This window comes from Tachysurus fulvidraco, chromosome 5 (assembly GCF_022655615.1).
Source record: "Tachysurus fulvidraco isolate hzauxx_2018 chromosome 5, HZAU_PFXX_2.0, whole genome shotgun sequence".
Lineage (NCBI taxonomy): Eukaryota > Metazoa > Chordata > Actinopteri > Siluriformes > Bagridae > Tachysurus > Tachysurus fulvidraco.
Window position 1 is genome coordinate 18,885,511 of NC_062522.1, and position 144,179 is coordinate 19,029,689.

Below are 144,179 nucleotides of genomic sequence, written 5' to 3' on the forward strand. Positions count from 1 at the left end.
ATTATATCGATTGCACATTAAACATTAATGTGACAGGGTGAATGTCAAGGTTAGGTGATGTGCAAACGTAATCATGTGCAAATTCGGCTTAACCATGACAGACTTAGTGCATGCAAAGAGCCGTGCAATGGACCGGAATCCAAATATAAGAAACAAGGGGTGAGTCAGGCACGCATTGAGGATTCTGACATCGTAAAATCTGAGGAGCCCTGGTGCTACTAGTAGAAACTCATAATCTCAGAACTCATGCACATCCTGGACTTATTCATAAATCACTCACACTCTTTTCGATTTAAATGCTACATCTGTGGATATCAAGGACAAGAACTATCTTTTGTTTATAACTGGCTGACTCATTAGATGAATGCACCTTACTAGGAAAGAGTTTGACCATTTGCATTTGGTTATAAATGAACTGCTGTGAAAGTACTGATTTTACAGCTTCAGTCAGTACACGAACATTTTAGATAGTCTCTATTTATCTTTACAGGTTATAAGGATCGATGAGTAAGGTGAGAATGTACATAATGAAGATAACTCCCTATAGTCATATCGGGTTAGCTTTGAGGTTAAATCAACGCTGGTAGCTTTGCTGTGTGCTTGACCTTCACACTATTCCAAAAAAAAGTTTATTAGCCTAGACAAGAAAAATCTCCTATGCAGGAGTGCATGTACTTCATTGAGTGCTATCTGACTGACCGGTTTATGTGGTATGTGACCTATCTATTGCCAGACCAGGCAGGGCCATTTGACAGCTTCCCAAGTGCTTGTATGGTATTCTGCTACCACAGGAATTCAAGGATTTAATGGTTGTTTTAAATTACCACCTTACTAAGTAGTAAAACTGATCCAAAGATCATTGCATCATCTAAGACACACATGCGGTTCTCACTGTGTCCTTTTACATGAGAAAGCTATTTCCAGCTGATTCTAAATCATTTGACAAGCTTTTAAACCAGAGACTTACACAACAGTAATTTATTTATTTAGACGTCACGCTATGATCAGTACAATATGAAACGGGTCCCTGAACGAAAGCTAAATGCTCTTGAAAGAACAGCATCTTATCAGCCAGTGAGGTGGTGTACTAGAATCTTAAGGCCTTATCACATCATCTTTCACTCTTCTCACTGAATCACACCATCTAATAGAGACCTGAGCATGTGAAAAGTTTACTCAAAATATGTCAGTAACACTTTCCTGCTGTGGACATGCTATGAGGTTGCAGTGAAGTGTAAATGACACCTCTCCCAACTTGATCTCCTGTGCTGTGAATTATATCCCAGCCAGATGGAGTTTCCCACAGAATTTTGACAGGAGCCGTATTTGCCACACTTGAAACTCACTGCTTCAGGGGACAAACAAAACACTGTAAACGTTAACTAAATTTTGTTCCCCACTAGACATAGTTCCGAAGAGACAAACTTAGTCAAAGTATGTTTTACAAACTGTAGTTAAAACATATACTGTAGGGCTCTATTTTTATGTCATTAACACTTTATGTGGGTTGAACAGTGCAAAAAGATACATAGCAAAGATTAAAACATTTTCTCTAAACCCTGTTTGTTGATGATCAATATTTATGTTACCCCATTATTATTATTATTATTATTATTATTATTAGTAGTAGTAGTAGTAGTAGTAGTAGTAGTAGTAGTAGTAGTAGTAGTAGTGTTATTATTTATTTATTTATTTATTTATTTATTTATTTATTTATTTATTTATATACTTTTTTTTATTGTAACAACAAACAAAAACGATTCTGGTATGGATACTGAAGGAAAATAATGCCATTGGATTTTATTCTCCTGCACAATAGAGTGTTTTTTTTATTGTTTATTTGTTCTTTTTTTTAAAGATTGTGTTTCTAAAAACTATTTTCTAATAGTTCGAGTCATCTGAGCCCTGCATGATAAGATGAAGTTCCCAAAGTCAAAGGACGAGGAGCCAACAGCTCCTGAGCAAAGTAGGACTAAATATATATAAATATCTATCATTAAATCTATAGGTAATGTTGCAGAGTTTAGACAATTTACACTTACATAATGTTATTTTTCCTTTGTAGTAGTCATCAGGAAGAGATCCAAAGTTCCTGGTGTGATGATCACTCAGACTGTCAAGGAAGTTCCTCAAGGTAAAAGCCACCCAGACTTCACACGCAAACCCATCGCCCTGACTATTCAAGAAGGTAAAAGTAGATTAACGTAACTTCTTGATTTAAATGATAAAAGATCGGTAATCTTGAGACTGCAGCTTTGCAAAACATTACTCACATTGTTAATCCTTTTTCAAATAAGGAAAGATTGCTGTTTTTAAAGCAATCGTCACAGGGACTCCAACTCCATCAGTAAGATGGTCTCGAAATAATGATGACATTTCTGACACAGAAAAATACATCGTTGTGTATGAGCCAGTCACAGGAGAACACCAGCTACAGGTACCGTATTTGTCTATTTAACAGTATTGTGATATGTTTATGGTTGAAAACATAAATCATTGTTTATGTTTATGAATACTGTACTTAGATGCCTAATGTAGCTGTAGACCAGGCAGGCACCTACAAATGTTTGGCTGAAAATGAGTTTGGTCGTGCTATTGTTACTGCAACATTGAATATAATTGAAGGTATGTACATTTCAAGAACTGGACTCACCTGTGTAAAATCTAAGCTGAAAACCATGATGTATCTAATGAAACAATTGGTTACATTTTTTCTCTTACAGTTGGATTCAAAAAGAGCAAGGAATTGCAAGAATCACGAACGGGTCTGTCTTCTTAATGTCATGCATTTTATCTTTTTTTAAATTAAAAGTAAAAAGGTATCAAATAAATCATGCCTCCTGTTATTTTCTAGCTCAACGTGAACAAACAACTGATTTCAAAAAGAGCTTAAGAACTCGGTATGATATTTCAAATATTATGTGAACAAATTTCATTGTTCCTCTTTCAAGATTTTGGATCCTGTCTGACATTTTTCTGTTGATAATACACTAGTCACATTTGTTGTGCCCTTTGTTCATACAGCGCTAATCGCCCAAAAGAGGAGCGACAAGATGGAGAGGTTGATGAAAGGTTCTGGGAGCTACTGTTGAGTGCTGATAAGAAAGACTACGAGCGTATTTGTGCTGAATATGGAGTGACTGATTTCCGGTGGATGTTGAAGAAATTAAATGAAAAGAAAAGAGAAATAGAAGAACAGCAGGCACAGGTAAAAATGTCAGGCATCTCATTTAAAAGTGCTCCATTTATATTTGCCTTGAGAATAAAGAACAAAATTAATGAAAATTAATGATCTCTGCTAAATTTTATGAAACATTATGTATTCTTAGAAACATGAAATTGTCTTTCTTCCCACAGTACATTGAATACCTGAGCAACTTGAGACATATTGACATCAAAACCCCTGGGTGTGCACAGTTTGAATTTGAAATGGATCTCAGGGATCCCAATGCCAAAATCTTACTCTATAAAGTAAGACGCTACTAAGTTTTTTTTATATTTTAATCACACACTTAGATATATATAGACACAAATCAAGCACAGGCATTTGTTAAATATTCTGCATTGTTGGTGTTACAGGATGGAGAACTGGTTGAATTCAGTGCTGACACAAGTGAGAAGCACAGTCTGCGTCGAATTGGCAGACGGTTCATTTTCAGTGTCAGTGGTCTGTCTCCAGATGATGCCGGACTCTACCAAGTAGATGTTGAAGGAGTTAATATCTTTTCTACAGATTTTAAACGTAAGAATAATTTTTAAAAAATCCCAATCAAAATATTTTTTTTATACACTAATGCACATGTTTAATTGGAACTATTCATTGTTCTAACCTGCTCTATGTGCTTACAGTTCCAAATGTGGACTTCTTGGTAAAGATTAAAGAGGTTACAGCAATTGAAAGAGAGGATGCAGTCTTTGAGTGTGTTCTGTCTGCACCAGTCCCAAAGATCACATGGATGGGAAAGAGTGTTGCATTGACTCAAGGCCAGAAATATGACATTACTGTGTCTGAAGATATGCTGATCCATAGATTGTTGGTGAAAGATTGTATGCTGGTGGATAAGGGCATATATGCCGCTGTGGTTGGAATCAAATCGTGCAATGCCTGGCTGATAGTGGAAGGTAGGTGCATATTTGACCAACAGTTATTAGCAGCTTAAACTATTTTGTGCATAAATGAGTTCAGTTCTTACCATGTTATGTTTCATAAACTGGACATCATGAACTGGCATGAAATAATGCAAAATATTGAAGAGAAGGAGGGAAATGAAATTATGTACACATTTGTGTAAATTGTGTGATTACATAAGCCACCAGAGGTCAGATAATTACTTGATTGGAGTCAACCTATGTGCAAGTAAAGTGTCACATGATCTCAATATACATACATCTGATCCTGAATGAGTTTGTTAGAGATCATATCTAAACAAACAACAGTATGAAACTATGGACCTATCAAATCAACCAAATTCCAATTCAGATTATTTCAGTTTCAAGATATAATACGAATGCTTCGATATACTTCATAATAAGGCGAATACTTCATAATAAGGATGAAATTAAGTTAAGCTGAAAGGTACACATCTTTATCAGTATACTATTTGGGATATTAGTACAATTTAATCTATAATATGATTATATTTTCACTGTGGTTATAGTTTTTAACCTGAATGATTATGGTAGTTTAAAATTAATCTGTTTAACAATCAATAACCAATAGTATTCATTCATTCATTCATTCATTCATTTTTCATTTAGAATTTAGTCAATTTATGTTTTCTGTTTGTTTGGATTTTTTAAATCCCTTTATAACATATTTACATGTCTGCATATGTCTGTCATTTGGAACAGCTGACAATGACTCAGACAAGCGTGAAAAAAAAGTAGCACGCAAAACAACCCAGGCCGGAGGTAGTGGAACTGACTTGGAAAAGACTGCAACTGAGCAGCAAGCCAAGTTACAGAAGGAGAGAGAGGAGAGAAAAGCAATGCTCAAACAGTGTCAGGTCGACCAGGCTGCACAGGCCCAAGAAAATGACGCTGAGCCTCCTGTTGTGCTTCCAGTCGAGCCTCTTCTTAACCCTGTAGCACAACCTGCAGCTGAGCAAATCCCACAAACTTCCCAGAATTACAAAGTCGAAGCTAAAACCAAGCCTAAAGCTCAGCTCAACTCTGTCTCTAAAGGCAAGGTAGAAGAGCCAAAGGAGGAAGCAACAGAAGAGCCAAAGGAAAAAGTAAGAGAAGAGCCAATGGAGGAAGTGACAGAAGAGCCAAAGGAAAAAGTAAAAGAAGAGCCAATGGAGGAAGTGACAGAAGAGCCAAAGGAGGCAGTGAGAGAAGAGCCAATGGAGAAAGCGACAGAAGAGCCAAAGGAGGCAGTGAGAGAAGAGCCAAAGGTGCAAAAAGGGGAGTTAATAGAAGAGCAAAAGGAGTTAGAAGTAAAGAAAGAACCTCAAAAAGCAGTGAGTAAGCATAAAGAATGTGGACAAGTCATGGAATGTGAACAGCATGAAGAGCGAGTCAGTGAAGAGCAAGAGGAGGAGAAGAATAAGAGAGTCAGGTCAGGGCCATTGATCCCTGATACTGTAATTGGTATGTCATCTGCATAGCATCAGCATGTATATGTAGTAAATAATGTAAATAAGCTACCAGATGTGTAAATAATAAAGATGCACAAATCCAAAATAGTTAAAATGTATTTTCTTATTGTTATTCACAAGGAAAATGTAATATAACAAGTTACAGACAATTAATCTCTTATCCAGACCCAGGGGTTTACTTCACTAGTGGGCTGCAAGATGTCAAAGCTATTGTAGGCCATTCAGCTGAGATGGTGTGCAAGTTAAGCAACACAGACTATGATGGAGTGTGGTATAAGGATGGAAAGGAGGTAGGTATCCCCTCATACTTAGCTTATGAAGGTCATGAGCAAGTGATGAAGTAAGTTGTTGGAAAGAATCATTTTGGTCCAAAAGTCACTATAGTATCTGTGCAGATAAAATCTACAGATGACCTGATGACTATCAGAGATGGAGCATTGCACAAACTGGTGATTAAAAATTGTACAGAGAATGACAGTGGAAAGTATCGCTTTGAGGCAGATGGACGTAAAACAGAGGCTCTGCTCATTGTAGAAGGTAATTTAATGTATTAATTGATTCAGCTTAAAGTATTTTAAGCTGTTAATGTTTGTATGTTTTAGACAACAATTCATAATAGAAATGTTTACTTGTTCAAAACAATTTACACTCACCTTCCATAGGAATAGGAACAGCAGTATAGTTGCTTACCTATGCATATTACCATTAATTGATAATAACATCAAAATAGTTTATCATGTGGAAACAGCATAATGTATGAAATCATGAAGTTACAGGTCATGAATATAAGGATGGGGAAAAGTGTGATCTTTGTGACTTTAACCTTGGCAAGTTTGGGCTGGTTTGAACATTTTAGAAACTGCTGATCTCTTTGTATTTTCACACAAACAGTATCAGGATTATTGGATAATTTAAAAATGAGCAAGTGTACAGGGGATCCTATTAAAGTGGACAATGAATGTATATCCTATGTGTAATCCAGACCCACCTAGGATGAATCAAGATGATCTGACTAAGTTCTCACAACCTGTGATCATCAAGGTCGACCAAAATGCCACATTCAAACTGAGCTTTGTGGGCCAAGAGCCAATAAAAGTGCAGTGGTACCATGATGGTGAGGAGCTACTGGAAGATTTTAATATAAAGATTGAAAAATCCTTCAGCCATAGTCGCCTACTTCTTACTAAGTGCCAGCGCAAAGACACAGGAGAGATCAAGCTCAAGCTGAAGAATGAATTTGGGACTACTGAAGCTTTCTCCAAGCTCATTGTCTTAGGTCAGTGGTGTTTAGAGTTCGTGTGTGTTTATTGTTTGTTGTGTAAGTACTTTTCACAAATTCATAATATCATTCATTTTTTTCAAATATAGATAAACCTAGCAATCCACTGGGTCCTGTAGAGTTAATTGAAGCCTCATCATCATGTGTGGAGTTCAAGTGGAGACCTCCCAAAGATGATGGAGGTTCGCCTGTGATTTACTACAATCTTGAAAGGCAACAGATTGGGCGGAACACTTGGAAGAAAATTGGAAATACTGCTCCGGTGCCCCACTATAAAGACACCGATGTAGACCATGGCAGGAAGTACTGCTACCGTATAAGGGCATTAACTGCAGAAGGCACCAGTGATGTGTATGAGACGGATGACATACAGGCTGGCACTAAAGGTGAAACTGCTGGATGACTGCATTTGGTGTAACCCATTTGGTGAACTTTCGAAGTCTTGATAAGTTAAAACAGTTGTAAGAGAACCGGAAAATCACAGCACAGTAAGACAGTTTTAGAAAGGATTATAGGCATTATAACAAGTTACAACAATTACTATATATTGTTGTTCATCTAAATTAAGATCTCAAAACAAAATGATCGGTGAAACTAAAACATGCACAAAATGGTGAATTTTAGACAAAACAAAATGCAAAAAAAAAGTTTGTGCAGGTGTTTATGTGTAAAGGAGACAATATTTCTACAATAATATATATAATAATTCAATAATCTATAATATTCTATAAATAAAGACAGAACTTTTCTGTTAGTAGATAAATTGCTAATGTTTTTCACAGGAAACATTCTGCAACGACGCTTAGATTTGTGGTCATAAGGCAGAATTTTCATCAGGGGCCTCTACTAAAACACCACACCAAAGAAAAAAACCTATTTGCAATATACATGGGCATTTTTAAAGTAAATGTCCTAAGCACAACCTTTTTCAATAAAGCAAAGCAGCAGTTTTTGTAGGATATTACATTATTGTGTGAAGCATTTTATTTCAGTCATTTTGATGGAGATGAGCTTCAGGCAGCAAGATTCGAAAACACAACACCCCCCACCCCAACTTCCCCCCACCCACACATACTGTATGCACACACACATTTTCATTGTATTGCCTGCAATATTCATTACATTTATGGAAACTTTGTTACAAGATCTCTTTAAATCTTCCTATTGCCAGTCATTCTAACTCCAGCTCCTTATCCTTCTGAACATTACTCACATTGATATTGCTTTAATGTATCTCGTTATTTTGTGTATGGTAGTGTTTATTTTGTACTGTCATGAATCAGACGCCAGTCAGTTTTCAGGTAGTGCTGCATTAATTGCTAAGGAAACTGTCCCAGTTTGCCAGCTGTTGTAATGTGAGTCTGTCCCATCACAAAGGTTTGAAAAGTTTTTTTTTCTTTTTCAGTGCTCACTATGCATTATGCATATGGTGAAAATGGCCATTTCCTGAGCATTATCTTGTTGTTCTTGGTGGATGATAGTATATGAGTGGTGCCTGTAACTCAGGAGTTGAGCATTAAAACTCAGCTTGTAGAAGAGTTTATTACCCAATTACTCTTCAGTTTGATTTATTAACAAGATAGGTGATTGGAAGTAGCTGACTGCCAAGGGTCTGTCTAAGAATTCTTTCCCTCTTTTACACTGGTGTTAGAACATTGATCCCAGGCTGTGTAAGACAGTGGCGTGGCAAGGGGACTTGAATCTTTATACTCTTGTCCTGGTCAATCTAGTGGCTACTGTCCCAGCCACTTATTTGGATTACATTTACTCTATACTCAAAGCCCACAGTCCAGTATGTTTCTGCTTCATTGCCCTCACTCACTACCTCTACCTCTGTTCCCTAAAGTACTACTTGTTCAGTCACTGCTCATAACTCAACTCCAACTGCTGGTCCTGATCTTGTCTCTGTGTTAATCTCAAGCAGTGTTTTTGCCTTCCTGTTCCAGACCCTACTCCTGGCTTATGCAGTGATTGTATGTGTTTTTAAACCTGACCAAATTGCAGCACTGATTCAAGTCCTTGGTCCTATCTCTATTCTGATCCTGATCTGATCCTAGTTCCATAATCTGTTTTTGTTCTGGTCTCAGGCACTCATTCGTTAATCCAATCGTAGTAAAATTTCTCCTGTTTACATCTATTCAATCATTTAAACCCTCAATTTAATAGAGATACTCAGTGTCCTGAGGGTTCAATATCCCTGCCTGTGGTTGTTCTTTGTGTTATGGAATCTATACGTTTCATCTCGGTTTGGATTTCACTTGCCCAAGTTTTAAACTTATCACTATTTATTTAACTTATACAGTAATACCTTGAGATACGAGTTTAATTCGTTCCGTGACCTTGCTGGCATCTCAAATTGCTCATATCTCAAAACAATTTTCCCAGTTTAAATGAATTGAAATCCCATTAATCCGTTCCAGCTCGCAAAATTCCACTCTAGTTGTTTTGTTTGTGTTTTGAATATGAAAAAAATGTACAGTACGTGTATTTAAAAATGACAAATATTGTATAAAAACATACAGTAATAAAAGAGAATGTTAAAAAAAAAGAAACTGGTTTTACTTTACGGAAGATGAACACGGAGGTTGAGGGAGGAGTAAACAGGCGTCGTCAAGCGTGCATCAGCTGTTAACCAGCTGTCCATCACGTGCACCAATCCGGTTACGACATCCATATTACCCGCCAATTTAAATTCCCGTTCATAGAGCCGCTCTAGCGCTTCGCTGCTGCCGCGATCTAAACTCCCTCCTCCAACCCCGACCCCACCATGCCGGAACTCGCGTTCCTTGTACCAGTTTACGTCATAAATCTCCACATATTTTTCTCTCTCTCTCTCCCTCTCTCTCTAAGTATTTAATTATTTATTTATCCATTCATTCATTTATTACTTTCCAAAAACGCGGAAGTGAGCATGTCTAATACTATGCATGATCAGTGGTTCTGTTATACGGGGGTCTATTCTATTTTCAGAGCACACTTTTTTTGTTGAGTACGGATGCTCGTATCTCAAAAATTTGCTCATATATCAAGACAAAAATTTGGTAGAATCACAGCTCGTATCTCAAAAAATTCGTATGTCAATACACTCGTATCTCGAGGCATCACTGTACCTTTTTTCTTTTACAGTATTAGTCCGATTTTGAGTAATTCTGTGTCTGTGTTTCTGTCTTCTTCACCAGTGCCAAATCAATCGAAACTGTCATGAATGGACTTTTCTGTTAATTATGTAAAACAATATGTAAAACAACTTTAATTCATATTCTGGTATTTTGATGTCTGCTAATCTGACCATACGGTGGATTATGGTCATGATCTTTCTATATAAAAACTATTACATCCAGTACATTAAACAGCCTCTAGTTTATAAACATTTGATATTTTTTGATATTTGAAATGCATTCTTTAAAAATCTGCCTTACAGCATATCCTGGTCCACCCTCCACACCAAAAGTTGTCAGTGCCTTTAAAGACTGCATAAACCTGTCATGGACCCCACCAACCAAAACAGGAGGAACTAACATTGTGGGCTACAACCTTGAGAAACGCAAAAAAGGCAGCAACCTGTGGAACCAAGTAAACCCTCTAGAGGAGCCAATCAAAGGTTAAAATGTATATGCAGTAAATATTCTTCATTTAATTTCCTTCAACATATCCTAGTGATGTATACTGAGAATGGGCCACTTTTGGGTTATTATTCATCCAAAATTAATTTTATAGCTAGATATATTTTGGAAATTCTACTTTACTTTTGGCCTTACTGTCTTTATGATCATTCATTAATCATTAATGTGCCTTTAACAGTTTTAGATGCTGGTCTAGTAGACAATCATGACATAATATTTTAATCATGGTAATAATAGAAAATTAAATTAAATTAAAATGTTTAACTACCCGATGAAAATTCACTTTTTGCTTTTGCCTCCAGCCAAACAGTATGGAGTAAAAGACGTTGTTGAAGGAACTGAGTATGAATTCCGCGTCATAGCCATCAACTTCTCTGGTGCAGGAGAACCAAGCTCTCCCTCTGACTTTGTGAAAGCCAGAGATCCTAAAAGTGAGTCATAAATAATTTCTTTCTTTCGGCTAAATGTTTATTCAGCTTAAATAATGATCAATGGTGTTTTCAGAGCCTCCTGGTAAAGTTATTGATCTGAAGGTGGCAGATTCCACATATTCTACCTTGTCTTTGACTTGGACTAAACCAAAAGAGCAAAAAAGTGTGCAAGATGAAGCTAAAGGATATTTCGTAGAATTAAGACCAGCTGAGAACACAGAATGGACTCGCTGTAACTCCCATGAACTTATCACAACTTCATACACAATTCATGGTCTTAAGTCCATGGCTATGTACTGGGTAAGAGTAGTGGCAACAAATGAAGGTGGAGATAGTGAGCCACAAAACCTGGACAACTACATCATTGCCATGCCCCCACCAGGTAAAACTGATTCATTAACTAATCCACCCATTAACTATATATATATATATATATATATATATATATATATATATATATATATATATATATATATATATATATATAAATATATATATATATATATATATATATATATATATATATATATCAAACTAGCTATAAATATAAATGACTTATTTGTGCATTATGTTAATGTTTTTGTTTAATCTTTTATAAATTCATTTCCAGTCAAACCAAAATTCACTGATCGAAAAATTAAGAGCTTTATGGTGGTGAGAACTGGACATTCTGTTCGGGTCAACATTCAGTTTGAGGTATAAGATATATATGAAAAGATAATAATGAAATGAATATGCTATATGATATATATGATGTTACAGTATATTGTTTGGGAAAATGTTGAATTGGCAGGGTTCTCCAATGCCCACAATAAACTGGCTCAAAGACGGAATGCCTCCATTTAAACATGTGACCATAAGCAACACAGAAGGTACATCTCAGCTTTTAATTCCATCTGCGGAGCGCTCTGATACTGGAGTTTACACCATTATAGTCAAGAACATGGTGGGCCAAGAGACCTTTAGTACTGAGATTAGGGTCACAGGTAAGTTACCATAATGAATATGCAATACATTGAGTTAACCAGTAAGGGTGGATAAAATGTCCATGATAAGAGCAGACTGAAAAATTTCAAAGCTTCTTGTATTTAATATATCCAGTAGAAGTAAAAGGTAAATGTCTGTAGAGTCCAACTCCAGGAGAGTAATTTGACTTGCTCTTTGGGTAATAGAAAAGTTGTTACTCTCTCCTCTATCAATTAGGCCAATCTTGGGCATCTGCGAGTAAATGTCGGCATCTTTCCTCCCACTCACTAGATACTGTATTCAATAGCACATTACAGCTACCAACTGGGCAGGGCGAACACTGGCATGTGACTTGGAAACAGCAGGTGCTAGCCTTCACTTCGTAGCAGCTTTGTGTAATAAAGGAGAGCTAGCTAATGAGTGGGAACTGGCAAATTACTGATTTAAGAAAAAATTGGGGGAAAAGAGAAAGTATAAAAAAGGTTTTTGCTGTGGTCAAAATTGGAGATGTAAAAATTATTTAAATAGCTCATTCAGGCAAGAGTCACACTGCGTGATGTTTGGTGGAAGAGCAGCTGCCAGAACAGTTAATAACATGCTTGACTAGTCTGCAGATTTTACTATAAATGAGGGTGGTTTAAAAATACTGGGATTTTTCAAGTCTTCCCCATGAAAATGCTAAGAAATGTCAATAAATATTAAATTGCAAACTGTGTGTTCATGTTAAACAGAACCAATTCTATTGTAAGTTATATTGCACATATTGGCTAATGGAAAGGAGGATTAGAGTGGATAATATCCATACATTAGAAATGTGTCTGCGCTACGGGAACCTTATGTACCATGCAAACACATTGCCAGTGCCCAGATTATTTGGGCTAGTTTCAAGTTTATGTGTGTGCTTTTGAGATATTGTTGGAAAGGGAATTTTGCTAAAACCTCTGGTTAATGATATAAGTCTTCTGTGTGCAACCTGATAGGAAACACCTGCTGTATCAAGCACAAGCTTTAACCCTCTCAAAACAAACTGCTAGACTGATGGCTGGATGACTGTACTGTATATTGTTGACACTCAGTATCAAAAACAACATAATTCAAGTGTGATCAAGTCTCAATTTAATTTTATTTGAGATTACGTTATTATTAATAATATACCTTAGCAAATAATTTTCTAAGAATCAAATCTAATCTGTTGATTAGGATTGCATTTCATTCAGAAATTTTCTATCAGAAAATGGAAACTTAATGATTCCATGGATGGAATCTGAATGGTTTTAGTCAGATTGAGGCTGTACAAAGAATGGTAGAAAAACCTGTGTCCATCACACAGATGACCCAAAGTCTCCTGGGCCAGTGGAGCTGGAGGAAAATGTTCCTGGCACATTAACAGTCTGTTGGAGCCCCTCTCCTGATGAGAAACGAGATGACCGTCTGCACTACATGGTGACCAAACGTGACTCAGTCAAGCAGACCTGGCACACAGTGGCTGACCGAGTGTTCAACAACAGCTTCACAGCTGTCAACATCATGCCAGGAAGAGAATATAACTTCCGAGTGTATGCCAAAAATGACATTGGGCTCTCTGAACCTTCTGAGTCCCCAACATGGGGGCGTGAGAGTAAGAAAGGTAATGCATTCTCTGTAACTAATAATCTCCATTTTTTTCTACATTAATCACTGCTAAAACAAGAAATTACATATTTAGAATAAAGATGTCATGTTAACATACATGTACTTGTTCACTGCAGAAAAGTTCACCCTCAGTATGCCTGAACTCAAGGCCTTTAACCTTGAGTCACCACCTACTTTTACAGTCCCAATGAAAACACATACTAGTCCAGAGAAGTATGAATGTCATATGAGTTGTGCTGTGAGAGGCAATCCCACCCCCTATGTGACCTGGTACCGCAACAACATCAGTATCAACACAAACACCAACTACTACATCACCAACACATGTGGTGTCTGTTCTTTAAAAATACTAAGAGTGGAGACTAAAGACGATGGAGAGTACAAAGCGATTGCAGAAAATTCTTTAGGTCGTGCTGAGTGCACCACTCAACTCAAAATCAGAGGTAAGTTATTTAAATACATAATGGAAAAAATCCACACTATACATTTTACCTGAATATATAATATATTTAGTTTTTTTTTCTCATACCCTAGAATGAAGAGATGCTACTTTGGAGATGTTCAGAGCTTTCTTAAATGTTTTATTAACTATAAACTTTCACTTAATTAACATCTTGCCAGTTTTATCTAATAGATGGCAAAATAAAAGAAAATACATAAATGTTCATGGTGATTTTTTGGTTTGTTTGTTTTTGTATACACAAAAATACACAAAAACCACAAAAAAACGAAATCCGAAAGAGTTAACATTAGCATATCATACTACAGTATATACATTACAGTGTCAGAAGTGTGTTTAGGCCATTTTAGATAAACATTGTTAAATAATTTTACATTGTTAACATATTTTCTGAATTTAGTGTTTAACATTTGCAGATCGGTTTTTAAAAGAAAAATTGTATAATTTAAAAGAAAAATTCTAATCAAAACATAGATAAAGTGAAATAAACAAAGGACTCAAATAAATGAACAAAGAATAAATATGCAGAGTGTAATTTAAACCGGTGGCATGGCTAGACCCTTATTGTTGCTGTAAATATGTAATTTTCCTGATAAATCATTGTAAAGATTAATTGATGGGGTAGATTATAGTAAATACATTTAAAAACAGGCTTTCCAAGTCATTGAATATGATCATTTACAAAATTTTAATTATTTAAAACATGAAGGCTGATTGTAAAGCCAGCTGAAGCGAAAATATCCTGTGCGTCCTCTTCAATCATACGCCTCGCCCCTCACTGTGCTCCTCCTCCCTTCACTTTTCACCATGGAAACCTCGACTGCAGACAGACAATAATTCATAATATGACATTGTAACTGAGGACTGAGGAGAAAGAACTACCAGGCTAACGCTTATCGCTGTGTAAATGAGCTGTATGTGAATTTGTATTAAGTTGAATGCGGATTTCCCTTTCTCTAGATAAAATTTTCTTGCCACATTTCTTTGATTGATAATGGTAGTTTATTAACTGCTAAAAAGTGCATATCTCACTGTGTTTTAGCTTTTTAAATTAATTTATTCATTTAGGGGGCTTATTAGCTAGTTTACATACATACATACATACATACATACATACATACATACATACATACATACATACATACATACATACGTGTTTTTGCAACACATCTCTTGACATTGGCTTAGCCTCTGGACCCCCTATAAATTCTGATGGACTTTTGTAAAATTCTTGGGGGCCTGTGCCCCAGTACAGAAGTGATCAAAATAGAAATGCTCCTGTTTATGACTATATGGTCTGTCTCTTAAAGGGTTGAAAACATTTATGACATAGGACATTGTGTTCAATACGTCAACCATGACCTGGGTTTATAGTCTTCTTTTAATAACTACTGATATTCTGCACAGAAACATGAGCTCGTGCTGATAATAAAACAGAAATGCAATGTTAATACAAGAAAATATTCAATGTGATGTTGCACAAATGTTTCAGCAGTCGTGAAAAATATGTCTAATAAGTATATAATAAAAAGTTAATTATTGTACTATATAGCTGACAAATGTGTATTTAGGCTTTTCAAACGTAGCTTATTATGGCTACAATTCACAGAATATTTACTTTGAAAGTTTCTTTGTGAATTATGTATTAGGTTTACATAGTTAAATTATTTTCTGAATTCGGTGCCTTTCATTTGCATTTTGGTTTGAGATGAATAAATCTCAGTTTAAACACAGATTAAAGTCAAATAAACATGGGACATTCTTCTTACATAATATCAACATACAGTGTGTAATGATGTAGTCTGACTATGACCCATACGGCATGTCTCTTAAAAGGTTGAGAACACATTTGGACATGTACTCATTATATCAGCCATGCTCACAGTTTACAGTCTTCCATTAATAACAACTAAAATTCTGCAAGGGAACATAACCGTATGTTGATAATAAAACAGAAATGCAAGGTTGGGGTGGCTGTCAAGGAGAGAGAGACGAACTCTGAGGATAAAGGGAGACTACAGGCTTTTCTGTAAATAGTACTCCTGGGATTTTACAATAAATTTACAGGGGTCTACAGAAGGACTAGGCTTATAATTATAAGAGTTCAAAGAGGGTCTATTTGAAAATACCAACTGTGTCTTAGATGTTTATTTGATCTTTTAGATTTGATTAGATTTGTAATTCTGTAGAGACATTTTTGATTTACGAACATCAATCTGCAATGGCTTAGTGGTTAGCACATTTGCGTCATACCTCCAGAGTTAGAGATTTTCCTGTTCTTTAGGGGTTTCTCAGGGTACTCCATTCTAAAGTACACCATGGATTGTACTTCAAGACAATGTATAGAAAATATCACTTTCAGACAAAAAAAACATGAAGAAGGCTTTCAGCATTACCTGAAATAAAATTGTGCCAGTCAACAGTAAATGGATGTCATGACAAATTTTTTGTTTGTTTGTTTGTTTCAGCCTATTGTTGGTTGCTGTTTCTATCTTCTTTTTTTTTGTTGTTATTTTTGTAAAAGATCTAATCTCATTGTATCTAAAGGCATCTTGCATTACGATATTTCTGTACACTTGTGTATATATATATATATATGTATATATATATATATATGTATATATATATATATATATATATATATATATATATATATATATATATACACATATATATATATATGTATGTGTGTGTGTGTGTGTGTGTGTGTGTGTGTGTGTGTGTGTGTGTGTATAAGTGTGTGTGTGTTGTCACCATTGCCACTGTAACAAAAAATGTTTTTCAGAGAGCTGCATGACTCTGAAATTATTTCACAGTCCTGAGCATTGTTTCCTGCTGGACCATGGCCACCCATTGACCCTGCCTCACCACAGTAATAAATACCTTCTAGGACATCAACACTATCAGATCACATACATCTCTGCTCACAAAAGGTCTGCTTTATGTTGCCCTGGAGTGTCAAGCACTGAAACTTATATAATATCTATCTCTCACAAATGTGCTTGCATTACAATGATCTATTTCTGTATTCATGTTTAAAAAAAAGGAAGGTTTAAGGCAGAGCTGAGTTTTGAGCTGCTTGATATAACACAAACAGAATGCTGTACAGTTTGTGTTGAACAGGATTCTTTTTAAAACACACAGCTGAAATAACATAGCCAAAGAATCATTTAAATAGACAAAAACACTGATCATATACGTGATTGTGTTTATCTCATGAGTAGATATGTCTCATCATGAATCACAATTGAAAATAAATCTAAAAACCAGTCACTGAATAAACACTCGGCTGAACATATTACTGGCATGTCAATGTGATCTACATGTTTCAGTATATTTTCAGTATTTGTTTTTGCACAAGATTACCATATTATTTGTGTGTTTCCTGGTTCCTGATGAGGTGCTTCACAAAGCCTACTGTACACTAAAGCTTACAGCAGATTGTTCAAAGTTGTTATAGCAAATCAGTATTATAAGTTGTGCCCTATAAGATTGATTTGCTAAGCTATGTCATTATTTATACTGATGTGGAACTATTCTGACAGAACATTATTTTTACTTTAACATTTACATTATTTTCACATTACATGCTTTGTTTATTCATTTTTATAGTTAGTTCATCTTATAGTACACGCTCACCTCCAGTGTGTATAGCAAGATTTTCATGTACACTATCGTACATGGTGAGAACACTGAAATTTTATACTGGGAATTTCTGTTGAAAAAGATAATGGAAATATTCCTCTTTTAAGATGCTTCTAGTGCCTTTTCGCCGAGTACTTGCACAACTAGCATCAGTTCTGGTAGATCCCTACTATAATTTAAGATCCTCATTCTGACACTCACTGGGCAGTAAAGTGTTGTGGTGGAGAACGTTGCTGATGCGCTGGCATTTGCAAAAGGATTTATTAGAATTGTTGAGTCAGAGGATACACTGGACTATTAGGTGGAGCAGCAGAGCAAAGAGTGGAGAAGATCATCTTGCTGTAGACATGTTACAATTAAAGTTTTTTTTTTGTTGTTGTTGTTTGCAATTTACATTGTGTTGGCAGTTTGATTCTCACATTTTAGATTCATATATTGCCCAGTTTTAAGATCTAAATATGATTTAATGTTTTAATTTATTCTTTCAGCAAAATAATCACAAAAAGAAAAGGAATAAATCTTTTAACATTTGAAGTTTAATTTCAGTTTGTGATGACGCAATTGCATGTGCGTCATTTGCACCTTCAAATGTTTTATTTGAATTGCTTTTGAAGGTATAATGCTACAGTACACTGTTTGATTTTTATATCGAATCATATGTGTCTGTATTTGTGGCTTAGTTCATCCCGCAAAAATACAGCCCCCAATCTCACACAGACAAACACACACACACACACACACACACACACACACACACACACACACACACACACACACACACACACACACACACACACACAAACACAAACACACACAAACAAACAATACTATATTTTATGGCTATAGAATCGCATTTATATTAGTTGGTTGATTGCACATTATAGATATGTACATTAACATAATGCACATTATAGGTCTTATATTTCTGACTTTTGTTTGGCATGGAAACCACTACACACTTAATTAAAGCTCATCTGATTAAAAACATGTTTTTGAAGAACAAACATTATTATTATTATTATTATTATTATTATTATTATTATTATTATTATTATTATTATTATTATTATTATTATTAACAGCAACAACAACAACAACAACAACAATAATAATTATAATAATAATAATAATAATAATAATAATAATAATAATAATAATAATAATAATAATAATAATAATAATAATAATAATTACTTTGTGTGGTGTAATGTGGCCCCGATGCAAAGCACTTACACCATAGCAATGTTAACAATTTCTTGTCATAGTTTTATTATTTTACAAGGTAGTTCCTGTGATCTGTAACACCTTTATTGTTTTTTTTTTGTTTTTTTTTGATAATTATGTGGCACCAAATAAATTCATGGATGTTGAGAAATTCTAATATAGCAGACTAAATAAAATAAACCTTTGGTTTGAATTGCAACCAGCACTACTGCCAGAGTTGTTTTCATAAAATTGCTGTTATAATAATGTTGTTAAGCTGTATTAGAAAACAAGCTGTTACAGTATTAAGAAATCTGCAGTGCTGTTTCAGATTATGCCAGCAAATGCCTGTGCCCACTCAGCTAAACATATTCCACAAACCCAAGTCACTGTTAACAGCTGTCAGAGAACTGCTGTCAGAAATTCATTATTTATATAATTACTGGTAGATACAAAAGTGGTGTGTTGACAGGATGACAAGGAAATGATAATAAACCTATGTAAAAATAGATTCAGCTAGGGTTTTTTTATTTCTTTATATATTTCAAATAGTAAATATGACCATTCAAGCTCACACATATTCACCCATCATATGCAGTAAAATAATTATTGGCAGGAAAAAGCTTGTGAGTTAAGCAAATACTTTATGTGCACAGAAAGTAAACACAAAGCTAAAGCTAAATGTTGAGTTTAATCTTTTAATCTTTTATCTTTAAACCCCGTACTAAATGTTTGACTCAGGTTGCATACTAAATGCCCTTGAAGAGTACATTATGTCATTTTACACAGTGAGAGAGCAATGCTTCTTCTGCCATGCCTCTGCTCAGGCAAGAATACTGGCATCAGATGACTGCATTTAATGCTAGCATATGTAACCAGCCACATGGCATCATAAAAAATGACCCCTACTGAGTCAGGTGCCCCGGTTTGAAATGTTCTGTCAGTGGACCATTTTCAGCCATGAAATTCATACCAGAAAAGGAGAGCCCCTGTGCTGATGGGGCACAGGCCAAATTTACACCTGCATGGTTTTGATGAACCTGATATTAACACATTATAAGTTACATTATTTTTATACTACAGTTTCAAAGGTGCTCTTGATTAAAGCCTGAATTGGAATCTCAACCAATAGTTTATGATTAAATATTTTATCACAATATGATGGCGTTTTTTGTTGGATGAATAGTCTGGATTTTTAAGTTTATATTGCATTAAACGATATATATCACTTTAATTACTATGTTTTAAACTTAATGTGTTTTTAGCTTATCCAAATATTGACAACTTTATTTGTATTACATTAGTAGATTGTTGCATCATATTTTTATTAATTATTAATACAATTCTACAGAATGTTTATATCTTGTAAAATAATAATAATAATAATAATAATAATAATAATAATAATAATAATAATAATAATAATAATAATAATAATAATAATAATAAGGGGTATAAAGGAATTTTATTTTTAAGAAGGATTAAGAACAGAAAATAAGATAAAACTGAATATGAGAAGCCATTCAGTAAATAGAATAAAATAGAATATAAAATAACAACATTTACATATACATGAATATAAATGAATGAATATAAATGAGAATATTCTTGAAATCTTGAGAACATAAGACAAAAAAAACAAAAAAACAATCCTATAGACAGTATACTGAATGAGAACAGAGATCTATAATGGTGCCACCTTGCGTTTCAGCAGTGTGCAGATACAATAGAGTCTAGTAGAATCCTAACAGCATTAAGTGTTGCATAAACATCTTCAACACTAGCAGCAGAAACAAAAATGTGGAACAGACCAAAGAAAATTAAGCTTTTCAAGCTTTTCATTTGCATTGGCCATTGATTTATTTCACAACACCATTTACTCAGTAGAGCAGAAGATCCATTTCCATTACTACCTCTAATGTTTACTCAGCTACAGTAAACATTTATTATTATTTATATACTCTAAAGTAAATTAATGAAAATACACTTTTTTTCCTTACAAAAAAATACACTTTTTTTCTTTCTTAAGCAGTTCCAGACAGGGAGAAAAATTCAAGCCAGGAGTATAATACACTCACTGACCAATTTATTAGGATGCCTTAGCAGATCTGCTCATTTATGCAAATATCTAAAGCTCAGTGCATAAAATCATGTAGGCACAGGTCATAAGGTTCAGTTAATATTAACATCAAATGTGAAATCAGAATGTGGGAAACAATTTGATCTAAGTGACTTTGACTGAGGTATGGCTGTTGGTGCCAGTCGGGTTGGAGCATTTCAGAAACAGTTAAAGAAAAAAGGGCAAGAGAAAAATGGCCAGGCTAGTTCAAGCTGACAGGAATGCTCCAGTGACTCAGATGACCACATTTTGCATCTACGAATGCACAGTGTTACCTGATTTTAAAATTATTTCCTAAAATGAGTTCCTAATAATTTCTAAGCATGAGTTACTTTACATTTAACAATAATTAAACAGATGCTGTGAAAATGATCTCCTCAATCTCCCAATGGCCAATCCAGGCCCGATGCTGTGATTCATATATTAATCTGAAAGCATATTATTCATGGTCTACTGTGTAATATCCATGGTCTAGTTACATTGTAAGTTTGGAGAAATTCATGAGAGTTTTAAATTTCACCATATCAGCTGTAAGCTAGGAACGAGAGTCTTTAATATAGTCAATATAAACTAATATACATGTTTTGAGTATCTCTCAATAATACACATCAATAGGACTAATTATGTTGTAGTTCATGTGGTTAACAAGTTGTAACGCTGTGCTTTGAATTAATGCCTCAGCAGTTTAAAGTGCTACTGATTAGAAGGTTGTAATTTCGAATCCCAGGACCTTTATTCCTTTATTATTATGCTACACTTGTACGTTGTTAGCTATCTATGTTATAACTGGAAGAATGGTGAAGTAAATCACTTGCTAGAGGGACAGCTAAGCAAGCTATGTTTATATATCTACATATTGATATTTTCATTGAAAAGGATAGTAATTTTTTTTTTCCCTTTAGACTGAAAACCAAGCATTTTGGTTGTATTGAGCCTGATCTGAAACAGGTTCTTAAATCTGAAATAGTCAGAAAATCAAAAGTAAGACATGAGTGCCCCCTAAAGGTGAAGTACAGCAACTCATTTATATACTGTATTACTCAAAAACCATATAACAAGATTCCTGTCTTTAATCTGGATTGTAGCCAAAGCATCATCAACGTAAACCATGCCTTCGTTGCCATGCTTTCAGATATCTTTTGTGATTTATCTGTTCATCTGACTACTATAATGTGGAAGACTTCAAAGATGACAGATCAGACAGCTGAAGGCCAAGGAAAATGCATTTTATTTGCAAATCTACAAAGATCTTATACAAGTATCTGTTGTGTTTTGCCACAAACCACAATCCTGACAACAAAATCTATATCAACTTTAAATATTTTAAGTGACAGGGTGGCACTAGTAAACCAGTCATTCTTGTTTATGTTTTTTTTTTTATAAGTGGGCATCAGGAAAAGGTCCAGAGTGCCTGGAGTGATGATTACTCAGTTTGTAGAAGAAATTCCAGAAGGAAAAGCTCATCCAGACTTTACCCACAAACCCATCGCGTTGACCATTCAAGAAGGTATATTTCTTTAAATCTTTATTTATCATTGCTTACTGAGTAATTACCCTGTATTCATTAGTAGCTAATAGTAGTGATGTATGTAGTACTACTATATATTAATAATTATCATTTGTTCCTGCTTTGCCCCAGTATAGTTACCTATGAATTACTAAACTATATTGTAAACTGCTAACATTTTAGGAAAGCCACACTCTATTAAAACAGTATGTCCATGTTTCTAGTCAAACTATTTTCAAGGCCATTGTTATAGGGGATCCAGAACCTACTGTCTCATGGGCCAGGAATAATGGAGACATATCTGACCAACAGATATATCAGACTAAGTTTGATCTCATTACTCGAGAACACACAATTGAGGTAAGTACATTGAACTATTAATAGCTTGCTTTTCCTGCAAATGACAATGCTGAAAATAATCTTTGCTGTTTTTTTTTGTGTGTGTGTGTGTGTGTGTGTGTGTGTGTGTGTGTGTGTGTGTGTGTGTGTGTGTGTGTGTGTGTGTGTGTGTGTGTGTGTGTGTGTGTGTGTGTGTGTGTGTGTGTGTGTGTGTGTGTGTTCTAGATGCCCGGTGTTTCTCCAGAACAGGCTGACACCTACATGTGTTTTGCAATGAATGAGTTTGGCAGAGCTTCTGTCACTGTTGTTTTATATGTCATAGAAGGTGTGAAATCTGATGATATCCTGTGTTTGCATTCAAAAATAAATAAAATATTGAAATTAAATAATGAAATGAAATGATTCCAAATATTTATGCATTTCAGTGGGATACAAGAAAGACAAAGCAAAGAAAGATGCAAGTGAGTGATGATAATAATAATAATAATAATAATAATAATAATAATAATAATAATAATAATAATAATAATAATTTCTAAACAGAATTGGAACCGAATGAACTCAAAACTGCACTGAAAAGAAAAAGGTCTCTTTTGCATTTTACACTGTAATTCTAGTCATATATCTACTTATTTTTTGTTCCAGTTTCTAAAGTTGTTTTTTGCAATGTCTACAGTAATGTGCATGCAAAAACTGTACCAAAAAAAGAAGCCGAACTTGACCCCAAGTTCTGGGAGATTTTGCTTAGCGCTGATAAGAAAGATTATGAGCGCATTTGTTCTGAATATGGATGCTGAAGAAACTAACCTAAATAAAAAGAGAAAGAGAAGAGCAACAAGCGGGGGTATTTTAGAGACTTTCCATGTATTGAGTTCAGTTCGGCTTGAAAATTGTACTGTATTCTAATAATGGATCATTTCTTTACTATCTCCAGTTTGTCAAAAGCATTTCCAACCTGAAGCACATTGAAATAAAACCCAGTAGCACAGCATTGTTTGAAGTTGATTTGGACCTTGTAGAACCAAGTAGTAGGATATTCATCTACAAGGTAAGGTGACTGAGAAGTACTACTCGTCTTGATTAATACAATCAGCATAAATTCAAAGTGGCATAAACTCTGGCACTTTTTTATTTCTTGAAATGGTAGGATGGAGAAATGATTGAGTACTCCAAAGACATGAAGATGAAACACAGCCTAAAACAAGTGGGCAATAAGTTTGTGTTTACTATAAGGGACCTTATTCATGATGATGCTGGCCTTTATCAGTTAGATGTTGAAAACGTGACCATGTTCTCTACTGAATTTAAGAGTAAGTGAGCAGTATATGTAAGCTCTATGTGATGTTCATAGATAATTATCCTTCTAATATATTTCTCCTTAGTTCCAACGGTGGAATTCCTGGTAAAGATTCAGGAGGTTAAAGCTATGGACAGAGAAGATGCAGTGTTTGAGTGTGTTCTATCTAATCCCTTCTCAAAAATCCTGTGGGTGGGGAAGAATGTCCTTCTGGAACAGGGAGAAAAATATGACATAACAGTTTCTGAAGACAAGCTGATTCACCGACTGGTGGTAAAAGACTGTATGCTGGTGGGTAAGGGTATATATGCTGCTGTGGCAGGTATCAGGTCCTGTAATGCCTGGCTGATAGTGGAAGGTAAGCTCATTTTCCCTTGGGTAGATGACAGATGAAGAACATAATCTGTATAATATGAATAATAATATATTTTCCATGTTACTTGCCATTTGTGTTTCATGATAAAGCTGATAGTGATCCAAACCTACATGGCAAAAAGAAAGTGCGAAAAACAACACAGGCCAGAGGATCAGGCCTTGATCTGGCAAAAATTGCATCACAGCAGCAAAACAAACTGCAGAAAGAGATAGAGGAGATGATATCAGACATCAAAACAACTATGCCAGAGAAAGATTCAGCAGCTTCTGGAGACAGCAACACTCTTATATCTGCATCAGGGTCTGGCACTGGATCTGTGTCTGAGGGGGGTTCTGCTTTTGAATGTAGTTCTGGCTTAGGATCTAGTGCTAGCCAGGTTATAGGAAGGACAGGTAAGGATGAACATTTTTAGTCACAGAACTAAGAAACTGACCACAATTTCTGGGAGATTTTTCTTAGTGCGTAAAGGAATGTTATGAGCCATTTGTACTGTATAGATAGATAGATTTGTCAAGTACATGTTCTTTAGCCACATGGTGGCACTCTAGACTAGGGATGTAAGAGAATTCATAAATATTATTTGGAATTTTTTTTTAGAAAGAAAATGCTATTGATCTACTTTACATTTATCTTGTTGAAAATAGAGTTGTCCATTGAGAGATATTGAGACTTGAAAGCAACAAACAGTGCAAACAGAACTTTTTAATATCATGGATATGTAAGCGAGCAAGTGATCACATAGCCTTTACAGTGTGGATAACAAAACATGCTCAGGACAGATAGTTCTTAGTTTATGATCATTTCTTTAGCTTTTTTTTTTGCATTAGCTCACAGCAAATTATTTTTACAAAAGAAAGTGTTAATCAAATTACTATCAGTTCAAGTTATTTATTTGGTTTGGTTTCTGAGAAATTCCAAACTCTGTTAGTATGACAGTATATCTCAATAGAAATTATATGGTTTGTGGCTGATTGTGGGTCAGGAGCGCGGCGGAGGAAACAAGATCAGACTTAGTGAAATTTGGAGACAATGCAAACCTTACTTCTGCAACCAGGAATGCAAAATCTCTAGCCTCCAGTAAAGAAAGCTGTCAAAATGGTCAGTATTCTACAAGCAACATAATTAACCACCATTAATTATTCAAATGTAATACGACTGACAAAATATAGTATTATTAAGATCATTTTTGACTGACTTAAAACTAATATTCAGCTGCCTATTGTTTTCATTGACCAATTTTTGCACATAATCTTTGAAAAAGGTAAGAGCTTCCAATTGTATGAAAATAACAAAACCTTATTAATTATAGTCACAATCTAATCTTTACTGTGTTATGCTGTGTTGTAGTGCAGAATCAAAGTGCAAAATCCAACACATGAAAAATGTAAAAAAAAATAATTGCTTGTATCTTGGCAAAAACCTATAAGAAAATGTATTTGTAAAAACAGTTGTGCAGGAAATAATGCAGTTATTTGAGTGCATAACAGATTCAAATTGATGACCTAAAACAGAATTATGCTTGTGGCCAGTTGCTAAATAGCCAACACCTCCACCTGTGCTTCTGTTTTATTATCAAGATTGCCTGACAAGCCAGCTGCCAGAAAATGCAGCCCATGGCAAGCCACCAACATCTGTCACTAGACACAGTGATACTAGAATGAATGGAAGTGGTTCCAATGATGCAGAAAAGGTAAGACACACACACACACACACACACACACACACACACACACACACACACACACACACACACACACACACACACACACACACACACACACACACACACACAACATTTTCATTTTCATATATATAATGAAAATGTTGTGTGTGCAGATAACTCCAGAGTTATCTGCATCTATTATATATTCCTTGAAGGGTGCCAATAATTCTGGAGCTTTCTTTAAACATTTTATTTTGCACTGCATTTTCAATTTTTTTTTCTCAGTCTTCTAAAATATACTTGTTTTTCAGATTAGCATCTTGAAGCGGCTAGTTGTAAAAATGCAAGTACTTCTACTCTGACTAACCAAAGTGACAAGGACACCAACTCAGATGAAAAGAGGTTTGCAGCAAATATCTCTAACAGCCAAGCTACAGTACAATTACAGCTGGAGGTATCAAGACTATTTATTATGTTATTTTTCTAACTGAAGAAAATCTTTATTAATAATCTCTAATAATCTTTATAAATGCTGTCCAAGCCTTGTGCCCTGCTAGGCTCCTGTTTCCCTGTGATGATAAGTGGTACAGGAAAATAACAAAGATTCTATAAATGTTTCAGATGTTCCTCAATTTGACAGTGATGAATTGCACAAGTTCTCCAAACCTGTTGTGGTTAAAGCAGGCCAAAATGCAACCTTTAAGATGAAGTTCCCACCACAAGATTCTTTGGAAATCAAATGGTTTAAGGACGGTTCTAAGCTGATGGATGGTGGTGGACTGAAAGTGGTAAAGGAACCAAACAACAGCCGACTTCAAATTAAAGACTGTCTGCAGTCAGATGCTGGAGAAATTAAGATCCAGCTTAAAAACCTTTCTGGAACTGCTGAGGCCATATCCAGACTGATCGTACAAATATAATATAATAGTATTTTCATTTTGATTGTCTTTCTCGTTATTTTGAATACTTAAGAATTGTGGTAATATTTATTCATTCACCAGACAGGCCCAGTGCACCAAAAGGCCCAGCTGAGCTATTGGAATGCACATCATCTGTAATTGAACTCAAGTGGAACCCACCAAGTAATGATGGTGGCTCACCAGTGAAGAATTACATAATTGAGAGGCAGCATACAGGCCAAATTGTATGGAAGAAATTAGGGGATGTCTCTGCAGATTGGCTTAAATTTAGAGACAGAAATGTGTGCCATGGAAAAAGATATGTCTACCGCATTTATGCAGAGAACAGTGAGGGCATTGGGGACCCACCGGAGACAGACACCATCATGGCTGGTGCATTAGGGAAGAGATTGAAGGATCAACATACATGTTTATGAGAGAGTTTATGGTCATATAGCACTGTGGACAAACCAGGTATGGATTGTAGAAAACAAGCTAATCGAATACATTAAACAAAAAATACCTGCTATTGTGTTGCAGTATTCCCTGACTGCCCAGCCCCTCCAAAAATTGTCAGTGATTTCAAGAATTGCATTAATCTAGAGTGGGCTCCTCCAGAGAAGGATAGAGGAACCAAAATTCTGGGCTACCAGCTAGAAAAATGGAAGAAAGACACAAGCCAGTGGGTCACATTGAATTCCATTAATGAACCCATTAAAAGTGTTGAATTGTTGAAGCACATCTGATCTCTTCTGGAAGCTGATTCCAGCTATAGGTGGCATAATAACTAAATGCTGACGCACGTTGTTTTGAGTGAACCCTTGGTATCTCAGACTGACCTGATCCTAATGATCTGAGTAGTCTGCTTGGTTTATATTCAATTAGCATATCTGTAATGTATTTTGGTCCTAAGCCATGAAGTGATTTATAAACGAATAACAATACTTTAAAATCTATTCTAAATGTAACTGGAAGCCAGTGTAAGAACCTGAGGACTGGAGTGATGTGCTCAGATTTTTTGGTTCTGGTCAGAATTCTGGCAGCAGCGTTCTGTATGAGCTGCAGCTGTCTAATGGTCTTTTTGGGGATCCCAGTAAGGAGTCCATTGCAATAATCCACCCTGCTGGTGATGAAAGCATGAACAAGTTTCTCTAAGTCCTGTCTTGAGACAAAACATCTAATTCTGGCTATATTTCTGAGACGGTAGTAAGCTGATTTGTTTATCGCTTTCACATGACTACTGAAATTAAGGTCAGACTCTAAAATTACACCAAGATTTCTGACTTTATTTTGTGTCTTTAGACCCCTAGAGTCAAGGTGTGTGTTAACCTTGAGAGTTTCATATGTATTTCTGAATACAATTTTGTCTTTGTTTAACTGGAGGAAGTTTCGACGCATCCAACTGTTAATTTCATCAATGCACTTACATAGAGAGTCAATGGGGCTGTAGTCATTAAGGGACAGGGCTAAGTATATCTGGGTGTAATCTGCATAGCTGTGGTAAGCAATTTGGTTCTTTTTCATTATTTGACCAATTGGGAGCATATACAAATTAAAGAGAACTCCACATGTCATGGATGTCCACTCAGATTTATGGTTACCTATGTTCACATAGTAACCTCTCCATTTTAGGTATGATTTAAACCATTTGAGTACAATCCTAGAAAGCCCTACCCGGTTTTCCAGTCTATGTAAGAGTATGGTTTGATCTACCGTGTCAAAGGCAGCACTAAGATCTAGTAGTACCAACACTGATATTTAACTGAATCAGAGTTTAAGCGAATATCATTTATTATCTTTATGAGCACTGTCTCTGTGCTATGATGCTGGCGGAAACCAGATTGAAAATTGTCCAGATAGCCATTTGAGTTTAAGAATTTGTTCAGCTGATTGAAAACAACCTTTTCAATGATCTTGCCTATAAAAGGAAATTTTGAGATTGGTCTATAGTTGCTAAGTATGGTTTTGACTAGGTTACTCTTTTTTAGGAGAGGCTTAACAACTCCCGTTTTTAGGGACTCTGGAAAAGTGCCTGTGAGCAGAGAGGTATTTACTATTTTTAATAGGACAGTTTGTAGGGAGGTCTGACTGACCACATTACAATATGAGGCCATATTGATTGCCATTCTGATATGACTGATTCCTCAGAGAAAAAGCTTGCAAACTCATTGCATTTGATGTCAGAGTGCATTTCACTATAGGAACTTGATTTGAGGGGGTTGTTAGTGACTCTACAGTAGCAAAAAGAGTGCGAGTGTTGTTTATGTTGGTGTTTATAATGTTTGAGAAGAAGATCTGTCTAGCTGTGACTAGTTCTACATTGAAAGCACGAAGACTGTCCTTCTAGATGCTATAATGTACTTCAAGTTTTGTTTTCCGCCACATATGTTCAGCTTTTCTGCATGTTCTTTTCATAAAACAAGAAGAGTTGTAATGATGTAATGATGCCAGTCTTGAATCAAATCAGTTCATGTATGTGTGCATTCTCTACGAACAGTGTGTCCCATGAATGCAGTCATTAATAAACAAATATTCACAAGCAAAGACCAAATCAATAAATGTTATTTTTATTTAGTATTGATATTGCATTAATATTGTGTTTGTCTGGTAGCTCTGGTAATAAGAATAGTGACATTTCACTGCTTTTGGTTGCTTTTGGTTGCCGCCATTATAGATAAACACCTCCAGCTCTGACTGCCAGTGTACGCTGCGCGTGCCTGTGCTTCTCCGTAGAGCGTGCGTATTTGCATAATACAAACTAGGAGCAGTGATTCAACAAACCTCCCTTATTGCAGTCACACACATTTCTTCTCTGATTTAATTTTGTAGTAACAAGTACAGAAGATGCTTATTGGAAAAATAACAGAGTAAAAGTATACATTTTATCTGGGAAATGGTACCAATACACCGATAAAGATACACCGATACCGATACCAATACACCGATACCGATACACCGATACCGATACCAATACACCGATACCGATACACCGATACCGATACCAATACACCGATACCGATACACCGATACCGATACACCGATACCGACACCGATACCGGTACACCAACACCGATACACAGATACACCGATACTGACACCAATACGATACACCAATACCGATACACTGATACAGACACTGACACTGACACCGATACACTGATACTGACACTGACACTGACACTGATACCGACACCGATACACCTATACCGATACACCGATACTGACACTGACACCGATACACTGATACCGATACCGATATACCGATACCGATACACCGATACTGACACCGATACACTGATACTGACACTGACACCGACACAGATATACCGATACCGATACACCGATACTGACACTGACACCGATACCGATACACCGATACTGACACTGACACTGATACACTGATACTGACACTGACACCGACACCGATACCGACAACGATATCGATACACCGATACTGATACACCGATACTGACACTGACACAGATACCGATACACTGACACTGACACTTACTGATACTGACAATAATACAGATATTGATATTGACAATGATACTGACACTGATACTGACACTGATACTGACTGATACTGACAATGATACTGATATTGATATTGACAATGATACTGACACTGATACTGACACTGATACTGACACTGATACTGACAATGATACTGATATTGATATTGACAATGATACTGACACTGATACTGACACTGATACTGACACTGATACTGACACTGATACTGATATTGATATTGCCAATGATACTGACACTGATACTGACACTGATACTGACACTGATACTGACTGATACTGACAATGATACTGATATTGATAATGACACTGATACTGACACTGATACTGACACTGATACTGACACTGATACTGACACTGATACTGACAATGATACTGACAATGATACTGATATTGATATTGACAATGATACCAACACTGATACTGACACTGATACTGACTGATACTGACAATGATACTAATAGTGATATTGACAATGATACTGACACTGATACTAAAACTGACACTGATAGTGTGATGTGGTAGCTTAGTGGTTAAGTTATTGACCTACCTATTGGAAGGTTGTGAGTTTGATCCTAGGACCACCAAGCTACCACCGCTGGGACCTGGAGCAAGGCCATTAACCCTCAATTGCTCAGTTGTATAAAATAAGATAAAAACGTAAGTTGCTCTGGATGCGTAAAAAAAAGCCTTTTGCACTTCACCACGAATATAACCAAGTTGTTAGTAATATCAGTGTAGCTAAGCTTGAGCCATAGCTTCATGTTGTCAACATAGTTGTCTACAGAAACAGGTTATTGCTATGAGCCAGGCAAGACTTCATTAAGTTAAAAACTGCGATTTTTCTGACAGCTACAGTAAGTGTATCTCAGCCATCTATCATGAAGCTTATTACACCAATCTGTATCATTAAAGGTATATACAGTAGCAACTTTATCTTTGATGTTTTAATTTTGACAAATCACTTCTTATCACTTCAGACCACTAAGTCATTTCGTGCAATCACTGATCAATGAATCAATGAATCAATGAATTAAATATCAATTAAAAATTGAAATATTCTGTGAAGAAAGTATCTGAAGGATCAGAGTATGAGTTTAGAGTGTCAGCAATTAATGAATCAGGAGCTGTAGAACCCAGTCACCCCTCTCAGATGGTCTGGGCTAAAAATCCTAACAGTAAGTGGTGGGCACATTAGGCAATCTTTTTTTGGAATATATTATACAGACTTTTATACTGATTACTGATTTTCAGTGAAACCTCATTTCAAGGACCCTGTAGATTTCATGCTTGTCAGGGCAGGAAACACTGTCAGAATTGTAGTAAATTATGATGTACGTAATTTATAGATTACCTCTGATAATTTATCATTTTTAGATATTTCTGCGTATGATTGATTTTTTACAAAATACTTTTTTCGAAAGGCATCCCCACAGCCAGAAATAAGCTGGTCAAAAAATAATGAACCTGTGTCTGCATCTTTCAAAATTGTCAACACTGAAGGCATGTCAGCACTTATCATACCCAACTCAAAGCGCTCAGACACGGGCATGTACACCATCATGGCTAAAAACTCTAATGGGAAGACTCACTTTGACATAGATGTCAGAGTAACAGGTAACATTAACCTTACCGTCTCTCATTAGCCTTATGCTTATAGTTCTCACACAAATCATATTATGCCTGCACTTTATCCAACTGCAATGGTCCGATTTTTCTAATAGTCCATACAGCTGTCATGTCATTATTATTGATTTTGCATGGTGAATAGAATATTAAGATCACATAAATTTGATCTGGAATTTCATAATCCAGTGAATATCATGCAGCTAATGTAATCTAATGCTATACATTATTCTAATCATTATACTTGAAGGTCAAATGGTTCCCTGCTGATCTTTCTGATATCAAAGCACTCTTTTTGTTGCCAGATGAACCCAAGAAATCAGGCCCAGTGACACTGGAGCAATGGGTCCATGGTAAAGTGATCATCACATGGGCTCCATCACCAGACCAGGAACTGGATAATGGGCTGCACTACATTAAAGCAGAACATGACACCAACAGTTGTACATGGCACACAATAGCTAAGCGCCTCTTCTGCACAACCTACACTACCGATACCCAGTCTGGACATGAGTATCATTTCAGAATCTATGCTAAAAATGATATGAGACTGTCAGAGCCTTCAGAATTACCCATATGGGGAGTTTACAGCATGAAAAGTAAGAAGATCCTATTTGAAGAATGTGTGTGCACATGAGAACTATTTATTCTTATTAGAAGTATTATTAACTGAATATTACTACTCAATTTTTATTGCTCAAGCTGTCAGAGATTCAGCAATATGTAAATGTGTCATAACAAAAAACATTTAATAACCAGTCTTCCTATCTGGAATATATTATAACTAATTTATCGATCAGAGTTGGGTAAAACATTTTTGTAAACCAAACCAAACTAAAAATTTGCTTCAGGTTTATAAACATTATAGAAACAAAGATTTTCTATGCTGATACATTGATCACCTGTAGATGCAAAGAAAGTTCTAAGCACAGCTTATTTGCATAATGTGACACCCACAACACTGCATAAAAAGTAGTTGAACAGAGAGCTTGAAACATAAAATGACTTCTAATGTGACAGAATTTGAATCTATGTTGATTCACTTCTTGGTCAAGAAAAACTAATCAGCAGCACACTAAAAGCAACTTAAAAAGTTTCTTTCAAAAGACAATATAGTGACATGGTTAATTGGGTTTTTAATTAGTTGAGGTGACAAGAAAATAATGCATGATAAAAATAGAGGTGAACAAAGATTTGCACTTTACTCAAGTGATCACAGAAATTATTAATTCCAAAGATGAAAAAAAAAATTCTTATTCACTGGCACACTTAGTGGTAGTCCCTGACCTGGTGAACTCTTCCAAAACACTTATAAAACTCATTATCGATAAAGGCATCTTCTAAATCATGTAAATGTAAATAAATAAGTAATTTACACTTATCAGTATAGACAGAATATCTGGTGCAGTAATGAACATGAACAACATGAGTTACAATTCAAACATGAGTTGGATACAAATGTTTATTGAATACAAAATATGGGATTTTCAAGAAAACCATATTTTGGTGTAAATGCTCCTACAAATGATTTACAAATAAATAAATAGATAATGAAAGATTTGGTAAATGCAGGACCTTTGGGGTCTGTGTCAATACTGGTATTAAAAACACTTGCATGTACTTTCACAGTTATTCACAATTATTTCACAGCTATTTAATACTTGATTGTTTAGCTTCACTATCAAGAACTCTACCCCTCCATTTTGGTTCCTCTGAAAGTCCACACTCTACCAAAAGGCTACGAGTGCTACATGACTTGTGCTGTCCGAGGCTGCCCCACACCCCCTGTTTCTTGGTACCTGAATGGCATCTGCATCAATTCTAATAAACACCACTACATCACCAATGCTCATGGTGTGTGCTCCATGTACATCCTCAGAGTGGAGCTCAAAGATGCTGGTGAATATATAGTGGTCGCCGTCAACTCGTTTGGAAAAGCAGAGGGCTCTGCCACCATTAAGGTTAAAGGTATTATTATTATTATTATTATTATTATTATTATTATTATTATTATTATTATTATTATTATTATTATTATTATTGTACAGTGATTCAGTAGAAGCACTGTTATGTTTTTTTTCTGTTTTCTGTCTTAAGTATAATTCAATCAAATAATATATTTCAAGATTTTTTTTATTTATTTCAAGACTTCTTTATAGAAATAAATGCTAAAATAGAACAGAATCTTAAAATAAAATATCTAGAAATATGGATAACAATCTTTTTTTTGTATTGTATTAGAAAAAATTAATTCAAGATATTTTTTCAGTGTAATGCAAGTAGCTACACAGGAGCTAGGTTTTCTGAATCTTCATCATAATTAAAGAATGCTGAAATATTGTGCTTATTGTAGTCAAAATTGTTTCAATATTATGGTGGTAGTTGCATAAAGTTGTTTAATCGTCCTAAATGTAAGGCAAGCAATGGCTCCATTAACATCATTAAAAGCTTTCAAGTCACATGAAGCAAAAACCTTCTACTCTTATGAGTTCATATCAGTAATATCTGACATTCAAAACTTTTTTAATACTAATTATTTAGTCATATTTCCCTAAATGCACAGCCACAACTGCAAGATTGACAGACTTGAATTTCAGTGCCACATTTGACAGATGCGGTTTACTACTAGGATATGAGGAGGCTGGTATTTCATGACACACCCAGACGTGTCCATGGGGTGCTAGGTGAAATATGGCTGTCAGATGAAGTTTCACATTACATGTTTACACACACAGTGTTGCTTGGAGTTCAGCACTTGTATGTAGCTTTGTAGTGATTTATTATGAAATAAATGGGCTATGAGGGCCCTTATATATATATATATATATATATATATATATATATATATATATATATATATATATATATATATATATATATATATATATACATTAGCTGTATAAAGAACAAATAAAGATTATCTTAAACAATACACACTGAGTTCTAGATTCTAATATATACCACTAAAACCTTTGCTCAATTTTAAGTTACCATGGATAACTTACATACTTAACAGAAGTTAATATCGGATATGATATACTTGATATATATATATGATATAAATCTAAAACTATGGTCAACGATGACCATGATGCTTATATTGAAGATCTCTCCTTCTTGAATTCAAATTCAAATTTATGTCTCAAAGCAGCTTTACAGAACATGAACACAAAACAAAATGTTAATATAAAGATTAATATAATACAGAAATTCAAGATTAATATTATATATATATATAAATAATGTGTTTGTATTTATCTCCAATGAGCAAGTCTGAGGTGACTGAGGTGACTGGGAAAGGGAAAACTCTTAAAAGTAAAGGTAAAGTAAGAAACCTTGAGAGAGGAGCCACTCTCAGAGGAACCCATCCTCATTTGGGTGACACTGGAGGTTGTGGTTAGAAATATACAGTACAGTCTGACAATTGTGTATTGATGAGGACGTTGTTGTTCTTAAGGACCACATGGAGTTGGCATCTCCTCATATTATGTCCAAATATTTTATGAAGCAATATAGCAGTACAGCCTGACAATATGTATACAAATGTTGAAAAATAATGATTTATATTTTCAATATTTGGTGAGTCCAGACGAGGATATGTTACCTTTTGACATTTGGTGTCTTCCCTTGGGACTTTGTCTTTGCCACTGTATGTAAACAAACATAAAATGTAGAATATACTCATAATTGTTTTAAATTTTTTAGTCCACCCCAAAGCATGAAAAAGACCCAGACAGTTATTCCTCATCCATCACATTTTACAGTTACCATCACAAACTGAAGCAGGTAGCATTTCTCAGGCATCCAATAAACCCAGACATCATTTGGGTGGGCATCTGTTAAATTTAAGAAAATGTACTCGGATAAGTCACTCCTACTCGGGTCATTAAGTTAAGTGGAGGTTAAATTTACACCACTCATTTAGCTAACAATTGGTTATGTATATGGTATCTTTAGGTCCTTTCCTGATATATAAATGTGTTATACATTTTGGATTTCAAAAGTCCTTAATTAGCTTTACACAGTGTTTGTCTTTGTCATTTAAAAGAGATTTTTCAAGCCTCTAAACAACAATCAAGTAGAAAACACAAGGTTTGGAGGTGCGTTCTTCTATTCAAGAACAAAATAGCTTAATGAAGAATTAAGGATTAATGAAGGGTCATGTCAACCATGCTTTTTCACTGTGTTCTTCATTTCTGACTGCATGCAAATATCCATCTAAGAGTAAACATGTCACATTATAGTACTTTGGGTGCTATCGTATAACTGTTGCAATGCAGTTCTAACATTACACTGAAAATCCAAAGAGAGAAAGCCTAGAATGGCATAAGGAGTTTTTAACCAGAAAAAAGGACAAGCATAATGCAATATAGCAGGAGGCAAAGTATAAATAGCCTTTAATGGCAGTATTTTTATAGTGAATGACCATAGCATACCCCAGGCCACCCACATTACAGCTTCTCTTCAAATTATTTACAAGGAGCCAGAAAGCAGACATTCAACAATAACATCTGGGTAGGGTTACCCAGACGATGTGCCCAGACTCTGCAGGCCTGTATCAAGTGGTGGATAGTAAAGATGCAAACATGATTTAAAATGTGCAATCATGGGCCACTTTTAAAGGAACTTACATGTGCACCTGTTAAGTCATGCAACAAAGCCAATCATGTGGTATCAGCAGTGTATGAAAATCCAAAGAGCACAGCAGTTCTGATATATTAAATCCAGCCTGTACCAACAATGACACCGCTGTCAAAGTCAGTGAGATCACATTTTCCACATACTAATGTTTCATGTGAATAATAAATGAAGCTCTTCAACGGTACCTCCATGAATTTATGCACTGCATCACTGCCACTGAATGAATCAGCTGGCACCTCTATAACAAGTGCATGGGCAGGTTTTTTTGGGGGGGGAGAGGCTAGAATTTTAAACAGCTCACATGTGACATGCCCTGTGTTATTATATTGCTGTTGTTGTTGTTATTTCAATTGCAGGTAAAGGATTCATGAAAGTTTGAGCATTGGATGGGTTCCCTTTTGAGTCCGGTTCCTTTCAAGATTTCTTCCTTTTCCATCTAAGGCAATTTTTCCTTGCCATAGTCACCTTAGTCACCTCAGGCTTGCTCATTCGGGAAAAATACAAAGAGATTTAAATATATTTAATATTAATCTTGAACTTTTGTATAATATTTAATCTTTATTATAATAAACTTTGCATACTATATTTCTTATGTTCTGTAAAGCTGTCTAAGTGAAAGCTGTGGGTGCTTCAAAGACACACTCACTTCCAAAGTCCTTGAACAGGTGTATGTATGCAGAGACACCTGGTGCTCACATCTTATTAGTTTCTTGTATATATTCTAAAAAGTATATTATATTCTAGCAGCTCCCACTCTTTGGCAAAGACTTTCCATCAGATTCTTGAGCATGGCTGTTGGGATTTGTGCCTGAACAGCTAAAAGAGTGTTAGTGAGGTCAGGTGCTGATGTCAGGGGAGAAAAAGCCTGGCATGTAGTCAGTGTTCCAGTTCATCCCAAAGTTGTTCAGTGGGGTTAAGGACAGTGCTCTTGGCAATCCATGAAATTGGCTATACATGTTTTTATGGAATCCACTTTGTACACATGAGTAATGTCATACTGAAACATGACATTCTTAAATACGGTTAAGAATTAAAGTTAAAAGATACAAGTGTAGGCAGAGACACATCGATGTGCACATACCTTTCTCCATGTTTATGTGTGGCATCCTTACCTAATTATAGTGATATGAAAATGCTCCTGTTCTACAATGAGGAGACAAGTTCAAAATGATCTCAATTGTTTGACTTCGGGGCCTTTTATTTGTTTGACTTCTGGGGTCTGGATAACACCAATCTGATATTTAAATCATGTTTATGCTATAAATTACATACTCATACCATACCATACTATTCTATACTATAGTTATACTGTATATATATAAAAAAAAAAAACATACAACAATTTACAAATGTTGCATTTTACTAGAATAGTTTTATATATGTTTATATTTAGGGGGGCACGGTGGCTTAGTGGTTAGCATGTTCGCCTCACACCTCCAGGGTTGGGGGTTCGATTCCCGCCTCCGCCTTGTGTGTGTGGAGTTTGCATGTTCTCCCTGTGCCTCGGGGGTTTCCTCCGGGTACTCCGGTTTCTTTCCCCAGTCCAAAGACATGCATGGTAGGTTGATTGGCATCTTTGGAAAAATTGTCCGTAGTGTGTGATTGCCTGAATGAATGAGAGTGTGCGTGTCCCCTGCGATGGGTTGGCACTCCATCCAGGGTGTATCCTGTGTTGATGCCTGATGACACCTGAGATAGGCACAGGCTCCCCGTGACCCGAGAAGTTCGGACAAGTGGTAGAAAATGAATGAATGTTTATATTCTTTATACTGAAGGTGTCTGCTTGATATTTTATTCTACTGCCCATTATTTCTCATTATACTTATATACAAAGGATGCAGAGGTTTTAAGGGAAAGCTGTCAGGGAAAAACAGCTCATACCTATTGTTGTACAAAGATTTGCTATAATATCAATATTAGACATTTCTGTCCATACAGTCATTCTTTTTAAGTGTTTTATATCCCGGATGTCCCTGGCTGTGAGTAGAAAAGGTGTTGTTTTAGATGTCCTTTAGTTGTATAATAAACAGGAACTATAATCGATCATATTACATGACGTTACTATGCTGTAAATGGTACATCTTATCCAGTGCAGTTGGAATCACAACAGTCAGAAACTGGATACAGCATGTGAATACATGACACAGAGATGAGGTTATAGACCCCCTAATACTGCATTGAAGACCTGTGAAGATTTTCTTTTGAGATTAGTCTGAGCTTCAGTTACTCTTGAGTGGATGGTAAACTCCTACACTACCACACTTGTGTGTGGTTGCTCAGAATTCTGCAATTTCTATTCTATAATAATAATAATAATAATAATAATAATAATAATAATAATAATAATAATAATAATAATAATAATAATAATAATAATAATAATAAAGACATATTAAATAACACATCTGGAATTATGCAGTGAACAAGAACATTAACACATATCAAATACAAATCAACTCTATTTTATATTTTATATTGTAAATTCTCAGCTTCATGAAGGAGCTTCACCCTGGTGGATTTTCTGAATGTTCCCAAATAAGCTTTTTTCCTCTAACTTCTCCAGTATGAAGATAAAGCATGAGTACTTGAAAATACATTTAGATTTGAAGAAGTAAATTTATACACTGGCATTAGCTTCACTCTTTAAATATATATTGAATTGAGTATGTCCAAATTTTTATTCAGTAGTGTGTATAATTTCAACAGGACAGAATGTGACCATGTTGGAATAAGGCAAAAATCTTTCATTCTTTATCATAAAATATTAACAGACCATGTGCAGGACCGCCTTCTTAATGTAAGCCTCACCCAAATAAAAGCCGTTAACACCCGTGACAGCTGACTGACTTAGCTACCTATGGGGTTGCTCATTCAGTCTACCAATATTTACTGCTTTAAAAGGAGCATTTCGGTTAGGATAAAAAATCCAGGTGTGAAAGCTGTGCTTCAAGGATTATAAGGTAAGCCCTACCATTTGCAATCTACATGTAGGTGTCTATCATATATCGCAAATTACCTAGTCACGTTTTCTGAACAAAGGTTTCACATATTTACCTTCAAATAATCATATAATGGGCTATTATAGAGAAGTGAAAGAGAATACATCATGCATTTAAGAAGGAATCAGAACAGAAAACCGGAGTAACAACAGGAGTAACTTTATACCTGCAGCAAACAATAGAGTCAGGGTACTGATGTGTGTTTAAACAAAACTAAGTCTATTCCTAAATAAGTCGTTATAAGTCTTTTTTCTAGTCAGACTAGAGTGCAGATATCCAGTGGATGTAGAGATCATCCTTAACATCACATTATTTTTCGATGTTTCCTGTGTGTTAACTTCTGTTCATGCTGTTCTTTCAAGAACTGAAATGCATGTTGTTGAGGTGCAGTTCTCATGAATGAAACCACTACATGTTCATTGGTTAAATAAGGACCTCTGTTCCCTGCCATCCTCACACAAGCCTCTTTGGTACTGAAAATACCACTAGATTTGTAATTGTTAGAATCCAACATAATGTATAAATGCAAATATTATCTCATTAAGCAAATTTTAGGATATTATTCGATGTCGACATATCTAAATTTGTTAATATGACAGGATATCAGTTATTATTAAGGTATATTTTGCATGATTTTGTTTGTGTTTATTCACTTACTAGAATAATTTTATATCTAATACAGTAAGGAATAAAAAAAAGGTGATGAGCAAGGGTCTCAATGTTCATTTATTTATTTATTTATTTATTTATTTATTTATTTATTTATTTATTTATTTATTTATTTAATGCTTCATTAGCAGAGCTGTTATGGCTGCCAGCATATCCCTCATAGTTTTATTAGGTATGTGACCTATCAAAAGCAGAGCCTAAATAGCTGCTGATGCATCGAGAAGGATCTCATAACTGTAGAATGCCAGTAAAAGCTACATCGTCAGCTTCATATTACTACACATGCAGTGTCAATAATATCAAAATCTTAATATATCTTTATTGGCTAATAATGGAGGTCACAGGCTTTTCTTAAAGTAGGTAGGTGCTGCTACACCTATCTCGACATTATTTTTCTTACTGAAGTTTTAAAAAACAATTAGAATTTTTTTTAACTCAAAAGAAATGTAAGTATTGAAAATTTAACAGTATGATGACAGCATGATTAACGGATGATTAATAAAATCATTTCAACATCAGATTCCTGCAGGAGAAAGATGGCCTGGTTTTATTATGTGAATAGGAGAGGATAGATTACCATGTCCATGTTGGTTAAATAAGGATCTCTGTTCTCTCCCATTCTCACACAAGCCTCTTTGGTACTGAAGATACTGCGGAATTTGTAATTGTCAGAATCCAACATTATGTAAAAATGCAAATATTATTTCATATTAGGAAACAAATGCATTTTAATGCTGATTGAAATAAATGTGTAAATATGACAGGATATGTTATTATTATTATGCCATATTTTGCTGATCGAATTACCTTTTTTTTTATTTCCAGATCCAAGCCACCTTTTTAAACTGTGTAATAAAAAGCACAAAAGCATTTTAGAAATGTCTGCAACGGGTAAGTATTTTTCTTTCTGTTTTGTTTTGCAGAACAAAAATAAACAGTATTTTATGTCTAATCAACACCAAGCCAATACACAGTATAACTGTACTTCTGCTATTCTGTTCTTCTGTACTTCTGCTATAATTTATATGAAATAAATAAACAGTAGTCTCTCATTAAAATATGATTTCATTGCTTACAGTAAAATTTGTTTTAATAATTATATAGAGAGAAATAATTGGCATATTAAAAACTTGAGATTAAATAAGCGGTTTTATTCCAAAGTTTTGAAAATATGTGAGTTAATCACGTTGCCTGAAGTGTATTCATTCATGTGAACCAATATACACTTTTAAATTGAGCAAATTTAAAATTTAAAAAGAATCTCTGAAATTACATGAACACGTTTGAATAAATAAAATCTGGCCTTAAATTCCCAGCAAAAGGTTGCCAACAAGGACCAGAATCTCAACACAATGTTTCAGCATCTTGTGGAATCCATGCCATGAAGGCTATTACCATGTATTACTGTAATGTTCCAAATAAAGTGCTCAGTGAGTGTATGGTGTGCATGTATGAGCCTTCTTTGGCTAATTCTGGATTGAATTAGTGGAAACCCTCAAGTAGCACCCGAACATCACAGATGGAACTCAGTAAGGATGGATTGACCTGTTACTCTGTGTCAAGCAAAGGCTATTTCAAATAGGCCCCTGCTTTATTAGCTCATGGAATAGATCCCTGAACTCAGGAGGTTGTTTAGGATCGATTTACAATACCAAAACACTGCCAAATACCAAAATGGTAGCACAGCCAAGGGTCAAAACACAATTGGATACAAAATCAGAAGATGACCCAAAGTGTCTGGTACACAGATAGAGGTCTAAACTGTTTTGACAAGCAATGTTTCATGTTTATTTTTGTTTATTAGTTCCAATTACACATCACATCAATTTTCCTAGAACAGATCAAACATTACTGGATGATTTAGTGTCAAATCTTTCCCACTGCAATCAAACCATCGTAGATTTTGTTTGGAATGGTACTGAGACGACCTCACAGAGATCCGCATCCAGCTGTAATGCTCTGTTGTCTCCTGCACTAACAAACCATTCAACGAGGAAAATGCACAAAGGTTCGATTCAAATGATCTTAACACTCTGTATGTGAAAGCAACCTTAAGTTCCTACCTCTTCTGGGCAACATGACCAGCTAGAATAACCAAAACCATAGAGGGTTGGAAAAAACTGGCAGAAAATTTGGCAACATTGAATAATATATTCAAACCCCACAGCTCAATGTGTGGGAAGGAAATACATTAGATAATAAGACCTAACAAAGAACACTGTACCAATTTCTTTAAAGCATACATTAGCAACATAAACCCTCTTATACTATATGGGGCCATATTGAAGACCCAGTCAGTGACGTCACGATATGCTAATTTGTTTGAAGTCATACCTACGTAATCACCATCACCAAAATTGTACTTTTTGTTGATGGTGATTACGTAGGTATGACTTTAAACAAATTAGCATATCGTGACGTCACTGACTGGGTCTTCAACACGTGCCTTCGGGCGCATCATTGCAAACCTTATTTTGATGCTGGACACAGTTTTTCTGGAACTTCGTGCCAAGTTAAAGGGGTGTCGAGCTGTTTTAATTAATTTTTTAGATGTATTATATTATTTTATTGCTTTTGTATTAGTTGTTTGAAGAGTAAAAAAAAAGGTCGGTCTTAACGCAAATTTACAACCGGCAAGTCGGTCGGACTTAAAGCAAACAAAAAAAAAAAAAAAAAAATTGAGTCGGTCCTAAATTGACAGGGTCGGTCGGGTTACGACAAACAAGAATATTTTTAAGGATGGCCTGGGTTATTGTTATTAAAAAAAAGAATAAAAGACAGATTTTCAAAGAAAATCACATGTAATAATATGTAATGTAATGAAAACACCTCAGTAGTACACATGACAATGCAAACTTCTTGGATGTCCATTTATGTAAATAGGTATTATCTTGCAATTTGAGTACCTGATGTAACTTGTTGTGTTATATCCCTATGCTAATCTGCTAAAATGGTGGTTTTGCGTTATTTTTTATTATTCTACAATTGACTACAAAATACAAGTTATTTACTAGCTATTAGATGCTAGCAATAAAAAGCAATAAAAATGACTCATATCCTGTAGATGTGATTTATCCACTGTAGCAATTTACTGCCCTCTTGTGGCTGACTGTTACAAATTACGTGTGTGTGTGTGTGTGTGTGTGTGTGTGTGTGTGTGTGTGTGTGTGTGTGTGTGTGTGTGTGTGTGTGTGTGTGTGTGTGTGTGTGTGTGTGTTTCAATTTGTAATTTTTAACAGTCAAAACGCAGATGACAAAATTCCACGACAAATTCCTATTAAATAATTACTTTTCTAAATAAATAAATAATGTTTCTTTTGTGATTTTAACAGTGGCAATCAGGAAAAGTTCAAGAATACCTGGTGTTATTATCACACAGTATGTAGAAGAAATACCACCTGGAAAAAGTACCCCAGACTTCACCAGAAAACCCATGGCTGTAAACATTATGGAAGGTATTCAAACAACTTAATATTTTACATTTTTTCACAACTTTGCTATGCAGATTAAAGATCTACCTATATACATGCAGTACTGTGCAACTGTTTTATGCAGGCATGAAGAAAATCTTTAAAGTAAGAATGCCTTCAAATATATATATATTTTATTTGTCTATTTTTATCTATTTACAATGTGCAAAGTGAACAAACAGAAGAAAAATCTGAATCAAATCAATGTTATGACAACCCTTTAGCTTTAAACAAGCATCAATTCTTACACTTGAACAATTGCACAAAGTCAGGGATTTTGTAGGATCGGTCAGGTGTATGATTAACCGATTATACCACAAAGTTTCTAATCATCAATTTCATATGTAGCTTGAAACTCTGTCATTAACTGAAACAGAATCAGCTGTGTAGGAGTTTAAAACTGGGTGAGGAACAGCCAAACTTTTACTAAGGTGAGGTTGTGGAAGACAGTTTCATGTCATAGGTCATACACCATGGCAAGACTGTGTACAAGACACAAGGTAGTTATATTGCATCAGTAAGGTATCATTCAAGTTATATTGAAGAAACACAGGAAGTGGGCAAGGACCATAAATGCAAGGAATGCCAAGGAAATTTAATGCAGCAGATGAAAGACAGATCATGTATACTTCCCTTTGACACTGGAAGGTGCCCAGCAATGCCATCAGCAAAGAACTGGCAGAAACCAGTGGGACCCATGTAAACCCATCTACTGTCTGGAAAAGTCTGGCCAGAAGTGGCCTTCATGGAAGAACTGTATCCAAAAAAACCATACCTCCGAAGTAAAAACAAGGATAAGGGGCTTAACTGGGTTGAGGAAAAATGGCCTCAGTGCTCTGGACTGATGAGACATAATTTTAAATATTTGGCTGTATCAGGAGGCAGGTTGTTTGCCAAACAGCTGGGGAGCGGTACAATAAAGAGTGTCTACAGGCAACAGTGAAGCATAGTGTATATTCCTTGCAAGTTTGGGGCAGTTCTTCAAATGGTGTTGGAGATTTGGTCAGAATTATTAGTGTCCTCAATGCTGAAAAATAAAGGGAGATATTTATTCATCATGCAGTACATCAGGAAGGCATCTAATTGCCCTGAGATTTATTCTGCATCCAGACAAAAACCCCAAGCATACAGCTATGTCATTAAGAACTACCTTTATTATAAAGAAGAACAGAGTCCTGGAACAGATGGTTTGGCCCCCACAGAGCCATGATCTCAACATCATAAAGTCTGTCTGGGATTACATGAAGAGACAAGGATTTGAGCCAGTCTGTGGTTAGGTCCCCAAAATACAAGTGTACCTAGAAGAATTGATGTGTTTTGCAGGCAATGGCTACACCGTATTTCACTTCTGTTCATTTACTTTCCATTTTGTTTATTGATTTTTTCAAGGATTGAGGAATGAGGAAGGTTCTAAAGCACTGATTTAAATGCTGCCTAAAATGTATTATAAGGAAAACAAATAAAGGTTTTTAATCTTAATATGACTGCTCCAATGTCACAAGGCCCTTTTTTTTTTTTGTTTTTTTTTGTTTTTTTTAATCAGAGCACTACTATGATCTAACTTTATGATTGCAGGTAAATCGGCTACTTTCAGAGCAGCGGTGAAAGGAGAGCCAGCACCCACCATCCAATGGGCACGTAACAAAGGAGATATCTCAGATCCAGAGAAATATAATACAAGATATGATGAAAAGACTGGAGAGTACATATTACAGGTAAAATGTTAATCATTCATGCACTTAAGTACGACTTTACCTTGATCAGGGTCGTGGTGAACCAGGAGCCTATCCTGAGAACACTGAAGCAATACAACCTTAATGGGATTTCTGTCCATTGCAGGGCATCATGCACACACATTCCTACCATTTAGTGGAACCACCTACCAAACAAACACGGTTTTAGAAGATAAGAGAAAACCTACAGAAAGTCCACAGGGGCACATGTGAAACTCTGCATAAACAGTAACCAGAGCTCAACATTGAACTGGGTATCCTGGAACGCTACTCATTGTACCATCATGCCAACTATTTAAATGTCAGTTCCAGTTAATTTAGGTTTTCAGACTGGGCTAATTATCACTTACAGTACTCGCTTTCAGCAAATGATTTATCCTTGTCAGGGTCATTGTGGATCCAGAGCCTTTTCTATGAACACTGGGGGTGAGTCAGTAATACTTTCTGGATGGACACAGTTTAATTACTGTGGTTCAGTGCAAAACAGCAAAGCAAACAATCAGCATATTTTTATATACCTCCGTCCAATTATAATTATAGTCAACATTATCTTTATAGATCTTCAGAAACTAAACATTATTTTACACATCATTGTAGGTCTATTTAATATTTTAATCCAAGTCAAAATCTTTAGCAACCCAAAAGTGCTGTTTTTGATTTGTTGTTTTATATACTTATTTAATGAATACTTTAGGCACACTTTCATAGATTTTATTTACAATTACAGTGAACAGAGTTAAAATAAAACAGTTCACAATTCTTAAGAAAAAAGATGACATGAAATCACTTTCAGAAGTAATACTGAGGTGAAATATCATACTGCTTAAATGAATAATCATTCATACCATCCAGCCCCAGGTGCTGTTTGTTTTGGTTTCTAGTTGATGAGAGAAGATGACATTATTTTTTTCTTATAATATGAAATATTTCTAACATATCTAAGTCTTAACATTGAGAGATGGCTGTGAACATTAAAAAAACTCTTTTACTTCTTTTAGAAAATTCTGCAAAATATATTCTTACTCACTGTATAATCAAATATTCTGTTTATGTTTGTGTTATAGATATTAAATGTAACAGCTGACCAAGCAGGCATATACAAATGTTTTGCTACAAACCCATTTGGTAAAGCTGTTTGTACAGCTACGCTTAAAGTTATTGAAGGTAAGACATAATTTATGTCCATAGATAAAATACTACTACTTCTACTATTACTACTACAACTAATAATAATAATAATAATAATAATACCAACAATTCCTTGTACCCCAGCTTCATTGTAATCATTCTTTTTCAGCTGGATTCAGGAAAAATAGGCCAGGTATGTTTAAGAATCCTAGAGTAAATCTGATGTTTATAAGTGCACAGCTCAAAGTTTATTTCTCTCTCTTGAAGTTAACAGACAAAAGAACTGCAGTGTACTAAAGTCTCTCAAAATATTCAAATGGTAGTTGACTAGGTTTAGGTCATCAAGCTAAGATGTTACAGCATGAAAAGAAAACTCACAATAGATTCTTTCAATAGAAGTGTCATTTCAGGTAGTTCTTTAGATTTGTTTGATGACAGACATTGTTCAGACTGTCAGGGAAGGTTCATTCCACTTCCTGTATGCCAGGACAGAAGAGAGTCCAGTCTAGTCCAGTCAATTCAAGCCATGCTAGAACCTTGAAACTGATAAGTTCTAAGTATGTGGCACTGGTCCATTTTTGGCTTTGTAGGCAAAAAGTGTTTTGAATCTCATATGGGCAGCAACAGAAAGCCAGTGGAAAGAAAGAAAACAATGAGGTGGTGTAAGAGAATTTGATGAGCTCACTGAATTAGATAGAACATATACAGTAGCCAGATCTGTCAGAAGTGAGTTGCACACAAGAGTTTAAACTTGAGATGACAAGAATCTGAACAAGCACCTGAGTGGCCTCCATGGAAAGATATGTTTGGAACTTCCTGATGACCAACTGAGGCAAGAAGGATAGTTGTTGAGAACTCCCCCAAGGTTGTATGCAGTGTAATACCATGTAAATACCATGTAAATGTTTAACTGACATAAGGTGAGTAATAACATGAACTAATTGACTGATCAACATACTAAGTAGAACTATAAACAAATAAAAAATTCTAATGTGTGGATCTTCTATCAAGACAAATAATTTAATTGTTTCCTAATTGCTGTTGTATATGAGGAATAAAAATTTGATCAACAAGATGTGCTGATATCAATAATCAATTGTAATCCAAATCACACTAACCTCTCATTGATTATTTTCCTATAACAGCAAACCTCATTATTCTATTCTTTATATTATTGTGTATGTACAACTTTTAACAGATACCGTTATCCAGAACAATTTACGGAATTGCTTAGTCATCAACATCAAAGAAAAATTACAACCTCTCATTTACATTCTCATACTAGTATATATAGACCTTACATGGTCTATTGAGAAAAATGAAATAGTTAAGGGGTTCAATCTGTAGATTAAGTAGAATTCAAATGTTAATTTTGATTAGCTAAGCAAAATGGCATTGCAAAACCATGCGCATATATCTTAAATACACTCAAGTGAATTATCTTAAAATCTTAAACATCTAAATATGACAAAAGTATACATATGTTTAGCCTGCCAAATCCACAATGATAATCTTTGAAAACACAATCTGTTTAGATGTAGTAGTTGTGTTTTAACTGAAATTTAATTTAAAGATAATGGTAAAAGGATTCAGACTAGACATTAGATGGATAGTTTGGTGAGTCAAACATTTATTTATTTATGTATTTATTTGTTTGTCTATTTATTTATTTCAGGGCAAAATGAACCTGAAGACTTCAGAAAAATGCTGAAGAAAACTGTGTAAAGTATTACAACCAAATAATCGGGGGATCTCCTTTTGTTTTTGTTTGTTTCACATTATCTATTTTTACAGTTAATATGTATTGTATGGATAGCAAATCTCTTTCAAAATATTGCTGTGATGTTCTACTTTGTCACTTTTTGCATAGAGTTGTGAAAAAAGCTAAACCAAAACCAATGAAAGAGGGAGAGGTTGACCCAAAGTTTTGGGAGGTGTTATTAAGTGCTCAGAAGAAAGATTATGAGCGCATTTGTCGCGAGTTTGGAATCACTGATTTCCGATGGATGTTGAAGAGACTCGCCGAAATGAAGAAGGAGAGAGAGGAAGAACAGGAGAAGGTACTGTATCAGCATAGCACTTAAGACTGCTGCAATCAAAGATTAAATTAAAGTGTTTACCCAGGCCACTGTATTTTCACCAAATGTTCTTGATTTTCCATTGACCACGATTTTGTTTTTAGATGCAATGAACACATATTGTGCCCTACAGTATTGTTCTTTATTTTACACAGTATGTGGAAACAGTTGGAAATATGAAACCAATAGAGATTAAACCAAATGGAAGAGCTGAATTTGAACTTGACATGAAGCTCAAGAATCCCAATAGCAACATTTATCTCTACAAGGTGAGAACCAACAAAGTTCAGAAACAGTGATATTTTGTGTAGTGGAGACATATAAAATCACTCTGCTTAGGTGTGCTGTATCTAATTCAATTTCTTTATTCTTTGCAGAATGGTGATGCAATTGAATATGGTGATGGCACGGATGATTCTTTCAAACACAATCTGAAAAAAGTTGGTGATAAATATTCTTTTAGCATTAATAACGTGTGCCCAGACGATGCAGGCCTGTATCAAGTGGATGTTGAAGATGCAAACATGTTTTCAACTGAATTGGAGAGTAAGACTAAATTTAATCACTGTGTTAAAAATGTTAACAATCAACATCAACTGCATAGTTAGTGTTGTTTTAGAAATCTATAGAGCAAAGAGCTGCTCTAGAGTTTGGCGTAAAGCAGCATAGCCAACCTCCCTCATTAATTTCTTTCCTCAGTTCCTGATGTTGAAATTGATAGCATTCTGAAGGATGTCACAGTAGTCAAAGGAAAAGATGCTACATTTGAGTGTGTATTATCTGGTCCTGCGTCAAAAATTACTTGGTGTGCCAATGATGCATCCATTGAGCCAGGGGATAAATACAACATAACAGTCTCAGAAGACATGCTTACTCACAAACTAATAGTAAAGAACTGTGGAGCAGTGGACAATGGTACCATCACAGTTATTGCTGGGGTCAAGTTATCCAAAGCAGCTCTGACTGTAAAAGGTGGGTTGTTGTTGTTTGTTTAATATGCCTATAGGCATAAATTAAATAAGTAACAAAATTATTCTCTAAAAGTAACAAAATTCACCATTTACTGTGCCTTTTCTCATGTAGATGATTCAAATGCCCTCCAGAAAGGCCAGAGAGGTACAGATAATGCTGAAAAGTTGAATAAAGAGCAGGCCAGGAAGCTACAGGGCACAACAAACAAAACAGCTAAAGGAGCTGGTAGTAGTGGATACAGCCTTGGGGATGGGATTGGAAAAGATGGAATCATGGGAGATGGAGGTAGTCAGGAGGCAAAGGGAAAAGGTGAATTAGGAAAAGATGGGTTGGGAGAAAAAGGACTACTCGGAGATGGTTCAGGCAAAGATAGATCAGGAAAAGATGGCCTATCTGCAGTTGGATCAAAAAAAGATAGATCGGGAAAAGATGGACTGTTAGATGATGGATCAGGAAAAGATGGAGCAGGAAAAGATGGACTATTGGGTGATGGGTCAGGAAAAGATGGTTTTGAAGTAACTGGAGCTGGTGGAGACATGACAAATGGAGATGAAACTGGAGATTCTAAGCATAAAAAGAACCTTGGAGCTGGCCTGTTGGTTTCTGACACAAACAAAGGTATATACTGTATGCTAAACTCTGGTTTTAATAAACAAAAATGAATTGTGCATAACATAGCATTAATCTGAAAATTAGTATCTCCACTGCTCTTGTCTACAGAACCCGAAGTCCGCTTTGTTAGTGGATTGTCTGATACTGCTGCCAATCTTGGAGAGACTGCAGAATTATCTTGCACACTCAGCAGTAAGGACTCTATTGGAATTTGGTACAAAGATGGTCAAAAGGTGAACCCTTCTTGATTTCCTCTACCACTTATCCTACCTGAATAAGAATATCACAGAAATTCAGGGGCACAAGAACAGGGATACCCTAGACAGAGTGCCAACCTATCATAGGGCACAATCACTTACACACAAACACTATGCCAAGCTTACAATGGATGTTTTTGCATTGTTTTTGGACATGGGGTTGAAATCCCTCAAAGCACAGGGATAACAGAAACTCCATGCATACAGGAATCAAACTCCCAGACTAGGAGTTGTGAGGCAAAGAAGATAACCACTAAGCAACAATGCCCCTAAACTTTATTTTTTAACAACATATGAACTTTATTTTTTAACAACATATGAACTTTATTTTTTAACAACATATGAACTTTATTTTTAAGCAACATATGAACATAATGTAAATATGTAGTGCACCTGTTGTTGTTGCACTTGTGTACACTCTGTATCCCACCAATCATTATTTGTAAGGAGTTTCTGTGGTGTTAAAAACATTGCATATCTATCTTCTAAGAGTACAATACAAGCTTTCCTTTCTCACGCAATTGCTGTGTAATAGCAGAAGTTGTATGAGGCGTTGAAATGTGGTGTGCAAAACAAGTGTATATATTGTATGTTTACAAAAAACCCCTTTGTTCAGACACCTCTATGTTTGCACATTGTAATGTATAATACAATGAACTGTCTTTTGTCATTCATTGTTTGCAATAGGTTGCACACAATGCATTTTATGTGGATAAGACAAATTAGTCCTTAGGTCTGTGTTGTTTTATGAAGCTCTATGTTTTATGTAACACCATGATCCTAAAGAAATGCTGTTTTATTTCACTGTGTAGCCAGGTTTATATGGTTGAACTGACAATAAAAGCCTCTTGACTTGACTTGACTAACGTACAACAGAAATCTTTAGCATGTTCTATTCTTTTTTGTTTTGTGGATCAGCTGGAATCTATGAACGGGATTACTGTTTCCAAAGAGGGCGCCATTCACAAACTAATACTGAAGAATTGTCAGGAGGGTAATGCAGGGGTGTATAGATTTGAAGCAGAAGGACGGAAATCAGAGGCCACATTAACTATTAAAGGTAAAAACAACAAACTGATTTCATGTTTTGATTATCATATAACCAACCATACATCTTATAAGTAGTAATGAACTTCTCTCCATTCTCTCCATTCATATTTAGAGCCGCCAAAAATTGATGCAGATGCCCTGGGTAAGTTCTCAGAAGCTGTTGTTGTAAGAGCTGGTGAAAATGCAATTTTCAAGCTTCCATTCTCAGGAAAGGAACCAGTCAGGGTGCAGTGGTTCAAAGATGAAGAGGAGATTTTGAAAGGCCCTGGTGTCAGGATTGAGAGTTCCTCAACCCAAAGCCAGCTTCTTCTTAATAAATGTCAGCGTAAAGACACTGGAGAAGTGAAAATCAAACTTAAGAACGAATTTGCCACCACTGAGGCTAGAACTAAGCTTATTGTACTTGGTATGTTGTTGGTTACCCAGCTTTGTAGGAAGTGATTAAAACAACTAAAAAGTAACAAGAGCTTTTTTATGATCTTTACATTTCTTCTTTTCTAGACAAACCAGGTCCACCACAAGGACCTGTAGATGTGGTAGAAAGTTCACTCTCTGCTATTGAATTTAAATGGAGGCCTCCAAAAGATGATGGGGGCTGTCCTGTGACCAATTACATCCTAGAGCGCCAGCAGGTGGGACGTAACACCTGGACTAAAATTGGAGAAATCTCTGCACAACCCGCATACAGAGACACAGATATTGACCGTGGCAGGAAGTACTGCTACAGAATAAGTGCCAAAAATTCAGAAGGCATTAGTGATATCATTGTAACCGATGATATTGCAGCTGGCACACTGGGTACATTTTTAATATAGTTTTATGTGCTATATGAACCTCATGAATGTTAACCAAACTAAGAGTTTGTGTTCCTCAGCTACTTTGTGTGTTTATTGTTTAAAAAACTAAAATTTCCTGAGCTGCAGAAAATATAAGTATGTTCTCGACATTTCATGTTGCTGCTTAGGTTAAATTTATTGAGCTTAGCTCTGTTTTTTCAGCTTTCCCTGGACAGCCTGCTTCTCCAAAGGTGGTCAGTGCTTTCAAGGACTGTATTAATCTATCATGGTTCATGCCAACAAACACCGGTGGGGGAAGTATTATAGGCTACAATCTGGAGAAACGCAAAAAAGGCAGTAATGTCTGGAGTCAAGTGAATCCTCTAAATGAGCCAATTAAAGGTGTTTTTTTTTTTTTTTTTTTTTTTGTAAATTCCATGTCAAAATCTTCTCATGCATAATTTGCTTGTTTTTATGTGCAATTAGTGATTCAGATGTTGTCCAGATGTAAATTGCATCACAAATGCTTACATATTTGTATAATTTCCAGAGAAAAAGTATGCAGTGACGGATGTGATGGAAGGAGCCGAGTATGAATTCAGAGTGATTGCAATTAACACATGTGGTCCTGGAGAACCGAGTGTCCCCTCTGATAGTGTGTTTGCAAGAGACCCTAAAAGTAAGATTAAACAACAACAGAGTTTGTTAGACTTTTTTTAGGTTTCCTGGCTAGTGACTTTAGACTTTCCAATCTAACCTTTTTGATATTTATTGTATATTTCTCATTATATTACTTTTCTCACCACAGAGCCTCCTGGGAAGATTAAAGATCTCAAGGTAACTGGTTCAAGTTATAACACTTTGTGCCTGGCTTGGTCTAAACCAAATGTGGTGAAAGGAATGGAAGATGAAGTAAAAGGGTACTTTGTAGAAATCAGACCTACAGACCAAATTGAGTGGAGCCGCTGCAATACAAATGCTATTGTCCAGACCTATTTTACTATAACAGGTTTAAAGCCCCTAGCCATGTACTGGGTCAGAGTGATTGCAACCAATGAAGGAGGGGAGGGAGAGCCACAAGGATTTGACAACTACATCACTGCCATGCCTCCACCTGGTAGGTGTGAATGCCGTTCAACTTTTAGTTGTTTCTTTAGAAACTCTGCCTTAATATGACATTTGCTGTAACATTCAATTTGATTTTACAGTAAAACCAAAATTTACGGACCGCAAGATGAAAAATTTTATGGTTGTGAAAGCTGGAAACACAGTCCGAGTCAGCATATGTTTTGAGGTACTATACTTTAAACCCTGTGACTGATAACTACTTAAAACCTCAGGAGTTCAACTGTAGCTTGAAACCACATTTTAATAATACATTAATAATTGTTAAAACAGTTACTTACAATATATAGATAAAAATTCTTGTATTATTGAATATTATTATTCAAGTTTGCTATTAATATTTTACTTACAGGCCTCTCCTTTACCAGACATCACTTGGCTAAAAGATAATGTGCCTGTGGCTAAACATGTGACAATTACTAATTCTGAGAAGGTTTCCCAGCTGCTCATTCCAACTTCCAATCGATCAGACAGTGGCATCTACACTATCCTTGTCAAAAATATGGTTGGCCAGGAAACGTTCAGTGTAGATGTTAGAGTCACTGGTAATATAAATCTATCATCATAAATCACACATTTATGTTGCTACAGTACTTTGGCAAATTTTATTAAAAATTTTAGCCTCTGTTGAAAAACATTCTACTGGTACTCTGTAAACTGAATGTGTAAATTCACCTGGTGTCACTTGCAAAGATTTGTCCTTGAAGGTTTTCAATAATTATACTGATAGCTTAAATGATTTCAGATGAACCCAAACCTCCGGGTGAAGTGCAACTTGAGCAGAATGTTGAGGGAACATTAACTCTCACCTGGACTCCATCTCCTGATGAGAAACGAGATGACCGTCTTCACTATATGGTGATGAAACGAGACTCTGTTAAACGGACCTGGTGGACGGTAGCAGATCACCTGTTCAACCACAAATTTACCATGGTTATTATGCAAGGGAGAGAGTATAAATTCCGTGTATATGCTAAAAATGATATGGGGCTGTCTGAGCCATCTGAGTCTCCAACATGGGGAGCTGTTAAAAAGAAAGGTTTGGATTTGCATAGGTTTTTATTGATATTTTTTACACCCAGTCTTTTGTCTGTAAAATATGGATTATATCATATTCATAACATTTCAACCCATTCACAAACCAATCACTACAATAATTAGTAAATAACAATAAGTATAAATAAATATACATACATTTTTGACACTGCATCCTATTTAAGATCAGTAATTGCTTTTTCAAATCAGTCATTTAACTAATTGAAGAGTTCTACCATCAATACCAGAAGAACAATTCAAAAACCAAGAACATATTAATTTTGGGCCTTTTCACATAATCAGAACCATGTGTTGAATGCTGTTTTCCTTCTCTCAAGGTAAATTCATAGTAACCCATCCAGAACCAAAGAACTTGAACTTCCAGTCAGCCCCCAAATTCACAGTGCCTCTGAAACTGCACATAGCACCAAAGGGTTATGAGTGCTACATGAGTTGTGCTGTGAGTGGTACACCAACCCCTCGTGTCACCTGGTATCATAACAATGTTAGTCTCAACACAAATACCAATTACTACATCTCCAACACATGTGGAGTCTGCTCCCTGCTCATTCTGATGGTGGGCCCTAAAGACACAGGAGAGTACAAAGTTGTGGCAGAGAACCATCTGGGCCAGGCTGAGACTTCTACCAATCTCACAGTCAGAGGTATAAAGATATTGACAACAAAGTTTCTGTTATTAAATATTATGTTTTAAAAGAGGCTGTGTAGTAAGAAGTGATCTAATTAATATTTGCTTTTACTTTTTTGACTGCCAGAATAAAAAAAAAAAGCCAAAACATCTGCTGCAACATGAACCCTGAGGCTAGAGCCCCTGGATCAAACCAAGCTGTACTCATTAGTAGTGGTGGCATACTGTAGCCCTTTCTACTGAGAACATTTTTTTTGGAACTTTTGTGAAAATTCTGAGAGTCTGAATTAATTGTGTGCATATTTATTAGAATATTCAACAGGATAAACATTAAGCCAAATTAATATAACCTTAATTCATCTACTAATTCTAATTTGAATAGAATGAGAGAGAGAATGTGAAGACTTATTTTCTGGAATGCCAATGTATTTTTGTTTGCTAAATTTAGAACCAAAACTATTAAAAATATCTAAAGATTAAAGCTCACCTGAAGAGGATATGAGTATTGGCTTTCCTTTTTTTTTTTTTTTTTGCATGATTCAGTATATTTAGTCTTCTGCAAAATATTTTCCTCTGTAAAAAATGTAATAAAACACTGAATTACATAAAAGAAATATGTATTGATTTACTGGATATTTTAAGGTTAATACAGTATGTGTTTTTCTACAGACAACTGACAGAAAAACACTATTAAGAGACACTGGTGAAAATGTTGAAACATACAAATTGTGACAAAGGGATGACATGGCTTGACATTTTACGAAATAAAGTGCCTATTAAAAGTCTACGCATGCTTTTAAAGTTTTTGTGACATAAAAAAATAAACCAAAGATGAATCATGTCAGACCTTTGTATTGAGACATTCAACAAAATACTTGGTAAAATGGCAAATAGTGTAAAGGTGCCAAAAGAATGGTTGCTTTATTCCACTTGAAAAGGCATTTCTGTTTCACATGAAATTATTTAGGGAAGGTAATGCTCAGTATGCACTCACAGCAGGCTATACTGACTGGAAAAATACAACTGGACAGCCACAGAAAGGCCACTGTTGCTTTTCTTCTGTTCTCTGCTGATGCTGGACATTCGACATTGAACAGAGATTATAAAGAGGGTGCATTACTCTGGATTTTGGAAAAAACATTAAAAGCACAGGCAGAGCATTTACACACACACACACACACACACACACACACACACACACACACACACACACACAGTGCAGAAGTAAGAATCAAACTGGAAACACACTAGACAAACGTCTGTACCACTAAGCCACCATGACACACACTCCACCCACCACCAGACACTGAAGAAACTGGTAGAAATATTGTTTATAGTTATATTAGGGTGCGCTGATATTTGGTGAGCAATCAGTAATAGTGGCCCCGACTCCTAATCCAGTTGTCCTCATAACCAATAAAAAAAAAAACATTTTTGTTTGGACTTGGTTTTTAGGCTACACCGTTGTACACAATAAAACTATTAAAACGGTGAACGTTTTTTTTTTACCTTTGCTGTGTGCTAATTAAGGCGTCTTAACTTTATAAATGTAAAGCATCCCATGTCAATGATGCTTCATGACTGTAAATTTGTAGCAGTTTTTAGTTGTAAAATACAAATTGATCGCTGTAGTCTATAGTACTGAAGATGAAGGCTTAATTTCCCATTTTGTCGCCATCTACTGGCCAAATAGCGCTAATCCAACATAATACAGTCTGGAAATAAAACTGCTCAATGGTGAGCTTTAAAACAAATCCAGGATAAAAGATATAATAACATAATTTGTACAGATGAGGAAGTTTAAGTGGTCCATAAACTTAAACAAAACAATTAAAGTGGATTCTGCTCTGTTGCTGTAGGAAATCCACCTCCAAGATATAGTTAAAATGCAAGAACAAAACACAATACAGAACAAGGTTACTCTGATCAGCATCAGTAACCAGCTGGAAGGACCGATCAAAGGCTGAACCCAAACTGAGCATGATAACTGCACTAGGGGAAAGTCGGAGAGAAGATGGTTGATGAAGAGCAGAGCACCGGATACTGTGAGATGCAGCAGTGGCTAGAGAACCTTCAGATAAAACACAGGCCTTTTGAGCTCAGTCCTCCACCAACACCTCACCCCAAAAAAGTATGATGGCTCTTTACCTGATTCGAGTTTTCTTGCCTTTTTTTTTTTTTTTTTTTGCATCGCTTCAGGTATCTGTTATGTCTGCCCACTCTCCAGGACTTGTACGACACAAGAACCAGAAACCGGGCAGGGAAAATCACTACTGACCGTTTGCACCTTGGACATAACCTCTTTCAGCTCCTCGCTTCTGGCAGGTGCTACAGAACTTTGCTTACTAAAACTGCTAGACAAAGGAACAGTTTCTTTCCCCAGGCAATCACCCTGATCAACAACTCACCATAATTATATTCACTGCTTCTTATCATAAGTACTGCATTATCAGTACTGTCAGTCATCAAATCATCTGTATATTACTCGCTAATTCTGCTGTATATTGCACAAAAGCATAATATTGCACAATATTGCTATTTGCACTCCCACACTTTACATACATAACTCATATTCTATATTCATATTTTATATATTTTACTCATTCTATATCCATATTTTATTCTCATTCTGTTTACATTGTATCTCATCGTCTGCATTGTTTTCTGGTATTGTATAGTGTTATTTATGTCTGTACCTTTGAGAGTCACAAACTGCTGGAAAGAAATTCCTTGTGTGTGTCAACACACTTGGCCAATAAATCTGATTCTGATTCTGATTCACTCTTGTTCTCCATTAAATGGTGTGATTATTCCACTTGCATCTGTGTTTAAATTGCTCAAAAGCAAGAAAATGACGAATTCACAGCAGTAGGATCTGAGGAATGCATACATGTTAACTTTTAAATATTGTTTGCTCTAAAACAAAAGCAACAAACTGATGATGATGATTTTAGGTGAAACTCGCTGCTTCCTATTGTGTTTTAAATATTATAGCTTCTATTTTCTGACCCATTGCTACTATAGTTTGTGGGAATTTGTCATTTGTTAGTGTTCTAATTGGTATAAATTTGATCCCATGCTTATTTTTGGTGCCAGTAGTTAAATCAGAGAAAAATATAATAGCCTGGTTGTAATTATTAAGTGATTCTTTCCAAATGAAACAAAATATTTTTTAATGTATGTTTACACAAGGTTCACTTGTACTGTTTAGGCTTCTGGGCTCAATATCTTAAAAGCAAACAAAACCTTACAGAAAAATAAACAGAATTGGATACTTAATGTTCATAGCTTGACATTCTAACAGTGTGAATCCACGCCGACATGGTTTTGCATATGTGTGTAGAGTCATTTCAGTGTTCTTATTTTTATTTTAGATTTATAACAATATCATACACAGTGCTTTTATTTAATCACCTAAAGTGAGGTACAACACTATGAACACCTGGTTAAAAACATATGTACTCTGTATTTTGTTTTCAGTCTCAAAGGATTCATTGCATAAATCTGGAGTATGCCCAATGATTCTGCCACAAATGCTGTGCACAAAAAGCCATAGGATTAAGATGGCTGTAAAGATTAAGAATCAAGGCCAAGTTGAACAACAAAGTTCACTGGAAGAGTGAAACTTCTTCCAATAAACCCTCAACACCAGATGATCGCCAGGGAGGTATTGGCTAGAACTCACAAATATTTTATTGCTAAATAAAATTTATTTAAATATATGAATGCATTCTTAATCTCTGTAGCTCAGTCATACATAATCCTGCTAACAAACAAATACAGTGCAAAGGCTGTTTTCTGCAGATTTTTTTTTTAAACTGTGTTTAGTAAATACTCACCAAGACAGACATTTTGCGTGCATATTTGACCGTGAAATAAATCGTTTTTTTTACTAACCTAACATGTAGGCACAAAAAAAAAGTAACCCGAGACGATTCCACAAACTGTTATTTACAGACCCACAAGGCCATACTCTGAATTTCTCTGTGGGTTTCCAGAGTTCATTTCAAACCATGGGGTTAGGGTTAGATACTCAGAGAAAGGGCTGGTTCAGCCAATTATATTAGGGTGGCCTACTACAAATAATCGGTGGGCAATCTGTGGTAGTGGCCTATTATAGTTGTCCCTATACGCAATATTTACAACCATACAATACCCACCACCATACGGTCGATGGTTTCCCACTGTTTTCTTGCACATGACTGCGAGTATTGCTTACTGATTATTTAGTATTGCTTATAGTCGAATTAACAAAAATAATAATGTCGATCAAATTATGAGCATTCGTTACAGCAATCACAAACCGAGCAAAGTTACACTAGAGCTTGTAAGCGTGTCAAACTGACTGTCTATTGGATTCACAGTGTCCATTGGCTATAGTGTCCACTGGCGGTTGTCTGACCACCCCATCAGAAGGTAGAAATCACGCTGGTATTTCCTGTGTTATTTTGCCCCTTTGCCAAGATAAATGTAAATAAATAAATAAATAAATAAATAAATAAATAAATAAATAAACTAACTTTGTGTGTTAAACACCCACATTTGGGTGGATTAAACACACCCTTGCCCAGGTGTTTAGTGAAACGTTTAATAACAGACGATTCACTTAAATGTTTCTTCCAAATACCAGTTGACAGACAATTACAGGCGGTTTAAAGTTTCATGGCTACACAGGATAGAGACTATGTGTAGTAGTTAAAATGTTAGCGTCATCCGGACATTATAACACCCCGTACACACACCCACCCGCCCCTCTCTCTCGACCTCGACCTTGTAACCAGGCTGTAGTGCGCGCGCAAAGCCGCAGGAGTGAGGGCTATTGACTCCGGGCTGTCGGGTGTAAACATACAGCTCTGTGAAGGAGAGCGATGGCGAGGCGCAGAGGAAAGAGCAGCAGTAAACAGGACGACAGCTGGTTAACTGTAGAGGCACCGACGGGACAATTGTCCCGAGGCTTTAACGAATATGTCGTGCCGGGTGTTTTATTGCTTATCGTCGCTGTCGGCGGGTCAGGACTCGGCTGGGTCTGTAGTGATCAACAACAAATGATCGAGAGCCTGTCGGAAACGCTGGCATCCATGCAGGCGAGAATAACGAAGCTTCAGCAGCAGATAGGGCCTGATAACCCACAGGTAAGGAGTTTAAGAAAGTTTATTTAGTTTATTTTGTCTTTTAAATGTTTGGAATTTACTTGACATGAGATCCTGTTTTATTCAGATAAATCAGCTATGTTTTGGACAGATTCTTGTACGAGCAACAGCTGACCAAATTGCACATGGCTTTTGACTGCTGATCTCTATAATGCTTCCAGCACCTTATGCCAATAATAGCTTCACTAGGCCAGTACAGAGTAGTGTCATATTTCTTTGTTCAACACTACTTTAGAGAGCAGGGGGTATTTATATATATATATATATATATATATATATATATATATATATATATATATATATATATATCACTTGTATAAAGGCATGCAAAATGCAAGAAAATATCTTTCAAGTTCATTTATTTTTTAACAAAAACTATGATGGAGACCTCACCAAGAGAGATAAACCGTATTCCTGGCCCTAGTCTTTCCAGAACCCTTTAGTCTAATATAGAAATGGCACTTAATCGTCTGAATATAGATGATGTGAATTATATGTGAGAAAATGACCATTATTATTTAAAATAAATGTTGACTGTGTACCTGATTTTGTTTCTTTGATCAGCTTGGTAATTTTGTTGGTTTTGAAGAGCGCCTTATGGCCCTGGAAGATGCCTATGCCAAAGCACAGCGACAGGTTGAGCTTGCCCTCGCCACATCTGAACAAATCAAGTCCAAAGATCTACAAAGTAAAGTATGGTCTCTGCAATCTGAGATGAATGACAAACTTGCAGAACTTCAACAGAACACCATTTCCATTGCTGCTCTGAATGCCATCATTAAGAATAAGAGTATTGAGTTTGAGGTTGTGAAGCAGAGTGTCAACACCATGTTGAGCGCTAATGCAGAACTAGCCATCCAGGTTGCTGGGTTTTCTAGCACACTTTCTGTCAACAAGTTACGCTTGGATGAGCAGATCTTTGTTGTCGATGGTCTGATGTCTCAGTTAGAGGGTCAGAAGAGAGAAATCAATGAAATAAAAGACTTATTTGCCAACAACAAGGAATCACTTGCTGTGAATTCACAGGAGTTGATGGATATCAAGTGAGTAGAAAAATGTTCTCAGTGTCTCACTTGATAAGTTGTTAATAACTAAAACATTTTTACATATACACACATTTGAATAAGGCATGAAAATGCTTATTATACCATGAATCAAGAACAGTTTATATTTTTATGGTATAATAAGGCATGAAAATGCTTATTATACCATGAATCAAGAACAGTTTATATTTTTCAAATATTTTTAAATGAAAAAAGAAATGTGCATATTGCTTTTTAAATGCATTGTTTTTCTGTCAGAGAACTTCTAGAATCTGAGCAAATTAAACGGACACAAAAGCTTGAGAAGCAGATGAAGTCACTGTATAAGCGTCTGGAAGATTATCAGTCGAATACAGAGAGTCTCCATTTCCACCTTGCAGCCCAGCTGGAGGCTTTACAGATCCAGGTACTGTACAAGCAGGGATGGCATCTATTTAAAAAAAAAAAAAAAAAAGAAAGAAAAATTACAAGTATTTTCTCTCCACATAATTTTCCTCTGTATTTCTTCTAGCTGTCAAATAACATGGCAGAAGTTGCATTGGCTTGCGGTGTGAATGTATGCATGTATGGTGCTGCATAGTTGATTGTTGTCCCATCGGGTTTTTGATATTGGCAGCAAGTATAGCATAAGCCTGATTAGGACAGATCAGTTAGTGAAGATGATTGAATGAATATAGATGAAATACTGCTTCAAATACACCCTGGATGTCTTGAACCACATGCAATACTTGAGTTCAGGGACAGCTGATAGATCAAAAATAATGCCTATAAGCATGGCTTATCAGACAGATGCAGTGGCTAATTGTAAGCTCTCTTGTGGCATATTTCAGTTTTTGCCAGGAGTTCAGCAACCCAGCAAAGCTGAAGAGAAGGATCAGGTTGAAGAACAGCTCACCATGTCAGACAACCAGGAGAGAAAATCAGCAGAAGAGAAGTTGGATAATGCTGAAGATGAAGAGTTTACAGAAGAGGCAGAGATTAAAGAGGGAGAAAGGGATAAAGTAGATGACAAATTTATTACAGAGCAAGAAGCTGTTGAAGTAGTTGAAGCAAGCGAATGGCTAGCAGAGGAACCCGTGAAAGAGATCCAAACTCCTTCAGAGGAACTGGGTATTGAAATTGAAGAGGATGTTGTTCAGGAACAATTTGATGTGGATATTACAGAAGATATAGCAAACTTACAGGAGGCACAAATAGTCACAAATGAAATAGGGGAGAGTGTTGTAAATGAGGTCCAGGATATTTTGGAGGATTTGGATGATGTGACTGAGACAATGAATGTTGGAGAAGAGATTAAAATTCATTCAGAGGAGGCAAACATGGTCACAAGTGAAACAAAGAGGCAAACTGAGGTGCCAGAAGCAGAAGAGGTTCAGACTTCTTTAGAAGATTCAAGCATTACCACTACTAAAACTGCTGTGGAAGACCAAGAAGTGTTGAGTAAAGCACAGGAAATTAAGACAGGTTCAAAGGAAACAGAAATGCTCTCAGATATAATTGATGAGGATTTTAGTGAGGAATACTCTGAGCAGGCTGCAGGAGAAATCCACAGTGGTTCAAATGAGATATTGAAGGCAGAAATGAACACACAGGACAATATTAATGAAGAGCAGGAATCCAGGTCTGCTGCAGAGGAAATTCAGATTCTTTCAGATGAGACGGAGACGGCCAAAAATGGAAATGGAGACAATCAAATGACAGATGATATACCAGCTGAGACTGAGCAAGGAGCAGAGGAAGAGTAGCTTAAACCAGCATTTGTCAAGGAATCTGTATCAAAGAAATCAGTGAAAGAAGTGTAATGCCTTAAAGGAGGAAAATAACAAAAAGAACATGGTAACAGCACATGAACTATTTCTCATTTCATTTCTCACATTACATTTAAGGACTCTTGTATGAGAGTCTGTGTTCTTTCTATACTCTTAGAACATTTGGAGCTCTTAAGGATTCTTTGACTAGACCTAAAAAGAGCTAAATGTTTATATAGAGCCCTACAACAGTGATTTTCTATCTGCTTATTCTATCCAAGTGTTAATTATCTAAAGAAACTTTAAGTTCATAGAAGAACCCCTTTCCCCCCTAAGAGTGTCCACCTATGGTTTGATTAAAAAGATTGCATGAAAATTGTTGTAGAGTTTACTTTTGTCAGGTTGCAAGTCTGAAACACTAAATGAAGCATCTTATGTCCACCATCCTTTTGGAGTTTTAGTTACTTTTTATCTCTTATAAAATCTCTCTTAAAAAAAAAAAGAAGAACAAGAACAACATGCTGTTTTCTAAACAACAAGAACGTTGCTTTACTTTACAGATGCTATATATTTTCATCCAAATGTTCCTTTCCAACACTAGACTTTTTAAATAAACTACATTTTACATTTTATACTATTTCTCCCTTCTGTCCCTCCTCTTCTTGCAGTTGTCATTTAATATGGGACCCACATGTATATTTACAGCAGTAAGGTCATGGGGTTAATGCCCAAGATAAGTATAATGGTAGCTTCACAGGTTTTTTCAGAATCAATTCCATGCTGGTGTTGAAAGTTGCAAAGCTGATTTTTTATCCACAGGTAATCAGCAATAAATAATAAATCTCAGTACATTTATAAAAGCGTTCTTATCCAGAAAGGGATAACGAGTCATGAGAAAGTTTCTTTTGTCTTTTAAATGTTTGCAATTTTCCAGACATATTTTCCAGACTCCTGTTGTTTTGTTCAGTACACTTTTGTCACATTCTTTTGAGGGGCACATGAATCGTGTTGCATTTTGCACAAGTGTATTGAGAAAACCCATATCCATATAACAACTGACTGATTTTATGTTTATACAAAAGAAATATGTTTATATATTTACAAAATGCTCAAGGTTTTTTTTGGGATATTTTTTAAATATATTTTTCTTCAAATGTAGTTTAATTCTGGGAACATTTCTCTGCACAAAACAAATGATTCATAATGCAACCTATGGTTTTGTGCTGTTATTCACCTGTCAGTTCTCTCTGTAAGACTAGACTGCATAGCCTTATGCTGATGGAGGTTTGATCATTTGGACAAATCATTAGAATATGGTGCTCATTTTCAGTCACCCTCGGATTGCATTCGAAATGACTTCCGACTTCCTACATACGAGCACTACATAGGGCATGAAGTAACTGCTAGTACACACTATAAGTGCACTACATATACAAACGGAAACCGATTTGTATTCTCTTTCTCTTCCGTGTTGCTTGCTTCACACTGCGTGCTGTGTGGAAGATCATGTGAGCCTGTTGGAGCAGGTCTTGCTGTCTCGCTTCACTGGTTTACCGGCACGAAAACCTATAAGCTCATGATATCAAGGGGGTTTCGATTTCTTTGGGGGGGATTTTGCGATATTAAATCAGTGAATATTCTGTCTGTTATTAGGGAATGAGCGAGGAGAAAAGCCCGGACAGCTGCAGGAGAAACTCTGGGTGCACCAGGTGAGCTGCTCCTCGGACAGTTAGCCGGGGAGCTCTCATTGTTTTGCTAACCATGCTAAGCTAACTAGCAATTTTCCGTTGGTATTTTATTTACTGCAGTTCGGCGAGGGAAAGCGGACATGTCATTGGAAAATGTATTGTTTTACTTATCTACATAAAACATTTGTTTAGGTTTCTTCCTAACAAATGTCCTATATTGTAAAAGCTAGTTTTGTCTGGTTTACAACATACTAACTCTGTGTAATCTGCTCCGGTCAGGCTAGCAACAATTTCCTGAGACATTTTGTGATTTTCTGCTCTTATTTAAGCTATTATTTGTTGTAGCGGATTGGTAGCCGTTTCTGATGTGTGTGTGTGTGTGTGTGTGTGTGTGTGTGTGTGTGTGTGTGTGTGTATATATATATATATATATATATATATATATATATATATATATATAATGTATATATAACGGTACAAAAAAAACGTTAATTTGCAGGCAGGCAGATGACGGTGTGGGTTGTTTTCTCTGTAGTGATCTCTCTGTATCTCTGTAAGTGTTCTCAGCATAGAGCAAATGCTGGCTGTGAATCCTGGGAAGACGCCCATCAGTCTGCTGCAGGAGTATGGAACGAGGATAGGCAAGACACCGGTGTATGACCTGCTGAAGGCCGAAGGTCAGGCCCACCAGCCCAACTTTACCTTCCGTGTGTCTGTGGGAGAGATCAGCTGCACAGGCCAGGGCCCCAGCAAAAAGGCTGCCAAACATAAGGCTGCTGAAGCTGCTCTCAAGATGCTGAAAGGAGGGATGCTGGAAGCGTTGAAGAGCACCGTGATGGAGGGAGAACACTTTGATGACATAGACATCCCCCTGGAGGGAGACTGGTAAGAATGTTTGAAATGTGTGTACACGTGTGTTATTTATGTACACATTTGTTTTTTGTAACACTTTCTCTGGCTGTTATGGAAAATTGTCAGCCTGTAGTCTGACTTGTTTCTGGTAATTTGGTGGAAACGGTTGCGAATTTTATATTGTTGTCTTGCATTCTGGAATGAATACGATCAAATACACCTCGGGGTGGATGAATCACTGTGGGCAAGCAGATTTCTTGTCCATATTTTTTAAGTTTATTGTTTATAGTTGCCTGAAGGACAAGAGGTTCAAGGACCAGAGAAAGAAAATAAACCCTACATCTTGAGTCGTTGTGTAGGAAGTCGAGTGCAATACTTGTTAAGGATTTTGCTGTTTTCTGAACTGCACACGTCTGCTTATGTGCGATTTGACTGACAGTAGAATGATTTTTTTTTTTACTAGGCAGATTAATTGTCTGCAAAATAAAGTTAACTGCAAAGTCATTACTATAACTCTTCTGTTGGCACATACATGGCACAACTCTTCTTTCTGATGCACTGTGATCACCTCCATGGAATTTGTTTTGTGAAATCAGGAAAGAACACAGCAGTTCACTGCAGATAGTTTGGCAGACAATTTGCTGACTTCAGTAGACCAGAATCTTTATCTCTATGGGCTTTAAAAAAGTTAACCAACTCCAGTTAAAAATATTGTAGAGATTGACTGTATGCTCTGTGTTGACTGTAATGAGTGTTTTCTACAGCTCCCAGACAGAGCTAAAGTTATCTAGTTCCAGCCAGCAAGCTGAGTGTAATCCTGTTGGAGCTCTACAGGTGATGGATATTTTTTTCAGAGCTTTTTGATTACACACAACTCCTAATTTCTCTAGCAATAACAATGTCATTATTAATCTAGGAATTATATAGGCTATGAATAAATTTCAATCCTTTTCATAGGAATTGGTGGTGCAGAAAGGTTGGCGTTTGCCAGAATACACAGTCACACAAGAGTCTGGACCTGCACATCGCAAGGAGTTTACCATGACATGCAAAGTAGAGAAATTTGTTGAGATTGGTATGTTCTTTAAAAATCTTTTCCCGTAAATGACTCCTAGTTAACGTCAGTGATAAGTATTGTTATAACTATGTAAATAAATGTATGTTCTAGTGCCAGCAGTACAGTCTTCTGATATCTTCATATGGACAATTGGGTTTGGACAAATAATGAAGTTCACTTGACTTTCACAGGTAGTGGTACATCAAAGAAGCTTGCCAAAAGGAACGCAGCAGCAAAGATGCTCTCCCGGATCCATGATGTTCCTGTAGACATGCGCAGCAGCCATGAAGCTGAGGCAGAGGACGATACATTCAACATGGTGAGGGGTGTTCATACTTCAAAGTAATGTGGTTCCCTGCACTGTAACACACTGTGTACTTAAGCTCAGTTTTTTCATGTTGCTCTCATTTTAAGCACATAGGTGGCAGGCTAGAAAGCGTGAAGTGTAAGGGGTTTGGATGCACATGGGATTCTTTGCGTAACTCAGCAGGAGAGAAGATCCTGCAGCTGCGTAGTCACCCATTGGGCCTGCCCAACTCCAACTTCTGTTCCCTGCTCCATGACCTATCTGAAGAGCAGCGATTTGACGTCAGATATCTGGACATAGGTAAGCAGTATGGTTTAGTTTATCGTTACGACTCTCCTTATTGCTGTGATTAAATTGTAGTGTCTGGTTTTAGTTTGTGTTAACAATTTAGCAGTTTCAGGTGAGATCAACTGCACATACATTTTTCTTTTTTTTAAAGTACATTTCAGATGCATGTTTTTGATGGTGATTGCTAGTTCGTCTTTTATGTGCATTGCTGATTTTTAGCTATGTACCGTATATATTTGAGAAGTTGAATACAGTGTATAGTTAGAAACTTACTGCTTTCTCACACATTACAGGGGAATGTGAACAAAGTCAAAATACATACAAATAAAGTCGAGCTTAGTTGAAAATGCCCAATAAGTGTGTTCAAAAACACAAAAAAGCTTTTCTGCTATAAAGTTTCATTGGGTGCTTTTTGTGATGTCACATCTTAGTTTTTAAAAGCAGCACGATTTCTCCTGAATTTCACCATCTGCTGCATTTCACACATACAGTGGGGCAAAAAAGTATTTAGTCAGCCAAGAAGAGACAAAATGAGAAAAAAAAATTCAGAAAATCATTGTCTGATTTTTAAAGAATTTGTTTGCAAATTATGGTGGAAAATAAGTATTTGGTCAATAACAAAAGTTCATCTCAATACTTTGTTATATACCCTTTGTTGGCAATGACAGAGGTGAAACGTTTTCTCCAGAAGGTTTTTACACGCTTTCTCCAGAAGGTTTTTACACGCTGTTGCTGGTAGTTTCGCCCATTCCTCCATGCAGATCTCCTCTAGAGCAGTGATGTTTTGGGGCTGTCGCTGGGCAACACAGATTTTCAACTCCCTCCAAAGATTTTCTATGGGGTTGAGATTTGGAGACTGGTTAGGCCACTCCAGGACCTTGAAATGCTTCTTACTAAGCCACTCCTTCGTTGCCCAGGCGGTATGTTTGGGATCATTGTCATGCTAAAAGACCCAGCCACGTTTCATCTTCAATGCCCTTGCTGATGGAAGGAGGTTTTCACTCAAAATCTCACGATACATGGCCCTATTCATTCTTTCCTTTACATGGATCAGTCGTCCTGGTCCCTTTGCAGAAAAACAGCCCCAAAGCATGATGTTTCCACCCCCATGCTTCACAGTAGGTATGGTGTTCTTTGGATGCAACTCCGCATTCTTTCTCCTCCAAACAGGACAAGTTGAGTTTTTACCAATAAGTTCTATTTTGGTTTCATCTGGCCATATGACATTCTCCCAATCCTCTTCAGGATCATCTAAATGCTCTCTAGCAAACTTCAGACGGACCTGGACATGTACTGGCTTAAGCAGGGGGACACGTCTGGCACTGCAGGATTTGAGTCCCTGGTGGCGTAGTGTGTTACTGATGGTTGTCTTTGTTACTTTGGTCCCAGCTCTGTGCAGGTCATTCACTAAGTCCCCGTGTAGTTCTGGGATTTTTGCTCACCGTTCTTGTGATCATTTTGACCCCACAGGGTGAGACTTTTCGTGGAGCCCCAGATCAAGGGAGATTATCAGTGGACTTGTATGTCTTCCTTTTTCTAATAATTGCTCCCACAGTTGATTTCTTCAGACCAAGCTGCTTGCCTATTGCAGATCCAGTCTTCCCAGCCTGGTGTAGGTCTACAATTTTGTTTCTGGTGTCCTTTGACAGCTCTTTGGTCTTGGCCATAGTGGAGTTTGGAGTCTGACTGTTTGAGGTATTTTATACTGATAACGAGTTCAAACAGGTGCCATTGATACAGGTAAAGAGTTGAGGACAGAGGAGCCTCTTAAAGAAGTTGTTGCAGGTCTGTGAGAGCCAGAAATCTTGCTTTTTTGTAGGTGACCAAATACTTATTTTACAGAGGAATTTACCAATTAATTAATTAAAAATCCTACAATGTGATTTCCTGGATTCTTTCCCCCATTCTGTCAGGCCTCTCTCATCTTTTTAAGTGGGAGAACTTGAACTGGTGGCTGACTAAATACTTTTTTGCCCCACTGTAGGTTGAAGTAGGATTGTTTTTACTGGGCAAATTAATTAGCACACACATGACAGCATTTTCTTTCAGAATCATGCAAGCATGTGAACACACAAGACACAAACGCTCAAGTCCTCTACAGTCACTTCATCTTTAAACATACTTACCACACTGTAAATCTTATTGTTTGTTTGTGTAATATCATGTGCTGTGTAAAGTGCAAATAGAAATCTAAACTTGGGGATAGAGGTGTGTAGAGCAGTGCGTTTAAATGTGAAGCATTGAAGCGTAGAATCTATTAAAGAAGTCATTTATAGGGGTCCAGTTATTTGGAGTACATGTTAAAGTTTATCATGACCCGGAATGAAAAGCTTCAATCAGCTTTTACTTAATTCAGTTTTAAAGTTTGCAAGTTCACTCTGGACTCTTATTAAAACTATTCTATTGAGTTCTTATGGTTATCCGATTTGTCTGGGTTTATTCCAAATGTAAGTAAATTAATAAAATCATGTCATCAGACCTAATGTGTTCTGTAAATGGAAAGTTCTTTAATAAAGAGCTCTATGGCTCCAAAAGATTGTCATTACGCACATTTATAATATGCAGTTGTCTGTTATCTTTTTGACATAGAACAAATTGCTTTATTGAGAAAGGTGTTGACATTAATCTGTTCTACTCAATGTGTTTTGTCCAGAGGAATGCAGTCTCAGTGGCCTTTACCAGTGTCTTGTGGAATTGTCCACTCAGCCCATCGCTGTCTGTCATGGCTTTGCTCCCAGTCAGGATGCAGCACGGGCCAGTGCAGCACACAATGCGCTCCAATATCTCAAGATCATGGCCAGTGGAAAGTGAGTCTGGGCTCTTTACCAGAAACGTGGGTTCAGACTCAAAGGTACTGTAGCCTACAGTACAGTAAACGGGGCTTCTTGGATGTTCTAGACACATCATGTTGGCAAACCATTCGTAATGCCCCAAAGACACTTGACCTGTTCCTATGAGCTATAAGATGAAGTGATGAGGTCTTTTGTATCCTAAAACGGTTAAGGACTGGTTTTAACTGAAGGCCTTGCTTTTGTACTACCTCCATGTGATGAATTTGATTTTGTTTTTAAATTATCCTAAAATCTCTTGCCTCGAACTGATATTTTAAGGTAATATTACTTTAAATTATTGTATAGATACAAATGTTTTTAACATAACAGTTTGCCTTGCCAACATTTTTAATAAGAATTTCTAACTTGCTTCTAATTCAGATTCCAATTATACCTACCTCCATATTTATTTGGTTATTGGGTCCAAATTGCCAGTTCCTTTTATGGTCAATTAAGGCACTGCATGAATTTAATAAAGTTAGTCAATTGTGAGCTCAAGTCTTTAGATCATAATCAGAGTTTTGAGCAGGAATGTACAGAAAGTTAATTTGATCAGTTTTAGATTTGTCAGGTCATTCAACTAATATTAAAGATGTTTTAATTCAGTGTCACTTCATGTTTCATTCTCACTTATTTTACAACCAATCCAAACAAATGTTAAACACTCAAATTATATTAGCATTTATGTGCAAATAAATACTTTACCATAAAATAAATATTCAAAACATCTGCAGCTGCACAATCATACAAAGAGAAAAACACTAACAAATATTTAATATCAGTACTGCTTAACTGCAGTACATTTGAATGGGCAAATGTTATCTCCGTCTTCTGCTGCAGTTGTAATATCTTTTCAACGGAAATACAAGTTGTTTTTTTTTACTACTGAGAAACACCTTAAAACAGATCGTTAAGGATGTGTGGGTTTTGGTCTTCAGCTAATCTCTTTATTAGTGGAGGTCAGTACATTCTGCATGTCCTCTTCAGCATATCCACTGCTGTCTGACTGGAAACTGTCCCCTCTCATGGCTGAACCTGTAAAACAGTCAATACATACATAAAAATTTGCTAATTAGTTTTTCGTGACTAGTACTTCCCTTTTGCTTTCCTCTTTAGAATATTCTGAGAATGAGGCTTGGTAATTTCATGGTTTGCTTCATGACTTCCTGTAGAAGTGTGTGTCAGTATTAACAGCCTTCTCTTCAGTGTGGTTAATTTCTAACACTTTATTTTAATGCATACACAGTTCACATGTTAGCAGTTTACTGCTGAAGAAATTGCCTAGTAATTCATTATGCAACAAAATACTTTAGGCCAGTGCTATAAAAAGAAAAACTGCTATGACTCACCTTTCTGATGCGTAGATGCTGTAACAGACAGTGTGCGTGCACTGCTTTGCTCCACTGATATGTTCTCCTCTTCCCCCAAACTCAACTGAATAGCAACATATTAATAGAAAAAATTCTGCATATAAATATAAATATCCCTAACATACACTCTGCTTGTGTGAGTGTGCATTACATTAAGCAGAGAAGGAATATGCTGAGTGTAAAAAAGGTTGGAGTGTATTAAAAGGTACAAACACTGTGAAAATCCAAAAACCTTGTATTGTATCTACAGAGAATAAAAAAAACTATGATTTGTAACTGTTCACCATTATCAGGGCTCTGTGACATACAATTGTTAATTAAAAGTTGTGAATTGTTTATTGCTCTCCAATAAATGAATTTGTGCCCCAACACTGCTGAATTCTCTAATGTGATTAGTCAGAAGCTTATAATTCATTAAGTTTAATCATAACCATGTATTCAGTATAACCACACGACTGTGAGTGCACTATAGTTTTAATACAGTAGTTCAATAAACAAGAGATTAATATCGATTAAACAAGTCACAATAAGGCCATACATTCTATTTATTTGGCTCCACTGGCAACTTTTTCATACTAGAGAGTAGACTTGAGTTCATGGGTGAGCAGATTTATACAAACCGTGAAACATCTGTGTGGTTATACTAAAGATAATTGCCTTACAATGGTGTTTAACCAAAGAAGTGGACCAGATCTTGTCTTTCTGCTGTTTTGACACTATTGGCAGACAACTAGTGCAGGCAACATGCAGGTTTAAATTAAATGTGCTCATTGTAATGTTATCATTTCTACTGTAACAAGTAATTTATAGGGACCTGTATAGCAGACATTCCCCATAAATAAATTGTAAAAATGTGGATTTGTTGATAAGTTAAGATAAGGTTGATGATTTTTTTAATATCTGTCGAATGGATCTCTGCTGATTTGTAAGTAAAGCCCTTTTGAATTTATGTCTTATTAATTTAGAGTCAGGTAAAGGAACAGCAATTTACAGCTTTTATAAATTAAAGAACAATGTTTCCTTCTTTAATAAACTGGCAAACTGCTATGGTATAAGAGGAATAAAGCACTCCAGGACATGCTGCTGGACAGTAATCCACTTTGGGGTGACATCACACCACATTACATATATTCCTCTAAAAGCATGCCCTTTTTATTCTGTACAATGCATTTGATTTTTAGTGTACAAAGGCTTCAACACTAAAACTTTCTATAAAAATATGGCTAGCTACATACCTCCTCCAACTCAAAGGAGTTGGCCTGCTTGAGGTGGCAGATCTGGTTAGTTGAGGGGTTGCTGGGGCTCAGGAACCTCTGCTGGTCTGATTGGGATGAATGCACGTGTGCAGTGGTACAAGGGTACATGAAATGTGTATAATCCTCAAATGAGTCTCTGTGGAGAATAGAGTCATCGTCCTCCCATCCAGTAACCTTGATCTGACATGGTGACCCTTGTGTTACGCTGGTCTGGAGGGACACCGGATCACCTTGAGAAATCTTTGAAGTAACTTCCACCATAAGCTCATCCTTGTTCTGTACTGGAGATGATTTTATATCTGTGATGCTTGGCTTGTGTTCTAATGTCCTAGGATATGAGTCTGGCCTGTGCATAGAACCAGAGGGCGATACGCCTGGTGTAGATACACTATGCATCTCTGGACACCCATAAGGTGCTTTATGCACATGCTCCACTACATGAGGGGAAACTATATCAAAAGTAATAATGAGAGCTGGTGTATTCGTTTCAGCAGGATCTTCTGAGGAATCAGGAAGCAAAGTAGAATTGGAGGAATCTTCATCCATGTCTGTATCCTTAGACATCTGAGTTTGCTTCAATTCCAAAGATGCACAGTCTGAATTAAACAGGGAGCCCTTTGCTCTAAGACCTTCTCTCTGTCCTGACTGTGACCACCGCTGGATCCTTTGCTTATGTGCACTAGTAGTTTTCTCAGGGTCTTTCATTTTTTCAGCATGCTGTAAAGGCTTTTCAACTTTCTCCTTCTGAGTTATGTTGCCTTCTTTTATCGACATCTCCTTACTCTGGTCTTCACCCCTCACATTCCCCATTACTACTTCAACCACATCAGGCAGGCTGTTCCTCTTGCGAGGAGAACAGTTTGGAGAGGTAGAGTCTGAGCCACGTGTGTATAAGCACATCTTGGACACAGTGTCTTTTAGACGCTCCACAGGAGAGCGTGGTTCAGTGCGGACATTGCCAAAGAAGCGCTGACCAATGCTTCGCTCCACAGTGGGTGAAGAAAAGCTGAATTCAGGGGGTGCCAGCTTCTGAAGTGGTGTTCGTGATACATGGGAGTAGAGAGAATAGAAAGCATTGGCCATGGCTGTTAATACCTCCACTTGACGGAAACGACCTGCAAAAAGAAAAAAAAAAAATGCTTGACTGTAGAAAGACAGAAATGATCTGGGCCTCTATTTTTAGAATACTGTTCTGTTTAAAATTCCAAGATCCATGTACAATTGCTGATCTTCAATCAATTTAACATGTAATCTATTTACTATTATTGAAAGTATATTTACTTTATAAAATGTTAAATTGTTTATATCATCAGTTAATCAGACTTCAGGGAGCCTAATTCAGTTTGTGTTCAGTGAGTTTGATCATTTTTAAAGACCCTTTACTCATAAAAACTAAACAAAATTATATACAAAAGCTGTTAGAGAATAGAACAGACACATCTCACAAAAACTAGAAGTAGGCAGACATAGGGAAATGATTTCCTGTAAACCTTTACAACAGAAAATGGGCTATAATTATCACATTTGTTCTATGGTTTGCTTTGTTTAGATGGCGAATAACTTCTACCACTGTATCTGCAGGCAGAGTTTATTTCCTATGGCAAAATTGTGTGATATTTAATCTATTTTTTTATATTCCAATACAGTACAGAGTTTTTCTATAATGTTTTTATCATAAATGATAGGTTTCATTTCCTTCAATACATTGTTTTAAGTAAACAGGGCCCATTCCTAAATACAACAGATTAAGAACCTTATTATCTTGATAAAGTCATGTTATCAGAATATCTTATAGCTTGATATTGATTACTTTTGAAGTGTTGTGATTTTTATTGTTGCTCAATACTGACACTAATGTTTCTCAATATGGTGTTCAACTGTAAATACTGTGAAAATGTATTCATACAATTATTTTACTAACAAATGTTATACAAGTGAGAGTCACTGGTTGTCTTATTTCCACTGTGCTGTGCCTTAACATAAGCTGTATAGGTGACATATTAGCTTCTGTTATTAGCTTGCATCCATGATCAGTTGCTTAGCAACTCTCACAACTCAAAAAAAAGTGACTGCATCCTGTTCGCCATTCTTGTTCCATAGGGAATGTGCACAAAAAAATATATTTGTACCACTACAGCTGAATATCTATGTTTAGGTGTTTTCTGAAACTAGATGCTTTTCTGGATCTGAAAGTAATTGTTACAATTTGCTACTTGTCCTTTAAATATTACTAAAATTGGATCACACTGATATAAACAAATCTGAGCAATTATGTGAAATCATCTTCACAGCTGGGCTTGAAATAGATTTTATTTTAACAAGACTTTGGATTAAATTTATTAGTGTTTTCTTACTAGCAAGTGAGAGACTGGGGTCCTCTTCACGAATGCGCCGGAGCTGTGACTCAAGAAACAGGCGGAAGTTGATGCCTCTGAGCTGTGAAGGGAAAGTGAAGAAACGAGCTGGTATACGGGCTGTTACTTGTGGCTCCTCGGAACCAAAGCCTAAGTGGTACAATGTCTCCTCTGCATCCTCAGCACACATCTGCAGGACCTCAGAAACACTGTTGTATATGGGAGAGAGAATGCAAGAGATCAGACTAATAGGACAAAACAGGTTAAACGCAACTACACTTCATTCAGAATCCATCTGGCAGAACACAAGACAATTTTGTTTGAGATGCCTTACCTTGAAGCAGTCTTACTGGTGGATGAGAAGATGCTAGATGCCATACTGTGGCCCAAGTTTCTGAATGGCAGATTAAGCCTTTGCTGAGGAGTGCTGCTGAAGCAAATGTCCACAATGTAAGAAATAATTAATGAATAGAACAAAAGCTATTGATAGAACAGCTGGTGGAGAGAGTGAAACTAGTTTTAACCTTGTGTGCAAATCTTTGCGGCGTGATTTAGGAGGGGGCAGGAGCAATGGACAGTGCCTGCAGAGAAATCCAGGAAAAGTTGTGAATATTTCTGTAATGGCTATTTCAGTCCTTAAGGGGGGGGGGGGGGGGGGATTTCAACATCACTGAATTTATCATGAAAAACACATTCCTTACCCAAACTCGTCATCATGCAATCCGACATGTAATCCTACAGCTGTAACAGAATGAAATATTATGAAGTGTATTATATAAAAGAATATCTCCCCAGATTTAATTTCTCACATTAGGCTCTAATGCTTCAACCATTAATGTAGAGGTCACTGGTTACTGTATCTACTTGAGTGCAAAAATTCATACAGTAGTGTTTGAGCCTATTTTTTTTTCCCTCTACCATTCCCTATACTAGTCATATATATCACTTATTATAAAACAAGAGGCATCCCTCTTGTAACAATTTTAAACTTTTGCACTGCAGGATGTACTGAGAGGAGTGAACTAATCAGCCTACACTTGGCTGACAAGTTAAGGCTTGTCTAGAAGGGGAAAATAATCCTATGGAATTTATGAGCATAATGATGCCTTTAAGGTATGTTTACATGACACCCATACCTCTTGTCACATTATATCAAATATTAATAATACAACTCGCTGACTATTTAAAAAAAAATGTTAAAATGTACAACAGGATTCATTTTCTGTACCTTCAGCCCCGAGGCTCAAATCATCCTCAAAACTGTTAGCAGTCTTCAATAAAGTTTCTGGAAAAGACAAATGATTTAATAGATACTCACTAACACCAGATTTCTGTTGAGTACTTGTTATGTGCATCTGTTATGCAACCGGATCTCACAACAGCCCTGTCTGATTGTTAGTCATGTAACTCTATAGTGCTGTAGCTATGTAGTACTTCCTCCTAACTTACCAACAGTGAGTTGGCTTGGGTTCTCTTGACTGGATTCATTTCTGAATTTACACACACAAAAAAGTATGAGAGCTGGCACAAACAAAAAGGAAAACAACAGTTACTTTGATCACATCTGAATCAGCACGGTACGTGGGCGAAATGCAGGCATGATGGAAGATGCTCAGATAAGAATGCACACTCTCAATAACCCAAAGGACTGCAGATGAATCACTTTCATGGATGTGGTAACCTTTTTCAAAAAAGCTTAGGTTGACATTTTATTTTTTGTGCTTCACACTCACTGGTTTCAGATGTGGAACAGTATCTCAGCCGTTCATCAACAACTAAAAATGCATCCACACAAAACAGTGCAAAATCCTCTCTGAGCTTCCATTTATTTCGTTTTTATTGCCTCGAAGCACAACATTCAACCACAAAGGGCTACATGCATGGTCACTGGAGTAGACTACTCTCCTTCAGACGTAGTCACAGACATACAGTACACACGTACATATAAATACACAACACAGACTTACCCACAGCTTTGGAGCCAGGTTTCAATCTTTCCTGTAGAGCATCCTGTGGAAATACATACAAACTTTTAGCATGCGTGTGTGTCTAACAATGCTTACATTTATTTATTTATGGCTGTTTTATATTCTGTGAGAATGTTTTCATAATATGTTCAAGATAGTTTGCTTAGACCAACTATTTGAATAAGAAATCATAATTCTCTGTTTCCTTAAATAGCTGTCGTTTGACTGTCTCATTTGCATAAATAAAGAAGGGCAAACCAAATCTTCAGTTCACCGAAACAGTTGCAAATGGTTGCAAATATTTAGTTATAGGAAATTCATTTGTCTTCATACGGAGGCAGGGCAGGAATTATGCCATATCAAGCCAAAATGGTACTTAGCACTTTAACATCAACAACACGTCATTTATGAACGGCAGATCGATTTTATTAGCAAGGATTATTAATCAGAGAATTACTTTTATTTTGGTACATCTCTGTTTTCATAAAATATATAATAATGTTTCTTACACATATTAGAAAATATCACTATGACATCTTACTGTACCGACTACAGAGTATGCATCCAAACAGCACTAATTGCAGCAGGCTTGAATTTATTAGTAGCATCTACTGAAAATCATTGGGAGCTGAATACAGTGTCTTGGATCTATCTTCATGACAGATCTGTGATTTTAGATATTGGGTGGTGAGATTTCAACCCATTTCAACTTTATATTTATATCATTTTAAGCAATATTTCATACAAAAGCTCACACATACCCAGATACAGTACATAGTGGCATATAAATAACATTCTTCATAACACTCATTTCTTGGTTTTAAAAAAAAAAAAAAAAAAAAAGGCAAATAACATTTTTGAATGTCTTGCAATGGTAGATAGATAAAGTCACTTGACAAAACTATAGCTGTTCCTCAGATGTTCTCTCTTATAAGTAAGTCTCTAAGGCAATAGTGGAGAAAAGTTCTTTACAATTTTAGTACAATTACCTCCCGGAGAAATGGTTTTGATCATCTCCAAACCTGATGCTATTTTCCTTCATGTGGCATTTGAAAAACAATCAGTGACAAACTAACAGTGTATCCTGGGGATTCTAATAACAAAAGTCATTGTAGGTGACCATACAATGAAACAAATCCCTCCGATCACATCAAACTTTCTAATCTCTCATTTTTGCATCTTTTCTCTGTAGCTAAAACATGAAATACATGCAAACATTTACTACTTTGCAGCCTACCATCAGGAAAGACTTCATCTTGTAGAGAAAGCCGTGTAGCTGGAGTTGTATTTACGTTGCCGGATGCAGATGCATTCGGCTCTGTATCTTCCACTGTGAGCCACTGACGGCTACACTGAGCCCATGCCTGCCGCCGGTTCACAGAACACGGACTGTCCATGGCTGACAGGCCTAAAAAGGTATAAAAGTTACATAGATCACTATGTAATAACACCAAAGCATATTAAAGATACACATAAGAATGTTATACAAGAGATATAAGAATTTGGACCTGGACTTCTTATTTAGTACAATATTTTAAGGTGTGATGTGATGTATGCAGCTACAGTACAAGATCTTATACTCGTAGAAGAAAATCTATTAATCACCATTCATTCAATCATTCATTCAAGTTTAGTACTTTTTTAATCCTGGACATGGTTAAAGACTGGTTCCACCATCTCTCAGGCTACGAGGCAAGTATACTACAAGACTCTTCTCTGTACTGGCACCAAGGTGGTGGAATGAACTTCCCCTAGAGGTCCGGACAGCCGAGTCACTGGCTATTTTCAAGCGGCGGTTGAAGACCTACTTATTCAGGAAGCACTTCAACTAGCACTTCTTTCCTTATCTTTTGCATTTAAAAAAAACAAAAAAAAAACAAAAAAAAAACACCTTTGACACTTTTTCATTGTAACTTTGAACAAATGTTTTAAACTCATGGTATCTTAAGTATGTAACCTAGTGAACCAGCATTAATGTATTCAGTGTTAGAGATTTAAGCACTTATGTACGTCGCTCTGGATAAGGGCGTCTGCCAAATGCTGTAAATGTAAATGTAAATGTTAAAGTGGACACAGAGCCTTTCCCAGGACCAATGGATGTAAGCTTGCAGGGTCACATCCTAAAACAAGAAGCTAGTTATTGCATGGCATCATCCACACACAGTACATTCGCACCTAAGGGCAGCGTAAAATAGCCAGTCCATCTGTAGCATATTTTTAGGTGGTAGGAGGAAGCTGAAGAAGCCATACAGAGAGAACCTGTCTAATTGCCACACAGACAGCCACACAAGCCAAACTCATTATCCAACATCGTGGACCCTCTAAATGTGAGGAAGCAACAACATCAAAGAATGATGAAGAATTAAAAAAAAATAAAAAAAGGTTCTCCAGGGGGTTGAAGGGAGATCTGCTTGGTACCCTTTCTGACGTCAGATGCAAATGAGAGAACATTCTACGCTTTCAGAACCAATACAGGTCATTAGAGACATTTAAAACAAGTCTGTTTCAAAATATTCTAGCAACTTCTCTACATAATTTAACATAACAGTGAAGCTGAGGTGGTAAACGACGTCCTTTTTCAAAATAAGAAGTTATATACAGACACATTTGCATGCGTAAAACCACGAATTTAGGATGTGTGGTTATTAAAAGGTTGCTCTGAAGAAGTGAAAAAGCTTATGCTAATGTCAAAACGAGAGAAAAAGAACCAGAGGAAACGACGGCGATACAAAGCAACAGAGTACAAAATGATAACTTCCTCCTTAACAGCAAGTCAAGTGGAAACGCGCCGCTCATAAGACCTCAGCAACCTCAATCTTGTTCATCCGGTCACTAAACCGTATATTCTATATTTCACGTGAAAGTCGCGTGTTTGAAAACACACGACACCTCAGTGTCATTTAATATACACACAAAAACATATTTTCAGAAATGTTATATTTTCTGTCGTCCAGCCTTCACGCTGCAAAGGTACACTTACCTTTACGAGAATTCTCGTACTTCCAGCATTGTCACAAAGCACAATTCACCGCCCTGGTAACGTTTACGTCTTACATACGTTCACCGAGGCATAGCTCGGTTCCTTCATATTGTTTAAACGTGGGAAGATAAAAACACCCTTGTTTTCCAAAGCGTTATTGTTCCGCCGACGCAAACTTTCGCGCTGTTTCTCCTGACAGACTCTTCACCCTCGTGACGCGCGACAACATGACGGAAGCAGGTAGAGGAAGAAAAGCCTGTGTCGCTAAACACAAAGAAAATCCATCAAACGGTTTGAGCGAATGTTGTAGCCATGAAAACTGACAATTTAGCTTTACACATACGGCATGAGAAATACGAGTAATTACGTCGCAACGTACCTACAAGTTACCTGTAAATCCTGCCTTTCTAATTATTCCAGCCAGGAGATTAAACCTTGCCTTTTTTTTTCAACTTCTGCCTTTTATAAGATGCTATATGACCTAATTAGGTTTTAAACGTGAACGTCATCAAACATTAACTTCACTTGATAAGTTTAAAAGCAACAGATGGCTTTATCCTATGAATCTGTCTCATTTCTATGTATTATGTATAAGCCTTGTACACACACACACACACACACACACACACACACACACACACACACACACACACACACACACACACACACACACACACACACACACACACACACACTGGCTTCAGTGTTGAGGAAAAGTCCATGATATACTCACTTAGTTCATGCCAACCATCAGAAAAACAAACAAACAAAAAAAGCATCTCATCCATTCTTTTACTGTGGCACTTACACAGAGGGAAAACAGCACAAGGCAGAAGACACCCAGCACAACACAGGACAGGCCACCAACCCATCACACGTAATGGACGATTTAGAGTCATCAATCAGCTACAATGCATGTCTATGTACTCATGAAGGAAACCAGAGTACCTTAAGGAAATACTGAGAAAACACATGCACCTTAAACACAGGGCAGAGGAATCAAGCCCAAAACACCAGACATGAGAGGCAAATGTACTAACCATTAAGCCACAGTGACATCTGTAGCATTCTTGAGTGTTTGTGTGGATAGGTCAATAGAGAATGGCCAGATTGGTTCAAGCTGACAGAAGGGTTAGAGTAACTCAGATAACCACTCTATACTGATTGTATGTGTTTTACTCTTATTTAGCAGACATATAGCAGACACTCTTATCCAGAGCGACATTTTTTTATTTCAGATTATACACCTGAGCAATTGAGGGTTAAGGTCATCGAACCAATGACCTTCCGATCAGTAGTCGAACACCCTAACCACTAAGCTACCACATCCCACATTATGACATGTTTTCATATTATTCTTATTTTCATTATTTTATTGTTATAAACTGTATAACTGTGTATGTGACAGTATCTGGGAAAACATAACCTGGCCTGTTCTGCTGTGGCTCAGAGAGAGTAAGAATTTAAAGCTAACTAAATGATTCAATGGATCCAACCTGCCTTGTGTAAATAGTCGAGGCTGGTGGATGTGCTTTAATGGGGCATGTGGTTTAGGTGTTAGGCTACCAATCAGAAGGTTGTGAGTTTGAGCCCAGGTCCACCAAGCTGCCACTGTTGGGCCCCTGAGCAAGGCCCTTAACCCCTAATTACTCGGTTGTATATATAATAAAAAAAAAAAAGTGATAATGCAAGTCACTCTGGATAAGAGCATCTGCCAAATGGTGTGGCAAATGTTTTCTGGGTACATTGTGGATGTATTAATACCAGGCATAAGGATATTGTAATATTGTTGCTGATTATGTACAAAACCATGCCCAGATTTTACCCATCTTCTAATGCCTAATTCCAGCATGATAATGACCCATGTCACAAAGCAAAAGTCATCTAAACTGGTTTATGTTCTAAACTGTATTTTTACCATTGCAATGCATAAGTAAAACTCATACATTTGGTCATGAAGAAGGCAGAAAATAATTAGAATGAATTATATATGTGTCATATTTCCACTAAGCCAAATTCAGAAACTAAAATGTATCCTTAGATCATGTATGTTTTTTTTCTTTTGGTTGCACTTTAAAATGCACCTGATTGTTGATCATGATATCTGAACTTGCATGCCAACACTCAAAAAATATGTTCAAAATAAATACTCACCAAACATCCCCAATCAATTCAAATCGATAAAATTGTATTTTTATGTTGCTTTTAACAGCGAACATTTTATGCATGACTAAGTGGATAGCAGCCTCAAATATTTATGCATGACTAAGTGGACAGAGACAGCTCTTGTTTTCAGTCAACCTTGCAGTAAAAGAAAATGACTTTTACATACTGTACAGTTTACAGTTCTGTTGGTACAATGTTGTTATCAAACACTAGATGTCAGCGCAAGACACTGAAACAGTAAGACATCTGACACCTGACATCTGTATTCCAGCTACATCTAACCTTAGCAGCAGGTGAGTCTACAACATGGAATTTTATATCCAGATGTTCGCAAACTGTAGATGACATGGAAAAAAGTTTTTTCTATTTTTTTTTTAATACACAGCATATACAGTATACTACCCTGTGGCATTTTGGAAGATTGTGTGCATTTTTGAAGAAGGTGTGCATATAATTTGAAGATTATGAAATAAAAGGTACCACATGCATTTTATTAAAATTAGGGATGAAATTGAGTTAGCCCTGCAGGAAGTGGATTTGTTAAAAAATGATGATCTCTTTCTTCATTTCCTAAAACAAATTAATAAGCATTCAGTGTCTGTTATATCTAGATTCATTACATTACTACCTCAGCAACTGAAATAAGGAAAGGAAACATGTATACAGATCCTCTGACACAATGGAATAGTGTCTCTACTTGTATAGATATTGATGTTAGAATAATTAGTTCAATGTGCTACAATATGTTTGATAGGATCACATAAATTTAGGTATATAATTACATATAGATATATTATAGATATAAATACTATAAAATATACTATAGCACTTGGCCTCAGATTGATCCCACCAGTTTATTGCATTTTTACATATTAATTTTGTCTCTTAAAAAATGTAGGAGGAAAAAACTAACACTATGATGTACAGTATGGAAAACTGTGATGTTTGGTCAGACATTTACTTTGTTACAGAAACCAGTTTGAGATGACTTATGTTTTGTGACCAGGTGCATTTTCATGCTGGGAGATTGATAAATCTTTTGTTTCTTGTGTGTCAAGAAAACCTTCCCCACACAATAACACCTCCACCATCAGATTGCCTGACCCTATCATTTGTGAACCTCATCAGAAATTAAGATTTATCAGACCAGGCAATGTGTTTTTCGGTCTTCAGCTGACCAGTTTTGGTGAGTCTCTTCTTGTGTTGCCTCAGCTTTCTGTTTTTAGCTAACAGAAGTGGTACATGACTTGGTCTTCTGCTGTTGCAGCCCATTCCCCTCAAGGATCAACACGTTGTGCATTCTGAGACATTTTACAGAGTGGTTATCTGAGATCTCTCTGATCAATAAGACCTGCCACTCACTGGATGTTTTATTATTTCACAATTTTATGATTCCACAAGACCTCTGAAGGTGTGCTGTGGTAAGACATTAGCAGCAGATCCTGTAAGTCTTTAAGTTTAATGTTATGAATGAATGATTTTTGCCAGATAAACGACACACCAGTCCAGCCATTCACATAATGTAAAAGAAAACATAATTCAACAGACCAGACCACCATCTTCCATTGCCCCATGATCCAGTGGGCAGTAGGAGCACTCTGACCAGTCTATGCAGCCCCATATGAAGCAAGGCTTAGGGCAATTGTATGTTCTGACTCCTTTCTATCATAGCCAGGATTAATTTGTTTTTCCTTGCAATTTGTGCTACAGTAGCTCTTCTAAAGGACTGGACCAGACAGGCTGGCCTTCACTCTCCCCATTTACATCAATGATCTGTGAGTGCTCATGCGTTACAGCTCACCAATCAGATTTTAGAATTCAATACAGCTCCAGTATAAAGCCTTATTAAAGTGGTATTAGTTTCACAGGGTGACATATGTTAATAAAAAAGAACTATATGCTTTAAATGAACATTGATTGTAATCTTGAAGATGTTTTTCTATTCCTTCAAGGGGTTTCATCAGTACACTTTAATAAGATTATTTGTTATAATATTCCACAGCACTGATGGAATTTCAAATCTGATTTGTCAAATTAATTTTCTACAACATAACAGCATTGACATTAATGCCATCAGATTATGGGCTTCTTGTGACTGTGCCTTTATCCTTTGTATAATAATGACTCCCTCACAGGAACCTGTAGGATGATCTAAATACAGTAATAATAAATGAATTTAAAACGAATGAAAAAAGTAATTATAACAAAGAAAAATGTATATATTATATATAATACATTATTATAAATGTATATATATGTATAAATTATAGATGGAGTCTCTGTTGTTAGACCTTTAAATACATCCAGTAATAGTGTTTTTTGTCTTGTTTATTTTAATAAAAAGAGAGGCTTTTGAGAGAATGTCTTTCTGTATATGTATAGCTATGCACTCATTGTTAACATGAACTAACTTGTCTTAAACTCATTTCACAAGAATAATTGTTATTATAAGAAACTATGTAACTATGAACAGTTAAAAATGTGTGATATTAATTAATAAAAACAATGAACTCTTATAGGAAAATGCTTCACTTTGGGCTGATCAGGTCATAACCTGAACCTGAAGATGACTGGATTTTCTGATATTTGAAGAAATTGCTTTTCTCAACCAATGAGCAGAGAAAAGTTTTCATGATTATATCTATAAGTCTTAACTAGTAAATATTGGTTTTCTGTGCTTGGCCTACAATGATAAGCTTCTGCTCATGTGCAAGAGTTTTGGCTCTGGGCGTCTGACTGCGACTGTGAATTAGCATAAAAGAAAATGATATGTCTGGAAATATACTTTGAGGTTGTGACTTTTTCGAATTTTTAATCTAGCTGTGTAAGTCATTACTTACACTAGTCTCTAATGCTTATAACGTAGGTCTGTTCGCAGCAGGTTATTTTAAGATTTTTCATACATTATATATATATATATATATATATATATATATAAATATATATATATATATATATATATATATACTTACTGTAGGTCTTTAGCAGGTCAAGGACATGGCATGCTACTTAGACACCATCACTGACATTTACCCAATGAGGTTCCTGCTGTGATTGTCAGCTCTGAAGATATTGCCAGTTCAAAATGGACAAAGCCACATGGAATAATTTGGCATAAAATCCGAAAATCTACACTTGTCATTTTTAATATGAACTAAAAATCAGGGGAAAAAATCAGGTTGGGAAACGATTTTGTAATGGAGATATTTTCTTCAAGTAATAAGGAAGTTTGACTCTATAATAATAAACAGCATAAAACACACACACATATATATTAGTCAACATTCTATATATAGCTGTTTATAGAAGTTGAACTAGTTAGTTGTGGTTATTTATTCAGTGGTTAGTTTGATGCAGAGTATTAAATGTCAGCGCTAAATGTCAACGAGTTATTGTTTCAATTCTGTGCTTCTGTTTATACAAGTCACTATTGGTGGAAACTGACACCAGGTTAAAAAGGAGGCAAAATTCAGACTGATTTGAAAACGAGCCTATGTTTTCATTAACATAAGTACTGTAATACTGACTGATTGTTATTTAAAATGACTTGCTAAATACATTTTTTTGGGTGCCACATTGACAGAAGGTGGATAGTGTGGCTGTTTTATAGATCTATAATTCCCAGGTGCCCCCCATATATCTATCTATCTATATCTATCTATATAAAAGCTAGTTCATGTTTTTTTTTTTTTTTTTTTTTTTAAAGTAATAGTTAACATTTGTTTTCCACTTAGAAAACACTCACTTATGACTCGGAATGTACGTTGCTTGACCTGCAAGATAAATACAAAAAGAAACAATAAGCAGTATTCCGTAACATTTACATGCCAGACATGCCATAATCCTAGCTAAATAGCATTTTATCTAGCCTCTTAGCTTGTAGTCTTTTCGATCACAATTGGCACCTGTGATGATGTTAGGTGTGCTTTGTTTTTAGTATTATCATTTGCTTGGCTTTGGTAGACACGTGTATGTATTCAGGAAGCACACTGATCAGGGAATAAATCAAACCTGAATGCATTTGATGCTTTAATTTAATTATTTTTTGATATCTGGTTATTTGACAACCTGGAACATAGTTTAAATCGGCATACTCACACTTGCATGTCAATAACAGTGACTCATCACTAATAATGAACACCTATGAGCTTATGAAGGCAGATTTCACTTTCCTGTGAATGTGTAATGCTAATCCGTGATGTGGCAAGAGCAGCAGTTTGAAAAGATACATTGCATAATGCTACTAAAATATTTCCAGGATTTTTATCGTAATATGAGCATCAAATGGTTTAATTGTAAAATGGTTAAATAATAGTCATACTGGAATATTACTGTCTAGCTAATCATTTTACTTCTTATGTTTTCCTTTACTTTGTCAAAGATTTACTTTTTTTTTTTTGTTATAATGTTGAGGAAAAAATTTATTGTATAATACAGTCATGCTGGTGGTAAATTCATGACTAAAAATTAGTGGCATATGTGGATATATATTTATACACAGTCATAATACACTGAATTATTTTTCTATGACATATGATAAGGACTTTTTTATAATGTAGCATGTTCTATTATTCAGCTGTAAAGGAGTTGAGCACGCACTGGGTCAATGGTTAAAGGAATAACTGGGTTCAGCAAAGATTTAGGTTATCAAGGACAAAATAAACTGGGCATGACCTATTCATGTCCCCAGAGTAGCTCTGAAAGGATCTGTGTCAAAGTTAAGTACAGTAATTTAGTAATAAAAGCCTGACAGGGCAGTCACCGCTGTTGCCATAAGTCCAGTGCAAATAACACATACATTCTGGAATAATAATTCATTCTGGAATAGAGTGTTGTGGGACAGATGAATATGTTCAAATGCAAAATTATTCAGAATTTCACTGGTGTATGGCTGACCAGTGTGCTTTGAGACAATACTTATGGAAGTTCCTGTTTGTGTACAGAATTATATTTTAATATGCGTTTTTAATACCAAAGTCCTGAGCTTTATTATCAGGATTTTAATGACTGTATCAGCCCATATGAAAAGCTTTTTTTATAGTACAAGTCTGTAATGTCCATCCCAGTCATTTGTCCTGCCCAGTCATTTATCAGCTGATTTGTAGCCATGGTTTGCAGAGATTTTCCCCCAGGTCTTGCAGTCTGGTGTGTTACACCGTTGATGCTTGGGTGAGACTTCTCTGGCTGCCAGTGTCCTTCATCACTATTCCTGCTGATTGGCTGTTAGGACTCTGCTGCCCCACACAGTTACAGCGTAATATCGTTAAACAGTCCAGCATGAGGTCACGGAAAAGGTGGCCAGCAAAGAACATGTAGATCCATGGGTTACAGCAACTGTTCAGGCTAGCCAGCAGCATGGCAATAATGAATGCCATATCTACAAGACATAAAAATGTATTTTAGTACACACTGTAATATGTAGTGTATAGTATTTGTTACTGCTGACTGAGATCCAAAAAAGAAACTACCATCTGATATTGTTATCATAACTTTATGAATAAAATTTTCTGCCATGTCACTGCTCATTTTGTAATTTATATGATATATCAGTTTAAGATACAACTATTTTGAAAATCTAATCATCAGTATGCTAGTCGATACACTGCAATTATTTCAATAAAAGTGAAAGTGCATAAAAGTTTCAAAGTTTGATTCAATTAAATAACAATTTCATTATCTAGCAATCTAACACAGTATGTGAGCTCCTTTTAGAGGATTGGCTACTCCTGAATTCATTTCCAATTAATATAAAACTGTTAAGTAGCAGATATGTTTTTGTTTTTAAACCAGAAGAAACAGAAGAATTAAAAAAGGCATGCCACTAACAATCTAAGTCTCCAGAATGACTGATTTCTAGAACATATTAATTAATACTTATAATACTTATAGCAACTTAACACTGTTGATTTAAAAAAGAGGAATAAATCAAACAAGATGACTTGACCTTACATAAAGTACATTTGTCCCCAAAGGCAGGCAGAAGGGACATACTCCATGATATATATTGTTTAATCATTGTTTGTTTGTTTTTTTTATTTCATGTAGACACAATCCAACCTGAAAGAATATCTTACTTACAGGTGTCGTTTGTTAAGAACAGCTAATGCCCTGTCACAAGGGCATGCTGCACTTCTAACCTGTTCTATATTTATGTATATTTTTTATATTTTTATATTCTATATATATTTATATAGACCTCAAAAAACCAACATACACAGACAATAAATACCACCATCATACAAGCTTCTTTCCCATTATTATTCTTGTTCATTATTATTCAGCTTTCACCTATAGTCTGACCTACAGGTTTCCTCTCTCCTGCAAAGCTCCATCTTCTGCTTTGATTAGTATGTTTTTGTATATACTGTAGCAAGCATTTCATGCATCAAGCGTAGCCATGTTTGCTATGCCACTGTTACAAATTTGCACATTTTAATTGCACATTTGTTTACTCTTTGCTCTATAAATTGAATCTACCTCTAATCGCTTGGATTGTCTTGGATTGGCATTTCCCAGGATAAACTCATGAGCATAGTTTTCGGGGATTGGATGTCATTAATAATGATTTATTAACAAACAAATGCTTTTAGATAGCCATTTCTTTCTCACATGCAGAGAAAGAATTGATAAGAATGGGTAGAAATGCACTGGTGAAAAGCTCAATTAGAAATGTTTTCTTGAATTATTTGTCCATTTAGAGAGCTGCACAGATTCCAATTTAAATAGCTGACATGAATGCTTTTGGCAACAAATTCTTAATTTGTATTTTAAAAGTAATAAAGCTGTCTTTTCTATATTTCTTTTTCTGATATAAGGAAGATTTAACACATATATGATTTTGTTATTAAATAAAATAAGATTAAAGATGTCACTCATTTAAGGATTCAATTATAGGTTAGTTTGAATAGAAGGTCAGATGTCTGAAATAGTTTTTCTTCAATAGCTTCCTTCCAGTTTGAAGGACATTTTAAGCATATATGAGACATTCAAATTAGTAACAAGATTGATTAGACTAGACAGAAAGCTTTCCATCTTCTGCCTCTCCTTTGTTTAACTGTATGTATTTGAGAGGTGATGTTCATTTTTTTCATCTCTTCCCTCTTTGCATAAATGTTTCTATCTGGGATTTTTCTTTTTTCTGTTTCCCCTAGGTGTTTAGCAAATCTCTAATTGAATAAAATTGTTCTAAGTATGGAAGTGTCCAGTTGTTTGCTTTCCTGATGTGTATGTGCTGTGCTGGATATACTCTACCATTATAGCACAAATCTGCAGTGGTCTTTGCTATGCCACATGTACAATATTCATTTAAAAATATGACACACAACAGTGGTACAGTAAACAAACTATTTGTACTGATTTGTACTTATTAGGCTATGTGGGATAAAACTTCTACTACTAAATTCTAATCACATAAAAAGTGGAGTTTTTGCAACTTGAGAGGATATATAATGTAAAATAAATGTGATATTCTCTGTGGACTGCCATTCTACAGTTTTATGTGTGTCTCAATGAGCACTTTAGGGCTTGATTGTGTCTACTGCTTGTGATATGCGACTGAAACACAGCAGAAATGCAGCTGGTGATAACTGGCATTGTATATATGAATTTCAAATGCTTGAATGCATCTTAATTATTAGCATCCCAACAAGACTTTGTATGTTCTTAGCCTACATGTGACATAAACTCTTTCCTGAACAGGTTTGTCCAAATGCTTAGATATGGATTTCTCAAAGATAATGATGTCTTCCAAAGCAATATGAAAGTCTACAACAGAAATATTAGGTATTTGGTATTTAGGTTAGATGGCCATCATGTTAAATTCAGCAATGACTCTGCATAGCCTATCCTTAGCATTATGATCAGATATGGCAGGTCTACTGAGAATCCCAAGAACATCTTTCACATAAGTTGGTGTTTTTTCTGGGTGTGTTCATAGGTCTAGGTATACCATATTATTATTTACATTTCTTATTTATTTCTGTACAATCCCAGAAAATTATTTAATAAAAAAATTTTATTTATTAAAAGGCTTCTACGTGGATGCTTCTATAATAGAGACATCCCAAATAATGTGCCAGTTTGCTTTTGTAAGGGGATAAACTACATACACAAAAAGCATAACTGCATGTTCGGAATAATGCCTAATAAAAGGTTTTTATCACAGGATTTATCAAAAATCTTTTCAAAATACAATATGAGCACAAATAGAAGTGTTTGTTTTGTGAATGAAAAACTTTTCACATCCCTGTGTGAATAATATTTAGCATTTATCATTCAGAGATGCTGAGACATAATCATTATAAACCTTCTCATTATTAAACCCAATGACTTCCAAAAAATTTGAATGCTTAAATATGAGTCATGTTCAACTATGTTTCCATAATAAAAGCAGAGTAAATTGCACTGCTGGTAAAAAAATAATCTGACTCCATCTTGTATTTTTTTCACATAGGTAGAAATGATTACACACACACAAACACACACACACACACACACACACACACACACACACACACACACACACACACACACACACACACACACACACACACACACACATATATATGCTGTACAATGTACTTATCATTATTATTGTGAACTTCCACCAGGCTATAGCATCTTAGGTATATGTTATGTGATTTTGTTGTTTGAAAGAAAACAAATAAAAGAAAAAAGATGACTACTGCAAATTACACAGTGACTGTTGCTCCTCTAACAAATATATGTGGACAGCCAGACCTCTCTATTAGATGACCTTCCACCAAGATATCTAACTTCTTGTTAATTTCTCTCCTGGGAAAAAGCCCCAGTGTTTTGTTAACCAACAAATATGGCATTCCTTTTAGACAGAGTAAAGAATATTATTTGGCATTTATATAGAGGCTACTGATAAACTTCAGCAAACTGATCTAAATCAAATGGATAATATTTGGCAGAGCTCTTGGTGCATTCAATTTATGAATCTTTTCATTGTAAACTCAATGAAATAAATAAAATATGACCAAAGCAGTTAAGATCTGCTGCAGAAATACACTGCAATTTCCTTTTTGCTGTCTACTGTATTTTGTCCCGTATGTTGGGAAGCGCATTAGTACAGATTCCATTATTTCACACAGCAGGTACAGCATAACCATGAACAAACTCCTAGCAAATAACATGTCTATGATATTCATAATCTTGCTGAGATGTACAATAAAAAAATCCCTTTTGACATAATGTGAGTCTCTAATGCCATTTACTGAGCTTTTCTCATCTTCCTCTGTCTTCATTCTTAAATTAATGCAGTAACATTACAGCCCCATTGAGAAATTATAAAGTCTGTGACGTTTTCAGTAGGTCAGATCTGTTTTTGCAAACTGATGGCCTATTGAGTGTGTGTGTGTGTGTGTGTGTGTGTGTGTGTGTGTGTGTGTGTGTGTGTGTGTGTGTGTGTGTGTGTGTGTGTGTGTGTGTGTGTACGCACTGCACTGAACTTATTTCTTTAACTCTAACTGGCATTAGAGGTTTTGAATTCTAAAGTTTATAAGTTTTTTTAAGTACCCTATTGTCTTTCCTTAGAAACAAAAATAACCTTCAAGTTAAACCTACTCAAATTTTGAAGGCAGCAGTTAAACTTTTGTTTCTATGTTTAACCATCTTGAAATACAGTGTGTGTGTATGTGTCTGTGTGTGTATGGGGGGGGGGGTGCGCATGGATGAATATGTCTTTATGAAAAAGAAGGTGATGCAGAATCTCAAACTGATTATATAAACCCATAGCTGCACATAGCTTTCCTTTTTAAACTGCTCAGTAATGAATTACCCTCTCTCGGTGCCATAGGATCCCAAGCTGACCACATCTGCACGAAGAAGAATGGTGTCCAGCAGAGTATGTATGCCAAGACGACAACAAATGTCATTTTCACCGTCCTGATTTTCGCCTCAGAGATAAGTTTCACACTGCTGACACGTGAAAGTGCTGCGCCATCAGCCAGTTCCCGAGACAGTCTTAGAGGCTGATCCCTTCTGCTCTTCAGCTTGAAGTTTTGCCATATCTTAAAACTTGTGAGGCCATAACATACACTCAAAATGGTAACGGGTATGATGTAGATTGCAAGGCTTATCCATGTTATATAGGCTTTTGCCCCCCATGGCTGCACAAAGTCTCCCCAGCAGTCATAGACCCCATGGGCCACTTCTTTAAGGGAGAAAATGTATGTCTGTGGGAGGCTGAGCAGAAGGCTCAGGAGCCATGACCCAAGAACATACTCACGGTCCTTTCTGTGCTGCAGGGAGCGGAGAGGCTGGCATACTGCAAGGCACCTGTCCACTGACATCAGCACAAGCAGGTAGGTAGAAGCAAACATCCCCACCACCTGCAGATACTTCACCAAGCGGCATAAGAAATCAGGCCCATAGAAGCGGAATGTGATGTCCCAGAGGAGCTGTGGCAGCACCTGAAAGATAGCCACCACTAGATCCGCGATGCTCAGGTGCTTCATAAAGTAATGCATGCGCGAACGCGCCCGCTTGCTCGCATGAAGCGCCATCAGGACGCACATGTTACCGGCTAGAGCGAGAACCAGCACCACGATCAACACTGCAACTTCTACTTTGGCCACTTCCTCGTTGCGCTTCAGAGGGTTCGCGGTTCGGTTTGCGGCTATACTTTCGTTTCCGCTACTCGACTCATTTAAAGATCTGTTCAGCGGCCAGAACGTCGCATCTTTCGGAAAGTTCTCCATCGCCTGTGAGAAGCGTCTGAGCGCGCAGCGGACCGAGCACTTTGCTCCTTGTGCCCAGAACAATACCACCATCAAAGGAGATCCCGATGAGCTGTTTGATGGCCAGACTTGCCGGTAAAACGCCAGTTTTTCACGGAGACGAGCAGGACGTGCATTTTGGTGAACGTCTGCAATGGAATGACAATTAACGCAGCAAAAAAAAAAAAAAAAAAAGCGAAATTATTAACCGCATGCAAGCGCACAAACGCATCTGTAATATCGAATTTGTTCACTGATGTTTCATACCACTTATTAATAAAAAATAGGCTATTAACATGTAAGCACTAACATGTTAATACCACTTATTAATAAAAAATAGGCTATTAACATGTAAGCACTAACATGTTAATACCACTTATTAATAAAAATTGGCTATTAACATGTAAGCACTAACATGTTAAAGTGGAATAATCACAAAATTATAAAATTATATTTATCACAAAAACAGCTTTTAGCTTATATATATATATATATATATATATATATATATATATATATATATATATATATATATATATATATATATATATATATATATATATAAGACAGAATATTCAGCCTAAATAAGTAATAACATTCCATAATGCATTATTAAGAAGGAACCCACCTAGAGCTAGACGCGCACTGTTCTGTGTATGAAGCCTTTTGTGTGGCCCGTAGTTTTATGTTGGCTGAGGGGATTTTGCATTATGTCTGTAGGTTCACTTTTCGACAACAAGATGGCACTAACATGACGTCAGAGTGCCTTAAATGCGTTTGAATGGAAGAGAAAATTCACTCTAAATGTAAAATGAATGAGCTGCCTTGAATATGTGCATTAGTTCAGTTATTGTGTTGTTAGCTTGGAGACTGTAGTTACATGATGCACGAGCGATAGTATGATGGTGGAGCACAACAAATGCAACTGAAAAAAGGCAGAAATGTTCTTTCCAGGTGCTACAATTTAAGAATATAAAGATATACTTCTGCATATAATATATGGCTTAATGTTGACCAATATAGCCATATGTGGGTCTTCACCGAACTGTTTCCACAATGCTGGAGATACATAATTGTATAGAACATTTTTTAATGCTGTAGCATTACAATTTCCTGACATTATAACTTGAGCCTAGCCCAAATATGTTTGGCACTGTACAAACAGTTTAGTGGATCATTATTGCTTGATTTAACAGATAAAGATTGTTATTTCGGTTCAAATCAGGATATAAAATCAGAAATTTATTGATTTATACTTAATGAGTAACAGCTGAACCTGGCAAGGAAAAACTCCATGGGATGATATTACGGAGAAATCTTGAGAGGAAACAGATACAAACGTGAACATCCATCCTTATCTGGATGACACAGGATAGTGTGAATATAAAATAATAAAAAGAATGTGCTTTAGCAAGTATATTTCTAGTATATATATATATACTTAGTATATATTTAGCAATCATATTTCTAGTATAAATATGAAGTTTATTTTAATGATGTCAAATGTTCACTGATGGAGACTGATGTGCAAAAACTGTTGCAGGCCTGAACCTATCATAGCAATTGTAATCGTAAGCCATCATAGTGAAATTGTTTGCATCAGTCGCAGTCCAAAGCCATCCTAGTGGTTTCTAAGTGGTAGCATCCACAGTAATTTCATGTATCTTTAGGCTGTCTTTGAGGAGCCATCTTCAGCAGCAGCAAAGGGTTTCCAAATGATGGAAACACTTCAACCAAAAATAGGACATGGATCAGGATCTAAGCACACTTGGAGAAACATAAACAATCACATGGAAATAGCCCTGCCAGATCACCCTATTGTGGTCTGGCAGGGAAATTTCCAAACTTTCAGGTGTCAGCTGACAATTACTGTAATATTCTCGTCCCCTCTGCCCCAACCAACAACCTCCCCATTTAAATTTCTGAAAGATTTCTTTGTAATCAAAGCTTTATTTGCTTATTGATGGCAGTTAGCCGATGCAAAACATAATTGAAATAGAAATTATTCCTCATTCTACAGGTGACATCATCAATTATTATTTATGAATTACCTACAGTATAACATTCCTGCTAATAGCAAACACAAAATAACAGATTGCTCTCCAGCCAGCAGCAGACAGAAATTTAAGTGCTTGGTCCAATATCTCCAAGTATGGTCAAGTTGACTGGTCTTATAATCCAGTTACACAGCCATCATTTTCAGTTGCAAATATAATATGAAAAGCCCTGGGCAGACATGTTTGGCCATGTTGTTTTTACTCTGAGTGACATAATGTCTCCATTTAAGCTGCTGATTTTTGTCTCAATCCAAAACTAATTACAGTATGTGGAAAATGTACAGCCAAAAGATTACGTCTAAAGATATTGATGTCAGATTTCCATGCTTGTTTTATTATTCTTACTTGTTAAGTCAACTACAAATATCTACAAATCACTACAAATCATTCAATTCTACAATTTTTTACGAGTTTTTGAGATGCAGAAATCTATAATAGAATATCTATCCATAGCTCTCCTGCTCACCTATCTTTTGTGAGGCAGTCCCAATCACCTGATGTGAAACCCTGTAGCTGAGAGAGCCATTTCCCAGCTTAAAGAGGCCTTGACATTCAGCCCTGTGCTCAAACAGCCTGATTCCTTAAAAACCTTTGATGTTGAATTTGACAACTCTGAGACAGGGTTTGACTTATCCTATCTCAGCACATCACTAAAAAGACAAAGCACCATCCAGTCACCTTGTTTTTAAAAGCGTGCAACTATTATGTTGGCACCCATGAGCTTCTAATTATTTAGCCATGGATAAAGAGGCCTGAATACTCTTCTGTGATTTTGCACTGCCAAGTGTTTGAACCTGAAGCAAGCCTGTTGGTCACATCATACATCATAGGTATACAGACAAATGTCCCCATAGCCCATAGGTAAACTAGAGCTATAAGTCCTTGATCCCACCTTGCCATAGATTTCCTTACAGACCTGCCTAATTCATCAGATAACACCACCATCCTAGTGGTCATAGACTGATTTTCCAAATAACTACACCCAACAACTGTCATAGATGACTTTACCTTCAGAGGACCAAGTGTGGCTTGCTGCCTGTGACCAGTGACAACTACACAACTGTAAAAATCTTGATCCTTGCTTTATGAGCCCCTTTTTTTTATTGTTTGCCCTGATTGTTCACATATTTTGCCTGTTTGTTTCGACCTTGCCTTCTCATTTATATTCTGTTTGCTGATCACCTGACCTGTGCCTGCTCCAAGTTTTAAGCTTGCATAAAGTTTTGAACTGTTTGTGCTGGATAAATAAATCAAATTTACCTGCACTTGCATTCTCCACTCGTGTCTCCTGACAACCTGATGTATGCCTTCCTTGTACCCATGTGTCTCATAAATTTACAAATATTTGCATTGATTAGTTTGAATATCCCTATAGAAAGAAAATGATGAGTGCTATGTATCTACAAACTCTGTGAACATGTATTCATTAAATATTTCTTGACTGCCTTGAGAATTTTATTACAGTATAAGGTGTTTTCTCAGCACTGCCCATAGCTTTAATAAAACCCAATTCCTAATTCCATATTCTATTGTCTCCATGATTTTTTTTTAATTTTTTTATTGTGTTCTCTATTTTCACTATTGCCAATGCTCTTCATTCCCATTACACTAATTACTGCAAATTTTATTAGTTTCAAATAAATAAAATTAGTTTCAGTGGAAAAGCTTTATTTAACAGTTTGTATTACAGAGTAAGAAACAGTGATCTCTGGACTTTTTTATCTTTGATGTGTAAGCTTTAACATAAAAAAGTTATAATGCAGGGGAAGTTGCATGTAAGACTGAAAACAACTAAAATTATATTTTAGAACCATAGTCCTTTAAGAGATCACAGGAGCATAAGGTTATGGGGTGGATAATGTCAAAAATAAAGAGGGAATATTCTGATAGTTTAAAACTGAAGGGTGTTTTGTTAAAAACAAACAAACAAAAAAAGAATAGCCTGATTATCGAGTAAGAGATTTAAAAATAGTCTAAAATCTGACATGTCTGATCTGCTGTGAAGTTCCCTGACAATCTTGTAACAGTCACTTGACTGTTTTTATACTGTAAGTATGTCAGGTCAGATATATTCAATGCCACTCTTCCCAAAAATCAGGAATTAAAAAAGGCTGTTTAGAGAATTAAGCCTTTTCCATTGAATCAGATGTTATATTCAGAGCTAACTACTGAATAGTTTGTGTACGCCACAGCTGTAACACATTCTGAGAGATAAAATTAACTGTTATGAGGGAAAAAACCTATAGATTTATAGAAAACAAAGAGATGTTTTCTCTTTCTGAATGTATAAGAGAAAAATTATTCTATATACTTGGTACTAAAATCATGATGTATTTTTTCTTTAAAAAAGGAAGAAAGGTAGAGTTTAGTATTTGCAAAAGTCATTCCGCTAATTCTATACAGTAGATGCCTGTTTTTTTGTTCGACTTCTGATCAGTTGATCAAGATATCAAAGAATTGCTCAACGAATAAAGAAAACCCTTTAAGCACACAAAATACAGATATTCTGTCAATATTGAAATGATCGTGCTTTATTTATACATCTATAATAAATTACAAAGTATGTGTGGTGCAGCTTTGCTTCTGTCTGATAAAAAGCAAAAAAGAAAAATAGGCAGCCAGTAATCAACATCCTAACACTTCAAATCAAGGGAAAAACAGCTATGTGTAATTACATTATTATTCTTATTGTGTATTTTTGCAATCTAAAACAAAACAATGAAGATTATAGACTAGAAGAATAGATGATGACAATGCCATGCAGTTTTAATATGATTGCTTTTAATTGGAATAGAACAGGAGGCCAGGGTGGTGCCGGAGGCAGTGCCAGAGACCAGAGCAGGACCGGAGACCAGGGTGGTGCTGGAGGCGGAGCCAGAGACCAGAGCAGGACCGGGGACCAGGGTGGTGCTGGAGGCGGAGCCAGAGACCAGAGCAGGACCGAGGACCAGGGTGGTGCTGGAGGCGGAGCCAGAGAAGGACCGGAGACCAGGGTGGTGCTGGAAGCGGAGCCAGAGACCAGAGCAGGACCGGAGACCAGGGTGGTGCTGGAGGCGGAGCCAGAGACCAGAGCAGGACCGGGGACCAGGGTGGTGCTGGAGGCGGAGCCAGAGACCAGAGCAGGACCGAGGACCAGGGTGGTGCTGGAGGCGGAGCCAGAGACCAGAGCAGGACCGGAGACCAGGGTGGTGCTGGAGGCGGAGCCGGAGGCCAGAGCAGGACCGGAGACCAGGGTGGTGCTGGAGGCGGAGCCAGAGACCAGAACGGAGTTGGCAGCCAGGGTGGTGCTTTGGGCCTATGAACAGGGACAGGAGGTAGAAGGGCTGGCAAGTCCAGCGAAGCAAAACACAGGAAAACAGAAACATGCATAGGTTCAGGCCAGGCAGAGAGTTCAGGTAGTTTGGGTGTCATGATGTCGACCGCGTTCTCTGACTCAGTCATTTCGGTCGACCCGGCCGATTCGGCTGGTTCCGTCAGCTCGGCCGGTTCCTTCGACCCGGTCGGTTCGGGCGACCCGGTCGGTTCGGCAGGTTCCACCGACCCGGTCGGTTCCGCCGACCCGGTCGGTTCCGTCGACCCGGTCGGTTCGGCAGGTTCCACCGACCCGGTCGGTTCCGTCGACCCGGTCGGTTCGGCAGGTTCCACCGACCCGGTCAGTTCGGCAGGTTCCATCGACCCGGTCGGTTCCGGCGACCCGGTCGGTTCGGCAGGTTCCATCGACCCGGTCGGTTCCGTCGACCCGGTCGGTTCCGGCGACCTGGCTGGTTCCGGCGACCCGGCTGGTCCAGCTGGCGGCTTAGGGATGCCGGCCGCCCGAGCCGACCTCATCGGGGTATCCGCCAGTTTGGAGACCAGCCGGTTAGCACGGACCTCAGCCGAGCTCGCCGGTACGGTAGCCATGGGAACTGGCTCAATCACGGGTGTGCACGGGACTGGTCTGTGCGGAGGAACTGTGGAGCATTCGGGCGTCCGTGGCTGATTCCACTCTGTGGCCCACGGACCCCGATGCTTGCTGCCCTCCCCCAAAAAATACTTAGGGCCGGGTTCCGTCTCTACAGTGCTCACGCTCAGCGTGGACCCGTCCAGGAGCAATGCCAAGTTGACGAACTCTGAGAATGTTTTTATCTCTCGAGTAGACAGCATCAGATACCGCAGGATGTCCCTTAGTCCGTACTTAAAAATGTCCTTGAGAGCCTTCTCCCCAAAGTTGACCTCGTTGCACAGGTCCAAGAATACCTCCGTGTATTCCTCAACTGGGGCGTCCTCCTGACGTAGACAAAACAGGATTTCTGCTGGATCCATGTGGTTGGTCGTTCTGTCACGATGTGACACGGTGAAACAAAAGGCAAGAGAGGATCCAAATGCAGATAGGACTTTGCTGGACAAAAACAAGAAACAAACATACAGGCAGGCAAAACAGATCAGGACACGGAACAGGAACAGAGAACAACATGAACCGAACACCTACAACGACCAACACCAGGGAAGTGAACAGACAGAGTAGATATAGTGGACAGGAGCCAATAACCAAGCAGAGACGATTAGAGACAAAGACAAGACACCTGGGGAAGAGATGGAATGTGATTAGTGTCCATGGTATGCAATGAGTGGGCGGAGCAAAACAATTAAAACGAGGGAGAGACGGCAGACAGAAACAAGGGGAAAACACAGACAGACACATTACAGTATGAGTCACAAATCATATCCTAATTTTAATTTATCTGAACCAACAATCAGCTGTAACAGTGTTGCAAACCATTTGTTGATGCCAACTCAACACTTTGACTTCTCAGTCAAGCTTCATGCTCTTAATTTCCCTCTGTTTTTATTTAAAAATGTAATCTCATAAATGTAAACAGAAAATGGCGAAGTGAAGTCATTTTGGTTTTACAGTTTGAGCTCCATTACTAGATTTGTTTAAAAGCAAAACTGGTGCCTCTAGGCCTTGGAAATAAAGAGATGCCACCATTTTCTGTGCATGTTTATGGGTTTTGACAGAAACACTAGTGCTAAGAGCACTCCAGCAGCACTGGATTTACTGCTAATCAGCTAAAGGACTCAGACATCCTAGCCATCTCCCATCCCTTTTACCCTGACAGAAAACAGATGGGCAAAAGCAAGCCCCAGCCACAAAGTGTAAGCGTGTGTGTGTGTGTGTGTGTGTGTGTGTGTGTGTGTGTGTGTGTGTGTGTGTGTGTGTGTGTGTGTGTGTGTGTGTGTGTTTTGGAGAAGAACATCAGGGTGATTTAAAAAAGAGAGAGAGCACACAGCAGTGCTATACAGAACAATATTGCCTTAGATTAGAAAGGAGGACTAAAAAATAAAGACGCTGTTATATAATAGAAATGACGGTGGGGTTGAAGTTTAAAAAAACAACACACACGCACAAAGGTAAAAGTGCTCTTTTCACATCTGAAATGTTTAATCAAATAAGTCTTTTGAAAGTCAATACAAATACTGCCTCATATATTTGACAAACCAGATGGTATTAGGGATAATACAGTAAGGTTCTGAGATGGTGACAAACTTGACAAAAAATTGCTATTACATAGCAATTTAATTATGTGCATAAATCAAAGGATAATGCAAAGCTTTCAAGTCCTCCATTTGTAACTTTTTTATGTTAGATGGAATATATGTGGTGAGCAGTAATGCTGTTTGGGTAATTAACCTATATTCTTGGGTAATTCAAGACACTATACTAGCTAGGTACTGTATAGTGTAGCACCCTACTAGCAGGTACAGTTTTAACAGTTACAGTTATGCAGTTATGATTGTATGTTTACCTCAGTCGCCTTCTGCTTTTGCAAAATTTCTGGTTTTGCTATTTCCTTTCTAAACATCCACTAAATATTATTAGGTAAAGAAGAGGAGATTTGAAGGTTCTTTGAAGAAGATTTCATTGAATGCTGCAGATTTTAAGTCTGTAGACCTTATCTTTATACACTCTGACTGTTAGAATTGCTGTTAGTTGATGATTACCTACATGGGTTTTAAGATTTGTTAATAAATAGTGTAAATATAAATAAGAAAGTAAATAAATAAATAAATAAATAAATAAATAAATAAATAAATAAATAAATAAATAAATAAAAATTTATGAATTAATTAAGAACACATTTTTATTTTTAGTAACAATTTCTAGACTGCCTTAATGTTTTGTTTACAACAGGCACATTTATTTTAGACCCCTTTTTACTTCGCTTTGAGTTACAAATAAAGAGGCAGGCAACTCTCCAGAAGTGGTGAGATATATCTAATATCTCCAGCTCTATAAGTATATTTTCTATTCTTTCTCAAAAAAAAAAATAATAATAATAATTTTGGAAATTAATTAGATTTTTAGGATTAAATGATTATATTATAAATATGATTATGACATAGATTACATATATTCTGCAATATTTCTGCTCTAATAATCATATTTTGATCTTAAACCGGGGGGCACGGTGGCTTAGTGGGTAGCACGTTCGCCTCACACCTCCAGGGTCGGGGTTCGATTCCCGCCTCCGCCTTGTGTGTGCGGAGTTTGCATGTTCTCCCCGTGCCTCGGGGGTTTCCTCCGGGTACTCCGGTTTCCTCCCCCGGTCCAAAGACATGCATGGTAGGTTGATTGGCATCTCTGGAAAAATTGTCCGTAGTGTGTGATTGCGTGAGTGAATGAGAGTGTGTGTGGTGCCCTGCGATGGGTTGGCACTCCGTCCAGGGTGTATCCTGCCTTGATGCCCGATGACGCCTGAGATAGGCACAGGCTCCCCGTGACCCGAGGTAGTTCGGATAAAGCGGTAGAAAATGAATGAATGAATGATCTTAAACCCAATTGTCTTCAGTGCATAACAAAAACAAAAGCGTTGGATGTGGTTCAAAAATATTGGTTTCAAGACATGGTGGGGAATGTACTGTATATATGATAAAGTTTCTAACCAGGCTGAGCACTTGTTGGCTGACTAATTAACATAAAAATTCTGGCCTTCACATTGACTACATTTCAATTCAATGTAACACATATATGACGTTTTAAAATAATCTTGAAATAATCACAGGCACAGTTCCTATACATCATGCCAAAGAGCAGATGACTGACAAACCAATGCAACCTAACATAAATAACCAGCATTGAAAATTATATCTATTCAAAATAAGAAAACCTCAATATAAAGTTAGTGAATTTTTTTCACATCAAAGTGCTACAAAAACACAAAGGGTTATATAATATAATATAATATAATATAATATAATATAATATAATATAATATAATATAATATATTATATTATATTATATTATATTATATTATATTATATTATATTATGAAGGTACAGAAGAGAGTTTTCTGTTTTCAGTTTTGTGTATCATAGCAGGCAAAAAGACAGACAGACAGGGTCAATAAGGGCATATCTCTAATCAGCCAAGACCAACCATGAAAATCAAGAACCTACTGGAACATAATAACAAACAAGTAAGCTAAGGGTCACTCATAATCACAGTGCACGACATGGAGGGTCTAAATCAGGAGTGTCAAATTCAATTTCTTTCCAGACCACATCAGCATTTATGTAAGCCATTGAAGATCCATAAATGAAAGGTTTTATGTTTTAACCTATTATTATGTGTTATTATATATTCTCTAATTTTATTATGGCTGGGAGTCTGTTTACAATAAATAATCTTATTTGATGACAATTTGAGCAGCATTTCAAAAATATGTAGCTGGCTGGCCTGGAGGCAGTAAGTGCTAGGCTTTACCCTCACTGGCTGGTAGCTGATGTATGGTTTTGCCCAGACTAATTTAGAGAGAATTCTGGGGAATAATATATAGAAAAAAGATATGATATATTAATTTATATGACATCTTAACTGCAACCATAACACAACCCTATATTTTTCCTGTTAAATGAAAAAACATTACTGTAGGTTGCTTTGAAAGGTGTATTTGCTAAATGCTTACAAAATTTTAATCTTTTCTAAAAACATGTAAAATATCTATATCTAATATCCACTTTGTTGCTGTGAATCCAGGAAATTAGTTTGGTGCAATCATTTGCCATGTGTATGATTTTCTTTTTCCGTTCTTGTTGCTCATTCTAGGTGCTTCTAGGTGAGGTGTAAAACCAGTAAGTAGATAAGGGCAATAGAAAACCTATTGTAAGTGAGTACATCCCTCACATTTTTTGTAAATATTTTATCATATTTTTTCATGTGACAACACTGAAGAAATGACACTTTGCTACAATATAATGTAGTGAGTGTACAGCTATAACAGTGAAAATTTGCTGTCCCCTAAAAATAACTCACAGCCATTAATGTCTAAACTGCTGGACACAAAAGTAAGTACACCCCTAAGTTAAAATGTCCAAATCACTTCCATAGTGTCAATATTTTGTGTGGCCACCATTATTTTCCAGCATTGCCTTAACCCTCTTGGACATGGAGTACACCAGAGAGACCCAGGTTGCCACTGGAGTCCTCTTCCACTCCTCCATGACGACATTTACATTTACAGCATTAGGCAGACACCCTTATCTAGAGCGACAGACATAAGTGCTTAAATCTCTAACATTGAATACATTAATGCTGGTTCACTAGGTTACATACTTAAGATACCATGAGTTTATTGTTATAAGTTATAATGAAAAAGTGTCAAAGTTTTTTTTTTTTTTTTTTATTGCAAAAGATAAGGAAAGAAGTGCTAGTTGAAGTGTTTCCTGAATAAGTAGGTCTTTGATCGCCGCTTGAAAATAGCCAGTGACTCAGCTGTCCGGACCTCTAGGGGAAGTTCATTCCACCACCTTGGTGCCAGAACAGAGAAGAATCTTGTAGTATACTTGCCTCTTACCCTGAGAGATGGTGGAACCAGTCGAGCAGTGCTGGTAGATCGGAGGTTGCGGGGTGCAGTGTGAGGAATGATGAGGGCTTTGAGGTAAGAGGGAGCTGGTCCATTTTTGGCTTCGTAGGCCAGCATCAGTGTTTTGAATCGGATGCGTGCAGCTACCGGAAGCCAGTGGAGGGATCGCAGCAGCGGGGTGGTATGCGAGAACTTTGGCAGGTTGAAAACAAGCCGGGCAGCTGCATTTAGGATCATTTGCAGAGGACGGATTGCGTTCATAGGTAGACCTGCCAGCAGTGCATTGCAGTAATCCAGTCTAGAAATGACAAGAGACTGAACAAGTACCTGAGCAGTCTGTGTGGACAAAAATGGCCGAATCCTTCTAATGTTGTAGAGAAGAAACCGACATGAGCGAGTCACATTAGCAACGTGAGAGGAAAAGGACAGTTGATTGTCCATGGTTAACCCAAGGTTGCGAGCTGTGGCTGTGACATCACAGAGCTGGTGGATGTTAGAGACCTTGAACTCCTTTACCTCCCGTTTGAGAATGCTGCACAGATGCTCAATAGGACTTAGGTCTGGAGACATGCTTGGCCAGTCCATCACCTTTACCCTCAGTTTCTTTAGCAAGGCATTGGTCATCTTGGAGGTGTGTATGGTGTATGACTTTATACTTTTCTTTATTCATCTGGGTGAGATTCTTGCACATATAATGAAATCTTTGACTAAAGATCTTTGGTAGGTTTGGGTTCTTTGGATTTCTTTGGCTAGATATTTCACAGTAAAACAAAGGTTTGGTTAATAGCAGATTAAGGTAGAGCTTGGATTTTGGGGCATATTTTTGGATTTATAAGCAGGTAACTACAGTATATTGAATTTCCTCCAAAATCAATAAAGTATCTATCTCTCACGCCTGTATTTTCTACCTTTAGAAAATACAGGCGTGAGAGATAGATACTTTATGCCTGTATTTTCTACCTTTAGAAGGCTACTGGCATACTTCTCTGGAGGTGTAGTTTTGATTTAGTAACAAATCTTTTCACCGCTGTAAAGTAGTGTGCCCAGCTGTTTATGAATGGTTGTATTGTGGTGAACATGCACAGTATGGGGAAAAAACAGATATTGATATTTTGTTGGGCGTTGTAAGGTAGAGGTAGGAAGATGTAGGTTTTTTAGAACTATCTGAACTAACCAGGTCCAGAAGCAACCTTCCCAGTGAATTGGTTTGCCCACATACATATACTGTATGCAGGCAGTTTTGTTTGCACACACATCGGTGCTCTTCTCTGTTGGCTGTCTGAACCCAGGACTGAGAGACTGGAAGCTTTTATATAGGTTGTCCATAGCAAAAAAAATAATAAAAAAATATTTGTTTTCATCTGTACAAAACAGAAATAATAGATTGTTTTTAAATTGGATGAACACGCCAATTGTCCTTTAAGTGAATTGGAATGAAAATATGTGTCTCTAAATAAAACAACTTAGACTTTCACTTTAACTTTAAAGTTTCTTTAAACTACTATGGCAATAGTGATGCATATCAATACAAAACAACACAATTCAATACCAGCAAGTGTCAGCATGATACAACATGAATGCACAATAAGATAGCATATGGTAACAAAGAATAACCTGAAACAATTTACAGTATATTGAATAAACAAGCCATCCGTTGCAAAACACATGCTAACAAGTCTTTCCATTTCTTTTGTGCTTCCTGAGAGGATAGTAAGAGTCAAAGAAGGGAAACAGGCAAATGATGAAGGTAGACGGAACCTGTGGTTGCTCATTTAGGTAGCCTAAGTGCACTTTAGGCTATGGTTATGTGTTTTTGATGTTGATTCTGCTTTCCTTTATAATGTACAATACACACAATAAAAAGAAACAAGCTTCCAAACACAAAGCTATACTACAGAGCTCTACAATATCACAATATGATGTGCAATGTTAAAGGTTTTATTTATCTTAGTTATATACATAAGAGCTCTTACACACAAACATATTTTTAAACTTCATATTTCTTCTGCATTTTCACCTCCGTTCATTTTTCATTTTACAACATCATCTAGCATACGTAAGCTTTATGCTGGCCAATAATTGCCTAGACATAATTGCAAGTTTAAAAGCCTTTAAAGCACTTTAAACCTTATAATGGTTCTTGAATCAAAATTTATTGACCAGAAAATTTGGTCTTCAACCAAGACATTAAGATAAAACAATGCTCTTTAAATGTGAACACATCTGAGAAAGCTTTTTTTACTCCTACAACAATCTTGACAAATTTGAACTGTGCTGAGGTAGCAGCACATGTTTGTGTACTTTGGACCAGTGCTTCATAGTGCTATTTGTTGCCAAGGCAACAGCCCCATTGATTTTTACATGAGGAAGGAATCAGCATGGGTTGATGAGCAGGCATTTGTATTTTCAGTACTTTAATTTCACAAAGGTAGACTATCATCTGGACACCTCCAGCACTGTAATCTGTTTAAGAGTCATAAAGCTATGTTCTCCAGATTAGGGACATTGGCACAGATGGTCTGACCTTTTACTAATGTTCTCTGTTCTGTCAGGTGGCTGTTTATGGCTATATTTCACAGAGCAGCCTTATAATAGTGCCATTTTAATGACATTTTAGTCAAATTTATACTGGATATTAATGTGTCTGATATTGTAATTATAACTTAGTTAATGAGTTCATTTACAGACAAACTAAATAATAATAATATAATAAGTTATGAATTTTAGATTAAAGATAAACAATTTGTAGATTTGTTTTATTTTTATTTTGGTCTATAAATGTAGTTATGTTTGACAAAAAAATAAATAAATTACATAATCCATAAAATATAATTCCACTTTACCCCCCCCCCAAAAAAAAACAACAACAACAAAAACAACAACAACAAATGAACAATATTTGCAACCTGAAATGAACAACACACGCAGACCCTAAATTGAACATTGCTATGTCTCATTTCTGGAATGGATTAATTTTCTGCAATACCTGGATTCCTCTTTCATTTGTAAGATTTGTTGTTGTTATTGTTATGAAATAGATTTTGTTGATATGTAATTGTGGAAATATTTCATTTAAAAATTAAGTTGCAAATTAATTGATGTATTCATTATTTATTAATTATGAATAAATCTATTTCAACCTGTTAAGACTGCATTAGTTAACAAAGGAAAACTGCACACCAAGGCACTCAGTTAACTCTGACTTTAAACAAGGTGCATTGTTATTGCTAGAATAAAAAATTTTGAATTTGAATTTTATTAAAATAATTAATTCCTATGTAAGTATTTAACAATGACCTACTGTATTTGTAATTAGCTCATTGGGATCATTTTAACATGTTTAATGTGTTTCTACTTCCAAACCCCAGCTTATATGGCTGTAATATTTGTTTTTTATCCCAACAATAGTCATAATTTATTTTTACATGGCCATTTATTAATTAATTGTCTCTTTATCCAATTATTAACAGCTATTAGCTAATACAACCATAGTTATTTTTTTTTTTTTTTACTGTTTTAATGATTGTCTTTCAACAAACTTTGTCAGGGATCAGCGAGGATCTGTCAGGGATCCGCGCAGACTTTTGGCCATGTGCGTTTGTGTTTGTTTGTGTCACGTGATTGCCCCGCCTTTGTCTACTCCTCCCGGTCATCACACCTGTCCCCCATTGTGTGTGATTGTCCCTTTCTGTATATATTTGAGCTGCGTTGTCGATGGCAGCACGGATTCATTAAGATATATTTTTTATGTCATTTTTTTGTGTCGTGTCGATTATGTTTTGTCTTCCTTATGTATTAAACCCCTTTCATTTGAAGCTATCCTGCGTATGGGTCTGTCTCCAATCCTCCTCCTTCTGCGGGATGACAGAATGAATCCGGCCAAAGACCATGCAGACCTAGCAGGATAGCTTCGCCGCCGTGTGCCCTGCTCCCCCCACCTGCCTCGCCATGTGCCTTGGCTCCCCTCGTCTACCTCGCCATGGTCCTTGCTCCCCCCACTGGCCTCGCCGTTGTCCTTGCTCCCCTCACCTGCCAATCACCGTGGACCTTGCGGGGTTTTGGCGCTTTGGGAGCCGCGCCTTAAGGGGGGTGGGTTCTGTCAGGGATCAGCGCGGATCTGTCAGGGATCCGCGCAGACTTTTGGCCCACCTTCGTCTACTCCTCCCGGTCATCACACCTGTTCCCCATTGTGTGTGATTGTCCCTTTCTGTATATATGTGAGCCGCGTTGTCGATGGTAGCGCGGATTCATTAAGATATATTTATTATTTTCGTTAGTTCCCCGTGTAGTGTGGATTATGTTTTGTCTTCCTTATGTATTAAACCCCTTTCATTTGAAGCTATCCTGTGTACGGGTCTGTCTCCAATCCTCCTCCGTCCGGGGTCTGACACTTTAACTTTCAATAGACTAGCTGAAAAGGTTGCATATTTAATCTTCAACTGACCTGCCAAAACCGAAAGAAGAGAAAAATGAAGGGCTGCTTCCCAGAGTTAGAAAACAAAAAAAGATGGCTATGGCTGTGTGAGACTTTTTAATTTTAATCGAAACAATGTTTCATATACGCTGTTTAAACAAAATTATTTTTAAAAAGTATTTTTTATGTTATGTTTATAAAATGTTTATGAAATGTTTGTCTATGAGAGTTTATGAATATATACAAACTGATAAAAACTGTCTGATTATTTATTTATTGCTTCGAAACAACAACAAAACCAATTGTTCCACTGCAATTGCTCTTAATGTAATTTTTAAAATGTTTAAGCAGATTTGTATTAATTAAATAATTTTTACAGGTCAACATTTATTTTGTGTTGAAATCCAACCTCACAAAAAAAGAGCAAATAAGAAAGAATAATTTCTAGCCTGACAAATTGTTTTGCATTTGTTTTTAATATCTTTAGATGTGTCAGTACTTTTGGCAATGTTTGAAAGAAAACATTGTTTTCAGAAAAAATTATATTTGTTAGAACGAAGATCAATAGTTCTTTAGGTTGAGACGACTGTATTTGCTATAGATATTGAACTATAAACCGTTGGCCTACTTAAAGTAAAAGAAACACCACCAGACATCAGAACATTCAACCACTTACGTCAGACGTGATCTTTCACATGTTGATACATTTAGCATGTCGAGACAGAAAAATGACTGAACTGTGAATGCTTTTGAAAAGCTATTGTATAAAATGCCTTTGCAAACTTAAAGTAATTACCTGCCTGCACAGCAAGTATTCAATATGAATACCCTGTATAACTCACCGCTGTGCTTTTTGCAATTGTTCCGACATAATCATCAACATGCAGAGTTATCAAAATGTTACAGAAAAACACATTTAGAAAATCCCCTCAAAATAGCTTTTTCATTCTCTTTTAACACAGATTTATAAGTCTGGTTCATTTCAGACATAAGACTTGATGGTACAAGGTAGCAATGTACTATATATATATATCTATATATCTATATATATATCTATCTATCTATCTATCTATCTATCTATATATATATATATATATATATATATATATATATATATATATATATATATATATATATATATATATATATTGTGTTATCAGGAATAATTTTAATATTAATACAAATTGATTTATTTTTCCAATTTTCTAAAATGTTATGTTTCAGTAAAACATATTTAACATAAATAATTATTTTTGCTTAATGCTGCACGACTATATCCATCAGGGATCTAATTATTTTGTTATACCAGAGATGGAGTATGCACTCGGGAGATACTTTACAAAGTAGAATATACAGCTTTTGCCATACATATTGATTAAGTCTGTATGAGGAGGTCAGCTGACGCATATTAATATTTCTTGTAACACATGAGAGCTGGTGATGGATGAGCGGACTTGCAGCTGCTTGTTATGGGTGCATTTCCAAAAATCCTGCTCAGAATCCTCAGAGCCCACACAGTCAGGGTCAGTACAGGCTGATTCATTCTCAAATCCAAAGCAGGTTGCATCTGTAAAAAACAAACAAACACAAAACTAGAACATTAGTAGCATTTTGATATTGTAATAAAAGACTAATAAAAGACAATGTGCAATTCAAATATGAGCAACACTCAAAGACTTCCGTCTAATGGGACAAACAGACCCAAAGCATGGCAGCAGCATATTGCTACAGCATAATGCTGCCAGCAGTCTTGCCTTTATTTATTAAATAGCTGTACATGTCAAGCATTGAGGTGGTGTTAAAAAGTTTAGGCTCTTGGTTACTGATCAGAAGGTCATAGGTTCAAGCCCCCACAATGCTACCTGTCACTGCTGGGCCCTTGAGCGTGGCTCTTAACCCCTTAAACTTTGAGGGGAACTATACCATGACTGACCGAGTGCTATGATCCCAACTAACAAACGGATATGTGAAGTAAAAAAACACTATACTCTAATTATTGTCTTCTTCCTCACTCAAAAAGGGTAAAATGAGGGCTAAATTTACTTTTGAAATTAAATAGTTAAAATACAATTTTGTGATTCAAAGGTTATGTATAAATAACAGCATTTTACAGTTTTCTGTATGCAAAAGTATGCAAATACCTACCCAATGATGATTCCACCAACTTCCGAAACCATCACCACATGCTCCAAAAGCTGTGTATGTTCAAAGATGTGTGTGCTGCCACTATTGCCACCACCCTGCATCTGGGCCTTACCCACCTGGAAAAAGACACACATACATGAATGTGGCTCATAGACTTCAGTATTCAGCACAATAGTTCCTTAGCATTTGATTGAAAAGCTGAGCCTGCTGGGCCTAAACGCCTCCATCTTCCTCTAGACTTCCTCACTGAGACCTCAGTGAGTGCGGAGCTGGAGCAGCACCTTCAAGACGACACTAACACATTGATGACCGGGGCCCCGCAAGGATGTGTTCTCTTTCCACTGTTGATCAAGCTGCTGACCCTGACTGGGTGAGAGTGCACAGCTTAAAACACATCATCAGATGGTATGAATGTGTTAGGCCTCTGAGCAAAGCCCTCGACCCCTCTTGGGACCTGTTCTCTGACCCCAACGTCCAAAGTTAGGACATATTAACCACAGTGGTACAGTAAGCATACTGTGAAAGTATTACATTTGTTCACATACAAAGTGTGCTATGATATTAAGTTATATGGTTGCTTACTACTACTACTACTACTACTACTACTACTACTAATAATAATAATAATAATAATAATAATAATAATAATAATGAATGTTAGATTTATATAGATACCCTTCTAAACATTTCTAAATTTATAAGAAATGAGGCATGGCACAAGGACAGCATGTGCTAAAGTGATTCAGACTTTATATAACTTAACATTAAATTATTTGTGGATCATGACAAAATCAATGAAATTGGAATTTTACACAAATAAGACTCTAGCCCGGGAATCGATAAATATCTGTATTTTTCTTTGTCTCATGGAATACAGTGCTTTTGTTACAGAGTTAATATTGAATGACTTTATTTTTGTGATGCTATATTTCACATCCAAATTCTTGTCAATGCTTATTGTATTGAAGGGTACTAAAATTGAGTAAATTATAAATTAAGCCTTAATTTTATACACAAACACACTCAAGTTTGTTGGATTTTAGACTAGTTCTAAAACCAAGTCATCAATGTTCAAAGTAATTCTGACATTAATATTAGTCTAGTTACAGTATGTGAATAAAATAGAAGATCATTAAACTTGTGCAATTTTGTGCACAATATTTTGTACATCTACACTGTAGATGTTATTTATTAATTCATGAACATTTCCAAATGTAAATTTTCCAACAAAAATATAGTGTTGCAGAAAAAAATTATTTGTATGTCAATAAAGAAAGCAATATTGCAATGATAGGTCATGAGACGAAGGATCCATTTGCACGTTTTAATGAGAACTCGTGGTACAACAGGCTTGAGTCAGAATCAGCAATCACAACAATGTAGGTGAGGCAGAAATCAGAATCAATATTACAGGCAGATGATCAGGGCAGGCTGCAGACAATCGTAAAACAGAGCGAAACAGAACAGAGTCAAAAACCTGGAAAACACAGAAAAACGCTCAGACCGACAGCAGAGGCAAATTGAGACTTCGCACTGTAGTGAAAGTTCCAGTTCAAGGTTTATAGGAAACGGGTAATTGGCTGCAGGTGGTGGTGTAATCAGGACCGGAGCGGGAATTGTGGGAGGTGTAGTCCGGAAGTCGTTAGTACTCAGGCGAAGGTTCCCTCTGGTGGCGATCGGGGGACAAGGCAGGTGCTTCAGTCATAAAAGACCGCGAGCGGCTCCCGAAGTGAGGATACATGCATCGTCGGGGCTGGCCCCGAGGGTGACGGGCTGGATTGTCTGGTTGGGCTTGGTGGAACTCGGCTTGGTGAGTGAGGGGCCCAGGATGTCTTGTGCCTTCACCCAAGAGCGTTCCTCCCGGCCGTACCTCTCCCAGTTGACCAGATATTCGAGTTGGCCGCCCCGGCGTCTGGAGTCCAGTAGGCTGTGAACCTAATACGCTTCTGCCTCGCCGATCAGCAGAGGCGGTGGCACCGGTGGGTCGGCAGTCTCCTCTTGCTCTCCTCTCAGGCAATCGGTGGGCTTAAGTAGCGAGACCTGAAATGTCAGAGAGATGCGGTGGATGGTAGTGCCTGGCGGTACGACACAGGATTTACTAGTTTGACAATCTTGAATGGACCCACGAACGTAGGGCTGAGCTTTCTGCAGGGGAGGTGGAGCCGCATGTCGCGGGTGGAGTACTCTGGGTGCGGTCTACGGCGCCTGTCGGCTTGGTGCTTCTGGTGTCGGATGGCTCTCTTTAGCTGGCAGTAAGCCACGCTCCAGGTCTCCTCGCTACTACGGAAATAACCATCCCCTGCAGGCATATCAGAGGGTTCACCAGACCACGGGAACAGGGGCGGCTGATATTCGAGGACACATTGAAAGGGCATGAGGCCGGTGGCTGGTTTGGTGAACGAATTCTGTGCGTACTCCGCCCACATGAGGTACTTGTTCCGGTCAGCTTGGTTGTTCTGGTAGTATGAGAGGAGGAAGCGAGTGAGTTCTTGGTTCAAGCGTTCAGTCTGGCCTGATATTGATGTTTAATTGCTTGAAAAAAGCCGCCCACACTCGGGAGGTGAACTGTGGTGCTCTGTCTGAGACGATGTCGTCAGGTAAGCCGTAGCCTAATGGTTAGAGAGTCTGACTAGTAATCCTAAGGTTGTGGGTTCGAGTATCGGGCCGGCCATGACTGAGGTGCCCTTGAGCAAGGCACCGAACCCCCCCAACTGCTCCCCGGGCGCCGCAGCATAAAATGGCTGCCCACTGCTCCGGGTGTGTGTTTACGGTGTGTGTATGTTCACTGCTGTGTGTGTGCACTTTGGATGGGTCAAATGCAGAGATGGATCACTTTATAGAAACGGAACACATAGTTGCAAAGGGTCTCTGCTGTTTCAAACGCGATATCAGGCGGCATGCCTTGGAATACCGGTCAGCGACGGTGAGAATGACGGTGCAGTTATCAGACTTGGGCAGATCGGTGATGAAATCAACGGCGATATGGGACCAGGGTCGCTGAGGGATAGGTAGTGGCTGTAACAATCCGGCCGGGAGCTGATGTGAGGCTTTAGATGTGTTGCAAATGGTACATCTTTTAACAAAGTCTTGGTTGTCTTCGGACAGAGAGGGCCACCAGAATGTGTTTTGAGCCAGATGGTTTGTGGCCGAGATGCCGGGATGACCGGAGCTGGGTGAGGTGTGTAACAGTTGCAGTAGGGTAGAGCGTAAATTCTCTGGCACGTAGGTCTTGGTAGGGGGACAGTCATCAGGAGGTGAAGAAAGCGCATTGGCCTGAGAAATCTGTGTAATGATGTCCCATTGGATGGGAGCGATAATGGGAGCGCCTCAGGAATGATGGGCTCTGTCTGAGAGGGCTGATCAGGTTCATTGCTAAGGCAGGACAGTGCGTCGGCCTTGATATTCTTCGAACCGGGTCTGTAAGTTACTATAAAGTGAAAGCGTGTAAAAAACATAGCCCATCGTGCTTGACGGGGGTTAATTCGCTTGACCGAGCATAGGTATTCGAGGTTTTTATGATTCGTGATAACCGTGAACGGATGCTGAGCGCCCTCCAGCCAGTGTCGCCACTCTTTGAAGGCCCGCTTCATGGCCAATAGCTCACGATCTCCCGTGTCGTAATTGCGTTCAGCGGGAGATAGTTTCTTGGTGATCGCTTCAGGTGACCACGTTAGACGGGACGATGCTTTCTTTGTCATAGAAGTGAGATGTGCCGCATTCGTGCTAAATCCACGGATGAAGCGGCGGTAGAAATTAGCAAACCTGAGGAAGCGCTGTAGCTCCTTGATGGTCTGGGGTCGGGGCCTCGTGGTTCAGACCTTTGCGGTAGAGAAGCTTGAGGGGTTTCTCCTCCCAGCCCGCCTGAGCTGCGAGGGTGTGGAATGCTAGCGCATACTCCGCTGCGCTGCGGTTCTCCTGGGAAATGTTCAGGAGGCACTCCTCTGCGCTCTCTCCTCCAGCGGCCTGTTCGAATATGCTGCGAAATTGGGTAATGAAGTGATTGAAGGAGGGAAATGCGGTTCTGTCCTCCCTCCATACTGCGGTGGCCCACTCTAGAGCCCTTCCGGTGAGAAGGGTGCAGACGAGTGCTATTCGCTTCTGTGGGTTAGAGAGACGGTTGTTGTGTCGCAAACAGCAAAAACTGCATCAAGAAACTCCTGCATTTCGCCAGATCTCCATCAAATTTCTCCGGGAAGGAGAGCCGCGGGTTAGCGGCCGCGGAGGCCGCGGAGATATCCTGCAAACTTCACCTGTGAGCGAGGCGAGACGAGCCAGCTGCTGGGAGTGGTCGCTGGATTGCTGAACTTGGAAGAAGAGATCCGTTGTGAGCTGCGAGGCAGCAGCTGGATCATGGTGTGGCGAAGACTTCTGTAATGATAGGTCATGAGACGAAGGATCCATTTGCATGCTTTAATGGGACCTCGAGGTACAACAGGCTTGAGTCAGAATCAGCAAACACAACAACGTAGGTGAGGCAGAAATCAGAATCAATAATACGGGCAGAAGATCAGGGCAGGCGGCAGACAATTGTAAAACAGAGCAAAACAGAACAGAATCAAAAACCAGGAAGACACAGGAAAAACAAACGCTTAGACCGACAGCAGAGGCAAATCAAGACTTCGCACTGGAGTGAAGTTCAAGTTCAAGTTTTATAGGAAACAGGTAATTGGCTGCAGGTGGTGGTGTAATCGAAGTGCAGGCGAAGGTTCCCTCTGGTGGCGATCGGGGGACAAGGCAGGTGCTTCAGTCATGACAAATATATCATGTAACAGAATACTTTTCAGAAAATGTAAAAACAACCAAAAATCTTTACATAAATGATTAAATACATTAAAAAATAATAATGAAGTCTGATAGATTGTGTAAGCAGGAAAAAAGAAGCAGGTGTGAAAGGGAGAAACAGGGAGAAAGTGAACAGGGAGAAAGTGAGAGGACCAAGTACTGTGCCCTGTGGGACAAAGGTGGACAGTATGCATGGAGCAGATGTCACTCCCCTCCATGTTACCTGATATGAGCGACCTTCTAAGTAGGAAGTAAACCATTCCCATGCTGATTCACAAATTCCAAGACTCCTGAGGGTGGAAAAGAGAGTCTTGTGGTTGACCGCATCAAATGATTTTCTCGATTTTCTCGTGGTAAAACAAAGCAAAGTCTTCTGATTGAGCAGGGGGCTTTCTCTCAGATGACCTTAGCTTTCCTTAATTGTTGCACAAAACATCTGAAAGCCAAGGAGCAGAACAAGAAGTCTTCTTGAGTTTAGTGGACAGAGAGCAGAGAAAGTCCATGGTTGCGGAAAGAGGGGAGAGGAACGTGTCTATGGCTGAGTCCAAGGGCAGTGAGGAAAAGGAGTAAGGATCAGGAAGAGAAGAAAGAGTGCCAGAAGCTACAGAAGAAGGGGAGACAGAGTGGAGGTTGTGGTGGGTAAGAGCAAGGGGGTGAGAGTTAGTTTTAGGTAGGATACGGAGAGTGATGGTGAAGGACACCAGATGATGATCGGAGATGTGTAGTGGGGTAGCAGTCATGTCTGTAGATGGGGAAGGACGGGTGAAAACCAGGATTGAGTAAAGAAGAGTCAGAAGGGATGAAGATTGAAGCTTGTCAGAGATGAGGTTGAAATCACCAAGCACTGTCAGAGGGGTGCTGTTGAAAGGGAAAGCACAGAGTAGTGTGTCCATTTCTTCCAGGAAGACCCCTAGGAGACCAGGAAGGTAGTAGGCAACAATGATAACAATTTTGATTGGAGAGGTAACTGAAATGGAATGAAATTTAAAACAGGAGATAGTTGAATGAGACCTGTAGAGCTGAAGCTAAAGCTGAGATAAAATGATCTTTCCTTATGGCAGACTGGCAATTCCAGAGCCCACCTACCACAACTGTTTGAGACTCAGACAACTCAGAGGAGGGTAGATGAGGAAAACTGAAAATGTGACCTCTGCTCTGTAGATGAGAGCACCTATGACAAAAAGACGTGACTATAAAGATGGGTTTGAGGCAAATATCTGCAGCCAACCAAAAGTGAGATTTAAAATATGGTTAGGTAGACTAGATCAAAACAGTACTAGACACTTATTTACAATGCATTAGAGGTTTTAGGGATACTAAAGAACTACAGACACTAAAGAACTTTCAATTTCAATGAGTAATCCCTGCCCACAATTTACACCTTAAGGGAGACCGAAACAACTCCTGATTAATCAGCTGAGAGAACGACTAAAAAAACCAACACCAACAATGTTATACAACAAAGCACACATTATGTGATAATGGCAAGTGGCATTTTGAAGTTCTTTTGTGAAAAATGTAATTATCGAAGAATGTTCCACATAAATGTCACCAAAAAACACTAACACTAGCCTGCCATTCATTTCAGCCCACTATTCATTCATTGCCTCACTACCATCCATTTACTTTTAAATGTCACCTCATGGAGTGTTAGTGTATCTTCATCGTTTATATGACCTATTATCTATAGCCACTATATCAGATGATTTCTACCTATCCCGAATAGAAAAACTGAAACTGAGTGAAGTTTTAGAAACAGGTACCAAAGATCTAAGGGAACAACAAAAAGTTATAAAAGACTGATAGTTCTTTTTAAGCACTTGCCTTAATTCAAAGCAGCCTAATTTTAGTAAATGCAAATGCAAAATAAGGGTTTATTATGATGATATTTTGACACACTGGCAGGATTCTGCATTAATAATAAAAAATAATTATTATTATACTATATTTTTAAAAGCACCTAAAAAAAAACAGCCACAGCTGACACAAAGTGCTGTACAAAAAATACAGTACTTATAAAATGCAGATAATAATCAAATAATAAAATAAATAAATAATAATAATAAAATAATGGTAATCATAAATCATGCTTGAACAAATGCCATGGTATAAAAATTTGTTTTAAGTCGATTTTTAAACATGGACACTGTCACGGTTAGTCACAGGCGAATGTAGATCCATTTGCAGTTACAAAACACCTGGGGAAGAGACTTGAGTGCAATTAGTGTCCATGGTAACAAATAGGTGGGTGGGGTCAACAATTAACAGCAGGGAATGACAGCAGGCAGAAACAAACAAGAACACAGACAGACTCATTACAGACACAGTGCCTGTCTAATGTGAAGAGGCTAGTTGTTCCATAGCCCCTCTGAGGTTCCTCCTTGATTTCCGGGTATCAAGGAGCATTTGGTCAGCTGACCTAAGCAAGTGGGCAGGAGTGTAGGGATGCAGCAGTTCCGTGAGGTATGACGGGTGAGATTATTTAGCGATTTAAAAATAAATAAAAGAGCTTTAATTTGGACCATAAAGTACACAGGCAGCCAGTGTAGTGAAGCCAGAATTGGTGTAATGTGGTTATGTTTTTGTGCTTCATTTAAAAGGCGTGCAGCTGCATTTTGGACCAGTTGGAGGCGAGACAAGGAAGACTGGCTAAGACCAACATAAAGTGAATTACAAAATAAAGCCTAGATGTAATAAAGGCATTAATTACCTCTCAAATTGTTGCCATTATGCTCTATTCGGGTTTATGATCTATTTGGTGGATCAACAGAAAATAAATATTAGAGATGACTGCTTCGGTGTCAAATACTCTGTCCTGCTTAAACTTTTTTTTTTCAATTTCAATTCAATTCAATTTATTTGTATACTGTAGCACTTTTAACAATTCACATTGTATCAAAGCAGCTTTACTGAAGTACAGAAACAGAATAGAAAATAATAATAATAATAATAATAATAATAATAATCTCACTCACTCACTCATTTTCTACCGCTTATCTGAACTACCTCGGGTCACAGGGAGCCTGTGCCTATCTCAGGCGTCATCGGGCATCAAGGCGGGATACACCCTGGACGGAGTGCCAACCCATCGCAGGGCACACACACACACTCTCATTCACTCACACAATCACACACTATGGACAATTTTCCAGAGATAATAATAATAATAATAATAATAATAATAATAATAATAATTCATGTAAATATTGTAATTTGTACAACGGCTTATAATAGTGCAACCCAGAGTTCTCGAGGAACTGATGCATCTGCACAAACTCACCATAGTTCACCATATTCCCTGGATGGTCAGAAGGCCACCTAAGGTTACACTCCTTTTAACCAAAAGCAAGAATTATGAGAACAAACTGGAAAAAGACCAGGCATTGGTTTCTAATCTAAAACTGAATAGGTTACATTTTCTGTAGATTTTGCACCTTTATGTGTAATCTATAGAGAGTGTTGTATGTGAAAATCCCAGGATTTTAGTAATTTCTGAAATACTCAGACCAGCCTTGACAGCTCGACCATCTAAGCCATACTTAAAGGTCATAGAGATTATACCTTATCTTCATTTTGATGTTTAATGTGAACTTTAACTGATGCTCCTGACGTCTGCATAATTTTAGCATTGAACCACATGATTGGCTGATTCTATAACTGTATGAATGTTTAGGTGTATAGGTAGTTCCTATACAGTAGGTGTTCCTTATAAATTGGATGTTGAGTATAATCCTTAAATTTCCATAGACTTCAAAATAATTCAACAATTGACTAATAAGCATTTGTATGACCAGGTGTATAATGAAAAATGACTCAATAAGGTGATAGAAGGACTGGATTTGATTACAAGTGTTTAGTTGACATTTTGAAGCTGTTTATGGGAATTCTCAATATGTTGTCCAAAAAGATGTCACTGCAAGTGAAGGAGCCCATCATTAGGCTTAAAACAGAACACAAACCAAGAGACAGCAGAAACCATAGGAGTGGCCAAATCAACAAATAAAGAATCTGTCAAACATGTTGGAGGCAGTGTTTTTGGTATGATGTGACTACTGATAAAAATATGAAAGGTTGGATGATAGAAATATGAAATATGAAATATGAGCTATACTTTATGCTCAGTTTCTGTCAAATCCTGCAATATTGTGGTACCTCACAGTACAGTGTATACATGTGTTATGTGTGTAATTTAAAGTGATTGTGTTCACAGGAACTATATTAAATAACACTTTTTTAAGTAATGGACTCTTTTCGGAACATGATTAGTGATACAAAATTTGTTTGTGAGCTTTGCAAGACAGGACAACTTTACTCTAGGAAAATTTCATTATTCTTAGTGGAGAGTGGCTTTATTTATATAAATGATTATGTTTTTAAGGATAACAACATTGAAAGACATACAGAATTTGTCAACTATTGTTGGGTTGTATATTTCTTCAAAGAATGTATAATAGGTAACCCTAAATGAGATAATGAAAATCTACCTTTGTTATACAGAGCTCTGAACTTACTAGAAGGACCTGAGCATATTATAGAACAGAAACCAATTTACTATGTAGGATTAAATACATCCAACCTTTCATATTCTGAACAGCTTATCCTACACAGGAGTGCAGAGAGCCTGGAACCTCTGGGAGGGCACAAGGCATTGTCCACCCTTGATAAGGTCCCAGTCCATCACAGGAAAAAATCTCAGACACACTCATAGACCCATTTACTCACTACTACATCAAAATCTATCATCAAAATATGTATAACTTTTGCTTCAGTCTTCATTCTGACTATTTTTAGATGAGAACAAATAAATAAATTCTTTCTTTTTCAGAAACCACTTTATCCTGGTGAAAGTCATAAAGCCTGGTGCCTTGGGAACACTTTACACAAGGAGGCAGTACACCTTGACCATCGATCATAGGTCAGCATTCACACACAAATTTGCACACTCATTCACACCTACCAGCATGTTTTTGGGAAGTGAGATGAAATTAGGAACATCAGCGGAACATTTGACGCTTTGCACACTCAGTAACCTTGGCTCAGGGTCAATTTTAGTACCCTGGAGCTGTAAGGTTCAGCCCTACCTTCTGTGCACTGTGCTGTCTGATTTAACTATGTAACTATACATACATGAACATATATTATCCACCCATTTCTTTATTTATCTTAATATCTTTAACAAATAAACAAAAAATATGGAAAAATGCTTTAATTTTCACAACACAATGTTATCTGCTTTACCTTTAGCCAGGGTCATGGAAAGTGGGATTGACAGCAAAGTACAATTTTCTAGGCTCAGAAAAAGAAAAGTTCCTTCATGTAGTTTTTGCTGTTAGGGCCAGGTTTTGGGAAATTGATTATGGGTTTGTCTGTTACTTCTGCATGGAAACCTGTTGTGAATTTTAGTTTCCAATAAAAATAATATCCTCTTATTAGTTGCATTGTCTGGAATTGTTTGTTTTTCTTTATGCACTTCCCTGCTGTGCTTTTCTTTTCATCAGAAAGGTCTCTTCTACAGAATTTTTTGAGATTTAAAGCAGCATTAACAAGAACAGTAGGCCTCTCCTTTAAAGGTGCTTTAGATTTTGTACTCGTTCAAATAATCTGGAAAGTATGACTGACATGCAAAATCAATCGTGTAAGTCATGGCCTCAAGGTGAGTGTATTATGTAGTTCAGAACACTGTTTTTTGGGCTAGATTGCTTGCCTGGATGTGTTTAATTGCTTCTGCTGTCTTTATTTTTACAGTCAGTCACTCACCAACACCCCTTCATTCTACTATATCTAAATCAATTAATAAAGAAAACAAAAAAAAGGTAGACACTCAAAGCAGCCAGGAATAGGTACAGTGTGTGAAAGCAAACACTATGCTACCATAAAAATGGACAGCACTTTCCATGATGTTGAAATTCAGTACTAGTGAAGGACATAAATATGAAATACTGCCATTGCTGCTAGACATGTTTGCAATAGCAGTCTGTTGAAAGCATTTAACAGTTTGAATGGCCAGCAATACATTTTCATTTACAGCATTTGGCCCTTATCTAGAGTGACTTACAGAGGTGTCTATCAATGAGTACATTAATACCATCAATATAAAACTCTGTTGGGAGGCAAGATTGCAAGAGAAGGTAAAGTAATCCTTTGGATGAACCAATTTCACAGATACATATTATGTAGAAATACATGGTGGTGTAGACAGTCTCACACATTCTTTCAGCAACAAATCGATATAAACTGAATTTCATTTATTTGTTGCATTGTATGATGACCATCAAGGTGAATGACCATTCACTGTACTGAAATTCCATCCTGAAATTCTGACTAATATTGTAGCTTGAAATTGGAAGGTGTCATGCATGTGGAATAGGTTACATCCAATTGCTGGTTTATAAGGCGATATCCAAAACAGGCAAGGTCCAAGCATCAGGCAAACAACAACAACAACAACAAAGGAAATCAGTAGTCAATAATCCAGGCGTAGGTCAGAGGCAGGTAGCAACCATACATAAACGTGAAAAGCAAGCAAGGTCGAAACAAGGCAATAGACGGAACCGGTAATACGCTTAGAATGCAGACAAGCTAACAATACTTCGTGACATCCAAGAGTTCTGAGTGAGCTTAAATAGACCAGATAATTGCAAATAGGAATCGGGTGTGCTGAGTTGGTGGTGCAATGAATTGTGGGAAATAGAGTCCTGATGCTAAAGCACAGCACATCCTCTGCCGGCCAGCAGAGGGAGCCCTCATGGCTCTCATAACAGGGTGGTGGAGCGGAGGCGGAACAGGGGGCGGGGATGGCGGTAAAGGGCAGAGTGGAGCCGAAGTCCGGGGCGGAGCCGGCAGAGTAGGTAGACAGGGTGATGCTGTAGGTGAGGCCAGATAACAGAGATAACAGAGATAACAGGATTGTTATCAAAAATTGGAGAGATAACAGGAAAATTGGTTGGTTTAGGCCAGGCAGAGAGTACAGGGAACCCGGAAACGACCATCTTGGGCCAGGCAGGGAGTTCATAGTTGGCCATCTTCAAAGATAAAAGACATGCCTACTTTAAAATGAGGATCTCCATAGTGTCCATTAGAGTAGGACATTTCATCCTCGTTCGTGGATTCACTCACCGTAGGAAGCACCTGCTCAAAGGACATTGATAGAGACTCATCAACGTCAGTGGACTGTGGTGAGCTAACCTCAGCAGGCATTGAGTGCGTGGTGGTCACTGTGGGTGATATCAGGAATAATGTACTTGAAACAGTTCAAAGACAGGAAACTTGAGTGTTTCTCCTTAGAAGAACTGGAGTTGCTCTTGTGTATTCTTTGGAAATCCAGACTCTGATGCTCCTTGCTGACTGTCTGATCCCAAGCACATCTTAGCCATTAAGCTGCTGCGGTCACTGGAGGCCCAAGTCTCCTCAGGGGGTATGTGGTATGGTGTATGACCAGCAATGTTTGGACCAGATTCTGGAGAACTCAACTCCAAAGTCTTCTCACGTGGGCTAATGCAGACTTGGATGGATTGTCCTTCAGTAGGTGGATTGTCCCTCAGAGCGCCGTCGACACAACTAAACTCAGTGGGTGTAAGGTCCAGATTCACACTGTTCTTGGGATTATTGGTATTTCCAGAGGCCTCAGTGAACTTGGCTGGATTCAGTGAGTCATCTGTAGACTTCTCTGGACTCTCATACTGTAGCTGTTTTTTGGATCAACTTCACCTCCCGAATCCTTCCTCAGTGGGATACTAGAAGACAATTCATGTAACTGCTCATGCTCCATTTCCAGAAACCCTGTTGTCATATCCTCAGGTGAAGAGGTTTCTGAGGGTTTTGGATCTGCACCCACATCACTTGAGAGCTTCTGGTTTTGCTGCTACTTGTTAGATTTATTGATTTTTACCTTAATTGATTTTTCCTTTGTCATGCCACTGCTTGTCTTGGCTCTCAGCTCTTTTTGAATGCTTTTCTAACTTTGGCTCAATCTCTTTGGAGCACACCACATGACATTTGAGAAACTCCAGGTGCTTCAGCTTTTCTGCACCTTCCAGTGTCTTAGCTTGTGGTGTTGACCCAGGGAAAAGAACTTGTATGATCTGATCTACTGGGGTCTCATCCCGCTCTTGCAATGAAAAACCTTTTGTTTCATCAAGCAACTCAATTGGTTCAGATGCTTCAGCAGTTTCGGCAGATTCAGATGGTTCAGATGGGGCAGTGGGTCTGGGTGAATCAGCTGATTCTGATGATTCCATTGGTTCAGATGACTCAGCAGCAGATTCAGTAGGTTCAGATGGCTCGGGAGAGTCAGATGGTTCCGAGTCATGGATTTGGGAACTGCCTGGTGAGGCAGAAGAGCAGCAAGCATACCGTGGTTCCGTAGCCAATACAGGAGGCATGGAACTGAGAGAACATCTCTCTGTAGCCCTGGGGATCAATAAACTTGACATAACTGGATTTCAACTCTTAGACACCCGTAAAGACGTCATCTGGGGGTCCAGTAGACTAGACACTAGTAGTCGTGGCTTTGCAGGAACAGGAGAGGTAGGTGAGGCAGCCATTTTGTGGGGTGGCTCAGATGTGTCAGACATTTTGTGAAGTGGCTGGGATGCAGGATTGGCAGCCACTTTGACAACCGGTGCTGGGATGGTAACGGCCCTCTGAGGGACAGTTGTTGTCAGGACAGTGGCTCAACAGCTGGTGCAGATACGGTAGTAGCCCTCTTGAAAACAGATGCAGGTAAAACGGTAGCCATTTTAGGGGTAGGTACAGCCATGGCAGTCTTGCTTGTGAAGCATTTTCTTCTGATTGCCCTCCTAGACAAGGGTTCATGCATAGTAGCAGCCATTTTATGATCTGAGCCAGGCGTGTTGGTGGCAATTTTGGGAGTAGAGACCAGCATAGTGGCGGCCATTTTGTCAACGGATTTTCCATCCGGGTTTTCCCATAACTTCCATCGGGTTCGGCTTTCTATATTACCGACAAAACCCCAAAAGTCTTGCATTTCTGCTTGAATCAAAGGTTCATCCAAACAGTCATTCAAGTACAACTTTAGTTCCACGTCACTGAGGTTCAAACCAGCCGCACATGTCCAGAATAATTGGACAAAACAACTCACTGCTCGTCCTTGTTGGCAGAGAGACATCAAGTCGTCCAACCTGTCCCACCATTCTTCCTCAGTGGAGGGGGGCAACGCTTGAACTTGTATGCCGCTGTATCGGTACATGTCAGGGTACGGGAACACACCAATCAGAACAGGGAAATATCACTACTGAAAAAGGTGCCGGAAGACTGACTGGGAATGCTGGATTTGGTTGTTGGGTTTATGGCTGATGCAGTGATGAAACCAGGGGGATGAAATAAACTGCTGGATCTTGTCGGGCGAAGTATTGTGTCATGCACGTGGAACAGGTTAGATCCAAATGCTGGTTTATTAGGCGATATCCAAAACAGGAAAGGTTCAAGCATCAGGCAAACAACAACATCAAAGGAAATCCAAAAACTGTCAATAATCCAGGCATAGGTCAGGGCAGGTAGCAAACATACATAAACATGAAAAAACAAGGTAGTAGATGGATACTATGCTCAGCATGCAGACACACTAACAATACCTCATGACATCCAAGAGTTCTGAGTGAGCTTAAATAGACCAGGTGATTGCAAATAGGAAACAGGTGTGCTGAGTTGGTGGGAAAGAGATGAATTGTGGGAAATAGAGTCCTGATGCTAAAGTGCAGCACATCCTCTGCCGGACAGCAGAGGGAGCCCTCATGGCTCTCATAACAGGAAGGGGTTGACAATTAGTAACCTTTAGCTCTTTTACAAGACCACACATATAATAAATCATGTATTAAATCAATGCATAAATTATCAGTACAAATGCTAAAATTTTTTTTAGATTTCTTTTTATATATACAAAATGCTCTCTGAATTTTCATGCTTTCTGCTTTGTAAACATATTTTCTGTTATTTCTTATATAGAAAGAAATTAATTAAATATATATATTTTAAGGTGTGGTAGCTCTCAGAGACTGATTCACTGTATGACACTGTTTTATTCATACATTTGGATCATTTTAACAGAACAACACCCAATGAAACAAAAAGTATGAGATTGGATGAACATTGAAAGAATTGAGTTTCACAATGGAGTATGAATACATTTTGTACTGCAATCCAATACATTTTTAACAATTTGACTAAGGAGGTCCTGTGTTTATATATATAAAGAAAAAACAATTATTTCAAAAAGTATTTGAACTGTGATTAAAATGAAATTATAAGGTATGTGTAGTGTGTTTTCTGAAAGCTAGAAAGCTTGATCTGAGATACTGTACAGTATGTATCAAGTGCTGAAGGGAAGGGAAGGAAAGGAAGGGAAGGGAAGGGAAGGGAAGGGAAGGGAAGGGAAGGGAAGGGAAGGGGGGAAATAATTATTAGTTTATGGAAGACATGTGACAAATGACATGGTGAAAAGGGTGGAAAAGCTTAAAGGCCACAAGTGAACCATTTTCAGATTTCCATATTTGCACAGTCATTTTAATAGATTTATTCATTCAACTCTGCTTGTGAGGTAGGAATACAAGACACCTGTCCTTTACAGGGCACCATGCACAAATATATTGGCTCTGTAACAGTATTTAGTCTTTGACCCAGTTGCATTGGGACTTATTGTAATACTTTAGCAAAAACCCTTATATTATCTGGCCCTGTAACTGTTAGTATGATTAGCAGTGATAAGCAGATCTATCATGCATATTCACACCAACTGTCACTAGTGTGATACTGTCATCAATGCAAAATTTTGGCTGTGCATAGGTTGCTTTAAAATTCCCTTCTATTAATTTGCATTGGATGAGGAAACAACCCTACCACTAAACCATCATGCATTATGTTTTGGCCACAAGTTATAGTAAAATAGGGGTGAATAAAAGGTGTTTCCTGAAGGTGTAACAGTGGTCACAACGAATGCATGTTCTCTGGAAACAGTGTAAGGCAGTTTTCATTGTGTCCTGCTTTAAAAAATTTGTAATTAAATAAATGAGTATATAATAATTTGCACAAATGGCATAATGTTGAACCCAACAAGACATCTCATTAAACAAACAGATGGAACTTGGCCTGTGAATGTAATTAATATTATAATATTTTACCTAGACAATAACCAGGATCAATTACATGTGTACACACTGCAGTGGAAACCACCTACACAAACATACTCATTTGTCTAACTGTCAGTATCATCAATGTCCATCCAGTGGTATAATGCCACAACATCCTTTTCCTTTATGTTCTCTATTAAAACAATTCTCATGACGGTGCTCGCTGCTCACTGTCTGTTTCATCATAAATACTTTTGTCTCTCTGTCACCCTTATAAAAACCTCTTCATCTACATAAACCTAGAGATGAATAATTCTTTCACACCCTGACCCTGTTGTAGCCCTAAGCAAAATTTTTCTCTTCACCCTGTTTTAATAGCCTGTGGTATTTTTGTAATACACCTCAAAACATTTAAAGTAGAATTAAGTGCCTTTAGAAGATATTCAGCTTTTAAATTTGAGAACATAGTGTTTCCTGCCCCGTTTCTATTTAAATGATCTCCTACCCACTCGTAGTCCATGTTGTGTTCCAAGCCCAGATATCACAAGACAGTTTTAACAAATCTATATCAGAATTGACATACTTTTGGCTACCACTAATGGTGACTAACTCCTAACATGCATCACATCCATAAACTGTCTTTCCAGCTAGACAGGATTTGTGTTCAGGTTTTTGGGCTTGGCTCTTGAGTGATAGTCACAGATCAGTACAGGCAGAGATCGGGGAAAGAGTCATTTTTACCACTGGAAAACAACTGACATTGAAATACGCAAAAAACTGTCAGACATTGTTCGTGACAGACAGACAGACAGACAGACAGACAGACAGACAGACAGATAGACGGATAGATAGATAGATAGATAGATAGATAGATAGATAGATAGATAGATAGATAGATAGATAGATAGATAGATAGATAGATAGATAGATAGATTCAGTAACCCACAGAAATGATCATTCATTTCATAAGCACATAACTTTGACTGATAAATAAAGCAAACATCCTTATCAAAAACAAAGGATAATCATGATAATAAACTTTACACAAATCAGTGTACATACTTTGGATTTGAGGGTAGGCTTTACATCTTTTGACATGTTTTGGTGAAAGTCCTTTACATCAAGTTTGTCATTATTGTGTTGTCAGTTTAGATTCCCAGTGTACAATCGCAAATTTCATTTAGACATAATGAAAGCAAAATAACGTATCCCTTATGATTGTAGTTCAGAATCCTTCATATTTAAAGCACTGGCTATGTCAAAAAAGATGTCCCTATATCCCCATTTTCAGATGATGGGGGATTTAAATTAGTTGGAATTTTTAAGGTCTTGGAATAAGTTTGCCATGCTTATTGCACAGCTGTTTCATCAGCTGAGGTAGAGAAGAACAGGGATCATCCATATATACCTTATATGGGGTTATAGCTCTGGTTAGCTGTGAATCAACAGGAAGGAAGGATGAAGTGAGTAGTCTGAGATTTGTGAAAGCAATGACAGAAAATTTGTGGGATCACAAGTTCCAATGCTTTCTGATCTCTGTCAACGACCAACAGTCTCAACTAATATTCTGAGAAAATTAGAAATAAAAACGGACAAAAATTATCACACAGAACTCCACCATCAACAACAACAGCTTACACCAGAAAACTAAAAAAAAATCTGATTCTAAAGCAATACAATTCATCCCAAAATCATTGGTGTGCCTTTTGTAAAGGCAAAATAGAGAGCAAAAATCTCCAGTTAGTGAAACACAGTCTCCACCTAGTGGGATAAATACTGATTCATTGAACGATCATTTTTAAAAGATTTTTCCCAGACGTGCAGGCCCAAACATGTCTGTGTTGTATGTCTAGCTTATGTCACTTAAAGCTAGGGTGAGCTTTTCTGAACTAAGTGTACTATTGAGGTCATTAAAACAACAGATACAGTAGTTATAATATATTTGTGTGTGTGTGTGTGTGTGTGTGTGTGTGTGTGTGTGTGTGTGTGTGTGTGTGTGTGTGTGTGTGTGTGTGTGTGTGTGTGTGTGTGTGTGTGTGTGTGTGTGTGTCTGTGTGTGTGCAGGTTTGTCTTTAATTTGCCAGGAAAATCTGTTACTCAATCAGTAAGAGAAATAAAAAAACGTTTTAATACATCAATTGTGACAAGGCAATGAGAACATTAACTTTTTTTTAGATGAGTATCTCTACTGCTCATAAATACAGATTTATGTAACTTATCTCAACAGTCCCCACTTCCAATCTACTATAGTATGGTGCTGCAACAGCACATAAGAGATTCTGTTGTCATCATTCTGTATTGTACATTACTTTTATTGTCTACAATCATTTTGTACTTGTACTGCAATTACCTGTCATTACTACAATTATTTATTTCAGTCTGTTCTTACCCAGGGAGATCTGGGATGAGTGTCTGTGTCCCTAAATTTAATATAATACATTTCAATTGTAGGCATCACTCTCCACTGAACAATTTCTGGAATACTACACCAACATTTTGGCCATTATTACATCACTAGATGTAATGATTAGTATGTACAGATACTAAGGAGTGTGATTACTAAGGAGTGTTTTCCTTTCAAAACAAACCCATGTAAGATGCAAAGAGCATTCAAGTCTAATGGTCTGTGATATGTATAAGTTAATGTAAAGGCAATAGATATATTCATATAAAAAAAAAAAGTTCTACAAAAATCACTGCTTTGGATTTTGTATGGAAAAAGTTCAACACTCTCAAAATTAAAACATGATGATATGGATATGAAAAATGCAGAGTTATTGATGAATGAGTGTTTGTCAGTTTCGTTTCATGTGTCACCTTCCAGTCACTGTGACTCGAAGAACAACCTGTTATTCATAGCCCAGCCTACTTCCAAAGCTCTGCCCTTGATTTCATAATCATGAGTGACGTGCCTGTCGTTAATCTGCCTACTGTTTAAATACGGAAGCATGCTGTATACAAACACTGATCTGACTGGCGAAAAGTGCACAAGCTTTACGCAATGACGTGGATACTGGTGCTCGTATTCATCGGTGTTCTTTCCCTTGTCCTTTTTCTCTACACAAGGCGAACGAGGTGAGTTTACTAACAGTACAAGTTCACCTGTGTGCTGCTGAGGTTACCTGAACTGCACGAGCAGAGATCCATACAACACATAATAATGTCCTGGAGATACAGTATCAGTGTCACGTGTTATTTACTAAGATGCAGTTTTGCATGGGGAAGAACGTGTGCCACGTTATTTTTACACTATTTTGTGATCATATTAAAGATCCAAACCAAAGTCATTATGCATTATGCCATAATAATGCTACTAATAAGTAATTGTATTTCAATTTGTTTGTTGTTTCTGAAGGCAAAATAACGAGCCTCCCCTGGATAAAGGCACAGTTCCTTGGCTTGGTCATGCCCTTGAGTTTGGAAAAGATGTTGCCAAGTTCTTAACAAAGATGAAAGATAAGCATGGAGACATTTTTACAGTAAGTGTTCCAGTTATTTCTATAGGTACTTTCTAAGCTGCTGTTCTTTTCTGTCTTATCTAGCAAATTTAACACTGCTTACAAAATATATTGCAGAAGTCTTCAGCCGGGGCGGTTCTAGGATTTCATCTTTGGGGGTTTTAGCCCTCAGTGAGAATTTAAAACAAGAAGAGTTTTATATTATATGACTACATAGTAAGCCAAAAGTTATGGTATTATTTAAAATGGCAAAAGTGGACACAAATTTTATGCATGATGTAATGATGCCAGTCTTGAATCAAATCAGTTCGTGTGCGTGCATTCTCTACAAACTGTGTGTCCAATGAATGCAGTCATTAATATAAAAATATGCACAAGACAACCAAATCAATAAATGTTATTTTTATTTAGTATTGATTGAATTGTTTGCATTAATATTTTGTTTGTGCTATCAACTCTGGTAATAAGAGTAGTAAAATTTCACTGCTTTTGGTTGCAGTCTTAGCGGTTTTCCGCCGATTAACGTTATAGATAAACGCCTCCAGCTCTGACTCTGTGCTTTTCCGTTCAAATAAAGCAAACAGCTGAAGACGCACTTTTGAAAGACTACAACGCACGCGCGTAAAAGCAAAGTAAAACAAAATCGCTCTTGGATCAAACTAATAAATTATTTTCTTTCCCATCGACGACATGTCCTTCATTTTAACGTAATTTTTCATTGTTTATTCATGAAAGTAAAAATTATACTTTTAGTTTTTGGGTGGCTGCAGACAGGGGAGCTGGAGCCACCCTAAAAAAAGGGACTAGAACCGCCCCAGAATACTTTTAAAACCGTCAAAAATTCCTTCTTAGTTTATCAGATTCAAGAAACACTAAACCACCTTTCATGTGAAACTCAACCAACATTTCAGGGTTTTTTTTTTCTGGTTGCAATCTAGATGCATCTGTAAATGTTATTTTGGTGGGTGACTGTCATAAAAGACATGAATGTTAGTCATAATTTCAGCTGAATTGCCATGAGATGACATCATGTACTTTCTGACAGAAAGTACACTGCACCAGAAAACAGTAGCTTGTCGAGTTTTTTTTTTTGATGTGTCACGCTTTTGAAGCGATTGCTTAAGAATTTCACAAAAAGATTTATTTCCTGTTTTGATTCACAGGTATGTGTGGCTGGTAACTATGTGACTGTCGTGCTGGATTCCAATTGCTATGATGCTGTGCTCGCAGACACCAAATCTTTTGATCTGACTCGCTACAGCCAGCTTTTAATGGACAGAATCTTCAACCTTCAGTTGCCTAATTATGACCCAGTATCTGAGAGAAACAAAGTAAAAGAGTAGGTGTTTGAGATTCAGCTTGATTCATCATTCTTTAAATATCACTTACTCACTCTTTAATTGTGCACATTGTTATGAAAAAAAATACTTTGAAGACCTTATATTTATAACAGAAGATTAAAAAACATACAACAGTTCATATATATATATGAATGTGTTTTGTGTGTTTTCAGATACTTTAAGAGCCCCAATCTGTCTCAACTATGCACCGCAATGCAGAACAATCTCCAATTCCTCATGGATTCAGCAAATACACAGAACTCAACAGAATGGAAAAAGGACAGTCTGTTTGACTTCTGTTACAGCTTGCTCTTCAAGTATGTTAAATTTTACAGTATTATGCAATCAAAAGAGAAGAGAAGATCCTATATATTCTGCTTACCAACAATTAGAATTATTGTGCCACCCACTCATACCTGCGGAAACCAGTGTGTTTACCTAAGAATTTGCAGGGTGTGTCTTGGCTCTCTTACAGGGCTTATTGGGCTATCTTAGGTCACCAAAACTATACAGATGTGTACTGTTGCATTGGACCTTCTAACCGCATTATATATGTTTGGAATTTTGATATATTTTTTCTCTCTTTAGGGCTGGATATCACACCCTGTTTGGTACAGAGAATGATAACAGTGCTAAATTCACTGAGGTTTATGAGGAGTTTCGGCGGTTTGACAAGATTTTACCAAAAATGGCAAGGCGTTCTGCACTTAGAGGTATTTTGAAAAACTCTTGAACTCTAATCTTTCTCATAATTATTAGTAAGAAGGTAGAGAAAACAAGAAGGTGTTCCTTTTCTGGAACATTAATCTTCACCTAATTGTTCATGTATATCTGTGTGTGTGTGTGTGTGTGTGTGTGTGTGTGTGTGTGTGTGTGTGTGTGTGTGTGTGTGTGTGTGTGCACGCACATGTGTGCGCATGTAAATGCATGTTAGATGAGTTGAAATTTGCCAGCTCAGCACGAAAGCGACTGTGGGAACTGTTGTCTCCAAACTGTATTTCCACGAAATCAGTGACCCAGTCTTGGATGCAGACCTACGTTCAGCACCTAAAAGAGCAAGGCTTGGACACAGAGACCCAGCGGCGAGCCCTGCTTCTGCAGCTGTGGGTTACACAGGTGAGCAGAGTCAATGTGGTGTCTTCACATGTACACAGACACATGACCAAACTAATATTGTATTTTTTTCACTAATAACTCTTATGTGTGTGACAATCTAGGTTAGATTTTAGATGATGTAAATTTCTGGCCTCAGTTCATTTTTCCTGGCATTGATATAGGGGGCTGGTATGTGTGAAATTGACAAGTGATTGTGAAAGATAGTGAGTACAAGAGAGATTGTAACAGAGCTATATGAACTTTCAGCCTCAAGGATATGATGCAATAGTTGTGAACAGTGAAAACTACAGGCACAAATGTTTCCATTTTTTGTAGTCACCGACAATAATGTCATATTTGAAGATATTTTTAGTATGACTGCTGGTTGTTCTTCTGTCTGTCCACACACCCTGAAAAACATGTCACTGTCCTTGATGAATGAGGAGGAGATTCACCCACAGTAATGATGTACATAATGTATGTAACTATACTACATACTGTATATATTACATGTAAAATGATTAATGTATATAAGTATATAAGTAATCAGAGAATGAATTACAGGAATAATGTTACTAGAGTTGGTAAGACAGCTTCTGTTTTCTATTAGCTGTGTCTGTTTTTTAGAATTATTTTTTCTGTTGGTGGTAAATGCAATGTATAGACTGTGTTTGTGTGTAGGGTAATGCTGGCCCTGCAACATTCTGGTTGCTGGGCTTCTTGCTCACACACCCAGACGCTTTGAAAGCAGTGAAAGTGGAGTTGTGCAGCCTACAGCACTGCCCCTCGGACAAGAGAGAGGAAACGCCGGTGTTAAGTATGTTTCAGTGGTGGTACGTTTAGTCATTAAGAACAACAAAGCTTGTTGTACACCCTTAAAGAAACTTGTATAAGTAATTGTTGAGCTATATTTTTAATATTATGGTAAAATAATTGCCATGAATTACTGAAATTGCTTATTTTTATGTTATTATATAATAATGCCTGGATCCTTTTATTTTCTTCCAATAATAGTTTTTTTTTCATTTGTGTTTGGTGTTACAGACAGTGTTCTGAAAGAGACGCTGCGCCTCAGAGCGGCTGCTCTCATCACCAGAGATGTGATGCAGGACAGAAGGATTAAATTAAGCAGCGGTCAAGAATTTGTTCTACGGCAGGGAGATCGCCTCTGTATCTTCCCTTTCCTCAGTCCACAGATGGATCCTCAGATTCATCATGAGCCAGAGGTAAAACAACCTGCTGTCCTCTTCACATTTTTTTTGTTCTCTAAGCTTTATGTATTGATTGCTTTAGCAGTCAAAGGCATTCAAATTCAGATAAAGTTATCGGTATATCTTTCTTATTTTTCATTGCAAATGTTTATAATCCGTCAGATCATCAATAACAATGCTTTAAAAGCTGATGGGATCAGTTTATAGGTCTCAGGTGTAGTATGTCAGGAATAACACCATGGTCGTGTGATGCGTCTCAACATGCAAACCGAGTGCCTAGCAATCTCAAAGTATATTATTTGCTCTCCCTCTTTCTCTCTTATACGCTCTCTGTCTAAAAGAATAAAGTTTGACTGCTTACAAAGAAAGCAACAGCATAATCATCATATGTTTTACTTTTGTAAACAAGTTTTTATTTATCTGTTTATTAGTCTTAGATTATGTTTATTGTCCACACAAAACCCTGTGTACGAGCTTTTACTATAGACACAATAACGTTTCTAATGGTCATGTTATAGCCAGTACTACCTTTTGAGGCATGCTCTTGTACTAAAATAATGCACATATCCTTCTGACCAAATCAGATTCAGGAATTCAGCTGTGTTGTGGTGTAATTGTATAATTGAGTAATTGAGAGGCATGGTGTTGTGTCTGTTGTTAGTTGAGGATTCTGCAAAGCATCTGGTTCAAATTACCACAGAATGGAAATAAGCAGTTCAAAGAGATACAACACAGATTTAATTACAAGTAATTAATATACTTGTAATTAAATCTGTGTTGCATCTCTTTGAGCTGGGGAGTATTTGTAGTTTTTCTCTCTCTCTCTCTGTCTCTCTGTCTACATCTGTCTGTCTGTCTGTCTGTCTGTCTGTCTCTCTCTCTCTCTCTGTCTGTCTCTGTCTCTCTGACTCTCTCTCTGTCTGTCTGTCTGTCAGTTCAAAGAGATGCAACACAGATTTAATTACAAGTAATTAATATACTTTAGATGTTAAATGAAAATAAATATTAAATAGAGTAATAGAGTAATAGATCATAAATTACTTTCTCATACCTATATTTATGAGCATACGTAATAATGTTTTGCTATGCACATAAAATCAAAAATGAATCACATAAAATCATGTCAAATAATCAAACCGAGATGTCGTAAATAATTTGTACGTAATAGTAACTGAGTGCTGGATTACATTAAGTCTGTAAAAGCCGTAAAGCAAATCGACAGAGATGTCTAGGATTAGGCCTGCAGTTATTAATCCAAATGAATGGAGAGAAAAACAGAAAGGAGAGAAATTAGTTTGTAACAGCCACTGTCTCCTTTAACAAATAGGAGATTTGGACCAGGCCTTTAGCTGCTATATGTGCTGAATTTGCATGTTGCAACACCGCAAGGCATCATTTTACATGGCTTACATGAACACCGTACTTTCTACTGATTAGTACAGTATTAGGATGATTTAGCATGGATTTCTCAGACATTCCCAGTTTTGCCAAAATGATTATGATGTGTTGCATACACCAAAAACCAACATACTGCATGTCAAGCATGTCATATAGTCACCATAATCTTTGAGATGCAGTGAGTTTTCTTCAGAATGATCAGATGCTTTCCAAAGGAATTCTGTAAGTTTATGTATCTGCTGTTTCAGAAATTTAAGTTTGACCGCTTTCTAAACTCTGATGGAACTGAAAAGAGCATGTTCTGTAAGGATGGGATGCAAATGAAATATTCTACCATGCCATGGGGAGCAGGAAGCAATTTATGTCCAGCGCATGAGTTTGCTATTTACACTTTAAAACGGTGAGTATAAACAAGCCATAGTTTCTACACTAATTATATGCTTTAAACAGCTGAAATAAATAAAGCATCTCTAACATTATTATTATTTATATTTTTAATCCTTACCATTTATACTATGCCATTAATGCCATAGTTCTTCTCAACATAAATGAAAATGAAAAGACTATTTCAGGATTTTTGCGCCAGATTATAATTTTTTTGATTACTATTAATTTCTGGTCTCCTTAACCTACCCCTTTTAGGGTTGTGCTCATGATTCTGACACAGTTTGACTTGGAGCTGTGTGATTGTAATGCAAGCATGCCACCAGTGGACCCCAACCGTTACGGGTTCGGAATGCTTCAACCAGCTGGGGATTTGGAAATCCGCTATAAGAAAAAAAAATTAATTAAATAGTTAAATAATGTCAAACTACAGTCAAAACAGTTTTATAAAAAAAATAAAAAAATAAATAAAGTATCTTAATTTTATATAGGAATCTGCTATTATTTGTTCTTGCGTTTATTGTACAGTTTTTATATCACCTGTTTTTTTTTTTTTGTTTTGTTTTATTTAAACAGGTCATTCATTTGTAATGTACATTTTAAGATCCTGTAACAATGACAGTGCTCTGTGATTTTACTTTTGAAAAATAAATAAATAAATGAGTGTCATATTCTAATTGTGAGTGCATCCTTCAGCATAAATTATCAAGGTGAAACTTATAGGCAAACTTTATAGATTCACCAAGAAAACTTAACAAATCTCAAACACTTTTCGGTGAGATGAGCTGTTCTCATTCAAGCACTTAAATGATTTAAACACACAGTTTATTCTCATAATCTATGGCAGTGAACCAGATTATGTCATACAAAATAGTGATTAAGGTATTAATTGTATCCCATTCATAACACAAACCTTAAGCTTAACTACTGTACATACAGTGGTGTGAAAAAGTGTTGGCACCCTTGCTGATTTTTTGCTCGTTTGAACACTAATGTTTCATATCATCAAACTAATAAATATTAGTTTGAAATAAATATTCTAAATATTAGTCAAAGATAACAAAAGTAAACACAACATGCAGTTTTTGAATGGTTTTTATTATTAAGGGAAAACAAAATCCAAACCAAAATCCAAGGTCCTGTGAAAAAAAGCGTTTACCATAACATAACTTTACTGTGCTTTTTCACACCTGAGTTTAATTTCTCTAGCCACACCCAGACCTGATTACTGCCACACCTGTTCACAATCAAGAAATCACTTAAATAGGACCTGACTGACAAAGTGAAGTAAACCAAAAGATGCTCAAAAGCTGAGATCCAAAAAAATTCAGGAACAAATGAGAAAGAAAGTAAATGAGATCTATCAGTCTGTAAAAGGTTATAAAGCCATTTCTAAAGCTTTGGGACTCCAGCAAGCCACAATGAGAGTCATTATCCACAAATGGCAAAAACATGGAACAGTGGTGAACCTTCCCAGGAGTGACCAGCCGACCAAAATTACCCCAAGAGCGCAGAGATGGCTCATCCAAGATGTCACAAAAGACCCCACAACAACATCCAAAGAACTGCAGGCTTTACTTGCCTCAGTTAAGGTCACTATAAGAAAGAGAATGGTCAAAAATGGCTTGCGTGGCAGAGTTCCAAGATAAAAACCGAAAACATCTTGATGATCCCCAAGGCTTTTGGGAAAATACTCTGTGGACTGATGAGACAAAGGTTGAACTTTTTTGGAAGGTGTGTGTCCCATTACATCTGAAAAAAGAACATCATACCAACAGTAAAATATGGTGATGGTAGTGTAATGGTCTAGGGCTGTTTTGCTGCTTCAGGACCTGTAAGACATGAGGTGATCCTGAAGAACATTGTGCGGCCATCTGTTCGTGACCTCAAGCTGAAGCTAACTTCGGTTCTGCAGCAGGACAATGATCCAAAACACACCAGCAAGTCCACCTCTGAATGGCTGAAGAAAAACAAAATGGAGACTTTGGAGTGGCTTAGTCAAAGTCCTGACCTGAATCCTACTGCGATGCTGTGGCATGACCTTTAAAAGGCAGTTCATGCTTGAAAACCCTCCAATCTGAATTACAACAATTCTGCAAAGATGCATGGACCAAAATTCCTCCACAGCGCTGTAACATCAATTGCAAGTTATCGCAAATGCTTGATTGCAGGTCTTGCTGTTAAGGGTGGCCCAACCAGTTATTAGGTTTAGGGGGCAAGCACTTTTTCACACAGGACCATGTAGGTTTGGATTTTGTTTTCGATTAATAATAAAAACCTTCATTAAAAACTGCATTTAAAAACACTTTTTCACACCACTGTACATAACTTAATAAATTAATTTGCATGTATGAAAGATGATGTTTGTGTACATTAACAGACAAAAAAATCCTCATCCACTTTGGTTTGACATTGATTGCAAACATCATTTGCTTATTCTCCTTTTTTTTTTTTTTACAGAGCCTATAACCATGGACACATGAGGTTTTTATGCCAGCTGCTTTTGCTGGTCCTCTGGTCATTATATGAAACCCCTAATACATAATAAGGAACACTGGTTGTTTGTGTCTGATTTCAGCACTATAGCATTCATTCCCCCCATAGGTGCTCTTTCGACAACAGATATTTTTCGGGGTAAAATATGAACTGTGTATTTCTTCTCAGAAACTAATGAGCCGGTGGATGCTGTTCGCCATTTTGGCCGAGGTCACTGGGCCGTGGCGCAGGAGGGAGGAACACGGTTTGCAGGCCAGTGAAGGGTTAATATCAGATCCAGCCTTCTGCACACTAAAAAAAACCCCGCCGCGAAATCAGCTCCACGGATTTACCGCTGGACTTGTTGATTTGTTCCTCTTCCTATGAAAAAAAGGAATCGGCGGTTTGTTGTAGCGAGCAGACAAATATGTCCAGACTGAAAGATAGCGGTCCTCCACATGGGCTTTATTTAATACTAGACATGGGAATAAAGCAGTGACGCTCCTCTTTCTTGTGTTCCTCTTCATTTATGGGCTTTTCCATCATTCTGAGCCTTCAGCTACTGAGGTATGTTTGTGATGAATCTCTAGGCATTCTTCTTCTTCCTCCTCCTCTTCTTCTTCTTCTTCTTCTTCTTCTTCTTCTTCTTCTTATTATTATTATTATTATTATTATTGTTGTTGTTGTTGTTGTTGTTATTAGCTGTTATCAATACAGAACAATAATCCCCAAACAGAGATCAAATCCCTACTGTTTCCGTCTTTAGCATTAGTCTACTTTAATTAAAGAACATTTGTTTTCGTGCTCACTTTGGTTTGATCGACATCCTGATTTCTCTCTAAACAATGCATTTGAATAAAAAGAGCATAATCAGGAAACGTGTTTAAACTGATGGCTGACTGATCGATGCCACTCAAAACACTGGATTGTGTGCTGGATCATTTACGCGACCGAATTTCTTAGTGGATTTAACAAAGTATACAAATGTGTTGCATGGTGCTTTTCTCCTGTTTTTATAGGCAGTGCAGACCGGGCTGCGGCTGCGCTGCGGCTGCGCTGTGGCTGCGGCTGCGCTGTTGGACAGCTGATGACTATTTAACAACAGAAAATTGCTTCTGGAATGTTATGTTTCTCCTAAAACATTCAGTAGCAAAAACCCACCAGCCTTTCTACACATAGGTTACCGAATAACGGGCATGTCCTCAGAGGAGACGGATGTTTTTATTACCAAAAATCAACACGTGTCCTGAGCAGCTGCCTTCTCTAATATATTATTACCACAGGCTCTGGTTAATATAACTTCCTGCACATAATTAAAAGCACAAGTTGTACAGTACTGCCGGGTTTTACAGTAGTGCATGAGTCATTTCAGCCTCGTGCCCGTTACGCGCATTATTCCATCTAGACGCGTTCCTTGCTTGACTCTGGGTGCACGTGCACTTCTAGTTCGCCTGGAAATCCCTAACTATTTGTTGTTATTAAACGTGTACTAACTGTGTGACTTGTTTTTCGTTTTGATCCTAGCCATGGATGAACGCGGTTCCTACATCGAGAGGTAACGCAGGTTCTGCGGCCCGCCTGGAGTAAACCATAGCCTAGGAAACTGCGGCCGAATCAACAATGGAGAGATCTGCCATGATCAGTAAAACAGGCTCTCGCTCTGCGGCCTCTCTACCCCCGGAGCCGGTGGACATTATCAGGAGCATGTCGTGTTACCGGCGTGTGCGTCTAAACGTGGGCGGTCTGCCGCACGAGGTGCTTTGGCGCACACTAGAGCGCCTGCCGCGCACGCGCCTGGGCAAACTTCGCGCGTGCACGACGCACGAAGCGCTCATGGATATTTGCGACGACTATAACCTGGACGAGAACGAGTACTTTTTTGACCGGCATCCGGGCGCGTTCACGTCCATCCTGAACTTTTATCGCACGGGAAAGTTGCACATGATGGAAGAGATGTGCGCGCTGTCGTTCAGCCAGGAGCTCGACTACTGGGGCGTTGACGAGATCTACTTAGAGTCGTGCTGCCAGGCGCGTTACCACCAGAAAAAGGAGCAGATGAATGAGGAGCTACGGCGCGAGGCTGACACACTGAAGGAGCGCGAGGGCGATGAGTTGGATAATGCGTGCTGCTCGGAGAAGCGCAAGAAACTGTGGGACCTACTGGAGAAGCCTGGATCTTCTGTAGCAGCCAAGGTAGCTATAAGAGTGGGAGCCTATTAAAAGATTAAAAGTGTATGTCTGTGTAGGAATTAACATCAGACTGACACACAGACACACACACAAACACACACAAACACACACGCGCGCACAGTGCCAATGCCTTATACTTGAGCACTGCTCAGCTGATGACCTGCTTAATTGTGGTTGAAGTCTTGATATGAACTATGGCTGAGAGTTTTTCTTTTCTTTTCTTTCAAGGCACTTGTATCCAATAATGTCATTTCCTAATACCATTAGGCCTGATTCCAGGTCAAATCATGCTCTCTGCCAAGGTAAAATCGCAACGTCCACATATCTGTTGGACAGTTGGCACATTTATAGCCTGCCAATTAGCTTAAAAGGGCAAATAAAAAAGTGCAATTCTCATTTACTCCTGTTGTAGAGGAAATCACGTCACAGTTCTCTGGCAAAGGGATTAATTGATAGTGTATTTTTGGGGTAAATAGTGAAAAATTTTGAATGGGAATTCTGCAGCTTGATCCATTTGAGCAATGGTTACCAGTTTTTTTTTTTTTTTTTTTTTTTTTTTTTTGCCTGTTTTAAGTTAGTTTGGAAACAGGATAACTTTGTTACAGCATATGATAAACTCATTTCATTGTCACGCATAACTTAATATGTTGCTTTGAGCTAAAACATTATAAAACACTAACGATGTACTTTCTTGGAAATACATATATTTTAAAATGGACAGCACTCCCAGGTGTGTAGCAAAATCATTTACAGTGGGGTGGTGTTTTGATGGTGACCGTGGGGGTTGGAATATGGGACAAAATACTAACCTACATCCAGAGAAAATTATATAATATAGCTGCCCTGTCTGTGTAGGGCACTAGTAGGATCCTCATTTAACAAGAAATACATACAGCTTAGCAACATTTGTTTTTAACCTAATAAGGTACAAAAAAAATCATAGCTAACACATGACCCTACATGTAACACATAACCCTACTTTATATGTTATGTGTTATGTGTAGTAATGTGGTAACCAAGTGGTGAATGTGTTGGACTATTGATTAGAAGGTTGAAAGTTTGAATCTGACTTTGAATTTCCACTGCTTGGTCTCTACGCAAGGTTCTTAACCCCAATTGCTTAATTGTCTAAAGTGAAATGTAAATGTAAGTCGCTCTGGATTAGGGTGTCTGCAAAATAGCGTAAATGTTATGAACAGGGGCGATTCTAGGGTCAGAGCTTTAGGGGTGCTGATCACCCAATGAGCCCCACTGCTGCCACCCCCCCCCCCTTTTCACACAAAAACACAAAATATGTCTATTGAAAAATAACTTTATAATTTTAACATTGATTCAATTAACTCCAAAATCCAACATCCAGTACTCCAAACTCCAAAATCCTGTTTCGATTCCCACCTCCGCCTTGTGTGTGTGGAGTTTGCATGTTCTCCCCGTGCCTCGGGGGTTTCCTCCGGGTACTCCGGTTTCCTCCCCCAGTCCAAAGACATGCATGGTAGTTTGATTGGCATCTCTGGAAAATTGCCCATAGTGTGTGAGTGAATGAGAGAGTGTGTGCTCTGCGATGGGTTGGCACTCCGTCCAGGGTGTATCCTGCCTTGATGCCCAATGACGCCTGAGATAGACACAGGCTCCCCGTGACCTGAGAATAGTTCGGATAAGCGGTAGAAAATGAATGAATGAATGAATAATAATAATAATATCAAGAAGAAGAAGAGAAAAAGAAGAATTGACTTACAATGGGTGGAGCTATGTGTGGGCCAGGGGTGGCCAGTGCCACCCTAGTGTAGTTACACCCATTAAGCCTTGTCTGTAGAGTTTCTTATTGTGATATCTCAATCTAGTTTAATGTCAACTTTTTAAAACTAATTTATATCAATATACATGTAGGGGGACCTCTTCATTCCACTGGCCATGCTTAATTTATGAAACATAGGATGGCCGTTATTCATTAGTTGTCATGGACAGTAGTTGAGTCCTGGGATATATAGGACACAGCGGTGCTCCAAGCTCTTCATGTAATACAGTAGCATTGGATGTCATCATAACCTAGTGTCAATAACGCATGAGTTGTGGTTAGACCCTGGGGACTCAGGTCAACCTCATAACAAACATCTTGCTCATAATACTGTTATTATGCATTAATTAGTTGTTTAATCATCCTAATTACTCTAAAGTGCAGTCATGGAACTTCCAATGTCATGATAGATAATATATATATATATATATATATATATATATATATATATATATATATATATATATATATATATATATATATATATATATATAATAATAGAGAAACAAGAAATGATCAAAGTTAATATTACAGCTGCTTAGTAAGAAACTGTATAGAAATAGGTTAATGTTTCGAATGGGAATTTAATTATATTTATATTAAAAATCTATTCTATCTGGTCTCTGTTCTTTTTTTTAAGGGACATAAAAGATAAGTAAAGAAACGTTTTATCTGTGATTTGCATGAACAATTTTAATTGGTTAATTCAAAACTGCAGGTGATTAGTCAACACTGGGCTTCTTTCTCAGCTACACTTAAAAGAACGATCAATGTAACAGATGGGTGACATTGCTTTTTTTTGTTAGAACTTTTCCTGGCTCTTAGTACTTCCTCCAATTCCCTTCATACACTCTGTGTCCCAATCTCCCTCCTTCTAGTCTTTTACTCGGCACCTCCTGCTAAATGTCAGCAAAATGTCACATTAATTATCTTTCATGAGACTTCATGTCCCATTTTGTTTTTCCCTTTCCACCTTCTTTCTGTCCTGTCCATATTCAGACCAGCTCTGTCTACATCTGCCTCCAATCACATTTTGCTGCATGGCTCCACCACACAATGTGATTACAGCTGACCACTGGCTATCTCTGCAAATTGCTGTCAGCTCATATTTCAGCACCGCACAAATGTTTTTTCTTCTTTACATGACAGAATCTTGACCATTACTGGACACTATTAAAGTTTTTGCTGGAGAGTAGCAATATTGTGGTTTTCATTAGGGCAAACTAATACAATGCATATGCATATAATTGTATATGTTAAATTCTGTGATTGAATAAATGTCAGGGCCAGTCAGGAGCTGGTGCTTCCTGTACCATCAAACTCTCTGGCTCCACTATGGAGTGTAATTGTAGAATTGGAATCTCTTGGTAACAATATCATTTAAGCAAAAGAGCCCATTTGCACTTGCCAGTTTTCCACATCACTTGTAGATCCCACTTTCACAGACATCTGCACTGTCCTGATTGCACCATTGTAGAGTTCCGGTAGCTGAATCTCTGTCAGCAGGCTAACTGTGAATAAGCCAACTTGAAGAATTTATGTGCATGGTGTAGAGTGTAATCCAGCCTTGTGCTGGTTTGATTATGGACATACCTGCCTGTCATATTATTGTGCGAGTAGAGTTACATGTTGAGAGCTCGCCCAGTATTAATTCCATCTTGTTGATGTGTTCTGCACCCAAACCAGTAGGGAGAGATTGGAAGTGTCTGCCTGTGTGTCCCCTTTGCCCCCTGCCAACATACTGATCCCCATTCTGGCCCAACCCATCCCCTGTATGATGCTATAATGACAAATATCAATTATATCCCCATCCTGATTACAGTCAGAAAAATTTAAGCTGGCTTTATTCAATATTTCATAGCAAATAGCTTTGCTTCATGGACCAGGACAAATAAACTACTAGCTTTAGAGAGTTATCTCTAAAAATAGGGTTCTAAAATCTAATTGCTACATACATTAATTGCATTCATTGCATTACACTCACCAAACGTTATCAGGTATATTTTACTAATAGCCTCCCTTTGCTCCTAAAATAGTCTCAATTCTTCATGGATTCCAAAATATGTTGAAAACATTCTCCTGCTATTTTGGTCCATATTGACATGATTGAATTAGGCAATTTCTGTAATTTTTACATGCTGCAAATCCACCATTCTATGACATCCCAAAGGTGTGCTATTGTATTCAGAGCCAGTGACTGGAAAGACCACAGAAGAACACTGAAGGTATTGTCATGTTCATAAAACCACTTTTCACACAAGAAAAGTTGGGTTCATGGACATTCTGTTTGCAACAAATTCTGACCCCAGCAGCTAT

The 144,179-nt window shown here is 37.3% G+C and overlaps 8 protein-coding genes and 2 long non-coding RNA genes across 22 annotated transcripts in view; 7 read left to right on the forward strand and 3 right to left on the reverse strand.

The window, feature by feature from the left end:
* Window positions 1-1,917: 1,917 nt before the first annotated feature.
* Window positions 1,918-15,324, forward strand: LOC113642753 (immunoglobulin-like and fibronectin type III domain-containing protein 1). Its single transcript, XM_047814108.1, has 22 exons — window positions 1,918-1,966; window positions 2,066-2,188; window positions 2,298-2,437; window positions 2,526-2,625; window positions 2,724-2,769; window positions 2,995-3,208; window positions 3,358-3,471; window positions 3,580-3,742; window positions 3,850-4,122; window positions 4,852-5,592; window positions 5,766-5,890; window positions 5,996-6,137; window positions 6,583-6,876; window positions 6,969-7,265; window positions 10,301-10,480; window positions 10,805-10,933; window positions 11,007-11,315; window positions 11,544-11,629; window positions 11,727-11,919; window positions 13,230-13,526; window positions 13,648-13,974; window positions 15,302-15,324. The coding sequence occupies exons 1-22, from the start codon at window positions 1,918-1,920 to the stop codon at window positions 15,322-15,324; spliced, it is 4,365 nt and encodes a 1,454-aa protein (XP_047670064.1).
* A 6,816-nt stretch (window positions 15,325-22,140) lies between these two features.
* igfn1.4 (immunoglobulin like and fibronectin type III domain containing 1, tandem duplicate 4) lies at window positions 22,141-37,218 on the forward strand. Its single transcript, XM_047814109.1, is given in 24 exon segments — window positions 22,141-22,171; window positions 22,340-22,472; window positions 22,693-22,825; window positions 23,030-23,129; window positions 23,230-23,265; window positions 23,348-23,390; window positions 23,481-23,587; window positions 23,590-23,648; window positions 23,739-23,852; window positions 23,952-24,114; window positions 24,187-24,459; window positions 24,567-24,869; window positions 26,055-26,167; window positions 26,457-26,542; window positions 26,578-26,594; window positions 26,762-27,067; window positions 27,142-27,439; window positions 27,578-27,761; window positions 31,624-31,750; window positions 31,827-31,906; window positions 31,997-32,189; window positions 32,504-32,797; window positions 33,885-34,166; window positions 37,196-37,218. Coding segments are annotated over 24 exon segments (3,492 nt in total). The 5' UTR covers window positions 22,141-22,146.
* A 2,443-nt stretch (window positions 37,219-39,661) lies between these two features.
* On the forward strand, window positions 39,662-56,155 carry LOC113642657 (immunoglobulin-like and fibronectin type III domain-containing protein 1). 2 transcript variants are annotated; one of them, XM_047813372.1, is made up of 24 exons: window positions 39,662-39,799; window positions 41,333-41,398; window positions 43,840-43,962; window positions 45,553-45,692; window positions 46,775-46,874; window positions 47,008-47,031; window positions 48,514-48,559; window positions 48,709-48,898; window positions 49,072-49,185; window positions 49,294-49,462; window positions 49,616-49,888; window positions 50,000-50,506; window positions 50,609-50,733; window positions 51,676-51,817; window positions 51,920-52,213; window positions 52,309-52,605; window positions 52,806-52,985; window positions 53,134-53,262; window positions 53,392-53,700; window positions 53,792-53,877; window positions 54,061-54,253; window positions 54,454-54,747; window positions 55,082-55,408; window positions 55,520-56,155. In XM_047813372.1, the coding sequence occupies exons 2-24, from the start codon at window positions 41,386-41,388 to the stop codon at window positions 55,522-55,524; spliced, it is 4,080 nt and encodes a 1,359-aa protein (XP_047669328.1). In that variant the 5' UTR covers window positions 39,662-39,799; window positions 41,333-41,385; the 3' UTR covers window positions 55,525-56,155. The 2 variants fall into 2 exon arrangements, with proteins under 2 accessions (XP_047669328.1, XP_047669329.1); XM_047813373.1 differs by lacking the exon at window positions 47,008-47,031.
* Window positions 54,518-58,147, reverse strand: LOC113642660. Its single transcript, XR_007140549.1, has 3 exons — window positions 58,089-58,147; window positions 55,880-55,965; window positions 54,518-54,617 (listed from the first exon to the last, which is right to left on the reverse strand). It is a non-coding gene; the product is annotated as an uncharacterized LOC113642660 (long non-coding RNA).
* Window positions 58,148-60,079: 1,932 nt separating this feature from the next.
* On the forward strand, window positions 60,080-70,967 carry LOC113642659 (TARBP2 subunit of RISC loading complex). 5 transcript variants are annotated; one of them, XM_027146252.2, is made up of 10 exons: window positions 60,126-60,524; window positions 61,107-61,585; window positions 61,844-61,991; window positions 64,987-65,042; window positions 65,580-65,906; window positions 66,638-66,707; window positions 66,831-66,948; window positions 67,122-67,249; window positions 67,345-67,537; window positions 70,179-70,967. In XM_027146252.2, the coding sequence occupies exons 1-10, from the start codon at window positions 60,261-60,263 to the stop codon at window positions 70,334-70,336; spliced, it is 1,941 nt and encodes a 646-aa protein (XP_027002053.1). In that variant the 5' UTR covers window positions 60,126-60,260; the 3' UTR covers window positions 70,337-70,967. The 5 variants fall into 5 exon arrangements, with proteins under 5 accessions (XP_027002054.2, XP_027002056.1, XP_027002053.1 ...); XM_027146255.2 differs by lacking the exon at window positions 70,179-70,967 and having other exon boundaries at window positions 60,115-60,524; window positions 67,352-67,504; XM_027146257.2 differs by lacking the exons at window positions 60,126-60,524; window positions 61,107-61,585; window positions 61,844-61,991 and adding an exon at window positions 64,729-64,889.
* Window positions 70,968-71,021: 54 nt separating this feature from the next.
* Window positions 71,022-81,207, reverse strand: tespa1 (thymocyte expressed, positive selection associated 1). Of its 7 annotated transcripts, none has more exons than XM_027146248.2 (13): window positions 80,663-80,799; window positions 80,284-80,547; window positions 78,541-78,711; window positions 77,304-77,346; window positions 76,786-76,826; window positions 76,565-76,621; window positions 76,038-76,077; window positions 75,861-75,917; window positions 75,671-75,766; window positions 75,337-75,545; window positions 72,962-74,097; window positions 71,706-71,790; window positions 71,022-71,391 (listed from the first exon to the last, which is right to left on the reverse strand). In XM_027146248.2, the coding sequence occupies exons 3-13, from the start codon at window positions 78,698-78,700 to the stop codon at window positions 71,291-71,293; spliced, it is 2,025 nt and encodes a 674-aa protein (XP_027002049.1). In that variant the 5' UTR covers window positions 78,701-78,711; window positions 80,284-80,547; window positions 80,663-80,799; the 3' UTR covers window positions 71,022-71,290. The 7 variants fall into 7 exon arrangements, with proteins under 7 accessions (XP_027002049.1, XP_027002052.1, XP_027002047.2 ...); XM_027146251.2 differs by having other exon boundaries at window positions 75,671-75,763; window positions 80,663-80,798; XM_027146246.2 differs by lacking the exons at window positions 80,284-80,547; window positions 80,663-80,799 and adding an exon at window positions 81,092-81,207.
* A 5,619-nt stretch (window positions 81,208-86,826) lies between these two features.
* On the reverse strand, window positions 86,827-93,336 carry oxtrb (oxytocin receptor b). The gene is made up of 2 exons (XM_027147131.2): window positions 92,252-93,336; window positions 86,827-87,826 (listed from the first exon to the last, which is right to left on the reverse strand). Exons 1-2 carry the CDS (start codon window positions 93,243-93,245, stop codon window positions 87,600-87,602), a joined length of 1,221 nt encoding a protein of 406 aa, XP_027002932.2. The 5' UTR covers window positions 93,246-93,336; the 3' UTR covers window positions 86,827-87,599.
* Window positions 93,337-117,750: 24,414 nt separating this feature from the next.
* Window positions 117,751-118,223, forward strand: LOC125141169. Its single transcript, XR_007140528.1, has 2 exons — window positions 117,751-117,896; window positions 118,034-118,223. It is a non-coding gene; the product is annotated as an uncharacterized LOC125141169 (long non-coding RNA).
* Window positions 118,224-129,432: 11,209 nt separating this feature from the next.
* Window positions 129,433-136,080, forward strand: ptgis (prostaglandin I2 (prostacyclin) synthase). Its single transcript, XM_027146320.2, has 10 exons — window positions 129,433-129,592; window positions 129,873-129,996; window positions 131,139-131,314; window positions 131,489-131,632; window positions 131,904-132,028; window positions 132,250-132,431; window positions 133,092-133,227; window positions 133,455-133,636; window positions 135,268-135,419; window positions 135,662-136,080. Exons 1-10 carry the CDS (start codon window positions 129,519-129,521, stop codon window positions 135,813-135,815), a joined length of 1,449 nt encoding a protein of 482 aa, XP_027002121.1. The 5' UTR covers window positions 129,433-129,518; the 3' UTR covers window positions 135,816-136,080.
* A 2,010-nt stretch (window positions 136,081-138,090) lies between these two features.
* Window positions 138,091-144,179, forward strand: part of kcnb1 (potassium voltage-gated channel, Shab-related subfamily, member 1) — a 23,710-nt gene continuing 17,621 nt past the window's right edge. Inside the window, exons 1-2 of one of the 2 annotated variants that reach the window (XM_027146333.2) lie at window positions 138,091-138,445; window positions 139,403-140,071. In XM_027146333.2, the coding sequence (XP_027002134.1) occupies window positions 139,499-140,071 (573 nt within the window). In that variant the 5' untranslated portion in view covers window positions 138,091-138,445; window positions 139,403-139,498. Of the gene's footprint in view, window positions 138,446-139,309; window positions 140,072-144,179 lie in introns of those variants that run through there. The other variant, XM_047814406.1, reaches the window with a different exon arrangement.

Bases quoted from the DNA above. Each gene is read 5' to 3' on its own strand.
- LOC113642753 (XM_047814108.1), top strand. From the start codon at position 1,918: ATGAAGTTCCCAAAGTCAAAGGACGAGGAGCCAACAGCTCCTGAGCAA. The intron at 2,626-2,723 runs GTATGTACATTT...TTTCTCTTACAG, and splicing joins AACATTGAATATAATTGAAG to TTGGATTCAAAAAGAGCAAG. The intron at 5,593-5,765 runs GTATGTCATCTG...TCTCTTATCCAG, and splicing joins GATCCCTGATACTGTAATTG to ACCCAGGGGTTTACTTCACT.
- LOC113642657 (XM_047813372.1), top strand. The intron at 49,186-49,293 runs GTGAGAACCAAC...TATTCTTTGCAG, and splicing joins GCAACATTTATCTCTACAAG to AATGGTGATGCAATTGAATA. The intron at 49,463-49,615 runs GTAAGACTAAAT...TTCTTTCCTCAG, and splicing joins GTTTTCAACTGAATTGGAGA to TTCCTGATGTTGAAATTGAT.
- LOC113642659 (XM_027146252.2), top strand. From the start codon at position 60,261: ATGGCGAGGCGCAGAGGAAAGAGCAGCAGTAAACAGGACGACAGCTGG. The intron at 60,525-61,106 runs GTAAGGAGTTTA...TTCTTTGATCAG, and splicing joins TAGGGCCTGATAACCCACAG to CTTGGTAATTTTGTTGGTTT. The intron at 66,708-66,830 runs GTGATGGATATT...TCCTTTTCATAG, and splicing joins ATCCTGTTGGAGCTCTACAG to GAATTGGTGGTGCAGAAAGG.
- tespa1 (XM_027146246.2), bottom strand. From the start codon at position 81,182: ATGACTCTAAATCGTCCATTACGTGTGATGGGTTGGTGGCCTGTCCTG. The intron at 76,078-76,564 runs GTACAGAAAATG...ATTCTGTTACAG, and splicing joins TTTGAGCCTCGGGGCTGAAG to CTGTAGGATTACATGTCGGA. The intron at 75,767-75,860 runs GTTAAAACTAGT...CATTTGCTTCAG, and splicing joins CGCAAAGATTTGCACACAAG to CAGCACTCCTCAGCAAAGGC.
- oxtrb (XM_027147131.2), bottom strand. From the start codon at position 93,245: ATGGTGGTATTGTTCTGGGCACAAGGAGCAAAGTGCTCGGTCCGCTGC. The intron at 87,827-92,251 runs GTAATTCATTAC...TATGTCTTGTAG, and splicing joins TCCTATGGCACCGAGAGAGG to ATATGGCATTCATTATTGCC.
- ptgis (XM_027146320.2), top strand. From the start codon at position 129,519: ATGACGTGGATACTGGTGCTCGTATTCATCGGTGTTCTTTCCCTTGTC. The intron at 131,315-131,488 runs GTAGGTGTTTGA...GTGTGTTTTCAG, and splicing joins GAGAGAAACAAAGTAAAAGA to ATACTTTAAGAGCCCCAATC. The intron at 135,420-135,661 runs GTGAGTATAAAC...TACCCCTTTTAG, and splicing joins GCTATTTACACTTTAAAACG to GGTTGTGCTCATGATTCTGA.